The sequence below is a fragment of the Pantherophis guttatus genome, chromosome 3 (genome assembly GCF_059756535.1).
Source record: "Pantherophis guttatus breed Tessera chromosome 3, ASM5975653v1, whole genome shotgun sequence".
NCBI classification, from domain to species: Eukaryota; Metazoa; Chordata; class Lepidosauria; order Squamata; family Colubridae; genus Pantherophis; species Pantherophis guttatus.
In genome coordinates, this window is record NC_142065.1 from 120,296,868 (window position 1) to 120,410,253 (window position 113,386).

Sequence of the window (113,386 nt, forward strand, 5' to 3'; positions counted from 1 at the left end):
AGAGGATCATGTAGACATGGAAGGGGTATACTGAAATTCTGAACAGTAATGTCAAAATGCAAAATATCTTAGAAGAAATCAAAAGGTCTAAGAACTAGAAGAGCTCTTATAGCACTTTGCCCATTATCAGATTGGAAGGTTACTGGAATTGAGAGAATACCCAAATGGCAAACAACAGAAAAAAAAATTGTTAAGGATGTAACCAAATCCTTTTAGAAAATCTGGAGAAAGATACAGTTGGGTTGGAAAAAATCAGTCTATATGAATACTAAAGAAAGGAGACTTAATGATATTGTGTGAAAATTACCACACAACATTGTTATTTTAAAAGCTAGCAAAATAATGGTTAGGATCATCCAACATCCCTACGTGGAAAGAGAAATGTCAAATATTCAAGGTTTATGTGCAGATCTCGGTGCACATGTACCTCCTTTTCTTTCCTATTATTTTTATTTCTTTTATATTGTATTTTTATCTCCTGTAAGCCACCTGGAGTCACCATGTGCAAGTAGGTGGCAATATAAATTTTCTAAATAAAAAATAAATAAATGAGTTGGAATTGGAAAAGGTCAAGGAGCAAGATAATTGTTGATACACTCGGGATAATTGAAAAATCAAGGAATACCAAAAAGAATAATAAATAATATTATAGGGATATAACATTGCATGGATGTTCAGAGTCTTAAAAACACATTCAGCTTCCAAAATAGATGACTTACCAGTAGTCCTAGACAACTGCAGTAAACAGCCTGAAAGAACGACAGGCACTAGTCTTGCTGCTATCCATCCCTATCACCCATAAAATCTCATTTCTGAGGTGATGCCTATGCACATAATCCTAAATTGCTGAAACTCCATAGGCATTATCCCCTTTCCAAGCCAGGATAATGAACAGGTCCTTGAAAATAGTGGACTATTTGATTAAATAGCAATGTCAGGCCTGCCCTCCTACCATCAGCAGCAAGGGCTATTACTAGTTGGGCGGCAGACAGCATCAGATTTCCTGTTGCATTTAACTTGAAAAACAGCATATCTGCTACTGGGACAGAGTCAAACAAGATAGCACAGATATCTAAAAGTAAATAATCTGCCATAGCCATGATTATTTCTCTGATTGAAAACCTGCTGATTTTCTAGCAGCAACAGCAACAGCAACAAAGTAACAATAATAATAAAGTTCAACACAGCTTCCTCCCCACCCACTTTTGCATCCTCTTCCAACTTACCATTGAATATTGTTATGGTTTTAGTAATGGCATAGATGAGAATGTACCAAAAAATTAAATCCAGGGTGTTCAAAAGATCAATCTGAGGGACTGGGATTCTATTTGCTTTAGATGAATTTGAATTCTGCCAATAGAAGACTCCCTCCTTTTCAAATTCAAGTTGTTGAGATAGAGCAGTTTCTTAACAACAGCAATTTTAAAATATTTGAATTTCAATTCCCATAATTGCACAGCTAGGAAGCCCATACAAAGTCACCAAGTTTGATAAACATTGAGTTAGAGTCTTTAAATTATTCATGCTTCTTGGATTTTCAAGCTAAATGATGGCAAAAGTATAATTACTTTTAAGGGAATTAGTGTTATTTTCAGTATGTCTACAAATTATTTTGAAATGACAACCCATCGCACAAGAAGTTTGTGTCACTAGGATCCTCTTGGCACTGAGGACACACAGTTCTCATAGCATAACACCTCTTTTCTAATCTGTCTTTGTAAATGTCTATATTAGATTCATATGTATAAAGTTGACCTGACTTCTGAACAGATAATAAGCCCAATCAGGCTTTTGAGCGCATGCACTAAAATAAGCCTACCCCCAAAAATATTTAAATGCAGAGCTGAAAATCAGGTAAGACAGCAAGAGGAACCCCATCTTGCTCCACGTGCCCCAAAATAATAAGACCCCCCCAAAAATAAGGCCAAGCACTTATTTCGGGGTTCAAAAAAATATAAGACAGGGTCTTATTTTCAGGGAGACACAGTAGTAAGTGGTTTAAAATACCGGTAATTATACAAATATGAAGAAGAGCTCTTCTTTAAGTACTAAGTCAAGAGCATTTCAGTTCCTTCAAAGAAGGTATTTGCTAAGTTTTTTTTTTTTAGCTTAAATCTTAAAAGGCTATTACCACTATGAAGATCTTAGCAGATCTCACAATTTAAAACCACAGATAATTCTGGGATGAGGACATTACAATGAAAATTCTTCTATGTATTGTAGGAAATTAATGCAATTAATTATTCATTTGTTGGCACCCTTCACTTTTAGTCATTGTTAAATTGAAACCCTGCATGGCAGCTCTTAATGGTTCCAGCTTTCAGATACTATCAAAGTAAGATGCTGGCTTTTACTATCTGGATACTAACTGTAGAAAAAATAAGTCAGAAAATCACGTCATCCAATTTTTCAAATACCTTCTATGTTGTAAATGTATGTTTAAGAAGAAAACAAAAACAGTCAAACAACTTTTAACCAGACTTGGTCTTGGTTCTCTGGGCCAAATTCATTTCAATGATTTGTCCCTTCCATGTTCAGCTTATATTTGAAGAAGCCCTAAAAGGTCAAGCTCTGACAAATATTCCTTTCAGAGAACTGAATTTACATAGATCAACCATTCAAAACCCTCCTACATGGCTTTTCTGGCACATAGAAAATAATTGTCACTTGGTGTCTCCAACTTTAATAGTTAACAGGAGTTTTATAGGTCAAAACATGCATCATCAATTACATTCTTTGTATACTGCTGAGTGAAGAAGTTGGCAAATTTTAATCCTGTCAGCTAAAGGCTGTCCTAGTTTTCTTCCCTTGTTTGCAGCAAGGAGGAGAATACTAATAAGCTAGTTGTTGGGATCATACTTCACACTAAATTATAATGTGATTTGATTGGTTTTGGAACATGAACCAAGGAAATGGGAAGTATTCAACAAACTATGGACAAACAAATTATGATTTAGGGCAGTAGCTGGGTTCTGTGAACCTAGTTGCAAAACATTCATTGCAAAGGCATGAAACACTTAGCAACATATGGTGCTAATCATAGCAAAAGAGCTATGGCTGCTGTTCAGGTGATATACCAAATCCTAGACAAAAATGTTTATTGGTTGTTTTCAGTATCAGTCAGTGTCTTAGATACCCTTGTGGTGGTTCTTACTTGAAGCTGTAGCTGCAAACTGAATACTGTCATTTAGAAATATAATAACAGAGTTGGAAGGGACCATGTAGGTCTGTGATGGCAAACCTATGGCACATGTGCCACTGGTGGCATGCAGAGCCCTCTCTGCAGGCACGTGAGCCATAACCCAGCTCACGTCCACTGCGCATGCGCGCGGGTGCCTCCCACCGGCCAACTGATTTTTGGGATGCTCAGGGGGAGGGGCGCATGCAGGAGATGCACATGCATGTGGGGGGGTCGCACACGCATGTGCAGGGGGTCAGTCGTGCATGTGCAGGGGTCATGCGTGCATGTGTGGGGGTACACTTGTATGTCCGGGGGGCAAGGGGGATCACAGGGAGAGTGGGGTGCGCATTCTGGAAGTGCAAAATGGCCCCATTTCTGGCCTCCAGAGGGAGCCTGGAGCCTGGGGGAGGCCGTTTTCGCCCTCCTGGAGGCTTGAGGAAAGCCTCCAGAGCCTGGGGAGGATGAAAATGCCCCCCCCTGCCGTGGTGCAGGTTGTTAAAAAAATTTTTTTAATCAAGTTTTATTGATTTTTTTCTTTCACACACACACATATTTTATGAACAGAGTATCAACGTTTCATTAAGACTGTGTATTGTGAAACCAAGGAACAGGTAGCGGACGTGTTTACCAAACCGCTGCCCCGTGACCAACACCTCTATCTTCTGGGAAAAATGTCGATGGCTATGTGAATGTACTTACCATTGATGTATATATGTACCCAATGTAGAATGTATGTTTGTTAACCAGTCAAATAGCCGCAGAGAAGGGGATTGTCACGAGTGTTTCCAGGATTGCTGTGGCTATCTGCCTACTCACAAACAGTATGGTTTTAATCAAGCCATCTGCTGTTGCCAATTACCTGCAAGCCTTCCCCGCCCTAGTTAATTGCAGGTTGACTCCCAATATAAGCAAGGACCTTTCGCTTGCTACCTGGGCCTAGTCTGATCTAGGCCTAAATGCACAGCTCCTGCAGGAAGCTTGTTGCAATGCCGCAGATGGGAGAAGAATGCAGATAAGGACTCCAGACGCCGCTACAGAGAGACTCCCACGGATGCTTGCCTTTTGCTGTTTTGTAGCACGCAAGCTATCATCGGGACTGCTGTTGCTGGACCTTCTTCCTCCCACAAGCTTCAAGCAATGTTTGCTTTTTGAACTGTTTTTACTTCAGGTGACCGTATCATATCTTATACAACTTATCATATCCAATTTCATTTTACATAGTTACCATTTTTGCCAAAATATACTTTTTCCATACATTTTATCTTATCTTAATATTTCTATACTTATTATATAAACAGCATCACCATCCGCCCTCAAATCCTAGTTTCTTAACATTATTTCAATTAGTTATCGTATCTTATCCATTGTTAATCATATATATTCCCATTTAACTTTCATATTAATTCATTCTTCATCCTAATAAATTTGAACATTCTCGGGGTTGCCTTTCTACCATTTCATCTCTCTTGTTTTACAACAATTCTTCTTCTCCTCTCCTCTCTTTCTTTTCCCTCCCTTCTTCTATCCTTTTCTACTTTCCTCTTTCCTCCTCTCCTACTACTCTTCTACTTCCCCTTCCTTCCCCCCTTCCGTCCCCTCTCCTCCATTCCTTCCTCCCTTTCTAACCTTCTCACCTACTCTTATTATCCCTCTCTTTCTTCCTCCCCTTTTCCCTTTCTTCTATTCCTCTCTCTCCTTCCTCTCTTCTCCTTCTTCTCACTCCTCCTCCTTCCATTCTCTTTCCATTGTTGTATTCATTTTCAATTCAATATTTTCCACAATGGTATCCAGGCAACCCTGATTTTTTTCCCTCTTATTAACTATATTTTGCAAAGTACCCATCACATTTTAAAATTATTAACAATGTATTTCAATTCATTCCATTTTTACATTGAAACCTTTTAACTTAATTAACCTTCCACCTCTTATTTTCCTTAGTTCCTAATTTCTCATTCCAACATCAATTAATTATTTTCCTCTTTTAGTAGCCTTTCAATTTTATATCTTAATTTCAGTTATTTTCACTTTTAAACCAATCTTCATTTCATATTGCATCTGCTAATCCATTTTACAATAAACAATATATTTCTTCTTTTTTACTTCTTACATACATCATTTACTAGCATTTCAATTTTGTATCTTTATTTCCATTATTTTCATATTTAAACCAATCTACATTTCATATTACACCTGCTGATCCATTTTACAATAAACTATATACTTCTTCTTGTTTACGTCTGACATAAAATTTCTACTATCAATACATTTCCCTTAAATCAACTAATAAATGCTTTATTTCCCTTCCTTCTCTCCATTATTCTTCCCCTTTTACCCCTTTTCTTTTGGTCTCTCGAAAATTCCACTTTTTAATATTTTTCTCCCTTTCTCCTATTCTCTTCTTCTTCTTCTTCTTCTTCTTCTTCTTCTTCTTCTTCTTCTTCTTCTTCTTCTTCTTCTTCTTCTTCTTCTTCTTCTTCTTCTTCTTCTTCTTCTTCTTCTTCTTCTTCTTCTTCTTTTTATTGTTTATTTATTTATTTTCCCCTGAACCCTTTCTCTCATTTTTAAAATTGTTACCCTTTTAATTCTCCCCCTCAGTCTTTTCCCATTTCCTTCTCTTCCTTTCTTTTTTGGGTGATATTCCCACCATCCACATTTTGTTTTTCACTGTCAATTCCAGTGTAATCATCTATTTTTTCATCTTCAATTATTTTCCTTTCAACATTATGTTCTTGCTTCACATTTATATTCTCTTTTTCCTTTTTTTTTTGTATTCTAACCAGATTTCCACTTCTTTATCACCCTTAAACACTTTACACACCTTCTTAAACATTTCCATTAATTCCTCATATTCCCAATGTTCCATATTGTCAATTCAATTTTTTTTATTTTAATTTATATATAGTTAAAATTCAAGTCCATATAGTGTTTCTCTTTTTTGTATATTTCCAAATAGTATCCAATTCAAATATTTATCTAGACCATTCCAGTTTAGGGCTTTGTTCTTTTTCACTTCTATTCAAGGTCGGAATCCAGCTGTTTAAACAAGTACTCCTTCAATGTTTAAACCATTCATTGTAATGCTTTCTTCTCTCTCCAGTTCACAAATCCCCAGGCAACAACATATCACTTTTAAATCCACATAGAAAATACTTTCTCTTCAATTTGCTTTCCTTTTATTGTTAAAAAATGCTTTCTCTCAGTTTTCTTTTTCTTGTATTATTTCTAATTTCTCCAAATTCAATTTTAAATGCAGGTAGAAAATTTTCTTTTTGGAGCTTTAGTCTTTTAACTTCCTCTTTGTTCTTTTCCCTCCAATTAACATTCCAAAGTGCCAATTAGCTGCTCATTTCACACTGGGACCTCTTTTAAGCTTTTCCCAAAGAATTTCTTTTTACCTTTTAATCGGCCAAATGGCTCATCCGGTAACAATATCCATTCAAACATCGCTCCTGCACAAATCTTAGTCCAGTTGCCCCAGCTTAGAGCGGTCGTTTTAATGGTCGCCACCCCCGCCGCCGGATTAAAGAGCTGCCTCCGACCCTTCGAGGAACTTGCCTGTTCCTCATGGTCTTCCAAGGTGCCTCTCTTTCTTCACCGTCCCTCCAAGACAGTTCCGGTCCAAAGACACCCCCTCGACAGCAGTTTGTCTGGCTGGATTTTTGCGAAGCTCGTTGGAGCTTTGCTGTTTTCCAGTCAGTCTCACTGCAATGCTTCCGGTTCCTCCTGGTTGCTAAAATTTTTGAATCCCACCCCTTGCATGCATGTGAGAGGGGGCGGGGGTCACAGGGGGTGTCATGTGTACATGCACATGCATGGGGGTGGGGGTCATGCGAACATGCATGGGGCACATTGCATTATGGGTGCCAGCACGTGCGCGTGCTGTGACACGCGCGCACGCTTTTTTTGGCACCCAAAGAGAAAAAGGTTGGCCATCACTGCCCTATACCATTTCTGACAGATGGCTCTCCAGTCTCTTCTTGAAAGCTTCCAGTGATGAAGTACCCTCAACTTCCGAAGGCAATCTGTTCCATTGGTTGACTGTTCTCACTGTCAGAAAATTTCTCCTTATTTCTAGGTTGAATCTCTCCTTGATCAGTTTCCATGATAAATAAAAGATAAATCATTTGTAATTATGTATTAGATACATAATCATAAAGTAATCAAGGCAACTTGGCCTAACCAAAATTTACCTTATGGTGCTGATTCAGATGACTTGTTATTCTTAGACACATTATGGCTTAGTACATCATGTAAATTACTTTATAACAGAAGTTTAGAAGTTTCTATAATACATATTTTATTATATAGTCATATAATACATATATGAATACTGTGTTTCCCTGAAAATAAGATCCAACCAGAAAACAAACCCTAGCAAAATTTTTAGCATGCATCTAATATAAGCCCTACCCCCAAAATAAGCCCCAGTTAGGATCCCACGCACTCTGTCCCATCGTCTGGTTGCTCATGGCTGTAACAGAGCAGACTCCACAAGGTGAGGCGAAGCAAATGGGGTGCTGGAGCTGCCCCACATCGTGCACCCATGCACCTCAGGGCCCCTGCAGCCAGGCCTCCCAGGTCCCTCCACTTGCTTCACCTCGTGGTGGCAGCACCAACAGTAGCAGCCATGTCCAGCAGGAGCCCACTTGCCTGCTCACTCCATCCCACTGTCTGGTTACTCATGGCCCCAGTGGGGCAGGCAGCCACGTGGCATGTTGGTGCCACTGCCACTGCCACAAGATCAGGTGAGGCAGGTGGCAGGGAGGTGGAGCTGTTCCATGCGCCCTAACCCCTGCACCTCATGACCCCCACAGTGAGGCCAACCACCTTTGACCTTTGCCTGGGCAACCAGAAATTATCTTGCCCTTGCCACCTGGAGGAAGGGCCTGGCTGCCTGGCTGGCCAAGGGGCTCCCCTCATGCCCCTCTCTCTCCTAGCAGCCAGAAATAAATATAAGACCCTGTCTTATTTTTGGGGAAACATGGGTAATGTGGTATGGTATATAATAATAAATAATAATAATAATTTTATTTTAATACCGCCCCTCTCCCGAAGGATTCAGGGCAGTGTACAGCCTATTAAAGCAAAAAATATACAAATATCAAAATTTAAAATCATTAAAAATATTACACAATTTCGGCCCAGATTAAAACCCCCAATTTAAAACTCCCAATTTAAAATAATTACATAGTTAGCCCTTTCTGGCAAAACAGTAGGGTCTTAAGGGCACAACGAAACACACGGAGGTCGGAGATCTTGTGTATTTCCGGGGGCAGTTCGTTCCAAAGGGCAGGAGCTCCCACAGAGAAGGCTCTCCCCCTGGGTGTCGCCAGCTAACATTGCTTGGCCGATGGCACCCTGAGGAGTCCCTCTCTGTGTGAGCGGAGTGGCTGGTGGGAGGCTATTGGTGGCAAAGTCAGTCTTGCAAGTGCCCGGGTCCTAAGCCATGGAGCGCTTTAAAGGTAGTAACCAACACCTTGAATCGCACCCGGAAGACCACTGGGAGCCAGTGCAGCTCGCGCAGGAGAGGTGTCACATGGGCACAACGAGTCGCGCCCATACCACCCACGCGGCTGCATTCTGGACCAGTTGGAGCCTTCAAGTGCTCTTCAAGGAGAGGCCCATGTAGAGCGCATTACAGTAGTCCAGTCATGAGGTGACAAGGGCATGAGTGACCGTGCGCAAGTCGTCCCGATCCAGAAAGGGCCGCAACTGGCGTACCAGGTGAACCTGATAAAAAGCCCCCCTGGCCATGGCCGTCATATGCTCTTCTAAAGACAGCCGTGCATCCAGGAGGACCCAAATTGCGAGCCCTCTCTGTGGGGGGCAAAGATTCACCCCCAATAGTCAGCGATGGCACCAGCTGACTATACCGGGACGCCGGGAGCCACAGCCACTCGGTCTTGGAACGGTTGAGCCTGAGCCTATTTCTCCCCATCCAGACCCGCATGGCCTACAGGCAGCAGGACATCATATCAAGGGCATCAATTGGGGTGGTCTGGGGTGGAGATGTACAGCTGGGTGTCATCAGCATACTGATGGACTCTCACCCCAAAACCACAGATGATCTCACCCAGCGGCTTCACATAAAAGTTGAACAGAAGGGGCGAGAGAACCGACCCTTGTGGCACTCCCCAAGCGAGGTGCCTCGAGGTCAACCTTTGCCCCCCTGCCAACACAAACTGCGAATGGTCGGAGAGGAAGGAGGAGAACCACCGCAACACAGTGCCTCCTATTCCTAACCCCCTCAACTGCTGCAGCATGATACCATGGTCGATGGTATCAAAAGCTGCTGAGAGATCTAATAGGACTAGGACAGAGGAGCAACCCCTGTCCCGAGCCCTCCAGAGATCATCCACCAATGCAACCAATGCCTTTTCTGTGTTGTACCCCTGCCTGAAGCCCGACTGGTACGGGTCTAGATAGACAGCTTCATCCAGGTGCTGGGGAAGCTGTCGTGCCACCACACTCTCAACAACCTTCGCAACAAAACGAAGGTTGCAGACCAGATGGGTCGAGGGAGGGCTTCTTGAGGAGGGGCCTCACCACCGCCTCTTTCAAGGTGGCGGGAAAGGCACCCTCACTCAAAGAAGCATTTATAATCCCCTGGAGCCAACCTCATGTAACCTCCCGGGAGGCCAGTACCAACCAGGAGGGACACAGGTCCAATAAACATGTGGCAGCACCAAGCCTAGTCAGAATCCTGTCCATGTCCTCAGGAGCCACAGGGTCAAACTCTTCCCAGGTAATATTCTCAGGACCTACCCCCGTCTCCCCGCCTGGACTCACCCAGTCGGACTCCAAACCTTTCCGAATCTGAGCAACTTTATCATGTAGGAATTGCACAAAATCCTCAGCTCAACCCTGCAAGGGATCTTCCCGCACTCCCCCCCCCGAAGAAGGGAGTGGGTCACCCTAAACAGAGTGGCTGGGCAGTTCTCTGCTGATGCGATAAGAGCGAAAAAATGGTTAGATTTCGCCGCTTTTATCGCCACTAGGTAGGTCTTGATATAAGACCTCACCAGTGTCTGGTCAGAATCGGGTTGACTAGTCCTCCAAATGCTCTCTAGGCGTCTTTTCCGATGCTTCATCTCTCTCAGCTCCTCGGAGAACCAAGGAACCAGTTGAGATCGGCATCGGGTCAGAGGCCGCAAAGGCACGACGCGGTCCAAAGCTCTGGCGGCTGCACTCTCCCAGGCGACCACCAGGTCTTCAGTCGAGTCGTGTGCCAGGGTCTCAGGAAACAGCCCAAGCTCCGTCAGGAACCTTTCGGGGTCCATCAGGCACCTGGGATGGAACCATCTGGTCAGTTCCATCTCCCTGCAGCGGGGGGAAGCGGCTTGGAAGTCTAAGTGAAGGAGAGAATGATCTGTCCATGACAAGGGTTTGATGACTAAATCACCTCTGCCAAGATCATTCAACCACTGACTAGAGATGAAAATCAAGTCCAGAGTGTGTCCCCCAGTGTGAGTGGGGCCTTGAACTAATTGGGTCAGGTCCATGGCCATCATGAAAGCCATGATCTCCCAAGCCACCTCTGACGCCTCACCGATGGATAGCAAGTTGAAATCCCCCATAACAATAAATCTGGGGGTATCCACCGCCACCCCAGCGATAACGTTGAGTAGCTTGGGCAGGGTTGCTGCCACGTGGCAGGGAGCCAGGTAAGTGGTCAGCAAACCCATCTGTACCCCACAACCCCACTTCACAAAAAGGGACTCAAATCCGGCTATCTGAGGAACAGTGGCCTCCCTCGGACAAAGACTGATAATCGCCGCCACTCCCCCGCCCCTCCCCATAGCCCTCGGCTGATGAAATGCTCGGAAACCTGGTGGACACATTTCAACAAGGGGAACCCCCCCTCCTGGCCCAATCAAGTCTCTGTAATTCCTGCCAGGACCGCACCCCCTCCATTATAAGATCACAAATGAGAGGGGCTTTATTAACTACCGACCTGGCATTACATAACATCAGCCGAGGACCCAGGGCCTGAGATCCTGTGCAACCCAGGACATGAGTTGCACGTTGAGGGCCGGAGTGTGCAATCGTTCGCAGACAGCGCATGCGTACCCCCAGAATCTGATGTGGCCCCCTGCACCCGCCTTACCTGCCCCTCCCACTCATAGTTTCAATTAAACTGCCCTTTCTTTTGCCCCCCAGTTTACCAGTCACACTACCAACCTCCTCCCCTCCGCTGTGCCCATCCAACCCATCACCCCTTACAGTGGCTATATGGACCCCCCCAGGTCCACCTCTACAACCCCCCCCCTCTTGGATCCCCTTAAAAGCTTCCCCGCTACCCTATTTAAAAAATCCCTCAACCCCCTTTTTTTTCACATGCCACCTCTCTGGGTCCCAAAACCTGTCATTGACGTAGGCCCTCAATAATGTGGAGGGCCAGGTCTGCGAGAGGGGGGAATCTCGCAGCGCAAGAAGATCAGAGGTAGTATACATCTTAGGTTACAACGATGGAGGCAGAGATCATAATCGAGTCCATTTGGTAATCCCAAAATCAGATGTAACACACAGCCATGAGGCCGTGTTTTCCCGAAAATAAGACCTATCCTGAAATAAGCCTTAGCCTGATTTTTAAGGGTGCACCTAATATAAGCCCTACACCAAAAATAAGCCCTAGTGAAAGGGAGGTTGATGTGGCCAGCACAGGAGGTGGTGAATGTCTGGCAGCAGCCGCAGGCAAGCAGAGAGACGGTAGGACAGAGCGGGCAGGCATGACAGATGTGTAAATTGCCCAAACAGGTTAGACCCAAGGGCAGAAAATAAAACACTGCAAAAAAAAAAGTAACTAAAGGGAGGGTGTTCTACCTTGCTTCTGGGTATACTGATTCAGAAGCCTACTGTCAGCGTCTCAGAACTGACGTAGAAAAGGGAGGAGAAGCCTGAACTTTTGCCTGCTAAATCGCTTTGAAGATTCAGTCTCCTCGGAGATGGGGAGGGGGGAGACATTCCTGTGACCTAACGAAGAAGGAATCAGGAAAGTGACTTGGAAGATAGCCAATGAGAAGTAGAGAATTGGGGATCGGAAAGGGAGGGATTGGGGGGCAATGGTCAGTACTGACCGCGAAAAGAGTCAGGATCAGATGGCTGTGCTCGAATAAAGAGAAAATTTCCTTAAAGATCGGCAGTTTGGAAGTTCATTTATTTTGAGATAGCATCGAAACCTGACAGACGGTCAGTTCTCACAACTTTCCAAGCCAAACTGGCAAACCTCCAGCCCTCCAGCTCCGTGCCAGATGTTTGGACGGAGTGGCGCCAAGGTTCCGAAGCCATGGCAGAAAGCCAACTCTCTACTGAAAGCTTACTTCAAGTGGCTGTGAACCAGCTCCCCCTCCCTACTCCAGCCAGCTTGGATGCAACGGGGCCACCCCCTCCTCCAGCAAAGCTGCAACCCCCCCTTCCTCCACCACTGCCACAGAATTACCAAGGTCAGATGATCGTGCTCCAGCCCAAGAGAAGAAAAAATGATGAACCTTGATGGACTTTGCCAATATCTGCAGAAGCTGAGTTCCCCTTTCCAGACGCTAAAGGTAAGGGGAAGCCTCTGAGTGAATTGGGAAGGGCGGACTGGTTATGGGACTGGCAGCAAGCCAGACAGCAGAAAGCTTCAAAGCTGCCACTTGAGAGCCCCATGGAGAAATTAAAGCAAGATTTTGAACGTGCCATCAGACTGGAAGAGGGTCCATCCTGCAGGCCCAAAGAAAGGGGGAGGCCAGCCGACCCTGTTGAACTAAGTCACCATAGACGGGAGCGCAGCCCTCCCCCCTCCCACACCAGAAGGAAAGAAAATCCCAGTGTACATCCATGGGTTCCTCCTCTACCCAGCAAGCATACCAGCCTAAGCAAGGCATCGCCCCCCCGCCCCCGAATGAGAGATGAGGAAGAAGCCCAACGGCACCCTAGACAGGCTCACAGAGCCCCGCTATGGGAGGAGGGGCCACCGAGGGCGGAGCCACCTCAGTTCAGAGGGAAGTTCAATGGGGATCCAGACCAGGTAGCGCAGTTCCTCGACGCAGCTGAGATCTATATCCAGCGCTATGGGCACCTTTATCCATTCCCCAGAGCCCTAGTCAGTGCCATTTCAGAAGGGCTGGAGGGAGAAGCAAAGAGTTGGTCAGCAGCCCTCTACAAGAATAGAGCCCCCCAACTGCAAGACGCAGATGGTTTCTTGCAACTACTACGGGCTAGGTTCGAGGAAGCAGGGGAGGACCCCTATGTGGAAGACGAACTCAGAAACCTAATGCAGAGAGGGAAGCCCATCAAGGAGCACATTCATGAGTTCAGAAGAGTCGTTGGCACCTTACCTCCCCTACCAGAGTGACTACTAGTGTATTTTTTCAGAACAAGCCTAGATAAGCAGATCGCCCAAGTGACCGCTTATTGGGACATCCCGAACCGACTCTCCGAATGGTTCCGGGTGGCGATGCAAGTTGAAAGGGGGCTGCGCGCCAACGACATGCTAAAGCAACCAGAGGTCAGGGAAAGATACCAATCGGACCCGAGACCACATACCAGACAAGGAACCACGGCACTATGGCCTACCCAAAGGCCTTTCATTCCGCGGAGCCCAATGAGGTGCTACAGATGTGGGGGAATGGGCCATCTAGCAGCAGCGTGTGGAACCCCAGGCCTGAGGCCAAACCCACAGCCAAAGGCACGACGGGAACGGGGGCCCAAGCGAGCCACCAATGAGCCACGAAATCTCCCCCCAGGCACAGAGGTCTTCGCCCACCTGACTGAAACAAGGAGAGTCCCAGATGATGGAGACCAATCCCCCAACTCGTATGACAGCAAGGACGATGGTGAAGACGACCCAATGATGAGTGGACCCATCCACCCTTTCCTTTTCCCCATACACCTAACAGCCCCAAAAACAGGGGCCTAAGAGACTTTCCAAGCCCTGATAGATTCAGGCTGCACTAGGTGCCTGATTAATCTATCCACAGTCCTAAAATTGGGGATCCGAGCTAAGAAGTTCAACCACCCAATTCGATTTGAGCAAGTTGATGGGACCCTAATAGGCGGAGCTTATGCCACACACCTGACTGAGCCAGTGAAGCTAGAACTAGGGGATCACTGGGAGACGATTCGGTTCATAATAGCCCCCAAGATGACTGATCCAATCATACTGAGACTTTCCTGGCTAGACAAGTGGGGTCCAATCATCTGGTGGCAAGAGGGGATCCGCAGATTGAGGATAGCAAAGGGGCCCCAACCTCTGCCGCTCCAACCAGGACAGACACCCCCCACACTTGAGCCCCAACTTCTCCCGCCTGAACAAAAGAAGATGGCGCTGACACAAGGGCCCCTCCCAAAGGGCACTGCGAAGCAGCTGGGGGCCACATCCAACAGCTCCCATGAAGCAGAACATATCCCAAAAGAGTACCAAGACCTAGCAGAGGTATTTAGCAAGACCGAGTGTGACATCCTACCCCCCAATCATGATGCTGACTGCGCCATCGAAATCATCCCTGGGGCGAAACTACCTTAAACTAAATTGTATGCCATGATGCCCCATGAAATGAAAGAAATGCAAAACTACATAGACAAGAACCTACGAAGGGGTTTCATTGAGCCAGCCAAACCGCGGGTCGCAGCACCGGTTCTTTTCAAAGAGAAGAAAGACGGCTCTATGCGCCTGGTAGTTGACTTTTGCAATATCAATGCGGTCTGCGTACACAACTTATATCCCCTCCCCCTCATGAAAGACATGCTAGCCCACCTGGCCAAGGGGAAGATTTTCACCAAACTAGACTTCCGCAAAGCCTACTACCAAATACGCATCAGGGAAGGAGACGAGTGGAAGACAGCATTCAACTGCCCCCTGGGAAGTTTCCAATTCAAGATGATGCCATTTGGGCTACAGGGAGCCCCGGCGGTGTTCATGCAATTGATAAATGAAGTTCTACATGACCACCTCTATAAGGGGGTCCTCGTCTACCTAGATGACATTCTCATTTACACGGAGACCATAGACGAACACATACTCCTCGTCCGCAAAGTGCTGGAAAAACTGCTGAAAGCGAACCTCTATGTCAAACTGTCAAAATGTGAGTTCCACCAATCGTGGCTAGACTACTTAGGTTACCGAGTGTCAAACGAGGGGATAGAGATGGACCCGGCTAAAGTACAGTCAGTCCTAGACTGGCGACCCCCTCGCACCCGCAGACAACTGCAAAGCTTCCTGGGGTTTGCAAATTTCTACAGGCAATTCATCCCCTCCTTTGCAAGAATTGCCAAATCTCTGATGGACCTCCTAAAGACAGGGAGTCCAACAGTGAAACCCCGCCCGGGACAACCTCTACAGTGGGACCCAGCCTGCCAACAGGCATTCGAAACACTAAAACAAATGTTTGCAAAAGAACCGGTCTTGAAGCATTCTGACCCCGAACAACCCTTCATCATCCAAGCAGATGCCAGTGATGTGGCAGTGGGGGCAGTCCTACTCCAAAAGAACAGCCAGGGGGACCTACAACCTTGTGCCTACACATCCCGCAAACTCACCGACACAGAGAGACGATGGGCGGCGTGGGAAAAAGAAGCGTTCGCAGTGAGGTGGGTGCTGTTAACCTGGCGACATCTGCTAGAAGGAGGCCAAACACCATTCGAGGTTTGGACTGACCATAAAAACCTGGAGGCCCTCAAGACCCCACGGAAGTTATCGCTCAGGCAAGTCCGGTGGGCCCAATACTTCAATCGTTTCAACTTCCAGCTGAAGCACATCCCAGGGGGGAAGAACTTTCTGGCCGATGCTCTCTCCCGAATGCCCCAATACAACAGTGAATGGGAGCAGGTGGTGAATGCCATCATCCCCTCTGCCCAAGGAGTGGGTCAGGTAACCACCAGACGGCAGCATCGCGACCAGCAGGGGCAACCAGCAAGTGACCTGACGACAAGGCTCAAGGCAGAAACGTTGGCGGATCCCAGGTTCTGAGACAATCAACATCTCTTGACAAAGAGAGAGATGGCCTAGCATGGAGAGGGACGAAACTTTATGTCCCAGAGACTCTATGCACCCTGGTCCTCAAGAGGAGTCACGATGTTAAACCAGCGGGGCATTTCGGTTTCCTAAAGACTCTGCATTTAGCACGGAGACAGTTTTGGTGGCCCCACATGAGAAAAGACGTAGACAGCTATGTAAAAAGTTGTACCATCTGTGCCATGATGAAAACCCGACCAGGAAGACCCTCGGGGCTGCTGCAGCCAGTAGCTGAACTGTCAAGGCCATGGGAGGAGATTGCTATGGACTTCATAGTCGAACTGCAGAGGAGCGGTGGAAACACAGTGATCTGGACTGTAATAGACTTATTCTCCAAACAGGCACATTTCATACCCTGCAGCAGACTACCCTCAGCCCACCAATTGGCCAAACTGTTCGTGAAACACATCTACCGCCTGCACGGAGTACCCAGAAGAATCATCTCCAATCGAGGTGTCCAGTTTATAGCAAAGTTCTGGGGAGAATTCCTTCGATCCATAGGATCATCCCAAGCCTCAGCTCAGCATTTCACCCGAGCACCAATGGGGGGGTGGAGAGATTGAATGCCATGATAGAGCAGTACCTGAGGTGCTACGTTGACTACCAACAATCGAACTGGGCGGACCTCTTATCGTTTGCGGAGGTCGCATATAACAATGCTGTCCACAATAGTACAGGACTAACCCCATTTAAGATAGTGAGTGGCATGGATTTCATCCCCATGCCAGAGTACCCAAGGGAACCTCCTTCTTCAGTTAGCTTGACCGAATGGATGGTAATGCTGAGAGAAGCCTGGGAGAACGTCAAGAAGGCATTAGGCAAGGTGGCACGGTCTTATAAGAAACAAGCAGATAAGCACCAAGCCCCCCAAAGGCCATTCCGAGTAGGGGAGAAGGTCTACCTCTCCACCAAGTATTTAAGACTCAGACTCCCAACCAGGAAACTGGGCCCGAAATTCATAGGACCATTTCCGATAGTGAAAATAATCAACCCGGTTACAGTACAATTGCAGTTGCCCTGGTTACTAGGGAGGATACACCCCGTTTTTCACAGTAGCCTCCTGAAGCCTGTGGTAGGGTCAACTTTAAGGCCAGTGCCACGTGACCCCCCAGGACCCTTGATTATTGGAGGCCATACCCACTATGAAGTACAGCGAATTCTTGATTCAAGGTGGCACAGAGGGTGCCTCCAATACTTAATTAAGTGGAAGGGTTACCCCTTGTCAGAAGCTTCCTGGGTGAAGAGCACGAACATTCAAGCTGACCGCCTTATAGCTAAATTCCATGCAGATCACCCGGACAAGCCGGGAGGGGGTGGGACACACCCTCGGACGGGGTAAAGGTACTAAACTTGTTGTTTGTCTCGTGCAGGCCTCACTGGGAGAGTGAAGTGAGAGGGGCCGGATGTCAGCGTCTCAGAACTGACATAGAAAAGGGAGGAGAAGCCTGAACTTTTGCCTGCTAAATCCCTTTAACGATTCGGTCTCCTTGGAGATGGGGAGGGGGGAGACATTCCTGTGACCTGACGAAGAAGGAATCAGGAAAGTGACTTGGAAGATAGCCAATGAGAAGCAGAGAATTGGGGATCGGAAAGGGAGGGATTGGGGGCAAAGGTCAGTACTGACTGCGAAAAGAGTCAGGATCAGATGGCTGTGCTCGAATAAAGAGAAAATTTCCTTAAAGATCAGCAGTTTGGAAGTTCATTTATTTTGAGATAGCATCGAAACCTGACACCTACTTAAATTGAAGGCCTGAGCTGAAATTGTACCCTCCCACCATCAGAGGCAGGGGCAATGAAGCTAGAAGAGAAAAGTTATTCCCCCCGCCCATGTCCTTTGGCCAGGAACATCCAACAACCACCTGCCCAACCATGTGTCCCCTCACAAACATGGGCAGCGATCCCTGAGGCAGTGCTTAGCATGGCGGCTTCTTCCCTTCCCCGGTCACCTCATGGAGGCTCATCCCCTTTCTGCCCCACCAGCATGGCTCCAGTGACCAGGTCTGTGTGTGGGGTAGGATGTGTGGTGCAATTTGGCATAGTGGCGGGATTGGCAATGTGGGTAAAGTGACACCACGTGCTTGGCATGAATCCAACTCATCCCCTTAATCACGGTGTCATGGATCGGCTGAGCCAGTAAGGGCTGGGAGCTGCCTCTTGTTCCCTCTCTCTGGGCGTCTGGAGGTGTTTCTGATGCCAGGCAACCTTGCAAGCAAGGGCCCCTCTCTTCTGCAGCTCACCTTGTTGCTCTGGAGCAAGCAGAAACCACAGTTTGGGCTCCGCCAGGCCTGGAGCTCGGGTCTTGCTTAGGCTGCTGCTACTGTACAATGAGCCAGAAGGCCATGCGGAGCATGGGGATCACCTGATCCCCCCCCATGTCTCTGCCTGGCTGCTGAGCCTGCTGTCAACTAACCCTAACCCTGAAGCTGACTTGACCAAAGCCATCCTGGAAGCTTCAGTATTGCCACACTGGAGCTGAGGGATAGGGAGGGGGGCATTTGAGATAGTTGGGCTTTTGTAGCCAAAACAAAATACTTTCTCTTGGGAACCAAGGACATTTTCACACCTGGTCAGAGGAAGGAGAAGTGATGTCACCAGGCAACCAGATGGTGATGTGATTGGACCATATGGTTGATTGCTTTGAGAAAGTGACAAACTTTTACTTTTAATTAGCTGAAAACCACGGGAATCTTCAGAGTCAGTTCTCACCAGATCTGTGCCAATATGATATATCCAATAAAGCTATTATTTGAGGAATCCACCTGTCTTGGAATTTTGCTTGCTATGGGTCTATTACTTGGAACCCTGACATTAAACCAATTCTGCTAAATTCCAAGCTCCAACCGGAGCTGTTATCCAGGGTCCTGAGCCCTGGCTGCTTACCCGGTCTACCCAGGCAGCAGGAAGACTCAGGGAAGATGGAAGAGAAGATTGGAGATGCCATGGGCAACTGCAGAGCTTGCGGAGGAGCCCTAGAAAGCCTGCTGACCCCCTCGGAGGTTCAGCGGGTGGAGGAAGTGGTGGCAGAAGTCGCGTGCCAGGTGGGCGTCTGGCCCAAAGTCCATACCAAATGGCCAGCTGCTTGGGGGCTGTACAAGGCAGAGGAAGATATTGGCTGCCAGGCTACATTCCAGGTGCCAGTGGAAGAACGCCCAATCACCTTGATTGAGGCAAGAACGACGATCTTTGAGTGGAGGTCTATGGGCCCTGTAGACCTCAGTGAATCTGGGGATTATAGGTACCACGCCACAGCCTGCCACCAAACCCTGGGATCACTGCTGGAGCGATTAGGCCAGCTGAGCCTTGGCGGCATCAGGCACTTAACATCAATCTGAACAAGAGAGTGGTCTGAACCCACCAACTTTGTTTTCCCCCCCCTCAGGGGATCGATGGAGGAGCTGTGACTCCTCCATCACTCCCGTCAGCACAGTCTAGCCCATGACTGAATCTCCCCAGTTGGTACTAGTCAACCACCTCTACAATCCGTGCGGCCAGCCCACTGCCGTCACCTTCGGCTCAATCGAGCCCCGGACCGAGTGGAGCCCGCTTAGATATCTGAGACCATCTAGCCCACTAAGACAACCTCAGCTGCAGCCAGCATAGCAGGTGCCACCTGGTTGGGCTTACTACCCAGAGAAAGAATGGGTTCAAGCCCAGTGGATGCCTGCCCTGGCTCCAGTGCCACTGCCTCCTCCTCCTCCAGCCCGGCCTGCCACCCTGCCACATTTCAGAGCTGCTTTTGATGGGAGCCCGGATAAGCTGGCCTTCTACCTGAACTGGGTGTGGGCTCACATTGATCGCTATGGGGACAACTACCCTAACAACCAGGAAATAATCACCATCATCACCGAGAACCTGGAGGGAGAAGCTGCGGAATGGGTGACCCAACTGCACGCTGAAGCCACCCCTGAGCTAGGGAACATTGATAAATTCCTACAGGAACTGAGGAAAAGGTTTGAGGATATGGCCCACGGCCAGGAAGCGGAGGCTGAAATTGAGGCGATCAAGCAAGAGGGGCCACCCAGCCAAAGAGTACATCAGAGAATATTGGAGACTTGCTGGAAAACTGTGGTACTGGCTTGAACGCCTCCTAGTGCACATTTTTAAGGAGGGCCTGGGCAGGGAGCTATGCAATGCCTGCATTTTTCTTTTTCTTTTTTCTTTTTTCTTTTTTGTTTAAAAGTACAAACAAGATAAAACGAGTAACAACAAAACATACAAAACATGTAAACAAAGAGTTCGAGTATACATTTTGTCAGAGGTATCACAACTGTAATACATGTTCTTATTTGTGTTTTGACTCTTTCTTGTTTGGTCTTACTCATCTATCTATCTTTATAATTCACTGTTAACTTATGTTAGTGTTTTATGTTCCTATTTGTGTAACTCCAGTTGCTCCCTATTCTTTTTTCCTTTTTCTATTTTCTAACCAAGTGTACCACTTTTCCCATACTAGATAGTAGTCGTGTTCTTCTTTATCTTGTAGTTCCTTTGTGAGTCTGTCCATTTCTCACATTCCATGATTTTACTAATTACTCTATCTTCTGATGGTGTGTCACTACTCTTCCAATTTTGTGCAAAAATTATTCGTGCTGCTGTTATATGAATGATTAAGTATTTTATTTCCTTTTCATATTGTCCATTTATTATACCTAATAGAAAGGTTTCCGGCCTCATTTCTAATCTTCGTTGTGTGATTTCTTCTACTTGTGTTCTGATCATTTGCCAGTATTGTTTTGTTTTTGGGCAGGACCACCACATGTGATAGTAGGTTCCTTTATAAAGTTTACATTTCCAGCATGTTGGAGAGGTGTTGGGAAACATTCTTGCCAGTCTGGCCGGTGGAAGGTGCCATCTGTAGAACATTTTGTACAGATTCTCCTTATATGGTACCGACATTGTTAATTTATAATTTATTGTCCATAGTTTTTCCCAATTATCTAATTGAATATTGTAGCCGAAATTCTTTGCCCAAGTTATCATGTTTTCTTTGACCACCTCTTCTTCTAATTTGTATCCTCGTAAATAATTATAGACTTTTTAAATCAATTTATGCTGTGATCCTTGTAAAATTTTATCTAATTCGTATTGGCCTTTTTGGAATCCAAATTGAGCCGAATCTTTCTTATATTTTGATTTTATTTGTAGATATGGCCACCAGTTGATATCCATACCCATCTCCTTCAATTCTTCTCTTGTTCTTAATTCCCCTCGGTTATTTAGTAAATCTTTGTAAGTTCTCATTTTGGTGATGTCCATAGCATTGGGATAGACCTGGGCTTCCATGGTTGATAGCCATTCCGGATCTTATTGTAGTGTGTTTTTTTGATGCCCTGCCATGTCTGATATAGTGATTGTCTGACGATGTGCCTCTGAAAATATCCATGCTGTTATCGGTGCCCTCCCACAGAAATGCATGCAGGTCATTTGTAGGTCAAATCCTTCCAAAGTCAGTAATCTTTTATTTTTGAGTTCCATCCATTCCTTGATCCAAATTAGTGCTGATGCTTTATAATATGTCTCCCAGTCCGGTAGTGCCAGTCCTCCTCTTTCTTTTGTATCCTGTAGATGTTTTGCTTTAATTCTTACTTTCTTCCCTTGCCATATGTAATCTGCTATTAATTTATTAAAATCTTTAAAGAAGTTTTTTCCCGGTTTTAGAATAAGTATAAAATTTAGAATAAGTATAAAAGTATAAAATTCTAGGTAGAACATTCATTTTAATTGAGGCGACTTTTCCCAAAAGAGATAATTGTAGTTTTTTCCAAATTTCTAAATCTTTTTAAATTTGTCTTGCCAATTTATCATAATTATCTTCTCTAATTGATGAGTTTTTATTCGTGAGCCATATTCCTAGATATTTTACCTTCTTTGTCGTTTGTATATCTAATTGGTCTTCTAATTCTTTTTCGTGTTGATTAGTAAGATTTTTTGTTAGTATCTTTGCTTTTTGTTTATTGACTTTGAGTCCCGCTACACGCCCGTATTTTTCTATTTTGTCTAATAATTTAGTGCCAGTTGTTATCAGTTGTTCTATGATGAATACCATGTCATCGGCGAAGGCTTGGAGTTTGTATTCTTCCCCTTTGATTTTCAGACTTTTTATTTCTTTATCTCTTCTGATCTCCTTTAAGAGAATTTCTAAGGCTAATATGAATAACAGGGGGGACAGAGGGCACCCCTGTCTCACTCCTTTTGATATTGGAAATTGTTCCGTCAAGTTGCCATTTATTGTTATTTTTGCCGTTTGGGTGGAATAAATTTTCTTTATCATATTTATGAATTTGTTGCCGAATTTCATAGCTTCCAATTGCAGTACAAGAAATTTCCAATTTAGGTTGTTGAACGCCTTCTGTGCATCTAAAAAAATTAGGGCCGCTTGTTTATCTGAATTTATTTCATAATATTCTAATACGTCCATTATTAATCTCATATTGTTTTTTATCTGTCTCTTTGGGATAAAGCCATTTTGATCGGGATGAATATATTTGTTAATTATTTTCTTGAGTCGTTCTGTGATAATCAATGTAAATAATTTGTAGTCCACATTTAAAAGTGATATCGGTCTGTAATTTTTAATATGAGTGTGGTCTGTCTCTACTTTTGGTATCAGTGTAATGATGGCCTCTGTCCAGGAATTAGGAATTATAGCTTCCAGAAGTGCATCATTCAGGACTTCAAGTAAAATTTCATCTATTACATGTTGGCAAGATTTGTAAAACTCTGCAGGTATACCATCCGGTCCCGGGGTTTTATTTGTTTTTTGTTTTTTCCTGGCCTCTGTTAACTCCATCATCGTAATTGGTCTGTCCAGTAGGTCCCTATGTGTTTCTTCTAGTTCTTTGATATCAGCTTCATTTAAATATTGTTTGATGTCCTCTTCTGAGGACTCTTCCTGTTCATACAGTTTTTGGAAAAATGTTTTGGCTATGTTCTTTTTATCCTTGTTCCTATGATATATATCTCCTGTGTTGTCCTGTAATTGATATATTGTCCTTCTCTCTTTTTCTTTCTTCAGTTTGTACGTCAACCATCGTCCTGTCTTGTTCGCGTATTTGAAATGGTTTTGTTTTATTGATTTGATTTTTCTGGCTACTTCTGTTTGTGTGATCAGATTTATTTTATGTTTTGTCAAATTTATTTTTCCTTTGATCCTTTGGTTTTGAAGTTCATTCTGTAGCTCAGATTCATATTTTTAAAGATCTTTCAATAAATTGTCTTTCTTGAGACTTCCGGTTGGCTCCGTGGACGTCGTTGGATGGTCTCCATAGACTGCCAGCCTCGCGATCTCGTAAAACCGCCCTGACAGCGCTAAACAGCTGTCCGGCAGTTTGAAAAAACTCTCCTTCAGGAGAAGAAGGAGAGGAGAGCCAGTGGGGGTGAGTAGAGCTCCCCAAAAGCTCCTGGAATAAAGCCAGGGGCTTGGAGGGTGAGAGCTCCCCAGTTCAGCCCACCTAACGCTCCGGATCCGTGGCGACTCTGCTTAGCCAGAGCCAGACGTCGTGTCCAATTCTGCCAGCGAAACATGAGTTCAATTGATTGTGAAAGAAGCAGACAGAGCGGAAGCAAGAGAGCAAGCATTTAAAAGTAACAAAGCTTAACTCCTTGTGTACATTGTGTCAAACGGAATTTTCCTGAGCTGGAGGCTGGAGGGAACGCCCTTGTTATGAGCAGAGCGGAAAGTGAAAGTTAGTAACGAAAGTGTTTGCTGAGAGCTCTGCATTAAAAGAGGAAAGTGTTGGGAACTGAGAACTCATTGGAAAAAAGACTATTTGTTCTGAACAATTTTGAATTAGACTTTTGAAGATTGTTTACAAACTTTGTGGCAGTAAAAAGAAATAAGACTTTTTAAAATAAAATGGCTGCTAAGCAAGTTAAGCCAGCAACTTCTAAGGTGGGAGGAGGTTCGCCTGTAGTGTCAGTGGTGACACAGAAGCAACAACTTCCAGCTGATACACAGACACAAGAGGCTTCTTTTAAAAATCTTAAAGAATTTATAACAGGAGCCTTGAATAACCAAACTGTAATGATGGATGGGAAATTAAAAGAATTTGCAGAGGAAATAAAGAGAGTCAAAAATGTGGTGGAGGAAAAACATAATGAAATAAGAGAAGACATTGTTTTTGCAGTTTCAGGATTGGCAAATCACCTGCTAAAGATTGAGGAGAGAGTACATGAAATTGATGAAGCCAATATAAATCTGGAAACTAAAGTAGGAGAAATCATGACAAAAACAGAGAAGGTGGATGATGAATTGGTTATGTTACAATACAGATCAATGGAATTTGCCCTGAGATTCAGAGGCTTAAAAGAAAATAGCCGTGAAAATCTAAAAGACATTTGTGCTAATGCTATAGCAGAGATACTTAATGAAAGTTCAGAACATGTGGCTTTTCAAATTGACAAAATTTATAGGGTCAATTCCTGGCTGGCAAGACAAAGGCAGCTACCAAGAGATGTGATGATTTACTTTACAACTAGGAGAATCAGAAATGATATCTTGCAAGCTTCATACAAGAATAAGATCCAAGTGTCTGGACAGGAATTGGTGGTTTTGAAAGAGATTCCCCCTAAAATGTTAAGAGGTAGAAAGGACTTTGGCTTTTTGGTGAATGAATTGAGAAACCGGCAAATGCAGTACAGATGGGATGTCCCATATGGTTTAATAGTGACCCACGGCGGGGAAAGACATCGTTTAAACACAGTTTGGAAGGCAAAGGACTTTTATGTCAAAGTCTTAAAGGCTGGACATCCACCTTCGCCAGGGGGGAGCAGAAAACAAATGGAGATGATACAACAAGAAAAAGATGGAGGGCAGATACAAACTTATGCTGAAGTTGCAGCTGGAGGAATCAATTTGGAAGAAGATCCATTGCAGAGTGGGGGTCCACCACCAACTCTTGAGCCACTTAAGAAGATAGAGTTACCAAGAGAACAACAACTGACAAGAGCAACTTATAAAAAACAATTGATGCAACAGTCTCAAGACTCAACTCAAGAAATCCAGAAAACAGAAGCAGTGGGTGGGGCTAGGCTGAAGAATAAGATGGAGGAAGATGTTCAGCTGATGCTTTTAAAGCTTTGAGGAGCCAAAGATGGCAACTAAATTTTTATCCTGGAACGTCAACGGTTTAAACTCACCACAAAAAAGGAAAAAAGTATTTCAATACTTGAAACAATTTAAGAACGATGTTATTTGTTTGCAAGAAACGCATATTAAATTTTCAGATCAAAAATATTTGATAAATTCGAGACTAGATACACATTTTGTGGCATCAGCACCAGAGAAGAAAAATGGTTTAGTCATATACGTCACAAGAGGATTATCAGCTAATCTAGTTGAGGCAGATGCTCAAGGCAGATATATTGCAATTGAACTATTAACACAGAATGGGAAAATGCTTTTAATTGGAATATATGCACCTAATCAACAGCAAGAAATTTTTTTTAAATTTTTACACACTAAAATTATACAATGAGATTATAAATCTTTAATGCTGATGGGTGATTGGAATGGTGTAATAGACACACAGAAAGATAAAAAAAGCTTATCTAAGTTATCTACACGTGCTAAACTGCCTAAATCTTTTTTTGATATGTTGGAAGATATGGAATTGAGAGATATTTGGCGAGAAAGGAATGCTGTGGAAAGAGACTTTACCTTTTTTTCCGATAGACATCAATCCTTTTCTAGGATTGATTTCATATTAACTACAAATGATTTCTTTTCTAGGGTGAAGAAGACGAAAATATGCCCAAGAACGTTAACTGATCATAGTCCGGTATGGGTGGAGTTGGAACAGGAGAGGGGAGAAAGGAGGTCTTGGAGGTTAAATGAAAATTTATTTAGATATGAAGAAAATGTGAAAGAGCTTAAAAAACAAATGAAAGAATTTTTTGTTAATAATATGCATAAAGGTACCTCCATGGAAATGGTATAGGATGCAAGTAAGGCTTACATGAGGGGAACATTAATTTATTTGAATAATAAATATAGATTAAAACAACAAAAGAAGCGGAAAGAGATAGAGGAGGAAATAAAAAAGAAAGAACAATTACTTATATTTAATCCAGGAGACAAAAAGGTAAAAGAGGCAATAAATATTCTACGAGAGCAATTTAATATGCTAATGGCTGACCAAGTGGCAACTAGTTTACAATATGCTAAACATAATACATTTTGCAATGCCAATAAGCCAGGTAGATGGTTGGCTTACATGATGAGGAAAAAACAAAAATCACGAGCTATTGGTAAGACAGAATTTAGAGGTAAGGAAGTTTATCAATAGAGTATGATTAAAAAGGCATTTTTGGATTTTTACACAAAGTTATATGCTGGTGATCCAATTCAAGGTATAGATGTAGATAAATATTTAAAGGAAGAGGATATTCCTGAATTAACTTTAGAACAGAGGGAAAGATTGAACCAGCCAATAACCTCTGAGGAAATTATTGGAGCAATTAAGCAGTTAAAAGTAGGTAAAGCTCCGGGAACAGATGGACTAACAGCTGTTTACTATAAGAAGTTACAGTCTGAAATGGTAGAACCGCTTAAAGTTTTATTTTATAAAATTCAATTAGGAGGAGGAGTTCCACCCTCTTGGAGAACAGCTTTTGTCTCATTGATGCCGAAGAAAGATCAAAATTGTACAAAGCCGGAAAACTTTAGGCCAATTTCATTGTTGAATACTGATTACAAGGTTTTTGCTAAGATATTAGCTAATAGACTAATGCCAGTTATGCAACAAATAATTCATAATGATCAGTCAGGGTTTATAAAAGGGTGAGAAATGAAATATAATGTTAGACAAATTGTGAACTTGTTGGAATATCTGGAAAAAAACAACCAAGTCTCTGCAGCGTTCATATTTTTGGACGCAGAGAAGGCATTTGATCGATTGAATTGGCAATTTTTGTTTAAAATATTAGAAAATATGCACTTTGGGGAGTATTTTATACAATCAATTAGAGCAATATACCAGGAGCAAACAGCACAAATAATAGTTAACGGAGGTTTAACAGAGGCTTTTAAAATTGAGAAAGGAACAAGGCAGGGTTGTCCCCTATCTCCATTTTTGTTTATTTTGACTTTGGAAGTGTTGTTGAATAAGATACGTGATTCTAATAAATTGAAGGGAATTGTAATTAGGCAGCAAGATTACAGATTAAGAGCGTTTGCAGATGACCTGGTTGTTACTTTATCTCAACCAATAGAGTCGGTTCCACACATATTGGATATAATAGGTCAATATGGAAAGGTATCAGGATTTAAAGTTAACCAACACAAGACAAAGATGATAACTAAAAATATGTCTGTATCTCAAAGAGAAGACTTAGGAAGATTAACAGGGTTTGAAATAGTTAAAAAGGTTAAATATTTAGGAGTATATATTGCAGCCTCAAATACAAAATTATTCAAAAATAACTATGAAGTTCTTTGGCAAAAAGTGCAGAAGGAAATGGAGAATTGGAAAAAGTTACAATTATCTCTACTAGGAAGAATAGCAGCAATTAAAATGAATGTGCTACCCAGGTTTTTATTTCTGTTTCAAATGATACCAGTCCTTAAGAAAGATGGGAATTTGAAAGAATGGCAGAAAGAGGTTAATACTTTTATCTGGGCTGGGAAAAAACCAAGAATAAAATTGAAAATTATAAAAGATGTACGTGAACATCTTTTATATGAAGATGTAGGAGGTCTTAAAATGCCTAATTTAAGATTGTACTATGAAGCAGCAGTTTTGTCACAAATTAGTGATTGGTTTAACTTAACTGAAGGGAGAATCTTAAATTTGGAGGGTTATGATTTGTTATATGGATGGCATGCTTACTTGTTATATGATAAAAAAGTGGATAAAGTGTTTAAAGCTCATATACTTAGAAATGCTTTGTTGAGGGTTTGGAAGAAGTATCAATATAAGATAAACTATAAGGTACCTATATGGGCAAATCCTAGACATGCAATTGAAAATATAAGTATAGAACAAAAACAGGAGGTGATTACTTATAAAGACCTCCTTGTCATGGAAAGGGGTAAATTGCAATTGAAATCTTTAGAGATATTGAAAGGAGAAGGTATAATCTATACTTGGTTTCAGTATGGTCAACTCCAAGCTAGATGGAAGGAAGATCAAAAAACTGGTTTTATGCAGCATGAGGAAAATTTGGTAAAGCAGATTAGAGATCAAAGTCAAATGCATATTAAAAGGTTGTACAATGTATTATTGGAAATAGATTCAGAAACAGAATTGGTTAAGGATTGTATGATAAAATGGGCACAAAACTTCCAGGAACCAGTGATGATGGATACATGGGAAAAGATATGGGTTAGAAATGTCAAATTTACACAAGCACAAAACTTTAAGGGAAAATTTTTATAAAATGTTTTATAGATGGCATTTAGATGCTAAAAAGTTATCATGTATGTATCCTAATGTGAAAGCTAAATGTTGGAGATGTGATTGTGATGATGCAACTTATTATCATATATGGTGGACTTGTAAGAAAATCAAAGCATTTTGGATAAAGATTTGGTGGGTGATGCAGAATATCCTGAAAAGAAGATTGAAATTTACTCTGCAATTGTTTTTATTGGGTATAACAATGGATTGTACAGTATCAGAGACTAAATTGATTTTAAACCTAATAACAGCAGCAAGATTGTTGATAGCGCAACATTGGAAGAAAGACTTCTTGCCTAATATTGAGGAGTGGATATTGAAAGTTGCTAATTTAGCTGAAATGGCAAAAATTTCAGCATATCTGAAGGATTATACTCAAGAAAGATATATGCTGGAATGGAGCAGATGGATTGATTATATTCAAAATAAGTATCAGACTAGAAAATATCAAATAGCTTATGAGTGAATGTTAAATCTTAAAATTATGTTACTTGTGGAGTTAAGGTGTCAAGGGGGGGTTTGTTAGTTTAATTGTTAATTGAAATACCTTGTATTTTGCTCTGGGAAGTCGGGGGGGAGGGGGGACAGGGGTTGGTGGGGGTGGGTGGGTGGGAAAAGGGGTTGGGGAAAATTGTTGTTTTTCTTTAAAAAAACTTTTCAATAATAAATAGATACAAAAAAAATAAATTGTCTTTCTTCTGTTGTTTTTCCTTGTTTTTCTTTGCTAAGTATGCTATTGTCAGGCCTCTTATATAGGCTTTTGCCGTGTCCCATAAGTTCTGGAGGGAAGTTTGCTCTTTAATATTAATCTCAAAAAATATTTTCATTTCTTTTTCTATCATTTGTAGATAGTCCTTGTCTTTCAAAATCTCAGTATCTCTTCTTCTTCCGATAGCCTTTCCAGATTATTTTTACCGGATTGTGGTCTGCCCAAATATTTGTCATTATTTCTATTTCTTCTAAGTCTTTCCTAAGATCCGTAGTCATCCAGGCCATATCTATTCTGGACCAGGATGAGTGTGGATTGGAGTAAAAGGTATACTGTTTTTTTTCTTTGTTTATTTCCCTCCAGGCGTCCTGGAAGCATAGTTCTTGCGCCATTTCCTTAAAAGTATCTGGGAGGGTCTTTTTCCTAGTTTTATTTTTCTTGGTACTCCAATAGTCTTTTTCTGTGTCTGAGATTGCATTGAAGTCACCTATAATATAAATGTTTCCACAGTCCAGATCTTTTACTTTGTTGTGTATATTTTTGAAGAAGGCACGTTGATTCTCATTTGGTGCGTAAATCGAAATCAATAATATTGTTTTTAATTCCGTTTGTAATTCAATCATTAAAACTCTTCCCTCCTCGTCTGCATATATCTGTTTTGATTTTAAATGTTTCTTAATGTAAACTGCAATGCCTCTTTTCTTTTGTTCTGCTAGTGAAGTGTAAAGATTTCCTAATCTTGTATTTTCTAATATCTGTTGGTGTTGTTTTTTGATATGGACTTCCTGTAGGTTTATTATATCCATCTCCAATTTTTGTAATTTGGTAAATGTCCGGGTTTTTTTAGTTGGGGCATTTAACCCATTTATATTAATCGAAATCATTTTTATTTCCTGTTCCATTTTTCTTCCTATTTATTTGTTGTCTTAGTTTCCTTGTGTTTCTTGTTATTCTTTGCATTTTTCCCCTTGCTCCTTCTTTCTCCAGTCTTTCTTTCTCCAGTCTTCTCTTTTCCTCTTGTTCCTCTTCTATTTCTTCTATGGATTGTTCCTCTTGGCTCTTATTCTCTGGTTCTTCTCTGGGTTCTTGATCTCCTTCCAGGACAAAGTGTTGGTCAAAGAATTCCTGGGCTCCTTCCAGACTATCTATCTTAAATTTCTTGTGCTGCCACAAGATTAAGATGCCCTCTGGTAACAGCCAATGGAACATCACTTTGTGTTTGTTTAGTTGTGTTGTGAGGAAGCTGTAGTTTTTCCTCTGGTCCCTTACACGTCTCGGGATTTGTTTCAGTGTTATTATTTCTTTCCCTTTGTAGAAGATTGCGTCCTCTCTCATTTTTCAATATATCTCCTCTTTTATCGTTTTCTTTGTAAATCAGACATGCACTTCCTTTGGGAGTTTGTATGCACCCTGTAAACTTCATCGATCTCCCTTCTTATGTCATCTTTATCTCTCTGTATTGTTTCAGCAAAGATCTCCGTCATAGTCTCTCCCAAGTCTTCCTCTTTGGTTTCTGTTATATTCTGGAACCTTAAATAGAATGATGCCTTTTCCATTTCCAGGTAGGTAAGTAAGTCTTCGAGCTCTCGATTACTTGCTATTTGCTGTTGTTCCAGCATTTCTACTTTCTTGACCATCTGTTTCTTTTTGAATTCTGTCTTTTGAATCCTTTGTTCGTTTTTGGCAATGTTTTGCTGAATCCTTTCTATCTTGTCATCCATTTTCTTTATGTTGCCATTTATCTTTCCCACATCGGATTTCAAATCATCGTGATTTCTTTTTGTCTCCTCATGGTTATTAGCAATCATTTCTTGGGTCTTATTCATCGACTCCTGTATCATTGCCAAGATTGACTGAATATTTTGTATACTAGAGATAGAGCCCATCTTTTCTTTTTTTGTTCCAAGCATGGTTTCTATAGATCTCTGTTGGGCAGGGGATGCTGTAAGGGAGGCTTGATTTGAAATTATTTTCTTATTCGCCTTAGTTATGGTGGTTTTTTGAAACGCTGAGGGCCGTTTGCCAAGGAGCCAATCCTCAGGCAACCTGATCCAGAACAGTCCATTATTGTCCATGCTGATGCCAGCGACGTGGCCATCGCAGCAGTTCCAGAAGAATGCTGATGAGAACTTGCAATCCTGCACATACACCTCCAAAAAATTGACAGAGACCGAGAGGAGATGGGTCGTGTGGGAGAAGGAAACCTACATGGTCCATTGGGCTCTATTGAACTGATGACACTTTCTTTTTCTTTTTTGAATTTTTTTTATTTTTAAACGTAACAAAACATAAAAACAACTATCATTCAATACAATCACAGAAAGTGTGTCGATCGGTTCAGATTCTTTTGTGCTTAATCCCATATCCAAGATTACAAATCATTTAATTTCTCTTATTTGACAATTTTATATATCCCTTTATATTATTATTCTCATTTAGCAATTATTTAACAAAGGCTTATCTCCCATATGAAAACATTTAAATATTTTGTCATTACCTTAATTTCATATTTTATACTTCATCTCCATGCTTTATTATCTAGCTATTGATAAAACAAATCCCATATCAAATAGTATTGTTTGTCTTCCTGTTCTCTAATTTCAAATGTCAATTTACTCATTTCAGCACATTCCATAATTTTCTTAATAACTTCATCATCAGTATGTATTTTCTCTTTTTCCAATTTTTAGCAAATACAATTCTAGCCGCTGTTAAAACATTCAGAATTAAACATCTCAATTCTTTATTATACATTTCTGGTAAAATCCCTAATAAAAATATCTCTGGTTTAAAGTCAGTGTGTTTCTTTGTCATTTTTTCTAACCATGTGTAGATTTTAGTCCAATATCTTTTAGCTTCTGCACATGTCCACCACATATGGTAATATGATCCTGGAATCTGATGACATTTCCAACATTTCTCCGATTTATTCTTGAACATTCTGGTTATTCTCGTCGGGGGTAGATGCCACCTGTAAAACATCTTATACAAATTATCCTTATATGCTGTAGACATTGTCATTTTATAATTTTGCAACCACAATTTTTGCCATTTCTCTAAATCAATTCCATGGCCAAAATTTTTCCTCCATGCTATCATTGTTTCTTTAACTTGTTCTTTTTCCAGTTTTACTTCTGATAAATAACCATATAATTTTTTAATTACATAGTCATCAAAACCCATTTAAGATCTTATCTAAATTAGTCATAACATCATAAAAACCTTATTTAAAATCTTCTTCATATCTAGAACGTATTTGCAGATAAGAAAACCAATCCATCTTAAAACATTGTTCTTCCAGTTCTTGCTTCGATTTAAGTTCTCCCTTTTCATCCATTAATTCACTATATTTAACAATTTGCTCCCTTCTAAATATTACTGAATATGAAAATGCTTCAATCGTTGATACCCAGACTGGAATTTTCAAATAGTGTTGTTTTTTAATCTTCTCCCAATTTAATAACAAAGCCTCATGTATATGATGTCTTTTAAAATTCCCCTGTATTTTTGTCCTTTATACCATAAAAAAGTATGCCACCCCATCAACAAATCATGACCTTCTAAATTCAGTAATCTAGTATTTCTTAACATTATCCATTCTTTGATCCACATCAAACTTGTCGCTTGATAATAAAGTTCCCAATTAGGTAGACCAAACCCCCCTCTCATTCTAGCGTCTTGTAATAACTTTAATTTTATCCTCGCCTTCTGCAAATGCTTGCAATTTGTATTCTTCTTTTCGAATTTTCATTCCTTTTATCTCTTGTTCTTCTCTGATACTTCTATTTAGCACTTCTAGTGTTAATATAAACAACAGAGGGGACAATGGACAACCTTGTTTGGTACCTTTTTTTATCTCAATAGAGTCTGTCAATTCTCCATTTATCATTACTGTTTCCATTTGTTTATGATATATAGCTTCTATTGCCTGAATAAATTTTCTGCCAAAACCCATCTGTTCCATTTGGAGCAACATAAAATGCCAATTTACATTATCAAAAGCTTTCTGTGCATCTAAAAATATCAAAGCCATTTGCTTTTCAGGGTGGGCTTCATAGTATTCCAAAGTGTCCAGAATTATTCTCATATTATCTCTAATTTGTCTTTTTGGCAGAAACCCATTTTGATCTGAATGTATAAAATTATTTAAATATCTCTTGAGTCTTTCTGCCAATATTGAAGCAAAAATTTTATAGTCAGAATTTAGCAGGGACATAGGTCTATAATTTTTGATTTGTTGAGAGTCTGTATCCTCCTTAGGAATCAATGTAATATATGCCTCAGACCATGATTTGGGTATTTCCTTCTTAGTCATCATGTCATTCATAACTTCTAGAAATGGGAAACTCAAAGATTCCTGCAATGTCCTATAATATTCCGCTGGCAAACCATCTGACCCTGGTGCCTTTCCATTCTTTTGTTTCTTAATTGCTTCATTTAATTCGATCATTGTTATGTTTCCCTCTAGCATCTCCTCAATATCTTTAGGAATCTTAGGTAAATTTGCATTTTGAAGATATCGTATCACATTTTCTTCCTCTATCTTTTCTTTCTCATACAATTGTCTATAATAGTCCTGTATATTTTTTTTTCTTTATTTCTGAATTTACTTTGTCCTTGGTCATCGATTAATTGTATTATTTTTCTTGATTCTCTCTCTTTTTTCAACTTATATGCTAACCATCTTCCTGGTTTATTAGCATTCTCGAAGTAGTTCTGTTTAGTGCTTCTAATTTTTTGAGCTAATTCCTCTTTCACCAGTAAATCCATTTTATGTTTTATTGTATCCATTGTCACTTTAGCATCTTTTTTATGTGGACATTTCTGAAGTTCTTTTTCAAATCTCTTGTAGTCATCTTCCAATATTGTATATGTTTGTCTTTTCTTAACATTTTTTTCCTTGTATAATCCATTATCAAACTTCTAGCATAGGCCTTCAATGTATCCCAAAGATTTTGCATTGATGTATCTTCTTTCCTATTCTCCTTGAAGAAAAAAGCCAATTCTCTCTCCATTTTCTGAATAAAGTTATCACTTAACAGGAACAAAAGAAAAAAAATAATAGAAGAAGATTTCACTTTCTTCTGCAGTGCTTCTGCCCAAACATTAACAAATCTCTCATTCTGCCTTTGACTCCTACTTCTGATAGTTCCCCGAAGAGCATCTGAGTAAACAATACAGATAGTTCCAACTTCCTCAGATGTGCTTCCAACTATTTTATCAACAAGAGAGTTCAGAGTCCTTGAGATGTAGCAACAATATAATACAATTGTTTCAACTTGCTACTTAAATAAAAAAACAACAACAAAGTTTCCAGTCCAGTAGATGGCAATATTACACACTCTCCTGTCTTCCCCCTAATATAATCCAAAAGTTCTTTGTCAGTAAAATAGCAAATAGAAATTTAAAATAATCTTCAGAAAAGTAAAAAGAAAAATTAAATCCCAAATGAAAAATATTTTGAATAAAAGGCACAAGGTTTTAAAAATGTAAAGCTCTCAATTCTGTCAATCCTTTTCAGTCCAGTCCCGGTCAAAAACAAAACAAAGATTTATAACTCCACCAGTGTAAATAATTTGAGAATAAAAAATAACTCCAGCTTAATTTCGCCGCTTAATTTCCTTCTATCTCCAATTTAATTTCCACTTCAATCTCAGGGTGTTCTTTATATTGATTTAAATCAAAAATCTCTCACCGCATTGACTCACTGTCCTTCTATTCTTCTTCCGGAGTTGTCCCAACTTCAGCAGCTACTATGGCTGCCACCCCACTCTTAGAAAAAGGGCTTCTCCTGGATCAACCAGGGACTTTGTGGTGTCCCTGGGATCGTCAGGATGTGCCCTCCACTATCACAGTCAAAACAAGACTGTGAGGTCCAATGAGGACCGTCCAACAGCGGTGATTTCGGCAGCGATCCTGGAGCCCAGGAATCCGCCGACCGTTCCGTTGCGACGTCAGCTCCTCCTAATGAAAACACTTTCTTGAAGGCAGTCACATTCTGTTTGAAGTGTGGATTGACCATAAGAACTTAGAGGTGCTCAAGACTCCACAAAGGCTTCCTCCAAACCAAGTTTGCTGGGCACAGTACTTGAAATGGTTCTATTTCGAGCTAAAGTACTTGCAGGACTACCTCCTACCGGCCTCCCACTGCCCAGTATGGTCACATAGGACTGCCCTCCTCCGGGTCCCATTGGCCAGACAGTGTCGACTGGTGGCCCTCAGGATGAGGGCGTTCTCTGTGGTCGCACCGACCCTCTGAAATGGTTTACCCACTGAGCTCCGGACAGCCCCCGACCTCCACACCTTCCGCGCTGACCTAAAGACATGGCTCTTTCAGCAAATTCCCTGATCTGCCGTGCATTTTAATTTGGGGCATTTGGGGTTTTTAAATCGGATTTTAACATTTTAATTCTATTTATTGTTGGGTTGTTTTATTCTGTGAGCTGCCCTGAGTTCCTCAGGAGAAGGGTGGCATATAAATAGGATAATAAAAATAAAATAAAGTACATCCCGGGGGGGGGGAACCTCCTGGCAGATGCCCTATCGCGCAAGCCACAGTACAATAGCAAACACGAGGAAGTGGTTCACACCATGATTCCCCCCTCCTAACCTACCTTGCAAGCCATGACCCATGGGCAAGGTAGGAGACAGGGGGCTACAAGCGAAGGTATGGTGACCCAAACCTAAGAGATGAACTGCCAGCTGACCTGTGGTACAATGACAACAAGGAGGCACAGACCATAAAGGATGGACTAGCCTGGAAAGGCTCAAAGTTGTACGTGCCTATAAGTCTGCGACTCCAAATTCTTCGGCAGAGTCACAACTCTAAGCAGGCATGGCACTTTGGCTACTTAAAAACCCTGCATCTCCCCCTCCCTCCTCTTCCACTGCAGGGCCACCACAAAGCTCCTTCCCACCAAAGCCACACAGGGCAGGGAAGGGGTGGAGCCAGAAGGCGACAGCGGGCGAGGTGGAGTGGCTCCACCAACCACTACTGGCAAAGAGGTTCTGGCAGGCTGGTGGCAGGGGAAGCTGCTCCGGAGGTCATAGATCTGGGCTGACTTTTCCCACTCCAGCCAGGAGCAGCCCAGCAGGGTGACTGAGAACAGCACAGCCAGGAGGGCAAAGAGCCCCCACGAGGCCAGCAGCAGCAGCAGGTGCAGCAAGCCCAGCATCATATATTTGATACAAAATAACTGAAAACATGTTCTCCAAATAAATGGAGATTCATGAAAAAATAGCATCTCCCCTTCCACTTAGTCTATTAATATTAAGTTTAATTGTATTAATAGTCCCTGTGCCTTACTGTTTCTTCTGTCTTTGTGTGCACTGCAGGATATCTGGCTTTTTTGCTCCATAAATTATTTTCAAACTGTGTCTAAGTATTTGATGAAATTAGCAACTCATGGATAAGTGAATGTTATATTTCTATTTTATTAACAACAGATGTTTATTAGGACTAAATGCTTTTTTCTATATTTAAAAATGTACATTAAAATCCTCCTCAATTTTTTCTGGTTTACTCAAAGGGTACAGAACAAAAAGTTCTGCACTGCTGGCCAAGGCAAGATTTCTTGGCTTCTGACTGTCATGGTCCAGGACTCAAACTCTGAATGAGCTGCTCCAGCTGAACCTGTGGAGTATTAGCCTCAGGAGACATCAAGCCATGAATCACTTGATCAAACACAGATATCATTAGAACAGTTGGAGCAGTCAGATGATGAGGAATGGCTGCCAAGCCCTCACACTCGATGAATGGAGCAGAGAGTAGAACAAAGATGCTGAATGCTCAGGGAGAAACTATTTTAATTTAAGATAGCTGGCTTCAGCATGATTTAAGAGGCAGCCTGATCCCTGTTTCTCCATTGGAAACAACTGTCTGATTTCCTGCTTAGTGTGTAGTTTTTGTGAAATCTGATCTTTGGACTGACTGACAAACCTGCCTTGGCTCCTGAATTTCAGGCTTCTCTTCTATGAGTTCTCCTTATTGCTACTCAGCACACAAAATGCTTGTGCAGTAGTTAAAAGTAGCTATCAGACAGTTAGTAGTGATCTAAACTTCCTACCAGAAGTTGCTTCCTCTCCAAAACCAAAAGCCTTTTTCTAATTTGCTCTATAAAGGTTAATTCATTTTTAAAAAATGATTTATTTTGGCAGGATGTATTTTGGAGAATGTAGAAGCTAGCTAGCCTTAAATTTAATGGGATGGAATGGGGCGAAACTTAAAAGAAAGCCTCTTTTTAAAACAGAAAGAGAGGTCTATTATTTAATATCTGTCCATATATATATACAGTCAGGTCCATAAATATTGGGACATCGACACAATTCTAACATCTTTGGCTCTATACACCACCACAATGGAGTTGGAATGAAACAAACACAATGTGCGTTAACTACAGACTGTCAGCTTTAATTTGAGGGTATGTACATCCAACTCAGGTGAACGGTGTACGACTTACAGCAGTTTGCATATGTGCCTCCCACTTGTTAAGGGACCAAAAGTAATGGGACAGAATAATAATCATAAATCAAACTTTCCCTTCTTAATACTTGGTTGCAAATCCTTTGTAGTCAATCACAGCCTGAAGTCTGGAACACATAGACATCACCAGACGCTGGGTTTCATCCCTGGTGATGCTCTGCCAGGCCTCTACTGCAACTGTCTTCAGTTCCTGCTTGTTCTTGGGGCATTTTCCCTTCAGTTTTGTCTTCAGCAAGTGAAATGCATGCTCAATGGGATTCAGGTCAGGTGATTGACTTGGCCATTGCATAACATTCCACTTCTGTCCCTTCAAAAACTCTTTGGTTGCTTTTGCAGTATGCTTTGGGTCATTGTCCATCTGCACTGTGAAGCGCCGTCCAATGAGTTCTGCAGCATTTGGCTGAATGTGAGCAGATAATATTGCCCGAAACACTTCAGAATTCATCCTGCTGCTTTTGTCAGCAGTCACATTATCAATAAATACAAGAAAACCAGTTCCATTGGCAGCCATACATGCCCACACTGTGACACTACCACCACCATGCTTCACTGATGAGATGGTATGCTTAGAATCATGAGCAGTTCCTTTCCTTCTCCATACTCTTCTCTTCCCATCACTCTGGTACAAGTTGATCTTGGTCTCACCTGTCCATAGGATCTTGTTCCAGAACTGTGAAGGCTTTGTTAGATGTTGTTTGGCAAACTCTAATCTGGCCTTCCTGTTTTTGAGGCTCACCAATGGTTTACATCTTGTGGTGAACCCTCTGTATTCACTCTGGTGAAGTCTTCTCTTGACTGTTGACTTTGACACACGTACACCTACCTCCTGGAGTGTTCTTGATCTGGCCAACTGTTGTGAAGGGTGTTTTCTTCACCAGGGAAAGAATTCTTCGGTCATCCACCACACTTGTTTTCCATGGTCTCCCAGGTCTTTTGGTGTTGCTGAGCTCACCGGTGCATTCCTTCTTTTTGAGAATGTTTCAAACAGTTGTTTTGGCCACGCCTAATGTTCTTGCTATCTCTCTGATGGGTTTGTTTTGTTTCTTCAGCCTAATGATGGCTTGCTTCACTGATAGTGACAGCTCTTTGGATCTCATCTTGAGAGTTGACAGCAACAGATTCCAAATGCAAATAGCACACTTGAAATGAACTCTGGGCCTTTTATCTGCACATTGTAATTGGGGTAATGAGGGAATATCACACACCTGGCCATGAAACATCTGAGAAGCCAATTGTCCCATTACTTTTGGTCCCTTAACAAGTGGGAGGCACATATACAAACTGCTGTAAGTCCTACACTGTTACCTGAGTTGGATGTACAAACCCTCAAATTAAAGCTGACAGTCTGCAGTTAACGCACATTGTGTTTGTTTCATTCCAACTTCATTGTGGTGGTGTATAGAGCCAAAGATGTTAGAATTGTGTCGATGTCCCAATATTTATGGACCTGACTGTGTATACATATACACACACACACACACACACACACACACACACACAATATACATACATACATACATACATACATACATACATTCATACATACACACACACACTAGTAGGCAGTAGTGCTTTAATGCCAGTTTTTCCAAAACAAATTGGAAGAATTAGGCCCCCATTTGGGGAAAGTGTTTGTTTGAGCGGAAAGAAATATTCTTTTGAACAATTAAAAGAGGACTGATTTGAAAAGCAAGGGAACAGGAACAGGAAACTAATCCTTTTTCTCAAGCCGTCACACTGAGTCAAATCTGAAAATAAAGGTGCTATAGCAGTTATCTCGAAGGGAGACAAGAAAATCAAGGCTCACTACCACTTCCGCATGGAATCTTATTGTCCTTTACCTTAAATTTGTTGTTTTGTTCTTCTGACAGATCACTGTCAGATCACAGCAATTGCATCCAGAATGGCTTCTTCTATGATACATGTTCCTTGAATGACTGCTACTGTTTTGCTCCAAAATTCCATAATGCTAAGTGACAGTTACATAGAAGTGACCAGTCTTTTTTGTTGTTTGGCTCTGACAATTAAAAAGTAACATTCTGAAAAAGCAACTTCCAATCAAAGCAAGTAAAACAGAACACCCAGAACCCCTTTTACCCAGAACAATAGTATTTGGAATGGTATACAAAACAAAGAAACCCTATTTTGATTTGACTCCTTGAACAAAGCATCCAAATCATGTTTTGGTTAAAGCATGGACAATATAAACCATCTGTTTCAAGTACATTTTTACAAATCCCTGAATTTATTACAATAAATTATTACAAGAGCCTGGTGGCGCAGTGGACTAAATACTGTTAAAGTAGCACTTAGTTGCCAGCTGCCTGCAAGTTCAAATCTCACCAGGCTCAAGGTTGACTCAGCCTTCCATCCTTTCGAGGTAGGTAAAATGAGGACCCAGATTGTGGGGGCAATAAACTGACTTTGTATAAAAAAGAACACCGCTTAGGGGGGTCCGAAAGCCCTACTAAGCAGGTATATACAAAAGTATGAAGGCTATTGCTTAATGCATTGTAAGCCGCCCTGAGTCTCCGGAGAAGGGCGGCATATAAATCGAACCAATAAACAATAAATAAATAAATAAATAAATATTCAGTTTGTTTTTTTAATAAAACAGATAAAAATGATGAGATATAGCTCAAGAACATGACAAAACATATTAGCAAAACTGCATTGGAAAATATGTTAAATATATTTATAGCAGCATTAACAGAAGGCTGAGATAAAGGCTGTTTTCCCTGACATAGTTAGGGAAAATTAGGACAAAAGCATATTTTAAATTTAAGGAAAAATTACTGAAAGGAAAATGATACTCTGCAAATTTATTAAACAAGCTCTGAATAAACATCCAGCTAAATATGACATACACACAATGCACATTACTGTAATCCAAAATGTGATTTATGTGGCTTAGTATGTTGAGTTCAGTTACTGTAATTTATTAAATAAAAAATGATTAAGTATGCTACTGTAAACCATAATGTGATTTGTTGAAGTATTGGCTTAGTAAAGTGTGTGACCAAACCATTGTGACTTAACAATGGTTTATGGCTTGATATCTCTTATTTAATGAATCATGCCTGAATAATTTAACACAATGTATAAACCAGACCCAGCATACCATAACACAAACTAGCATAAATATGAGATGAACCAGCGTGAACTTCCAAGACTGCATTCATTTACTGCCCGTATAACTTGTTAGCTGCAAAACACAAGGAAAGCAGAGGGGTGGAACGGGTGTGATTGCAGGACACGCTTCGCGGTGTTATACCAATGTTGGGGAGCGACTGTCTTAACTGAATATACAATGTTTTTTATATGGGAACCAGTGAAGGAGCTGTTGTTTTGACAGAAAAGAAAAAAGCTTGTGTATTTTTATCGGCATATAAGGTGAATTTGCGGGTAAACAGAAGCGTAGACAAAACCCAAACGTGCCACGCTCTAAACTAGCCGTCATCTATCGATCCCTACTACGCATGTCTCGACTGAACAGGAACAAAGGACCGTTATGCCGTCCGTTAAAGCTGTTGCCTAATACGCATGCGTAGCTGGTTTTTGCACTAGTTAAAATGGCGGCGCCCGTGGATCTTGAGTTGAAAAAGGTAAAGAAAATGAAAAATAGGGCTGGGAGTTTCCTGAAAGTAAGAGGAATTTGGAAGTTAGGGTGGTTGTTGCCCATTATCAGAAGAGTTCGTTTGGGTTTTGGTGGTTGGTGTTGCCTCTAGAGAGGGTCTTCTAGGAATTTTAGGCACTTATGCATTAAGAATATCAGACTTCTTAATATTTAATAGATTATTCTTGGTTGATCCTTCGAGTCGAGTGCGATGCCTTGTGATTTCATAGAATATCACCAAATTCTTCTTGATGGGTTCATGTGATCCCTCTCCTCAAGTTGGCGAATGGTCTCTACGAATTTTTCATACCTGTTTCCCTTCCCCCAGCAATATATATTTGGAAGCATTTTATCTATGAATGGAATTATGGCAACAATTTATTTCTCATATGATTCATTTTCTATTTAAGCTAGTGTCATTGCCTGTTTGAGAATGTTTAAGAAGAACGTTTTGGAAGAAATTTAAATCTTTTGGCTATAAATTTCGTTTTGTATCAAATTTTGAAAATAAAAGGGGGAAAGCATATTTAATTCTATTTCAAAACTTGTCAGGTGATAATCAAATTTAAATTAGGTTACTTTGTTTTGTATCTATATAGCAAACGTATAGCTGTAGACGTTTTGGGGAGGTGTTGAGATATGTTTTAACATTCACATATTTAATCCTACAGAGATTGTATCAAACATAAAAATAAATTTAAAATCTGTAGTATTTCAAATCAAACCAAGCTAACTTGTCCCAAAATGTAATTCTAACAGTTTCAATATCAAACCAGGGCACATTTATAGTACCGGTCACCTAATGAATCTTTCAGCCTGGATCAAACTCTCTCAAATTATTGTAATAAATTATAATACTTATCACCTTTCTGCAGGAAAAATATAAGGTGATTATACTTCTGATTTCATCTGTCCTTTAGGCTGCATGGACAAGCACATTAGTTAACTGTGACTTACAAAACTTTTCATATCTTTTTAAATGTTAATATATTACCCAATTTGAATCTTCAGGATCTGCTTTTTTATGTGGAAGAAATAAATTAAACCATCATAGCAAGTAAAAATCTCCACAGATTGATAAAGCTCATTGAGTCCATACATAACTGGAGGATATAAAGCTGTTTATACATTGCACTAAAAATAATATGGTTTTTGCTTGGTACATTGTATGAATCAGTTATAAAGGAGTTTGTAGAATGTAGAGCAAATGTACAGCAGAATGCGTAGTACTCACCATTAGCTTGCAGAATTGTTTTTACAATTATATAATGCATGGTAAATATTCTTACCGGTAAACTATATCCTCAAAGCTGTGATGCAGGCCCTGGTGGGCAATTCCCATTTTTTCACACCATTATCTGAATTATTTAACCTGATTAAAAAAGTGTTATACCAGTTTACTATTTGATGATTGGAATATATTTGTTTCTCGCTTCTAGATATAATTAAAAATACATGCATATTCGTTTTCACCCCGTGTTGTTACTGGTTTTTTTCTTTAATATTTTTTGATGTTTGGTGCATATTTTGCATGTTTCTTTAATTTATCTGATGTTTAAATATACAGTACATGCTGTAGGGATTGCAGTAGGGAGAAAAGAGGTCTGCTCTATTGCCGTTTTTAACCATGGTGTCAGCTGCTACTCATGCATTAGACTTTCTGAAGTTATCCTGGCTTTTCTCTTTTAATAAATGACTAGTTAGATAGCTGCTAAAAAAATGAAAATATGCATTACAGGTGGTCCTCGATTTACAGCAGTTCATTTAATGACCATTCAAAGTTACAAAGGCACTAAAAAAAGTGACTTGTGACCATTTTTCACACTTACAATTATTGCAGTATTCCCCCTGGTCATGTGATCAAAATTCAGATGCTTGGCAAGTGACTCATATTTATGACAGCTGCAATGTCTCAGGATCATGTGATCACCTTTTGCGATTTTCTGACAAGCAAAGTAAATGGGGAAGCCAGATTCACTTTACTGATTTAACAACTGCAATGATTTACTTAAAAACTGTGGCAAGCAAGGTTGTTAAAAAGGGGGCAAAATTCATTTAACAAAGTGAGTTTTTCATTTAGCAACAGAAATTTTGGGCTCAATTGTGGTTGTAGGTCAAGGACAACCTATATAAAGAGACAGAGGTTTTTGTGAAGAATGAAGACTCACAGATTCTTTTTTTTTTTTTTTAAAAAGCTACATTTGTATTGTTTTCCATGTCAGGCATTTTCTGAACTTCAAGCTAAGGTCATTGAAACCCAACAAAAGGTGAAACTGGCAGATATACAAATAGATCAGCTGAACAGAACAAAAAAGCATGCACATCTTACAGACACAGAGATCATGACTTTGGCTGAAGAAACGAGGATGTATGAAGGTATAGGACGAATGTAAGTAATGGTTCTTGTTTGTCATTTATCTTATTTACATTCAGTTTTCTTGTTTTCTCATTTTTTTCTGCAACATTTATACCAAATTTGTATGACACAGCTATCAATATTGGAGTTGAGTTGAGCATATCATCTATACCAAGACTAGGGTTTAAACAGATCATTAACCATAATTTGTAGAATCATTTATTCTTGATTTATTTAGTATAATCATGGTTTTGCATATCATATGAATTAGCATGTTTGTCTCATGGTTAAACAGTTATTAGTCTGAACCGAAAATGAGGTGGGATATTAGATTATCTTGAGTGCTTCAAAAATGGTAGGTAAGGGATTGTCTACCATGTGTGATTACTTTGATCTTGATTGGTTACCATGCTCTTGTACTTTAAAAAAAATAACAATTGACCATTTGCAAAGATGGTTTGAGTCTTTTAGAGGGGCAACGGCTGCTAAAAATAGGGAGTCTTAGAAGATTCCTGACAGCGATCAGCAGTACCTTCTGTAATGCATTGTATGGATAAGAGTCTTTCCCATGGTTAATGTTACATGTGTCTAATGCATACAGCATCTTTCTGATTTCTATCAGGAGACATATCTATTAACTGCTAAAACAAAGTTTGTTTGCTTTAACTTTGTTTCTAATCTGGAAATTACTGTTTTGCTTTTATACACCTTCACATTACTTTTCCTCCAGTGTGATAGTACTACCGTATCTTTCATCAATGTCCCTTGGATTCTACATAGGGCAAACTTTATACAAAAGAATGGATGCAAATATGACATCCCTTGCAAAACTCAATTTTAGCTTCCAGCCCTCACCCATGTCACCAAGTTGGCCTTCATGAATGCCAAGGAACAGTAGAATTCTTTTGTTCTAGGGACAACCTAGACATTAGTAATACAATAGTACATGTCTTACTAATGTCCTTACTAAAACAAGGATCCAAGCTTTCATAATTTTATTATTTCCTATAATTGTCAAATCAGTGATAAACCCATTAAGCAAAGCAAGTACTTGAAATGTTTTCATATTTATTTCCAATCATCTACTTTCTGAAGTAACCAAATAAGTAATCTCTTCTCAAGAGCACAAGAAACTGCTAGTGAGCATACAAGATTTGCAAACTACAAAAGCAATAATGATTGTAGTCCCTGTAGGCATCAGATAATTCAAACTGAATGTCTTACATTTGCTGCTATCTGGTGTGCAATTCTGTGCACATAAGGACACTTCTACCCTGTAAGTAATTCAATCCAACTTTTTGAATTTTTGACACATTCTCTGATCCCAGGATCAGCTAGAAAGGTACTCTTTGAGATGAGGACAATTAACCAGTGGAATAGCTTGCCTTCAATCATTGTGGGTGCTTCATCAGTGGAGGTTTTTAAGAAGAGATTGGTCAGTCAATTGTCTGAAATGGTTTAAGATTTCCTGCTTGAACAGGATTAGAAGACCTCCAAGGTCCCTTCCAGCTCTATTCTGATTCTGAAATTGGCTCTTTCTTTTGAGTCTTGGCTGAGACTTTGGCAACTTGCTATATACATATATACTGTATGGTTGTTTATTAAAGAAGTATAAATTAAAACTCACTCAAGATAACATGTGAACTTAACCAGAATGTTTAGGTTACTGAAAGCAAATATATAAATTTTCAAAAATATTTTTGGTTCGGTTTTTCTTTAAATAAATATTTTAAGTACCAGTATATATTTTTGCTCTGTAGTTAGTTAGGAATTACAGAATCATAGAAACGAACTGGACTCAAACTTTGTTCTGTGCAGGAATTTATAAATAACTCATACCTACTACAACCCTGTACGGTAAATTGGGCTGAGAGGCCCAAAGTCATCCAGCCAGCTTTTAGGCTTAAGGTGGGACTAGAATTCATAATCTCCTGGTTTCTAGCCTCAGACCTTAACCACTAGACCAAACTAGTTCTATTAAAGCATCTCTCATTTGGCCTCTTCTCCTCAGGCAAGGGAAAACTGCATTTCTCTAAAGAATTGGTTCTGTACAATTTATTGGAATGAAGTGTTGCCTAATATTCAAGTGGAATTTGCTTTCTTGTAATTCAAAACTATTGCTTTGTGTTTTGCTCTCTGGAATAATAGGGCAGGTAATACTTCCTCAATGTGATCTTTCCTCAAGTATTAGAAGAATATTATCAGAGACAGTTTCTGTCATATTTTCTTAAAACTGTACTCTGATTTTTTTCTCATAAGATTTGGTTTTTAATATTCTATCAATTTGTTTATTTGCATCTGTTTCAATTTGTCTGAATCCCTTTTAACAGGTAATGCTAAAACTAGATAATACTTAATATAGAATCTGACTAGAGCAGAACAGAATGGAAATATTTATGTCCCTTAATTTGGGCAGTTTAATTTTATTGATGTGAGCCTTTATTTCACATTTTTGGCAATCATGTAGGGTGGATAAAAATCAATGATTTTTTTTAAAATAAAAAAATCAGATTTTTTTGATTTAAATCGGATTTTTTTGATTTAAATCAGATTTTTTTAAATAAAATGCTTTTTGAGGAAAATATATTACCATCCAAAGGTTATTCCATCATGAAATAAAGATTAGTTTTTTAATTATGTAGAATAAGGCTGTATATGTTTAATTTTTTGGTAAATAAATTCCATTAATCTATTTACAATGTCATGCTCTTCCAGAGGTTTTTGTAAGATTATTGGGCAGTTTCTCTGCCTACACGATATTATCACAGATGCTTGGTTTACTTTTGCAGTTCTCAAAACTGAATTTGACTCCGCAAAGATCACATGCCTCCTCTTCACAGCAAAAATGTTATAACATGAACAGAGTTGAGAAAAAGACCTTAATCCTATTGTTCTACAAATCTATGAATACAGAATTAACCCCTTCAGTGCTAAGTTTCAAGAAGTTCAGTGAATAGAATAGAAACAATATTTTTCTGATTGTTTGGAGTGGAATAGATCTGCACAAGAAGAAAGTGAAACTAAGTGTGAGGAGGAAGGGGCAAGCAGACAAGCAGTACAAAATGAAAGTGAAACTTTCTGAGCACAATACTGCACAGCCACAGACAGACAAGTCTTTGGATCTTTTTGTGTGTATGACTTGAGGTTTATCACGTTCTTTCCTTGGAGGAAAAAACCTATAATGGCAGCAGGCCGTAAAAGAGACCCAGTTTGGCAATATTTTAATGAAGTTCCTTTACCTATCGGTAAGGCAGGCATGCATGCAAACTGCAAACACTGCAACAAAGAAATGCAAGGCCTGGTGGCCCGAATGCGGCAACATCATGAGAAGTGCTGTGATGAAGATGACCAAAGAAACACATTTGAACAGCTAGGATCTTCAGGTTGGTAAACATTTTTATTGAATCATATTTCTAAAGACTGCCTTGAACTGTCATGTTTGAAAATTATATTTCTTATTATTACTGCATGTTACTGTCAATTGGCTCAGTTATGAAGAAAAACAAATATTCCTTTTGGGGCAGTGCTGTGTACAATAAGCAGAAATTGTATAAACAATAAAATAACAGCATTGACTTTTTTGTTTAGGGGAATTCATGGATTCTGGAAACTCTCCACCTTCAAGATCACCATCCTCCTGTTCTACAGTTTCAGAGTTATCCGTCCAGGATAGTGCTTCATTAGCATCATCATCATCAGACACCCACAGCCACATATCACTATCACCTAAAAGAAAGAAAAAACCCTTCCCTCCTGGAACCACCATAGATAAGTTTGTGATAAAAACTAGCAGATTAGAAAAAGAGTTAATTGATGAAAAAATTACCCAGTTTGTTTATGCAACGAACTCTTCTTTCCGTCTGACTGAGAACCCACATTTCATTAATATGGTTCAGTCACAGACCAGGATACAGTCCACCCAGCAGAGCAGATGTTGCAGGAAAACTGCTGGATAAAGTGTATGACAGAGAAATGGAGCAATGTGCAACAGCTCTGGAGGATAGAATTGTTAACCTAAGTATTGATGGGTGGAGTAATGTCCACAATGATCCTATTGTATGTGCTTGTATAACAACAGAAGAAGGGAAAGTCTTCCTTGCACAAACAATTGATATGTCAGGAAATGCACACACAGCAGAATACTTACAAGAAGTGGCAGTAAAAACTATAATAACGTGAACAAAAATTCAAATGTCTAGTACGCAGTTTGGTCACAGACAATGCTGCAAATGTATCCAAGATGAGAAGAAATTTAGAAGAGCAGGAAGGGAATACAAAGCTAATAACATATGGTTGCAGTGCTCATTTGCTGCATCTCTTAGTCAAAGACTTAAGTGTTCCAGAAATAAAGACTAATGTTGTTGAAATTGCTAAATACTTCTGTAACAATCATTTTGCTGCAGCAGCTCTGAAAAGGATGGGTGGAACCAAGCTAACGCTCCCACAAGATGTTAGATGGAACTCTGTGGTGGACTGTTTTGAGCAGTATATCAAGAACTGGCCTATTCTGATGACAGTTTGTGAAGAAAATCGAGATAAAATAGATGGCACTGTCACGGCCAAAATCCTCAACATTGGGCTTAAGAGAAATGTTGAACATATGCTGAGCATCCTGAAACCCATCTCTGAAGCTTTAAATAAAATACAGAAAAATAGCTGTTTTATTGCTGATGCTGTTGAAATTTGGAAGGAACTGAGTGAACACTTAAAAACAGAACTACACATGGACAGAATTAAATTACAAGCATTAAAAAAAAAAGAATGGGACAAGTACCGTCTCCAGCTCATTTTTTGGCAAATATTGTCAATATCCAGTATCGGGGTCAAAACTTAAGTGCTGAGAAAGAGGAGTTAGCTATGACATGGGTATCCAGCAATCATCCATCTGTAATGCCAACTATAATAAACTTCAAAGCTAAGGGGGAACCATTCAAGAAATATATGTTTGCTGAAGATATTTTAAAGAAAGTCACACCTGTGAACTGGTGGAAGTCACTTAAGCACTTGGATTTAGAGACTGTTCAAGTAATGATTTTACTTTTAACAGCAGTAGCTTCTTCTGCAGGCATTGAAAGAATATTCTCTTCCTTTGGACTCATTCATTCTAAATTGAGAAATCGTGTGGGACCCGATAAAGCAGGAAAGTTTGTTTTTCTTTTCCAGATTGTGAACAAAGAAGAAGATGAAGATGACGAGTGAGCTACAGAGGACAGTATTTAAGTTTTTCATGAGTAGGCTGGGCTAATAGTCTAAGTTTCTTAATATATATATATATTGTTTAGCCAAATTAGTTAACAAATATGGATGTTTGTTTAAGCAAATAACATATGCTGTAATGTTATTGTTTCAGTTGAATAAATCTATTTAAATTGTTATTATTAAGGTAATGATTATTTTTCTCCTTCCTAAGTACAACAGAAAAGTTGTCCAAATATGAATGATTAACCTATTAAACTGGGGATAAAAACAACTAATATGAAAAGTTGTTATTCTAAAAATCTTCATCTACTTGCATATTAAAGCTATACCAGCAAGAATTAGTCTTTATGTAGAAAACTATGATTTAAATCAAGCCTTACTGACTAGTGATTTAAATCATGATTTAAATCAGTTTGATTTAAATCAAATCCACCCTGAAATCATGATTTATATTTCTCTTCTTTCGTTGAGGTATGTTTTATTTTTTTTAATCAAACCAAATATCCCCCATTCTGTAATTGCTCTCTTCCCCCCCCCCCCAAAATTGCATATGTATATTAAATTTAATGTTATTTTCAGACAGAATCATCTTGGTCTGCTAGATTAATTATCTCTTAAAATTTATTATATCTATATATAAAATGTATTATATATAGCTTTCAGAACAGCAATCTTTCTAAAGCAGCTTGCAAGTAATATAAACTTTTGTAAATAGACCTGCAATAAATATTATGCCAAGCCAAATAAATATTTATAAAATCTTTTTTGTGAATAGCTGGTTCTAGTAGCCTGTTGGTTTGTTAAAAGTAAGGAAAGAATCCATTTGAGCAGGCTTAATAGATGCTTGTTGCATATCACTCCTTTCTCTTCATGGCTAGTTTCTGCCAGCACTCCTACCTCTTATTACTCTGTTTATAAGAAACTCTTTTTTTAAAATTATGTGTTTGGTTAAGTTTCCTTAAAAATCAAGAATTGCTGTGTGGTAATTTATTTATCTATTTCCCCCCTTTATTTTTTTTTTATCAATAACAGCTAACATATTTAATACTCCTTTATTCTCCTATTTTCCTCACACAACAGCAACCCTGTGAGGTGAATTGGGCTGATAATGACTGGCCCAAAGTTATCAAGCTGATTTTCATGGCTAAAGTAGGATTAGAACTCATAGTCTCTCGGTTTCTAGCCTGGTGCCTTAACTATTATGCCAAACTGACTCTTTAAAGTTCCCACTATATGCCGACTGCAGGAGTTTGATTCTGACTGGCTCAAGGTTAATTCAGCCTTCCATCCTTCCAAGGTTGGTATAATGAGGATCCAGATTGTTGGGCGGAGGGCAATATGCTGACTCTGTAAAATGCATAGAGAGGGCTATAAAGCACTGTGAAGCGGTATATAAGTCAGTGCTATTTCTATTTCCACTATATATAGTTATTGTTCCATTTTTGTTAAATTCCCCTTGCTCCATCATCTAAAGTAGAAAATTGACAGCAAGCCAAGTCTGAAGTTAGACACTAGGCTTGCAATGTTTGTCTCCCAAAAGATGTCAGGATATTTCACACCTCAGTACTTGAACTGGATGTGTCTTTGAAAGATCTGCACTTTGCAGAATAGCTTGCCCCACCCTGAATGAAGTTAGTCCTTGATGGACAATGAGCTTTGGCAGTGGCTTTGTAACTTCACTAGCAGAATACTTCCTATACAAGCTTATCTGAACAGAGAGTTCATATAGAATGCATTAGATATTCACATAAGCATCTGAAAATCACTAGGGGGCAGAACTTTTTGGCAAGTGAAAAAGGAACATGCTGTTCTGTTGAACTGAAAGACAAATAGAAACACAGAAATTGAGGTGGCCTAGATCTGAAATACACAAGACAGTTTGGATAAAATTTTATTTGATTAAAAGATTTGTATAGTGCCCATTTTATGTATCATAACTGGGCACTAATGATAATAAAACAAACATCTAAAAGCAACATAAAATTTGTCTTCTGCTTTCCAAACACAAATCCCTCATATCCAACAAGGACTCATTACTCTAATTCTTGTGGGAAAATCCAGGACTTCAGGACTTTTGGGAAGGCCAAACAAGTAGTAGTCTGTCAAATCTTGTGGAAGAATGTTACAAGAAGCAGGGACTGCTACTGAGAAAGTGTGTTGGCTTGGCCTTGTTAGATGGCAACATTTAAGAGAAAGGGCTTGGAGTATGCCCGCTGTATCGGACTTCGTAAAATAGGTACTGTAGATACTTTTAGGGAAAGTCATTCTAGCCAATAACCTGGTCCTAGCCCATGTAAGATTTTATGGATGATAACTAACACCTCATTTTGCACCTGTAAAAGAACTGAAATCCAATGCACATGGCAAATCATGGGGAGTCCAAAACTGCCATTGCATTCTGGACCAATTATAATTTCTGGATAGTTTTCAAGGGCAGACTTCTTATAGACCATATTGCAGTAATCCAACCAGGAAGTGACCAGGGTCTGGGTGACTATGAACAAAGACCTCCCAGACCAGGAATGACTAATTGGTACACAAGATGAATCTATTCAAAGGCTCCTTGACACATACAAATTCTACTAGAGCGTGGGGCCAGCATTCAGGAATGGGTTAACTCCGTCATCTGTTCTGGACTGAGTCTGCAATTTGAGAAGCTCCTCCTCTTCCTCTTGCTTCCCAGATTTCAGACTCAGTTGATCTGAACGGACAGACTTCGCTGAGCTGCCCATTCTTGACTGCCTTGGCAGTGCTTTAGCTCATAGTACAAGGGAGCTCCCACAGCTTTTAGGGGTAAATTTCCCTGTGGCTGGATTCTTGGGCTTTACTGCCTCGCAGGGCTCCCAGGGACCTGATAGAGCCCTGCTTTACCAGCGCAAAGGGCTCACGCCCGATCCCGCTGAAGACCACATTGGCGGTTTCAGCAAGTATCTCCTGGCTAGCTGGTTGAGATCCTGTGTTTCCAGCGTGAACGGCCTCAGCCGAATACCGCTGAGAGCCGCTTCGTCTAGCGGCAGGTTTGGCCGGCTGGCAAACCCTTGTTCGGTATCCCTGGGCTCGTCCACATGCCTTTACAGCAGCAACGGTTAGTGAAAGCTTTCACTCGCCGCCATTTTGGCTTCTTGCAAGGGCTTCGCTGCGGATCCAGGAGAGATCGTCACCAGCTGCTTTTCCACCACGATCGCAGCTGCAGCCCGGTAAGCCCGTTTTAACTGCCCCGGGACTTTCAGGAAGCGTGCAGGGACAACTTAGGCGGCGGCTCCTTCTGGGGCTCCTGCAGCAGTCGCCATTTTGATTCGGCCGTGATTTTGTTGGGCCGACATTGACTATGCCTCGTGCGATTGCTCAAGGACTATCCCCAGCGATTCCGGCGACCCTGTTTGATTGCCTGATCTCCAAGTAGAGTGCGGGGCATTAGCGTTTCTACTAAGGCAGATAATTCTGCTGAGGCTTCTCCAACAGCTGCCTTTTTATTTTGGCCGCCATTTTGCCTCCACCTCATGGTCCTTCAAGATAATTTTTCCCAGATGGCCTCGACTTCTTCGGCCCGACCTTCCAAGAGAGGCTCCTCACACCTCTCCTCAGCAGAGCTGGCCGGTTCTTCGCAACCGGGCCCTTCCAAACGGGGCAAAGCTTCTGCTAAGACCCCCTAGGCCTCAAATACCTTCTAAATCTTCAGAAAGAGAGAAGAACAAGCGGCACCAGGCCCTGGAACGGGTCATAGAAAAGGCCATAAAAGAGGCCGCTAGGAAGGAGTTTAGTCCTACTACTGTTACCCAAGCCCCTGCCCCAGACCCTGCTCCAACCCAGGAATCTCCTTCTGCCCAAGCCCCTCCAGCAGCCTGGTCCCCGGATGGGGACCTGGCCTCTTCCTGCTCAGAACAGTCTGAGGCCAGTGCTAGATTATTTAGGGCCCTTCTGTCCTCACCTGCACCACCAGGAGACCCCTACAGGGCAGAGGGTGCAGGAGGATCTAGCTTTCCCCCAGACTCCTCAGGGGGTCTTGGTTTCTCAGGTGGAGGCTACACAACCTGAAGCAGGGATTCAACCCTCCCTTGTTCCTGTCTTAGCTTCCCTTATTCAAGAAGCAGTCCAGTGAGGCATTGCCAATGAGACGCAGCGCAGTACCAGCTCCTGGCTTTCAGATCAGGCCGGATCTCAGGGGGCACTTCAGAATTCTCAGGGGTGAGTAGACCTGGACCATTTTCATGACCAGGAGTATATCAGGGCCTCTATCAGTCAGGACTCTACAGCAGGTGATGACCTTGGGGAACCAGGGTTGTCTGATGATGAGGATCTTTCTCCAGATCAGCCTTCCTTTGTAGGCCTCTTCAAGCCTCAAGTTTTCAGGTCTCTCCTCCACAAAGCCAAGCTCACCATCAGGTTGGGCATTTCACCGCCCAAAGCTGGCTCACTTGAGAAGGGTGTAGGCACGTCGGCTTCCTTATTTGAGGAACCCACCTTTGAGGCAGAGGAAATTCCGGGCCCAAAGCTGTTCAAGGACGTCGTCATGAGACAGTGGACAGCCCCGGTCTCGGGCCCTAACCCTAATGCCTTGGACAGACATCCCTATAATATGGCTTCTGACATTTCTTCTATTCTAAAGGTACCCACTGTGGACCCCCCCCCGGTGGTCGCTCTCACTTCTCCCTATGTACTCACAGGGCCACCTGAGAAAGGTCTTCAACCCGAGGACAAAAGGCTTGAGCACTCCCTTACTAAGGCTCACCAGGCGGTTGCCTGGTCCATTAGGGCTTCATCAGCAGCCTCTTTCTTTAATAGGGCCACTCTCATGTGAGTCAAACAGTTACAGGATAGATTGCCGGTTTCTGATACCAGGGCCCATCAGGATATGAACACGATTTTGGCCGCCCTGGAGTATTCGGTTGACGCCACACTTAACGCCTCACGATTCGCGGCTAAGGCTATAGGCTCTAATATCACATCCCGCCGCCTCTTCTGGCTTCGCCAGTGGCAGGCAGATGCCAAAAGCAAATGGCGTCTGGCGTCATCTCCTTACTCAGAGGGCCAACTCTTTGGAGCTCCTCTTGAGCCTCTCCTCATTGAATCCAGGGATAAACATAAGATCCTTCCCAACTTGTCTCGAAGAATGGACTCCCATCCTTCTTCCTTTCATTCCTTTCGGGGCTCCAGCCCCGGTTACTCCACTTCTGAGGCCTTTAGATTCTCTTCTCCCCGTAGGGATAGGTTCCAAGACAGGCAAATGGGTCAAAGACACACGGGCCAGGCCCGTAGACCCTTTCGGGGGGGAGGGGCCGCCCCTTTCGCAAATCTCGACTGTCCGACCTTCCCATCAGAGGCCACCTGGCTCTGTTTGTCAGCCAGTGGGAAGCGTCCACCTCGGACACTTGGGTCAGGGAGACGGTCGGCTCTGGCCTCTCCCTGGAATTCCTCTCTACCCCCCCAAACCCGATTTCTCCTATGCCCCCTCTCGCGGGATCAGTCACAGAGGCACCTGGTGGAATCAGCAATCAATCGTCTTCTGCAAATTCAGGCCATAGAGCTGGTTCCACCAGAGCAATTCAGACAGGGCTATTACGCCTGTTCCTTGTCCAGAAATCTTCGGGGGGATGGAGAGCTATTCTCGATCTCAAGTACTTGAACCATTGAATTCCTTATCGAAGGTTCAAGATGCAGTCCTTACAGACCATTTTGGAGTCCCATCAGGGAAGGGGATGTCCTCACGTCAATAGACCTGACGGAGGCCTATCTCCACGTTCCCATTCATTTGGCCTATTGCAAATTCCTTGGCTTCTGCCATGCGGCTCATCACTACCAGTACCAGGCTCTTCCTTTCGGCCTCTCCTCGGCTCCCTGAGTGTTTACCAAATTGATGGCGGTGCTGGCGGGCCACCTCTGGACTCTGCCGATAAGGATCCAGTTCTACCTGGACGATTTCCTTATCCAGTCAGTTTAGGAGTGGTCAGCGCGACAGGACCTGGAAACCACCATTCAGGTCCTGCAGAGCTACGGGTTTTCCATCAACAAGGCCAAGAGCCATCTGGTTCCGACGACCCGCATTCAGCATCTAGGGGCAGTGATAGATAGGGTCCAGTGCAAGATCTATCTTTCCCAGGAGTGTCTGACCAGCTTGCGGTCACTGGTCAGGACAGTTTCATCGGGACAGCCCGTTCCAGTCAGGCTGCTTTCCCAGCTCCTCGGAAAGATGGTGTCGTGCATTGGCATCGTGCCGTGGGTACGGCTCCACTGCAGGACTCTGCAGTGGTTCCTTTTTCTGTATCAAGGAACTCACAAGAGCTCCTCTACCCGATTGATTCGGCTTTCCTCCAAAGTTTGCCTCACTCTTTGCTGATGGTCGGGGGTTTCAGAGACCCTCATTGTCTAGTTCTCATGACAGACGCCAGTCTTTACAGCTGGGGCTTTGCCCAGGAACGGTGAGCTCCAGCCAACTTGACCAACGGAATAAACTGGCTGGAGCGTCGGGCCATTCACCTGGCTCTGAGGGCCTTCCAGGACACCGTGCAGGACTGCCATATTCTAGTCAGGATAGACAACGTGGCCACAAAGGCCCACGTGAACCGCCTGGGGGGAACCCACTCCAGGTGTCTGATGCAGGAAGCCGAACGCCTGGGCCTCTGGGCGGAGAGACATCTGAAGTCCATTCGGGCCTCCCACATTTCTGGGACAGCAAACACGTGAGCGGATCTGCTCAGCAGGACTACAGTGGACCAAGGAGAGTGGCGTCTCCACCCCTCCATCTTCAGGGACATCAACCTGTGGTTCGGTGCCCTGGCAGTCAATCTCTTCGCCTCCAGCACCAACAGCCAGACAAGCAGATTCTTCTCCCGCTTCCCGTCACCAGGGGTGGAGGGCGTGGATGCTATGAGGAGCCCTTGGCCCCCGGACCTGCTTTATGCCTTTCCATCTCTGGTGATAATCTCCAAGGTCATCCGGAAGATGCTGGACGAGGAGGCTGATCTGATCTTGATCGCCCCCCATTGGCCTTGTCGTCCATGGTTTGCAGACCTGGTGGCCCTGTTGGTGGCCCCATTGTGGTGGCTTCCCTGAGATCGGCTGACCCTAAGTCAAGGTTCCTTGCTCCATCCAGACGTTGAATGGCTCAAACTGACCCCATGGCGGTTGAGCGGCAGATCTTAGTCCCGCAATCTCTCCTCCGGAGTTATAGCCACCTTGCAGGCATCACGACAGGACGCCACCAACCAAATTTACAACTCGACCTGGTCTTCCTCCTGTGGCTTGTGTGTCCGGCAGGACCTGGTCCCCACGGAGGCATCGACAGAACAGATCTTGGAGTTCCTACAGACCAGTCTGATGTCAGGTTTGTCACCCAACACTGCAGAGACAGGTAGCTGCCTTCTTGTCTGTTTTATCATGTGGGACCTTGGAGCCCCTTTCCAGAATCCCTCTGATTAGGCAATTTCTCAGGGGGGCCACTAACGTCTGCCCTCCCACCCTGCATAGATACCCAACTTGGGATCTCCCTAAAGTGCTCTCTGCACTCACTTGGGGCCCCTTTGAGCCCCTGCGGGATGTGAACCTTCACTACCTTTCCTATAAGGTGGCCTTTTTGGTCGCCATCACTTCGGCTCACCGGGTCTTGGAGCTAGCTGCCCTCTCTACTAGACCTGACCTCTGTATTTTTCATACTGACCGGGTGGTCCTGCGCTTGGACCCTTCATTCCTCCCGAAGGTCAATACCCCTTTCTCAGGAATTGGTCTTCCCAAACTTTTGTCCCAATCCAGCCCATCGTTTAGAACGTATCTGGCATACCTTTGACGTCCACAGGGCTCTCCGTATTTACCTTAAATGAACCGCCTCTGTCTGGCGTTCGGAGAGTCTCTTCGTGTCCTTCCAACTGGCGACCTTGGGTCATAAGATATCTTCCTTCACCATTGGTTGCTGGCTTTGGGCAACTATTGCCACGGCTTATGAGCTGCAGTCCTTGCCAATTCCACGCCGTATCACTGCACACTCGACCCGTAGTGCTTCCACTTCAGCCGCTTGGTCCACTCAGGCCTCCTTGGAGGATACTTGCCAAGCGGCCACCTGGTCGTCCCCTTCCCCCTTCATCCGCCATTATAAGTTAGATGCCTACGCATCGGCGGAGGCGGCCTTCAGCTGTAGGGTTTTACAACAGGTCCATACGGTGGTGGCTGCTCCGGCCTGGTTGGCTCCCGCCCTATAGGAAGTCTGCTTTGGCATGTCCCATTCCTGACTGCTGGCCCCACGCTTTAGTAGAATGGGCATTGTCTTATCTGAATGCCCGTTCTGCGTAGCTGTGGGGCCAGCAGTTAGCCCCTCCCTTGTTCTCCCGGTCCTCACCGTGGGACTGGGTGGCTACTAATGTTCTCTTGTCAGCTCAGCTCTCCAGTCTGCAGAGTCTCCATCAGAAATCTGGGAAGCAAGAGGAAGAGGAGGAGCTTCTCAAATTGCAGACTCGGTCCGGAACAGATGATGGAGTTAACCCATTCCTGACTTCTGGCCCCACAGCTATGCAGAACGGGCATTTAGATAAGACAACATCCATTTTGCACCACTTCTGTCAAAGATATACCTCACCAGATTCATAACACAGATTGGATTCTAAACATTCTTGTCATGACCTCTTCCTGAGCAAATAGCCAAAATTAACAAAGAATTAGTTCAATCAGTACAGCTCATGGATAATATCAAGAATACATTTTTTCCAGGCGTTCAATTGAGGCTTTCTCTAAGTGCAGAAGGTTACTTCTACAATGCACATTTTGTGCACTTGGCACTTTGTAAAACTCAGAAAGTTCTCCACTATCTCATCACCAGAATTCTAGAATTAGCTTCCCTTAACTGAACAATTAAATGAACTTTTGTTTTTTAAAAAAATAAGTTTGATTGTGATCTTTAATTTATTACAATGTATATTTTAGAAAACTCATACTGTATTGCTGCATTCCAAAATCAGTCTTCATTTACAATAATAGCATACAAATTAAAAATATTAAAAATCAAGAAATATAAACAGAAACTCCCACCTAATTGCAAACACCACTCCCACTGTCTCAGACCACTCTTTTTTGCAGCCTTTACACATTCTATGGGCCATAGATATTTTCATTATTTGGATGAATTCAAATGAATTCTGTTTATTATCCACATATTCCAAGAGTGTATCAGAAACACCTCCAATATTGAGATAGAATATTACACATTTTACACATTCATCATAGTACTCAAATTAAAATACTGATGTCAGTTCACAAATAGTCCAAGTAGCAAAACTCGACATTAGTGTATATGCTTATATCGGGCTACATAAGTCTTTCAAAAGAAATGAACTAACTGAATTAAAATGTACTGGCAAAAAGCCAAAATGCTGAACTGTCCTCTGAGTAACAGATATTGCTTGCATGCAACATAGACTAATTTATCATCTTCTACTTTGTATTTCTGGTTTTCCTTTTATGAAGCTGCAAATAGGTTTTGTTGAAAATATCCCTATCAAATCTAAATATCGGAAGATAGCACACAAAATTATATTACTGCTAGATAGTGATTGGTAATGAAATATTAGACAGAATTTTAATATACATAATTTTTCTGAATCTATTTCTGCAACTTTTATCAGATTCAGTTATGAACCTCATGTTACATAGAAAATGCTTTGTTCCTATGTAAGTATGTATCTAATTGATCTGTATATTCTTGCCTTGTACATCTTTTTATGATGTTCAGAGTCTAATCATACTAAACCTTTTCTGAAGATTGCTAATGCTATGTGCTTTATTATGTTAACATAAGAAACATTTGTGTGGTTTAATTTCTCTTATCTTTAAATTGATAGACCAAAGCAAATATTTATGCCTTAATATAATATATACTCCATTTCAAATTTGTGCTATAGGAATTTGGTACTTAAGCAATAGCTGTGCTGTTTGTAAAGCTAAAGTTGTACTAAATGTTTCCTAAAATTTGACTTGATATAAAAAACCCAACCTCTCTGTCTCTCCCTCACCACCGCCCCTTAACATAAATTTGGAATGGAACTAAACATCCAATTAGAAAAACAGAGCAACAACATAGCTAGTAAATGGTTTATTAACTGTGAGATACAAAGGAGTAATATCAAGACTCCATATTTAAATTCAAGAAGTTAATAAGATAGTAATTGTTTAGTGATCAGAATTGGGACTGCAAAGAGGTTGCTAAGTGAAACTGCAGTTTTACTGCAGTTTTTCTTTGCTTTACAGACCTACAAAGATCATAGATGCAAGGAATGGTCTTAAAGTTACTTTTTCATTACTGTTGTAACTGAGAATGGTCATGAAATGAGGACTACCTGTAAATGGAAGCTGGCATATTTTTCCTTAACAGTAATTATGAATTTTCAGCTACAGCTGAATATTTTGAAGTTAAGTGATAACAACATGAAAGAGATACTCAAAATCACAGCACTGAAAAGATCAATTACATCACTAATACAAACCCCTTCTTGCATTAATCCAAATTAAACTACCGATAACAATTGTCTAGTCTCTGAATACAGTGGTACTTTGGTACTTAACTGCTTTGAAACTCAACATATTTGACACAAAAATGTTGTCCTGGTACTCATCGTTCGTTTGGTACTCAATGCACAAGCTAGAACTTGTTGGTGTCAGCTGCATTGTGACTTACTATATTATTTTTTATAGGAACAAGTTTTTGATACTCATCGTTTCTGGTACTCATCCCAACCTCCTAGTATCAGTTAATGATGAATACCAACATACCACTGTATGTTGAGTATCAGGAAGTATACTGGGTAATTTCTAGGAATTCAGACAATTCAGGTTGTTCTAAGCTTACATTAATGTCAATAATTTATTAAGTTCAATGTACAGGTAGTCTACTTAACAGTTCATTTAGTGACCATTCGAAGTTATAATGGCACTGGAAAAGGTGACTTATCAATGTTTTTCATACAGATCAATGCATCATCCATATAGTCATGATCAAAATTCAGATGCTTGGCAACTAGCACATATTTATGATGTTTGCAATGTCCTGAGTCATGTGATTGATTACCTGTTACGACCTTCTGACAAGCAAAGATAATGGAGAAGCCAGATTCACTTCACAACCTATGTTATTAACTCAACAAATGCATTGATTTGCTTAACTGTTGTGAAAGGTCATATGATGGCTAACCTTTTTGCCGTTGTGTGCCAAAAGCGGGGGGAGCATGGGGGGGGAGTCACGTGTGTGCATGCCCACACCCATAATTCAATGCCCCCCTGTGCCCCATCCCCCCGCATGCACGCACAACCCCCCTCCATGCGCACATGACCTCCCCCGTGCCCCATTTTGGGCCTAACAGGCCTCCATGAAGCCTCTGGAGGGCGGAAACTGCCCGTTTCCAGACTTCCAGTAGGCCCGTTTTTCGCCCTCCCAAGGCTCCAGAAGCTTTCCTGGAGCCTGGGGAGGCCAAAAATGCCCTCCTAGAGCCTCCGTGCGAGCCCTGTACTTACCTGGCATCCAAACGGCCGTGTGGAAACTCCTGGGAGGGGAGGGGTGGTGTGGGTGGGGCCAGCTGAAAATCAGCTCGTGTGCCCGCAGATATGGCTCCGCGTGCCACCTGTGGCACATGTGCCATAGGTTCGCATCACAGTCATAGGTCATAAAATGGGAAAAACTCACTTAACAAATGTCTCACTTAGGAACAGAATTTTTTGGCTCAATTGTCATAAGTTGAGGACTACCTGTAAATGTTTATAAAAATTTAATACATTATTATTATTAAATTGAAATCTGAGTACTCAGGGCTTCTAGCCATTATTCCATTACTTGATAGGTAGGATGATAAAGAAATGCATTCTTTTGTGTGATGTCCGTATAGGAATTTGAAGATGGCTTCATCTCCTTTCTTCCTGTTTCATTTTTAAAATAGAGATTTATGAACTTTTCTATCATTCATTAATAGTACATGTTAATAGTAAAATGTCTTTTAAAACCTGTCTGAGTCTTCATTTAATACTGCCATTTTGTCTCAATCATTATTTTAAAGTTATTCCACCATTTTTATAAAAGATTGCAATAGGAGCAGTGGTACAAATCTACCATCCAATTAACCGTCTAGGTATACAAAAATACTAATTTGGAAGTCATATGGTTATTTCTCTTTTCTTAAGTCATGTAAATATATTAGAGTTGTAAACAGCTCTCATTTCTCAAGCAGGCTGATTCAAATCATCTTCTTCATCTTCTTCTTTTTCTTTTCTTCTTCTTCTTCTATCTATCTATCTATCTATCTATCTATCTATCTATCTATCTACCTACCTACCTACCTACCTACCTACCTACCTACCTACCTACCTACCTATCTATCTATCTATCTATCTATCGCTGTATGTACGCATGTTCCAGCATAACTCTGGAATGCCTCGAGCAATTTCAAACAAACTTGGTACACAGATGACTTACTCTCTGGAAAAAAATACTGTTGGGGTAAGACACCCCTAGCACTCCTAGGGGTGTGTGTTCTGTTAAGATACAGCCTGTTGTGCCTTAAAATGGATTCTACTGTAGGAGAAACCGGAAGTGTCGCGGTGAGACTAGCTGGAAATTAGTGGCCTCCAATGAGCCCGGCGAAAATCCAGCCAGACAAACCACTTTTGGGGGGTTCTTTGGACTGGAACCGTCTTATAGGGATGGTGAAGGAGGGGAGCATCTGGCGACCAAGAGAAACAGGTAAGTTCCTCGGAAGGTCAGAGGCAGCTCTTCGATCTGGCAGCGGGGGCGGCAGCCGTTTAAAATGACCACTTTGAAGCTGGGGCAACCAGAATAAGATTTTGTGCAGGAGCAGTGTTTGGACGGAGTACTGATACCGGGTGAGTGATTGGTCAACTCACAGGTAAAAAAAATTTTTTTCAAAAAAAATTTTTTTTTTCAAAAAAAAAAAATTTAAAAGGTCCAGGCGAGGAAACAAGTAGCTAATTGGCACTTGGGAATTTTAGTGGAGGGAGAAGAACAGAGAGGAAGTTAAAGTACTAAAGCCCAGAAAATAAAACTTTATATTTGGATCTAAAATTGGATTTGGAGAAATTAAAACTAATAAGAGAAAAGGAAACCCAAGGGAAAGTTATTTTTTCATGAAGATTTGAAATAATTTTGACAGGTTTGAAGAAAGAACAAAGAGGAGGTAAAAATATTAAAGCCCAAGAAAGGAAATTTTACAACTGGATTTAAAACTGAATTTGGAGAAATTAAAAACAATAAAAGGAAAAGCAATTTGAGAGAAAGTATTTTTTATGTGGATTTAAAGTACTTGTGTAAACTGGATACTTTTTTTGTTTTGAGAATTGTGGATTGGGAGAGAGACATCTGGTGGAAAGAAAGCACTACAATGATTGGCCTTAAAATTCAAGGAAATAATTACAGTGACCTTGATCATGATAACAGCTGTGAGAAACTTTAAGGAGTATTTGTTTTGTCTTAAGCTGCTTGGTCTCGACTTCTAAAGGAGGTGGACAATAATAAAGCGTTAAATTGGAGTGGATTGGACAAACATTTGTACTGGATATTAGCTGGAAAGAAAAAAGAGACCTAAATCTTAATTAACATAAGTTGAAATACCAGTAATTTTTTAAACTGACAATATGGAGTCTTGGATGTGTGAGGAATTAATTGAGATGTTTAAAAATGTGTATGAATCAATAAAGGACAATAAAAAGTCAGAAATTTTGTTAAGAGTATATAAAACAGGAAAAAAGAACAAATGAGAAACAAGAAAACAAAGTTGAAGAAAGAATTGAAAGCAAAACGTTAGATGATTACACTGGGATTTACAGTGGCAAGAAAAGAATGGATAGGGGGGAATATTTCTCCCCCCCCCAAAGCAATCTAAGGGAAGAGAAGGAAATGGGAAAAGAGTAGGTAACAGTGGGGGACGAATTAAGCGAGTGATGGACTCAAAAGCCAGAGAAAGGATTCAGGAGAAAAGACACAATAGATATAAAAATAAAAAGAAGAGCAAGAAGGTAAGAAAATGGGATGAAGGGAGAAAATTATTTAAAAATGGAATTCTGGAGACACCAAGAGAAAATGGTTAAAAGGGGAAGAATAGTGGAAAGGAAGAATGGAAATAACGTATACATTAGTAGATCTGAGGGAACTGTATTGATATTAGTAATTGTGAATGCAAAAAGTAAATATGTATACTGTGTATTATAAAATGGAACAGCAGATGAAATATGAAGTGGTAATTAGGTTTAATTATGAAAATAATTGAAATTATTGAATAATTGAAATTAAGATACAAAATGGAAATGTAAAAAAAAGTGTGATGGGGATTTTGAAATAATATGTTGTAAATGATGAAGCAATAATTAATTGATGCCATAATAGAAATTAGGAATTAACGGCGGATAGTGATATTGCGGCAGATAGTGATAGTGATATTATTATGTATTAAGAAGAGATAAGATACGATGTGGAAGATCAATTAAGTTAAAGTGTTTCAATGTAAAAATTAAATAAAATGAAGTTTATTGTTTATAACCAAAAAATGTGATGGGCATTATAAGAAATATACTTTATAAATTGGAGAAATAAGATTAAATAATTGAAGTAACGCTAAGAAATCAGGATTTAAAGGGCGAATGGTGATACTGTTCATATATTATGTATAAGAAGAGATTAAGATAAGATAAAGTAGAGAAAAATAATATGGCAAAAATGAAATATGTAAGTTGTATCTTGGAAAAACAAAAAAGATTGGAATAGGTTGTAAAAATCAATATATAATTATGTTATAAGTTGTAAAAGATGTGACCCGGTCAATACTCTGTTCATAAAATATGTATGTAAAAGAAAAATTTAATAAAACTTTTCTTTAAAAAATGGATTCTGCTATACAGCACAGTAGTTGCCATGGTAACGGCGCACCCTCCTGGCCCCACCACAGTGGGCCAGGGGTCACGAGAGAAGGAGGAGGAGGATCGCCGGAGCCTTAGTGCAGGACTGAAGCGGCTCTGTACTTGCCTTCATGCCACATTTGTGCTCAAGGCAACCTTTGCCTCCTGCCACTTCGAGCTAGAGCTCACGCCCACTGCACTCGGCTGAAGAGCTGCGGGGTGGGGGAGACTGGGGACATGGCAAGGCAATGGTCAGAGCCTTAATGCAGGAGCAAAATGATCCTGTAGTTACCTTTGCATCACATTTGCACTCAAGGCAGCCCTCCCGCCGCTTCGGGTTCAGAGCTGTAAGCCACATCCTGTTGCTAGGGGCGAGAGGGGCAGGATCGCATTGTTGCTCCATGTTGTAATGGGCTCCAGGAGAAGGAGGGAACCCCATTGTGAAGCGCGCTAAAGTTCACTGTGTTGCGCAAGGTGCGAGAGTGCCTTGTGGCCTGCCCAACACATCATATCAGAATCAGAGAGGGGGGAGAGAGATACAGACACACACACACACACACACACACACACACACAGATACAGAGAGGAGGGGAGATAGAGGGGAAAGAGACACAGAGAGAAATACAGAAGGGGAGAGCGAGGGGAGAGAGACAGAGATACAAAGGGGGTAGAGAGAAATAGAAATACAGAGAGGGGGAGAGAGAGAGTGGGGGAGAGACAGACACACAGAAATACAGAGGGGGGAGAGAAGGGAGAGAGATACATGGGGGGGGGGAGCCGGCAATAAATACCCAGGCAGTGCCGGGTTATCAGCTAGTATTAGATATAATAAGACAGGCAGTGTAATTAGGGTAAGTAGTGCTGGTCTCTTTTTTGCTTTGTAAAAACTATATCTCATCATTGCAACTTTTTGCTAAGAATAAATTACAGATTTCACTTGAAGAAGGCAAAGGATTGGATAAGTAAATAGCTAAAGCAGATCATAGAAAAATTAAGTCTCCAGGAAATAGAGAATCAAAGAACCATGCACTTATTTCAGGGTTCAAAAAATATATAAGCCAAGGTATTACTGTTTGGGGAAACACTTATATATATATATATATGTATGTATGTACGTACGTACGTATATATGTACGTGTATATGTATGTGTATATGTATGTGTATATGTATATGTATGTGTATATATGTACATATGTATAGATATATGAAAGAACAAAAAGATTTAGAACTGAAGTGCGATAGTAAAAGATGTGTAAACAATATGAAATAATGAAAATGAAATGTAATAACTAGGAGTAATAATATGTTTATCTGTATTGAGATATATGATACCCATGATACCAAATGAAAAATAACCATTTTTCATTTTATTTGATTTATATACCGCCCTACTCCCGAAGGACTCAGGGCGGTGAACAGCCACAGATAAAACACATAAATACAAAATTTAAAAGCAAAGTAAAACCGAATTAAACAATTTGGCCCAAGACAGATTTAAAACACCCCAATAATTTAAAACAGATTAAAATTTACATTTTAAAAAGGGAAAAAAGGAAAAGATTAGGCCAGGCCAGCCTGATGGAATAAAAAGGTCTTAAGAGCGCAGTGGAAGGTGTGCAGATCCGGGATCCTCCGTATCTCCGGCGGGAGCTCATTCCAGATAGTAGGTGCCCCCACAGAGAAGGCTCTCCCCCTGGGGGCCGCCAGTCGACATTGTTTGGCCGACGGCACCCAGAGGAGCCCCTCTCTATGAGAGCGTACCGGCCGGTGGGAGGCTATTTGTAGCAGCAGGTGGTCCTGTAGGTTACCAGCTCCTAAACCATGGAGCGCTCTAAAGGTGGTAACAAAAACCTTGAAGCGCACCCGGAAGACCACCAGGAGCCAGTGCAGCTCGCGCAGGAGAGGTGTTACATGGAAACGCCATGTCGCTCCCATAACCACCCGCGCAGCCGGACTCTGCGCCAGTTGGAGCCTCAGGGTGCTCCTCAAGGGGAGCCCCATGTAGAGAGCATTGCAATAGTCCAGGCAGGAAGTGACGAGGGCATGAGTGACCGTGAGTAAGGAGTCCCGATCCAGAAAGGGACGCAACTGGCGAATCAGGCGAACCTGATGAAAAATCCTCCCGGTCACAGCGGTCAAATGCTCTTCTAAAGACAGCCATGAATCCAGGAGGACGCCCAAGTTGCGAGCCCTCTCTGTGGGGGCCAACGATTCACCCCCTATAGTCAGTGATGGTGCCAACTGACTATATCGGGACGTCAGAAACCACAGCCACTCGGTCTTGGATGGGTTGAGCTGAGCCTGTTTTTCCCCATCCAGATCCGCACGGCCTCCAGGCACTGGGACATCACTTCAAGGGCATCGTTGGGGTGATCCGGGGTGGAGATGTACAGCTGAGTGTTGTCAGCGTACTGATGGTACTTCACCCCAAAACCACGGATGATCTCGCCCAGCGGCTTTACATAAATGTTGAACAAAAGGTGTTGCATTTGTTTCCCGGAGACTGAAGATGAGTGAGATGACTGAAAGGAAAACATCCATGGATAGCAGAATCAACAGCAACTTTATTGAGCATCAGACATAGTTTATATAGTTTCTAGTTTCTCAGTTCTCACCTACTATGCGTGTTACTTTATTATTGGTTAACAAATCTCCAAGGCACAATAATTGGTTAGTAATTACATCATTGGTTTTTGTGAGAATATGCACGTATGCATGAATAATACAAGCAGCAAATGTTACAGATTATACTTTGTTTCATCCTGTGTTCTTGTACATGCTAGTTTCACTGCTCAAAGATGAGAACTGCTGAAGTTTGCAATTATGTTTAACTGCATTTTCAAAAACCATACAGATGAACAAAGTAATAACCCTACAAGGGTCGGGCGAGAGGACCGACCCTTATGGCACCCCACATATGAGGGGCCTCGGGGTCGACCTCTGCCCCCCTGCCAACACAGACTGCAACCAGTCAGAGAGAAAGGAGGAGAACCACTGCAACACAGTGCCCCCCACCCCTAACTCTTCCAACCGGTTCAGCATGATACCATGGACGATGGTATCAAAAGCCGCTGAGAGATCTAATAGGACCAGGACAGAGGAGCACCCCTGTCCCGAGCCCTCCAGAAATCATCAACCAACTCAACCAGCTGTTTTCATGCTGTACCCAGGCCTGAAGCCCGACTGGAACGGATCCAGATACGTCGTTTCATCCAGGTACTGGGGGAGCTGTCGCGCAACCACACACTCAACAACCTTCGCCATAAAGCGAAGGTTGGAGACTGGACGATAATTTGCCAACACTGCCGGGTCCCGGGAAGGCTTCTTGAGGAGAGGCCTCACCACTGCCTCTTTCAAGGCGGCGGGGAAGTCACCCTCACCCAACGAAGCATTTATAATCCCCTGGAGCCAGCCTCGCGTCACCTCCCGGGAAGCCAGCACTAACCAGGAAGGGACACGGGTCCAACAAACGTGGTCACGTTCAGTCTGCCCAGAATCCTGTCCACGTCCTCAGGGGTCACAGGATCAAACTCATCCCAGATAACATTCTCAAGAGCTGCCTCAGTCAACCCCCCTGGAACTACCCAGTCGGAGTCCAGGTCTTCCCGAATCTGAGTGATTTTGTCATACAGATACTGTACAAAGTCCTCAGCTCTACCCTCCAAGGGGTCCTCCTGCGCCCCCTGGTGGAGCAGGGAGCGGGTCACCCTAAACAGGGCGGCTGGGCGGTTATCTGATGACGCAATAAGAGCAGCAATATAATTACATTTTGCTGCTTTTATCGCCACTAGGTAATTCTTAAAATGAGATCTTACCAGTGTCCGGTCGGATTCAGAAAGGCTGGCCCTCCAACTGCTCTCTAGGTGTCTTTTCTGGAGCTTCATCTCCCTTAGCTCCTCAGTAATCCAAGGAGCCAGATGAGATCGGCGCCGGGTCACAGGCTGCAAAGGCACGACCCGATCCAGAGCTCCAGCGGCTGCCCTATTCTAGGCAGCTATTAGGTCTCCAGTCGAGGCATGTGCCAGAGCCTCAGGGAATGGCCCAAGCTCCATCTGGAACCTGTCAGACTCCATCAGGCGCCTGGGGCGGAACCATCTTACCGGCTCCGCCTCCCTGCAGCGGGGTGCAGTGGTTCGAAGGTCAAGGTGAAGGAGGGAGTGATCCGACCATGACAAGGACTCTGTGACTATATCCCCTATATCAAGATCACTCAACCACTGTCCAGAGACAAAAAATAGGTCCAGCGTGTTTCCCCCCCTGTGGGTAGGGCCATGAATTAACTGGGTCAGGTTATAGCTGTCATGGAAGCCATGAACTCCGAGCCACCTCAGACGTCTCACCCATGGACGGCAGGTTGAAATCCCCCATGACCATAAGTCTAGGGGTGTCAACTGCCACCGCAGCGATGACGTTGAGTAGCTCAGGCAGGGCTGCTGCCACGGGGCAGGGAGCCAGGTACGTGATCAGCAAACCCATCTGTACCCCATGACCCCATTTCACAAGGAGGGACTCACAGCCAGCCGTCTGAGGAACAGTGGCCTCCCTCGGTCTAAGACCTTTAATAATAACCGCTACCCCCCTCCCCTCCCCTGAGCCCTCGGCTGATGAAATGCATGGAAACCTGGTGGGCACATTTCAACGAGGGGAACCCCCCCTCCTGGCCCAACCAGGTCTCCGTAATACCTGCCAGGTCCGCTCCCCCCCTCCTGAACAAGATCACAAATGAGGGGGGCTTTATTTACTACAGACCTGCTATTGCACAACATCAGCTGAAGGCCCGGACCCTGAGGGTCTGTGCAACCTGGGGAACGAGTGGAGCCTTGGGGGCCGGAGCGTGCCACCGCTCGTAGACAGTGAGCCCGTGCTCCCCTAACATGATATGGCCCCCTGCTTCTGCCGTATCTGCCCCTCCCAGCCACAGTATTGATGTTCGAAATACTATCCGGATAAGCTCTAACCCCCCCCTCGACCCCAGGTCCCCCACCCCCCACGCCACGCTTCACAGCCAGACCCTCCCCTCAGTGAATTATCCCCCATACCCACAGCCCGAATACTAATCCGGCCCTCCCCCCCGGAACCCCTTAAAAGTTTAACTAAAAATTTGTATAAAAAACCCCTCGACCCCCTAGTTTTCACATGCCACCTCTCTGGGTCCCAAAACCCGTCCTTGAGGTAGGCCCTTGATAGTGAGGAGGGCCACATCTGCAAGAGGGGGGAATCTCGCAGCGCAAGAAGATCCAGTGTCGTATACATCTCCGGGTACAGCAATGGAGGCAAGGAGCATAATCAGGGGTCCATATGATAGTTTCAGAAAGATATAGCATGCAACCATTTTTCAGTGAGGCACCACTGGGACCTCCACTGTCCTCTCATGACAGTAGGAGGGGTTCTAACGATTAAATCCAATGGGGACGACATCCAACCCGCCCTCTCACGGCGGGGGGCTCTCAAGCAACCATAGATCGGAAAGTACTCCTCCCGGTGGCGAAATCGTGATGTAACAAAGACCCCCACAGCAGTTGCTTCATTGGCTGACCCATTGTCGAGAGAGAAGTCTTATCAGTCCGTCAGTCAATCCGGGGACAGAGATGGAATAGTCCATTGGCGTAGTCTTATACTCGAAGATCATATCCGAGTAATAGTCCCGATAAAAAGGGGAGTGGAGGAAAGAGGAAGAGGGGGGGAGGGGAGAACCCTTTTAGTCAAGGGCAGATAGTAAGCCCATTTCATAGCATACATAATACCCGGGAGGAGGGGAGGGGGTTGGTATCAGCGCACCAGGGGAAAACCCCTCTGTCGCCCATCAACCCTATCCTCCTCAGTTCTTCCTGGGTAACATACAGTTTCCAGACCCAGCCTCCTTTAAATGCCATAGGAGGCCTCCAGGTCTTCTGCAGCCGCCAGAGGTCTTCCGTGAAGAGGTCTCGCGTCTCCAGTCCCGAGACAAGCCGCTTGTACCCCTCTCAGCTTCGCCCCAGCAAGCCCTTTTTTGCCGGTGATGGTGTTTGGCAACAGCGTCCAGTACTTCAATGGGGTGTGCCACGGCCCCATTAAATATTACGGCTGACTTTGCCACCCCCACTGATACCAGCGCTGCCATCCCCGGCTCCAAAGCACTGCTGAGAAGATTACCGAGTGGGGCGGGTGGATTTCAAACTGGCTGCCTTCCATTCACCGCTACACTGCCGCCTTCACCGCTGCCGACAAGCCACCATTCCGCCATTCTCCTGCCTCAGTCGCATCGGAGCGGCGCGGCTACAGCTCTCCATTGCCGACTCCGGGTACACCCAGGGGCGAGGAAGGTCTCAAAACCCTCGCCCCGAGCTCATCCGACCAAGCCAGGGGTCGCTGGTGACCAAGCGCCCCTGTGGTATCCCCTAGAGCCCCAAAACCATCCCCATCAGATTGCAGCACTTTGCGGCACAGCCGCCATCTTGCACATGCTCAAACCTCATGTTCACATGAAATGATAGGAAAGCGAAAATAGAAAACCGCCGGGATGCCCAGGAATTTTATGAACATAATTTTAAATCTATGCAACTGGAGCTGGAATTAGAAAGGGAGGAGGAAAGTAGAAGTTCAGAGGAGTTACGGGAAGAAAATAGTGTGGGAAATCAAGAGGAAAGGAAGAAGGAGGGGAAAATGGAGGAAAAAGGAGGGGGAGGCAGAGAGATAGTCCTACCAAGAGAAACCCAGCAAACCAAGAAAAAGGTATTAGGAAAATAGGACTAATAGGAGGAGGGGAAGAAAGGTGGGATGGGGAAAGAGGTGCAACTCATTTCATTGAATGTTAATGGTTTAAATATTCCCTCGAAAAGAAGGAAAATACTAAATAACATAGCGAAACTTAATTATGATATTACTTGTCTTCAAGAAACTCATATAAAAAAAACGCATGAGAAACTTTTGCTGTGTTCAAGACTTGGGAAGATGTACCTCTCATTGGCAGATAAGAGGAAATGGGGGGTGGTGATATATGTGAAGGACCATTTAAAGTCTAAGGAAATTTTTAAAGATGAAGAGGGAAGACTATTGTTAATAGAATTAGAAATAAGGCAATTGAAATGTTTATTGGTTACTATTTATGCTCCGAATGGGAACCAGAAGTCTTTCTACGAAGGTATACATAAAAAACTGATTTAATTAAACTATGACCATGCCTGCCTGATCAGGGACTTTAATGTCATATTAGATAACAACCTGTATTATTTACCGGGTATTAAAATGTCGGGGGGAGAGAAGAAAACATATAGGAGGGGGTTGCCAAATGAAGGAATTATGATGAGAGAAGAAGTAGGTCTTCAGAATATATGGAGAGAGCGACAGCCAGAGACAAGACAATATACATTCTACTCCCCCAGGCATAAGTCATGGTCGCGGATCGATATGGCCTGGATGACACTGCAGTTAGGGGAGTATGTTTCCGAGATAGAGATTGGGGTTAATGATTGGGCTGATCATAGTCCTCTGCTTGTAACATGAAGGGGCCAACAGAAAAGGAAAAGGAAAAGATGGAAGATGGATGTGAGAGTGCTGAAGGATGAGGAAGTTTTGACCGGGATTAAGAGAGAAACAGAATATTTCTTTATAGAGAATAAGAAAGAAGATACGAGCTTGCAAAATAACTGGGATTCTTATAAGGCGTTAATTAGGGGATTGGTAATAAAATACACAATAAAGAAGTGGAGGCTGGAAAGAAAGGAACGATCAAATTTAATAGATGGTTTAGGACAGGTGGAAAAGGGATTGCGGAATAAACCAATGGATCAGGCATTAATAGAGGAAAAAATTTAATCCGCCATAAAATAAATTTAATAGACCAAGAGGAAATAGCTGAAAAAATTAGATGGGTTAAACAAGGCTATTTCGAAAATACTAATAAGCGGGGAAGATGGCTAACCTATAGAATTAAAAAGTTAAGGGAAAGAAGTAAAGTAGATGGTTTGAAGGATGTGAATGGAAGATGGGTAACAGATGGGGAAGGTATGAAGGGAATTGTACAGAAGTTCTTCATGGATTTATACAAGGGAGAGGAAGGATCAGATGAAGAGATGGATAAATATATAGAGAGGTTGGACCTTCCAAACGTGCCAGAAGAAGTAAGACAAATATTTAATAGGGAAATTGCAGAGAAGGAGGTGGAAGAGGCAATTGGGAAACACAAATTAGGGAAAACTCTGGGGACAGATGGGATACTTATGGAATTTTATAAGGAAATTTCTGAGACAGTGGGACAATATATGACTGAAGTTTTTAATGGAATTATTTTGGAGGGTAAGATCCCAAATTCCTGGACTGAAGCCTATATTTCCCTGATTCCCAAGGCAGAAACAGATTTATCGCTGATTCACAATTACAGGCCTATATCCCTCCTGAATACTGATTATAAGATCTTCACTTCAATCTTAGCGGGGAGAATGAAAAATTTCTTAAACCAATATATACATAGAGACCAGAATGGGTTATTGCCGCAAAGGCAAATAAGAGACAATGTGAGGATGATAATAGATGCAATGTAGTATTATGAGATTTTTCGGCATAAGGAAGTAGCATTTATTTTTATTGATGCTCAGAAGGCCTTCGATAGGGTCAGCTGGAGATTTATGTTTGCCTTGTTAGACAGGATGGAATTTGGAGACAACTACATACGGGTGATAAGATCAATTTATTCAACTCAATTAACTAGAGCTTTAATTAATGGGGAAGAAACGGGCAAGATTGAAATTGGAAAAGGTACAAGACAAGGATGCCCACTGTCCCCACTTCTATTTATATTTACACTAGAACCTCTTTTATGGGAAATTAGGAGAAATCAGGGAATAAAGGGGCTGAAAGTGAGATCTGAAGAATATAAAAGTCAGGCTTTTGCGGATGATTTGGTTTTTATCGTAGAGGACCCCTTAGATTCTAGTTTTACTCCCAAGAGATTGAGAATTACGGTAGAGTTGCAAGTTTCCGAATTAATAAAGAGAAGACGAAGATTATAACAAAGAATATGACATGGAATCGTTGGAATGAATTGGAGAGAGAATTGGGTCTTCAAGTGACGAAAAAAATAAAATATTTGGGTGTTTGGATGTCCTCCAGAAATACATCTATTATGGTAGATAATTATACAAAGTAGTTAGCCCAAACAAAGATAGATCTAGAGAAGTGGGAACACCTGCAACTCTCCTTACTTGGTAGGATAGCCACAATTAAAACCCATGTGCTCCTGAAATGGAATTATTTATTTCAAACTGCCCCCGCGAGATTAGATAGTGGCTTCTTTAAATTGTTAGATAGTTATGTGAGGAAATTTGTTTGGCAGAAGAAGAAGCCCCAGATAAAACTTAAAATGTTTCAAGAGGCACCAGGTGGGGGGGGGATTTGGTTTACCAAAATGGGAGTTTTACTACTAAGCGGCTAATTTAACTTGGATTAGAGATTGGATGCTTTTAAATAGGAAGAGGATTCTTACACTGGAGGGTTATGATTTGTGTCAAGGTTGGCACCATTTTCTATGGAGAGAGAAGGACAAGAAATGTGGACATTTTAAGAGACACTATCTTCGGAGAATTTTATTAGAATCTTGGGAAGGTTAGGAACAGGTATTATTCAATGATCCCAATTTGGTTTGCCCCACTAGAGGCAATAACATACTCGGCATTATATAATAAGGAAACATTATTGACCTATCAAGACTTGCTTGATCCCCAAGGGGAGCTGAAGACCGTGAGGAGCTCACGAACCAGGGCAAGAAGGTAGATTGGTGAGCTTATGCCCAAATACAGTCGAGGGTCAGAAGGGACAAAGGAAAGGAGGGAATCTATAGATCACTACAGGAGCTAGATAAAATCTTACTGGGAACCGAAAAGAAATTACTTTCAAGGTGCTACCAATTCTTGGTATGATGGATAGGTGAGGAGGTGATTAAGGATACCATGATTACCTGGGGAAGGAATCTCAGATTTTCTCCAAATCTGGACAAATGGGATGTGATATGGAACAGGAATATGAAACTTACTGTGGCAACCCCCTACAACGAAAATATCTATAAAATGGTTACCATTTTATATATGGTCTATATTCCCCCGGCAATATATATGGTCTATATTTCCCCCGGCAAGAATCGCAAGAATGTTTCCGGGAGCCTCCCCAGCATGTTGGAAGTGTGGGAATAGTAATGGGACATATTACCACCAATGGTGGACCTGCCCCAAAGCAGGCAAATATTGGAACCGGATAGTGGAAATTACAGGCTATAATATAGAGCTGAAACCAGAAGTTTTTTTATTGGGAATGAAACCAGACAAAATAACTAAGAAAAAATGGTACTTGATCCTCCACATTACTACTGCAGTTAGGATATTATACTTGCAAGAGTGGAAAAGTGAATTAATACCTACAGAGAATAAATTGATTTGGAAAATTTCAGAATGTGCAAAGGCAGATCGGTTAACGAAATTACTTAGGAACCAGAAAGACTCTTGATTATTATGAGTGTTGGAATTTATGGTATATTTGGGTGAAAGAAAAGAGAGGGAAATGAAATGGATTTCAGTAGTGTTTGTATAGATGTATATTTGTGTACATTCGTTGCAATAACTTTGTATGTATATATGTAAAATATTGGTTTTTAAAAATGGAAATAAACTTTATTTTAAAAAAGAGATCCCACCCATTCTTGGGTGCAGGGGGTGGGGTGAGGGGATCAGGGGGTGGAGCTGCCCTACTTACCAGGCCTCACACATCCCAATAACTGCTTTGCCTTGCCAGCCGTCTTCTGCAGCCACTTGCTGCCACTCGCGCATGTCGCCCACAACCTTTGTTTTGCTGTCAGAGGCCCTTCCAGAAAGCCCTCTGCAGCCGATAACAGAGCTCTGGATCGATCTGGCTGCAGAGGGCTTTCCAGAATGGTTGCCTTAAAGGGTGTAGAAAAATACATCCTGGATCAGAAACCACCCACATTAAAAGCCTTAGTTATAAATGCACACATGAAAAAAAATCATTTAAAAAATTGTGATAAATGTGCTACAGATTTGAAGCAGATCTGAATATCTCCAAATTGAAGATATTCAATATGAAATTATCCAGGGTCTACTTCATAGAAATATAGTATCATTTTGAAACATTCTTGTTAAAACTGAGCAGACCATAAAAGAGATTAGTATTCTAGATTTTGCTTAGATTTTGATATGGACAATGAATGTAAAGGTAATGATCTTTTCCAGATCTGTCTCCACATATACACTATGTGCACAATTATTAGGCAAGTTGTATTTTTGTGAATTAATTTTATTATTGAATAACTACAGTGTTCTCAATCAATCCAAAATGTTAATACATCTCAAACCTGAATATTTAAAAAAGTAAAAGTGAGGTTTTGGCTTTTAGGAGAATACGTGCGCACAATTATTGGGCAACTATTAGTGTGCAGAATTATTATGCAACTAAATGAAAAATGAAAATTTTCCCATCTCCTTTATTTGCATCTGTTAAAGTGAGAATAATAAAACAACTCAAAATGTAGAAATAAACATTTCTGACATTTCAGAAAACAAATCATTGACCAATATAGTCATCTTTCTTTTCAATTAATGGTTAAAAGTCTTCCATTCATGGAGTCTGACAGTTTCTTGATCTGTTGAAGATCAACTTTTTGTGCAGCAGCAACACAGCTTTCCGGACACTGTTCAGAGAAGTGTACTGTTTTCCTTCACCGTAAATCTCCCATTTAAGAAGGGCCCACATGTTCTCAATAGGGTTTAGGTCAGGTGAGAAGAGAATCAGAATAAAGCTGGAAGGTCTCTAGTCCAGCCCCCTGCTGAAGCAAGAGATCCTATACCATTTCACACAAGTAACTGTCCAGTCTCTTCTTAAAAACTTCCAGTGATGAAGCACCCACAACTTCTGAAGGCAAGAACCATGTCATTATTCTTTCATCTTTAAGGCCTTTACTGGCTATCCATGCACTGGAGTACTTCAGTGCATGTGATGGAGCATTGTCCTGCATAAAAATCATAGTCTTCTGAAAGATGCAGACTTTTTCCTGTATCACTGCTTGAAGAAAGTGTCTTCTAAAAACTGGCAATAGGTTTGGGGGTTGTTTTTGAGTCCATCTTCAACCCAAAAAAGGTCCAACTAGCTCATCTTTAATAATAGCCCATACCAGTACCTCACCTCTACCTTGCTGGCATCTGAGTCAAAGTGGAGCTCTGCGCCCGTTACTGATCCAGCCATGGGGCCATCCATCTGGTCTGTCAAGAGTCACTCTCATCTCATCAATCCATAAAACCTTTGACAAATCTGTCTTCAGATATTTCTTGGCCCAGTCTTGCCGTTTCAACTTATGTGTCTTGTTCAGTGGTGGTTAGGTTTCATCCTCTTTTTTTTTTTTAATTTGATTTATATGCCGCCCTTCTCTGAAGACTCAGGGCGGCTTACAATGTGCTCAGCAATAGCCTTCATCCTTTTGTATATTTATACAAAGTCAGCTTATTGCCCCCACAAACTGGGTCCTCATTTCACCTACCTTAGAAAGGATGGAAGGCTGAGTCAACCTTGAGCCTTGGCGAGATTCGAACCCTGCAGTAATTGCAGGCAGCTGGTCTTAATAAGCTTAATAACAGGGTGCCTTAAACCCCTGTACTACCAAGGCTCTTTGCCTTGGCCTTGTCTCTCCTTACCTTGGCCTTGTCTCTGGGCACTGAACATCTTGTACTTCTGGGCACTCCAGGAAGGTTGCAGTTCTGGAATATGACAGCACTGGAGGATAATAGGTTCCCGGTAGCTTCACGTTTGATTCTTCTCAAATCTTTGGCAGTTAATGTGTGTCTTTTTTTCTCAACATGTTTCTTGCAACCCTATTTGCAACAAAACATGATGGTTCTGTAATTATGCCCCAATATCTTAGCAATTTCAAGAGTGCTGAATCCCTCTGAAAGACTTAACAATTTTTGACTTTTCAGAGTGAGTTAAATCTCTTTTTGGCCCATTTTGCCTGAGGTAAAGAAGCTGCCTAATAATTATGCACACCTTGATATAGGATGTTGATGAACTTATGCCACACCTTCCCTCATTACACAAATACACATCACCTGATACGTTTATACTCAATAAGCATTCAAGGTTATACAGTTTGGAGGTGGAAAATTGCATAAAAATGATGATATGGTCAAAATAGTCACTTGCCTAATAATTGTGCATACAGTGTAGTTAAAAACATAACATATTTAATGGGGCTCATTTGCTGTAAGATAAAAAGGCATCTTTTAGTATTTTTTTTTCATTTGTTTCTGGACTCTGGACTAAATGCTTGTTTTTTTGTCAGGAAGCAACAGAAAAGTTCATTGATCTGGAATTTGCTGCAGATGTATTTTTAAATTTCTGAAATTTTTCATACTTTAATAAGAAAAATGGGTCACATTGGTTTCAGGTGGAGTTCCGAAACTTCCCTTTTCTGTTTCAAAAAACTTCCCTTTTCTGTTTCCTTTATAAAGCTTTGGTCATTATTTTTTCTATATCCAATATTGTTTTTTTTTTTACTAAATTTGTTGTTTTTTATTTTTCATTGTTTATAGTTTTTCATGTTTTCCGTTTTTTTTAAGTTTGCCCTGAATGAAATTTCTTTTCTTTTCCTTTGACTTGCAATTTTTTAAAATAAACAGTTCTTATATCCATGTCATCTTTAATTATTTCCTGCTACATAGACAGTATTACATATTCTTTCAAAGGAAGACAAAATATACAAAAACAACCCTGAACTTTTTTTTGGTCATTTATCTGTATCTGTAAATGTTGAATAAAATGGATTGTTTTGTTTTCTTCTCCCTTCATACTTTTGTAGGTTTATCCTTCATCCCAAAGAAGTAATTCACAATCAGCTCTTAGAAAAACAAAAAATAGCAGAAGAAAAAATTAAGGAACTGGAGGTACGTTTGGAATATCTAAAGTGATTGTATGCATGAATATGTATAAATATATGTATTTTGCATTCTTTATTCTATATGGTTAATCTGTATGAAGTGCCTTTGCAGGATGGAAGTTTCAGTTACCAGTATTTTTTATAGTCATCTATAGTATATTATCTACTTACAGATTGCCTATTGCTGGAAGGTGATAATAGTTATTTGAATGAATTTTGGAATAAAATGAATACTCTATAGAAATAAAATATAAGCGATTAATAATCTCAAAGAGCGTTAAGTATCGTTCATATGATAAGATTAATCAAAAGAAAATACTATGTGTGTGGGATCCTCAGAGAAAGTTTAGAAAAAGCTCTTGTTATGCTGGTAATGTAAAACAATTTACATGTGTGAGTTATGTGAAAAACAAGTGCACCCCATGCATTTTTTAAAATACATCTGTGGACTTACTAATACTTTATCTTCATTCAAACAGTATGTAAAGATAAAGGTGATGTAGTTGAACAAAAGAATTATGAAAATTAGCTCTTCAGTAATTTATTCATCAAAAAATTAACACATGTGTTAGTAACTTTGTTACATGAGTATAATAATATAAACTGCTCCAATTAGCCTGTTTAATCTAAAACCAATGTTATATGGTTTTGGAAAACATAAGATTCAATGTTCTTAACATGTTCTATCATATTGCCTTTATTAAAGAATTTTGAATTATAGAGCTCCAAAATATATAGCAAAGATAATTTTGTTAACATTGTTACTTGTTAATTTTCAGATAGTTGATGTAAAGTAAATATCCATCTTTTTCATAACTAAAAGTTAATAATTTGATTGGATTAGTATAGGAACTTTCCCTCTGTGGTATTTTAGTGCAAATGTTAACATTGCTAATTCTGGAAACATAAGAAGAAACCTCTCATCAAAGACAAAGTGCTCAATGCTCTTGAGAGTTTTCTAGCTCCTCCCCCCCCCCAAGATCTTATTTATTGTATGCTGCCTCATATACTTTAGAAAGTATATGTAATTTTACTTACCTGCTCCCACAACAGTTTTTTCTTTTTCTTTTCCCTTAGCCCATTGAGGAGTGAGGATCAGAAAATGGACATCTCATAACCATAGGAGCTCTATTTTTATAGTGTAGCGTAACAGAATCTTGAAAGCTTAGTTTGCTGTTCCTCTCTCTTATTGAAGAGAGTTAAGGCAGAGCAATTTTGAGGTTCCTCCTCATCTTCTCCTGCCTCTTTTTGCTAAGTTCATGTTTTCTTAATGGCTGCTATCCCTACCCCAACCCGTAACCCGTACATACCAAATGCCAGTCAGTTAAGAGCCAGTTGTAGAATAGCTCTTCTAAATTCTTTGAGATACCTTATCTTCTTAATTCATCTCTCATTTCATCAACAAGTCTTTGGTCTCTCAAATCCAAATAATGCTATTCATCTTTGGTAAATAATTAAAACTTAATATGGATTAAGAACACTTTGATTACCTTGTTTCAGCTTGCAAAACTCTTAATTTGCTGTTGCTTTTCTGCCAAATATTCAAAAGCAGCTCTGAGATTTTGCTTGAAATTTGGATCATTTCCTTCTGTGAGGTGCACAGTAAATTTGTCTGCCCTTTCTTTTAGCAGACTCAAAACACAAGTAATTTTGATGAAGTCTATAGGAAATTTTGCAAGTCAATCTGACATGTATAGTTCACAGTGAATTGTGAAAGTCAGAAATTGTTCCTGGGCCTCTTTGGTAAGTCCCTGTGAGAATACAGAAATACCGACTTGGCTTCTGTTTGCTAAATTGTTCCTTACTGAAACAAGCCCTGTCCCAAATGCTATTAGTTGTACCATTGCATTATGCAAATTTATCATTTGTATATCCACTTCTTAGTCTTGATCACTAGAAAAACAGCCAATGAACTTTGATTTTTTTAACATACACATAAGCATCATGACTATAATTCTAAAGGGAAAGAGGTTTGTTTTGAGCAGCCTGAAAAATAGTAGTTGTTAGAAAAATATATTTTAAAATCTTTTATTTTAATAAACATAATTGACAAGTAAGCAAAATATAGTTTGAAGAAAGTTATCTAATTTTATTTTGTATTTAAATGTCATATTTCAGGGAAAACAATGTGGGATGCTCTAAGGACAAGGAAAATATCAATTCATCCTTATGAAAGGAAGTGATTAGGGCTGTGTGTTTTTATTGTTAGTGGGAGATAATTTCTCTGTTCTGTACTATTCTGAGCTTGTTTAGTTGCTGGGTGTTCTCAGACTAGGTAGCTAAAAATAACAAACAGAAGGAGGTTGCTATGAGATGGCTGTAACTTGCTGGATTGATTTTGCAATGTGAAGGAGGTTCAACCTTTGGCATTTTTGATAAATGGTTTTCCTGTTTTTTTGAATCTTTTCATGTTTGAGAGTCTCATTATTATTTATGCTTCTTATGTACAGAAGTGATAAAGCTAAGAGCACTTTACTCTTTAACCAGAATTCTTGTACTATGAAACAATAGGAAAGATCTCATTCTTTCTATGTTGCTTTGAAACTGTTTTTGCCATGATAGTTCCAGCCTATGGATATAATTAATAGTATTTAATTACCGTATTTTCCGGCGTATAAGACGACTGGGCGTATAAGATGACCCCCAACTTTTCCTGTTAAAATATAGGGTTTGGGCTATACTCGCCATATAAGACTGCCCCTCTTCCAATGCACACCAAATAAAAATTAAAAAACATCAACTGGCTCACCTACAATGTAAAAGCAGCTGTGCTAGACCCAAAATGGCCCCTGTAACAAGCAGGAACCTCATACAGCCACAAAAAGTCCAAAAAACCAACTTTCACACTTTACACACACAAAATTCCACATACAGCTTTGTGAGATTTTGTGTGTTTGTGTAGTTGGAGTGAAACACTACAGAAACACACTAAATCTCAGAAAGCTGCACAAATATTGTTTTATTTTATTTTATTTTTATATGAAAGCTAAATTTAAAACTTCCTAAACTTTAAATGGCTAGGTCTAAAAAAGAACAACTAAAAAAACCCCAATTGACTATTTTTTTTAAAGCTCCCAAAGGGGAAAAAAACTTACCCAATAGAACAGGGGTCTCCAACCTTGGCAACTTTAAGACTTGTAGACTTCAACTCCCAGAATTCCTCAGCCAGGTTTGGTTTGCTGGCTGAGGAATTCTGGGAGTTGAAGTCCACAACTAACTCCTTGCTTGATTGCAGGCAGGGAGTTGCTTGTTGCCTGAATAGATTCAGGCAAGCAAAGCAAGGCAAGCGTTGCGACTAGCAGCTGAGGTAAGCAAGCTGGAGGGGGGAAACTTTTTCCCTTTTACGTGGTTTCTGGCGATCCCAGCTGAGTTGCAGGGAACTCAGCTGGGATCGTCAGAGCTGGGATCCTCAGAGTAAAAGGGAAAAAACTTTTTTCCTTTTACGTGGTTTCTGGCGATCCCAGCTGAGTTGCAGGGAACTCAGCTGGGATTGTCAGAGCTGGGATCGCCAGAGCTGGGATCGCCAGAGCCATTTAAGGCTCGTCAGAGCCTTTCGGGCTGGTCTGCCTGGTTACAGGAGAACTACACCCGGCGTATAAGACGACCCCCGACTTTTGAGAAGATTTTCATGTGTTAAAAAGTCATCTTATACGCCGGAAAATACGGTATACTATTCTAGATTTAAATTTGCTGCTTATGCTTTACCGTAAGATAGGTACCATATTTTATTAAATGATTTGAAGTAATAAAAAGTGTCACATATCCACATAATATCTTTGTTATTAACTTTTCTCTGTTATGGCTATAATTTCAAGTAAAATAAGAGCATGTATTATTGAGAACTAGTGGGTGAAGATAATTATTATACGCAGCAATGTGAAATCACAGCTGCCAGATCTTTTATCTGCTGTTAGCCTTCATATACACTGAGTTCTTTCCAAGAATCTAGGATGTCAGAATGTAAGTATATTTGCAGTGCCAAGCCGTATAGCCTTTTGTAATTGACAGACTGAAATTTTGTCAGCGTGCAGATATTCTGAGTGCTGTCTGAAATTTTTGGAATGGCACACAGTGAGACCACCGTAGCTGGTTTCTTTCAGTTTTGATTTTTACTGTGTTTCCCCCCAAAAAAGGACATGTCCTGAAAATAAGGCCACGCCTGATTTTTGGGGTGGGCCTAAATATACGCCCTCCCTTGAAAATAAGCCTCCCCTCTCTCACACACACACACACAGGTCCCTCACCCCCCCAACCCTCCCAAGGGAGCCACATCCCTGCGAACTCCTGCGCCCCTTTCGCCAGTTGCAGCACTGACCGTAAAGGAGCAGCTTGCTCCTGCACGATGGTGATGGCCCGCCCACTCTTGCCCCCATGCCCAAGCGCCGCGTCTGCATAGCCCGCGCTATGGAGTGCCTGCCACAGCAGGCCCCAGCGCAAGCATCGCTGCCCCAGGGCTTCCTTGGCAGGGCGGCCACCAGCAGCAAAGAGGCCTCCATGTCTGGTGGGCAGTCGCAGAGGACTACAATGGCAGGCCTGGCGTGTCCCGCAGCTGGGCACAAGTCTCAGCGGCGATGGCTGGAACGCTGCAGGTGTTGCTGTTGCCACCACCTGTGGACACCCGGCGGTCCCCTACGGCCAAGCTCAGCCACAGATGAGGAGCATTAGCCATGGCTGGGTCGGCCGAGCTGTGTCTGTTGTGGCTGCCCTTGGCGCAGCTACCCGGTGTCTCGCGCCGATTGGAGAGGAGAGGAGCAGGTGGGAAGGGGAGGCCTCCAGCGACCGTCACCATAGAGTGGGAAGCACACTCCTAGAGCAGCCGCTGCCCTGGCTGGGATTTGGAATCCACAGAGGCAGAGTTTGGGGGAGAGAAAGAAAGACTGCTTCTGCTTCTGCTGCATGACCGTATAATGCTTTTTCTTGCCAGCATTCTTTTTTTGTTTTTAATAGATTATTTCAATATTTCATGTCTTGTTTCCTGTACATTCAGTAAGTTCTAATTTTTAACTTACATCAGGCATGAAATCTTCTACTTACCGGATCAGCCACTTCCAGCAGTGAGCACCTCTACTGCGGTTCTGAGCCAACCAGCAAAACCATTTCTGGTTGTAGCGTGTTATGCAGGGTCAGGGTTCTTCTCCTTGACCCACCTGGCCAGAATTACTTGGGGCTTGGGGCTCGTAGCAGACTAGTCTCATTGAGCTGAGACAGCTCCTCAGATACCTTGACCCATGCCATATAGGGTTTTAAAGGTAATAACAAACACTTTGAATTGGACCTGGAAGTAAACTGGTGTAACTAGTGCAGCTCATGCAAAAGCAGTGTTATATATACCACCCTATGCACCCAGAACTGCATATCCCACTGCATTCTGCATCATCTGTAGTTTTTAAATACTCTTCAAGGGTAACTCCATGTAGAGTCCTTTGCCGTAATCCAACTGAGAGATGACCAGGGTCTGTGCACAGGATCTTGCAATCCAAATAAGGGCTTAGTCCTGTCGTGGACTACAGATGATAAACATCCAAATCCAGGGGCCCATTGAATCCACAGCCATTCTGTCTTACCAGGATTCAGCTGAAGCCTGTTGTCCTCCATCCAGACCCCCCAGCCTTCAGGCACTGTGAAAGGGCAGCCACAGCATCACTTGGATCACCAGGGATGAAGATCTGAAGCTCAATATCATCTGCATACTGAAAAAATCTCATGCTATGGTGTTAGATGATCTTATCCAGCAGTTCCATGTAGATGCTAAAGGAGCGGGGAGAATACCAAGCCCTGCAGCACCCCACAGAGGAGTAACTGTGAGCTGAACCTCTCGCTCCCTATTAATACCAGCAAGGTCTGGCCTTGTAGAAAGGAAGCTGAATCAGCACAATATTACACCATTCACCTCTAGACTCTGCTGTTAACCCAAAAGGATATTGTGGTCAATGGTGTCAAAAGCCACCAAGGGGTCAAGGATGGATATACCATCCCTATCCCACTCTTGCCAGAGATCATCCACAAAGGCCACCAATGCTGTTTTCTCCCCTTTTCCAATTACTGGTACTAAGGGAATTTCATTCTAAAACTTTTAATTTTGTGGCTGCTATTATCTAGTTTTCTAACTGTTCACAATAAAGGGATGCCTGTGAAGCCAGTAGTGCTGCTTAGATCCTTGTTCCCTATTTACTAATTTACAATTATAAATGAAATTAAAATCTATGCATTATTACACTTTTATTTTTTTTTATTTTTTTTATTTTATTTTGAATTTATATACTGCACCTTCTCTCGAGGGACTCAGGGCGGTGTACAGCCAGATAAAAACATACAATACAAACATTAAAAAATAATTAAAAGGATATATATTAATTTGGCCCCAATTTAAGATAACAAACCAATTAAAAAATTTAAAATGTGTTAAAAAATATGTTAAGCCAGCCCGGCTTGCTGAAAAAAGAAAGTTTTAAGGGCACGGCGGAAGGCACCGAGGTCTTGGATTCTTCTTATATCAGGGGGCAGCTGATTCCAGAGGGTAGGTGCCCCCACAGAGAAGGCCCTCCCCCTGAGGGTCACCAGCCTGCATTGTTTGGCTGATGGCACCCCGAGGAGGCCCTCTGTGGGAGCGCACAGGTTGGTGGGAGGTCATCGGTAGCAGCAGGCGGTCTCGAAGATAACTAGGTCCTATGCCATGGAGCGCTTTAAAGGTGGTAACCAACACCTTGAAGCGTGCCTGGAAGACCACTGGGAGTCAGTGCAGCTCACGCAGGAGCGGTGTTATGTGGGAGCGCCAGGCGGCTCCCGTGATTACCCGTGCGGCCGCATTCTGGACCAGTTGGAGCCTCCGGGTGCTCCTCAAGGGGAGCCCCATGTAGAGAGCGTTGCAGTAGTCCAGGCATGAGGTGATGAGGGCATGAGTGACTGTGCACAGGGAATCCCAATCAAGAAAGGGCCGCAACTGGCGAATCAGGTGAACCTGACAGAAGGTCCCCTGGCTACAGCCGTCAGATGTTCCTCCAAGGACAGCTGCGTATCCAGGACTCCCCCCAGATTGCATGCCCTCTCCGCGGGGACCAAAGACTCGCCCCCGATAGTCAGTGATGGAGTCAACTGACTATATCGGGATGCCGGGAACCACAGCCACTCAGTCTTGGAAGGGTTGAGCTTAAGCCTGTTCCTCCCCATCCAGATCCGCACAGCCTCCAGGCTCTGGGACATCACTTCAAGGGCATCGTTGGGGTGGCCTAGCGTGGAGATGTACAGCTGGGTGTCATCAGCGTACTGATGGTACTTCACCCCAAAGCCACAGATGATCTCACCCAGCGGCTTCACATAAATGTTGAACAGAAGGGGCGAGAGGACCGACCCCTGAAGCACTCCACATATAAGAGGCCTCAAGGTCGATCTCTTCCCCCCTGCCAACACGAACTGCGACCGGTCTGAGAGAAAGGAGGAGAACCACCGTAACATGGTGCCCCCCATCCCCAACTCTTCCAACCGGTGCAGCATGATACCATGGTTGATGGTATCAAAAGCCCCTGAGAGGTCTAACAGGGCCAGAACAGAGGAATAATCCCTGTCCCGAGCCCTCCAGAGATCATCGACCAACGCGACCAGTGCCTTTTCCGTGCTGTGCCTGGGCCTGAAACCCGACTGGAATGGATCTAGATAAGACGTTTCCTCCAGGTACTGCGGAAACTGTCGCACGATCACACTCTCGACAACCTTCGCCACGAAGCAAAGGTTGGAGACAGGATGATAGTTGGCTAACACTGCCGGGTCCAGGGAAGGCTTCTTGAGAGGCCTCACCACCAAGAGGCTTTCAAGGCCGTGGGGAAGTAACCCTCACTCAACGAAGCGTTAATAATTCCCTGGAGCCAGCCTCGTGTAACCTCCCGGGAAGCCAGTACTAACCAGGAGGGACACGGATCCAGTAAACATGTGGCCACACTAAGTCTCCCCAGAATCCTGTCCACGTCATCAGGGGTCACAGAGTCAAACTCTTCCCAGATAACATTCTCAAGGCTATTCCTTGCCACCCTGCCCGGATCTACCCAGTCAGAGTCCAAATCCCCCCGGATCTGAGCGATTTTGTCATACAGATATTGTCCGAAATCCTTGGCCCTGCCTTCCGGGGGTCCTCCCGCGCTCCCGGGTGGAGCAGGGAGCGGGTCACCCTGAACAGGGCGGCCGGACGATTCTCTGATGACGCAATAAGAGCGGAAAAGTAATTAAACTTTGCCGCCTTTATCGCCAGTAGGTAGGTCTTAATATGTGACCTTACCAGTGTTCGGTCAGATTCAGCGAGACTGGCCCTCCAACCACTCTCCAGGCGTCTTTTCCGGTGCTTCATCTCCCTCAACTCCTCGGTAAACCAGGGAGCCGCAAGGGATCGGCACCGGGTCAGAGACCGCAAAGGCACGACTCGATCCAAGGCCCCACCAGCCGCCCGATCCCAGGCAGCCACCAGGTCTTCGGCCGAGTCGTGTGCCAGATCCTCAGGAAATGGCCCAAGCTCCATCTGGAACCTATCAGGATCCATCAGGCGCCTGGGGCGGACCCATCTAATTGGCTCCGCCTCCCTGTGGCGGGGTGTCGCGGTTCGAAGGTCCAGACGAAGGAGTGAGTGATCTGACCATGACAAGGGTTTCATGTCTATATCCCCTATAACAAGAGCACTCAACCACTGGCCAGAGACAAAAGTCAAATCCAGTGTGTGTCCCCCCCTATGAGTGGGGCCCTGAACTAACTGGGTCAGGTCCATGGCCGTCATGGAAGCCATGAACTCCCGAGCCATCTCCGACGTTTCACCAACGGATGGCAAGTTGAAATCACCCATGACCATAAGCCTGGGTGTATCAACTGCCACCGTGGCTATCACATCGAGTAGCTCAGGCAGGGCCGTTGCCACGAGACAGGCAGCCAGGTACGTAAGCAACAAGCCCATCTGAACCCCATGACCCATCTCACAAAGAGGGACTCACATCCGGCAATCTGTGGCACAGTGGTCTCCCTCGGACCGAGACCTTCTTTAATAATAACCGCTACCCCCCACTTCAAAGAAGAACACAGAGAGACTCTGAACCGGCCCATAACAATGTTTGAACTGATCGAAGCCCGCAAAAAACAAAAGAATAATAAAACCCCAGGATCAGATGGAATTCCTACCGAATTTTACAAACACTCCCAACAAGTAATAGATGAAACATTGCTACAAGTTTTCAATGCAGCATTATCGACAGCTGAAATTCCAAAATCATGGACAGAAACCATTATTACGTTAATACACAAAGAAGACTCAGACCCGACCCAAGTTAGAAACTATAGACCCATTTCATTACTCAATGTGGATTATAAACTATTTATGTCAATACTGGCATAGAGACTCAAAGTAATAATTCATAAATACATACATTCATACCAAAACGGTTTTATACCTAGGAGACAGATCAAAAACAATTTGAGAACGATTATAAACATTTTGGAATATTACGATCAGAAGATAGACAAGGAAGTAGCCCTAATATCTCTCGATGCCCAGAAGGCCTTTGATAACTTAAATTGGTCCTTTCTTACAATACAACTTGAGTCAATGAACTGTGGAGAGAAATTTCTCAAACTGATAAAAAAAATCTACTACCAAACAGCCAAAATCTCAATAAATGGTGACACAAACTTTTGACATTCAGAAAGGAGTACGACAAGGATGCCCCATGTCACCCCTATTATTTATAATAGCATTGGAAGTCTTACTAACTGAAATCAGGAAGGAGGAAGACATTAAAGGTCTCAAGATCTGGGGAGAGGAGTATAAACTGCTTGCCTTCGCAGATGACGTGATTTTCATATTGGAAAACCCAACACTATCTGGACCCAGGCTGATGACAATGATAGAGGAATACAGGGAAGTTGCGGGCCTCAAAATAAATAAACAGAAAACGAAAGTACTGACGAAAAATATGACGCAGATACAGAGGTTGAAATTAGAAGAAGAACTAGGAATCCAAATAGTAAAGAAAAGAAAATATTTAGGTATTTGGTTGACAGCAAAAGCAACTACAATTAAAGAAGACAATTATACTAAATTATTAAAACAAATCAAAAAAGACTTGAAAATTTGGAACAGATTACAACTGTCACTGATGGGCAGAATTTGCCTCAATAAAAATGAACATATTACCAAGAGTATTATACCTATACCAAGTAATACCAATACACCCCGGAAGAGATTTTTTTCAAGAACCTCAACAAAACAATAATGAATTATATATGGCAGGGAAAGAAGGCCAGAATTAAGATCAAAGCTTTACAGGATTCACGAGACAAAGAAGGCCTAGCAATACCAGATTGGGAACTCTACTATAAGGCATCAGGGCTGACCTGGATTAAAGAATGGATGAAACTGGACAACAAAAGAACCCTATACTTAGAAGGCTTTGATTTAATACGAGGATGCCATGCTTTCTTATGGGACGGACTGGACAAACAACACATGTATTTCCAACGTCATATAATTCAAGCTTCACTATTTAAGATTTGGCAGGAAATTAAGAAATATCATTATACCAGGGTACCAAAATGGTGGTCCCCAATGGAGGCATTGATATATCCAAACACTCTCGAAATAGGAAAGATGATGCGGTACCAAGACCTATTAAACCAGGAAGGCGAACTCATCTCAAGACAGCAACTTCAAAATTCTGGCATAAATATCGATTGGTGGCCCTATACCCAAATACACTCAAGACACATAGCAGACAAAAAACAATATGGAATCTCGAATAATCTGAATGAATTGGACAAGATTTTACAAGGGGCAGAACAAAAGCTGATAACCAAAATATATAACTATCTTCTTAGATACAAATTATTAGAAGAAACAGTAAAAGAAAATACGATAAGATGGGCTAGGGACATAGGGCACAACATTCAATTGGCAAATTGGGAGAAATTGTGGAAACAAAACATTAAAATGACAAGAGCCACATCCTATAAAGAGAACCTTATCAAAATGTTTTACAGATGGCACCTAGCACCAGCCAGATTAGCCAAAATATACCCGAACGCCTCCTCACTCTGTTGGAAGTGTAAAACAAAAAAGGGGACATATTACCATGCTTGGTGGAAATGTACGAAGGCCCAACAATACTGGCAAGACATAAAGGAAACTATTGAGGAAATAACAAACCTACAAGTAGAAAACACTCCAGAATTCTTTTTATTTGGCATGATAACAGCACAATACACCAAAGAGACAAAATATTTTATTATACATATTCTGACAGCAGCACGATTACTGTTTGCTGAAAATTGGAAATTAGATCAACTCCCAACCAAAGATAAAATAATCTCAAAGATAACAGAATGTGCCGAAATGGATAGATTGACGCTGGAACTCCAGGATAAGGAAGAAAGTGAATACTATCTTGTGTGGCACCGATGGTACCAATGGCTGGAAAGGAAAATCAGTACAAATGTAGATGATAGAAAATAGGGTGAAAAATTAAAAATAGGAGACGAATACAGGGAAGATGCAAGATTATCTTTAATTTAAAACACTTGAACCAAGAATTTACTACTTCTTTACTAATTTATAAAGTAATATAATATATATTCTGTTGATGACTAAAACATATATGTAGAATGTGGTGTGGGTATGTAGGTGGTGGGATTTCGTTTGTCTTTGTATTGTCTTCATATTTTTGTTTATAATTCAATAAAAAATATTAAAATAAATAAATAAAATAACCGCTACCCCCCCTGCCCCTCCCCTGGGCCCTCGGCTGATGGAATGCTCTGAAGCCTGGTGGGCACATCTCAACTAGAGGGAGCCCTCCCTCTGGGCCCAACAAGGTCTCCGTAATACCCGCCAGGTCTGCTCCCCCCTCTTGAATAAGATCGTAAATGAGGGGGGCCTTATTTACCATGGACCTGGCATTGCACAGCATCAGCCGGATGCCCAGGTCCTGAGTAACTGTGCCACCTAGTATCCGAGAGGAGCCTTGGGGACCGAGGCGCGCAATTGCTCTCAAGTAGCGAGTGCGCACCCCCGACACATGATATGGTCCCCTGCTCCCACCATATTTGCCCCTCCCATCCACCGTGCTGATGGTACATCCCTCATTAAGGTAGCCCGCCATCCCCTCCCCAATCCCTCGTCCAGCACCCTGCAAACTGTTACCCCGTGCTGGGCTCGGCCCCGACCTTGGTGGATTCCCCCCCCCCCATCCTCCTTGGTCACCCTCCCAGTTCCTCTCAAAAAATTATTAAAAGCCCTAATTAAAAAACCCCTCAATCCCCGCTTTGAAACATGCTACCTCTCTGGGTCCCAAAACCCGTCCTTGAGGTAGGCCCTCGATAATGTGGAGGGCCACGTCTGCGAGAGGGGGGCATCTCGCAGTGCAATTAGCTCAGCCGCCAAATACATCCAATAAGAAGACTAAATGGAACTGGAATCCGGGTGGGGTCCAATAAAGTTCTATAAAAGATGGTAAAGGAGATGGTAGAACCATGTGGAAAGAACAGTTGGCCTCCACTGTTCTCTCACCACAGTGGGAGGAGTCCCAGGCCTTTGAGCACCTCTGCAGGATCAATGTCCCAATCACCCTCTCACTGCGATAGTCAGATGGTCATAATTTTCTCCTTTTTTAACTGGGGATTGTAGCAGTTGAACTCTAACATATCTGGTTACTCGATGGTAGGAATTTGCTTTCCAACTGTAATGGTCTCAGAACCCATAGTATATAATTGCTCATTCTAACTAATCTTTCCTTTTTCTCATCAACTACTACACAAAACAAAAAAAAATCTTAGCAGATTATTATCTTAGCCCCACCCACTGTTCTTGAACTGACTGAATAAGGCAGTTAAACAGCTAAAGCTGACAAAGCTCTGAATCATAATTGATAATCATGCCTCAAGTTTCAGGTATATGAATCATAAATTCCTGCTTGATTCACACCTTGCTTTTTAATCTGGTTTACTCTGCTTGTAGTGATAAGAGGAAGAACATATTCTAAGTCCACAACAAGCAGAAAATATATGGAAGAAGCTCAGATACTCACCTCTCTAATTTACATGAATATAAAAAAAGGCAGAGGTACAGCATAATCAGATTTGCAACTTTCTGTTGCTATAATCCAGGCCTGTTAGACTGGTGGCCCACGCAGGCTATGACCACCCCAGCTCTGCAAAGGCAAAAAACATTGCAATATGTCATGATATGGCCGATGTTCACGATACGTTCACGATGTGAACAGGTTTGATACCCTTGCTATAATCCAATCTGAAATAAAAGTAGATTTTCCTTCCTGTGCAGTTGACTCCTGATCTGTCTACTGGTGGGCTAACAAAATATAAAATGAATGTATCAAAAAGATTAGCATGATTAGTGTAGATATGTTAAGTAACCTGTCTTCAGTGTGATTTGTTGAGGCAATTCAAGTACATCATTATTTTAACAATCTTATAGAAGAAAAGGTTTCACTCAGGAAATATATATTACATATATCCAGCCATACATACTAGTGTTATCTATTTTGTAAAGATTGGGAGAAATTGGGAGAAAGATCATGCCAAACCAATCTTATTTCATTCTTCAACATAGTGTCTAAAGTAGTAGACCAGCAAAATTCTGTGGACATAATATACTTAGACTTCAGCAAGGCATTCGACAAAATAGACCACAACTTACTTCTTGGTAAGATAGAAAAAAGTGGGATAGATACATCACCACCAGATGGATTTATAGCTGGCTGACAAACCGTACTCAATGAGTAGTTCTTAATGGGTCTACGTCTACATGGAGGGAAGTAAGCAGGGGGGTACCACAAGGTTCCATCTTAGGGCCAGTACTCTTCACTGCCAGTACTCTTCAATATCTTCATAAATGACATAGATGAGGAAATAGAAGGGGAGCTTAAAAATTTGCAGATGATACTAAGCTGGCAGGAATAGCTAACACCCTAGAACAGGGTAGGCAAACTTGGCTCTTTTACACCTTGTGGACTTCAGCTCCCAGAATTCCTGAGTCAGCCAAGCTGTCTTAGGAATTCTGGGAGTTGAAGTCCACAGGGTGTAAAAGAGCCAAGTTTGCCTACCCCTGCCCTAGAAGATAGGCTCAAGATCCAGATGGATCTTGACAGACTTGAACACTGGGCCCTATCTAACAAAATGAAGTTCAACGTAGAGAAACATAAAGTGTTACACTTAGGCAAGAAAAACCCAAAGTACACATACAGACTTATTGAAACCAGGCTTAATAGCAGTAACTGTGAGAGGGATCTCGGAGTCTTAGTGGACAACCAGTTAAATATGAGCCAACACTGTACAGTGGAAGCTAAAAAAGCCAACACAGTCCTAAATTGCATTAACAGAGGGATACAATCAAGATCAAGTGAGGTACTAATAACACTCTATAAAGCCTTAGTAAGACCACACCTAGAATACTACATCCAGTTTTGGTCACCACACTATAAAAAAAGATTTTGAGACTCTAGAAAGAGTGCAGAGAAAAGCAACCAGGATGATTAGGGGACTGGAGACTAAAACATATGAAGAACGGTTACAGGAACTGGGCATGGCTAGTCTACTGAAGAGAAGGACCAGAGAAGACATGACAGCAATATTTGAGGGTCTGCCACAGAGAGGAAGGGGTCAAGCTATTTTCCAAGGCACCTGAAGGTCAGACACAGAATAATGGATGAAAACTGATCAAGGAGAGATTCAACCTAGAAATAAGGAGAAATTTTCTGACAGTGAGAACAATCAACCAATAGAACAGCTTGCCTTCGGAAGTTGTGGGAGCTTCATCACTGGAGGCTTTCAAGAAGAGATTGGACTGCCATTTGTCAGAAATGGTGTAGGGTCTCCTGCTTGGGCGGGGTTGGACTAGATGACCTACAAAGTCCCTTCCAACTCTGTTAATCTAATCTAAATTAGGAGTATGATAATGTAATAATGTTAAATTGATTGAAATAATAATGCAGTTAAATAAAGGAAACCAGTGGCAAAAAATACATCTGAATATCAGTGTTACTCTTTTAGGAACAAATGAATAGTAGACCCGGTGTACAAATTATCTCAGGACAAGTCTGCACAGTTCAGTAAAATGGGGACCTAGGCTAATTGCCATCCAGTTGGCAGATTTACAGTGTTTTTAGTGAAAACTTTGATTCCAACTGCCCTGTCTTTAAATTTTCCCAGAAGACAGAAAATTCACTTAAGATCCATCACTGGAGATAACTGCCTTGACAGATTAGTGAAGCCACTAGATAAATAAATAATTTGGTCATATCAGTCTATCTAAAATTGCTTATTTATATGCCTTGTAACACAGACAACTTGGACAGAGTTTGGAGTATGAAGAAATGTGATTGGGTTCTTCCCTGGTTTATTTTCATCTGATGTTTGTTAAACGTTCAGTTCTTGGCCTGTCATAAAGCCAGCCTTTCTCTGAAGAAGAATATGAAGCAATTGGAGCATTTATAAGTATCAGTAGCTTTAAAGGGAGAGAAATACATATAAAGAAAACTTAATATTACTGAGCATATTTGCTTATTTATTCCTAATTTTTTCACATGTATAAATTTGAGTTTGCAATAGCATACTTTGTGTGCTCACTATTAACCTTTTAAGATAGTGCCATTTGAATTCAATTAAAAACAGCTTATGTAAGAGATATTTATAGTTTTAATTTACGATGTGTAAATGTCGGATTTATTATAAATCTTTTGATTAAGTTTTGAAAGTAAACTATGTATTTTCTAAATATGTTAATTACATTTCACAGTCTTTGTTTTTAAAAAGTCTAAAAAATGATTCTTTAGTTACTTTGAGACGAACGAGGCATTTAAAAATCCTAATGCTTACAGCAACTATAGCAGCTCAGTTCAGGCCACAGTAATCTCATGGCTCCTGTCTGATATCTCATTTTGGGATACAAGCCGTTTTCTCCTTCTTGAGGCCAAGGAAAGAATTCAAATAAACTAGTATGCTATCATAAGTCACAAGATCATTTTCCTGAAGCATGTCAGAGGAATGTAAAAAATGAGAAAGGTTAACTTTAGAAATTTAGACATTCTAAGCCAGGTCTTTTTATTTATTTATTTATTTTGAGGTAAAAGTCACAAGACATTACATCAGAGGGTTTTATTCAAGGCAAGTGCATCATATCCAAGCATCTGGTTCCAGTGCTTCATGTATAAATGAATCTGTTTGTGTTTAGGTAATAGGCCAATCCAGTATGAGTACCCTTAGAGATGCTGTCATATAGCTATATAGGAAGCTTCTTGTCAGATCTGGCCCAGCTTGGTCCCTTAGGAAAAAAAATCTGGACTCTTCGCAGCGAAAAGGTTACTTTTACTAAAAGCCAAGTGGTTATAGTGAGCAAAGCCAGAATTAACAGTTTGCGCACAAAGATTCCCTAGTTAACTTTCTCTTCTCTGGTCCACCCTACCTGTTATCTTGCATTCTCCAGTCATATTTGAAGAAGATGTTTTGGTAACTGTCCCTGCGAAGGTTGGCCAGATGCAGAGGTGTTAATATTCCATTCCCAGGTCCGCAGTCTTGGGATGCAGTTGGATGGCACGAAGATTGTTTTCGGTTTCCCTCTATCTTCCTTTCAATCTCCCCCCTTGTTGCCCCTGCTCTCTCCCCTCATGGCTTATGACAGACTGGCATCTAGCGAAGCATAGGTGTGAGCGAAGCATGGCAGCTCTGACATTTCTTTAGACAATTCCATTCTGGTGGACCTAATGAAAAAGCAGTTAAAAATGGCAGTTGGGAAGTTTGTACTTCCAGATTTACAAGATTGTGTCGGCCCTCCTACAGGTTCCCCTGCCAAACAGACCTGTTGCTCAATCTGGGGTTCCTTCTAGATTCAGAATTCTTGTTCAAGTTGGCAGTTGTGGCTTGGAGACCTTTGCACCACTTCATCTAGTGCTCCAGTTGTGCCCATTTCTGGATCAGGAGATTCTGCTCAGTCACTCATGTCCTAATCACCTGCAGATTGGACTCCCTGTAATGAGCTCTACATGCAGCTGCCATTGAAGAGTATCTGGAATCTTCAACTGGTACTGAATATACCATACTGAATGTAGCAGAATGGGCAATCTCCAGAAGAGCACATATCATACTTCTGATGCATGAGCTGCATTGGCTGCCAGCCTGCTTCCAGATCCAATTTAAGGTGCTGTTTTTAACATTTAAAGACTTTAATGGCATGGGACTGGGTTCTTCTGAGGGACCCCCTCTCCCCAATTACATCAGCCATGTTGCAGATACCAAGTCAGGTTAACTCCATATCTGTTAATGTTCCAGCAGTTCCTCAAGACCTGATTATGTCACATGGCCTGGGGATCCCAAGGAATCAGAGACATTCTTAGATGACTCTTCTGTAGTTAATATATTTACTCCATGTAGTTTGTATATTTAATTTTTTTAATATTTGAATTTTTAATAATGTTTTTATATGTATAATGATTTTATATATTGTTTTATTCTATTGTTGTGTGCTGCTTTTTGTGAGATGGGTGGCCATATAAATTTGAATAACATAAATCAATACAAAGGCAATATAATGGCAAAATTCCCAGTGACAAGGCTTATTTTATACTTAAACAGGAATCCAAGGTCCACCAGTCTAGTTTAATATTTGGCAGAATAAACACATATATAGGTAGTCCTTACATTAAAACTGCTACTGGGACTGGGATTGGTGTTGCTAAGCGATGTGGTGAAATGTGATGTCATGTGACCACATCAGGTAGTAGTGGCAGTCCTGATTGTCTAATCCCAGATGTGTGGGTCTTTAAGAAAGAAGCAGAGGGGCTCCAAGGTCAGAAGTGTAGGGGTGATGCAAAGGGTTGTGGGGAGGACCAACATAGGCCATGTATGAGAGGGAGGGGGTGCTCAGTGGTGCAAGCTTAGAAAGGCTGGGGAATTTGGGCACAGGGTGCATGTGATTGTAGGGGGACTATGGTGTGCAAATGCAGGGAGGCCAAGGAAAAGAGGTTTAGGGAGGATTGTCTCCCTGTGGGTGAGGGATCATGGGAAGAGCATGGGGCGGGGGGGCTTGTGAGTGTGCAAGTGCAGGGAGGCTGTGGAAAGAGTGCAGGATCTGTGCATGTATGCATGTCTGTCTTTGTGTGTGTGTGTGTGTGTGTGAGAGAGAGAGAGAGAGAGATCACAGGAAGACATGGAAAGAGGGTATGGGGTATGTGTGTATGAGCACAGGGAGGCTGTGGAAAGAGAATGCTGGGTGCATTGTATTGCAATCACAGGCAAGCTGAGGGAAGAAAGCATGTAAGTGCAAGCTAGTTGCCAAGCATCTGAATGTGACATTGCAGACATTGCAACACTCGTAACATCCCTTCATTCAGTGGTATGAATCATTGAACAGTTGCTGAATGAATGATTGTAATTCAAGGCCTACCTGTAAGACTCCTGTTAAAAAAGAAATCAGTTTTCAGAAATCCGACATTCTGAAGTCTGACTCATCAATACTTCCTGGGTGTGTGGAATTCCTGCAGAGTGACTTACCTAAATTCTTTCCTGTCTAAATGCAATTATTTATAGATTTTACTGGGTATTGAAATTTGATGGTCTTGTAGAAATGTACTGAAAATAGCATGATATCTGATTGAAGTTGTGAACCACAAAACTAGTCATGTATGCCATATCTGCCCTGGACTCTTCTTTTAGCCAATTTTGTTGTAGAGTTTACATTAGCACTAAATTATGAGGATTTTTAAAATAAATAAATAAACAAATAAGTAAACCAAAATCAGGAAAACAGCATTTTTGGCTATGTGCTATATACAGTCTGTTGAATATCCCACTGGAAGTTGGGAAAATTGAAATGGGGAAAAAGAGGAGTGGTCCCCGGACCACCCCAACGATGCCCTTGAAGTAATGTCCCAGTGCCTGGAGGTCATGCGGATCTGGATGGGGAAAAACAGGCTCAGGCTCAACCCATCCAAGACCGAGTGGCTATGGTTTCCGACGTCCCGATATAGTCAGTTGGCGCCATCACTGACTATTGGGGGTGAATCGCTGGCCCCCACGGAGAGGGCTCGCAACTTGGGCGTCCTCCTGGATTCATGGCTGTCTTTAGAAGAGCATTTGACAGCCGTGACCGGGAGGATTTTTCATCAGGTCTGCCTGATTCGCCAGTTGCGTCCCTTTCTAGATCGGGACTCCTTACGCACAGTCACTCATGCCCTCGTCACCTCCTGCCTGGACTATTGCAACACTCTCTACATGGGGCTCCCATTGAGGAGCACTCGGAGGCTCCAACTGGCGCAGAGTGTGGCCGCGCGGGTGGTTATGGGAGCGACGTGGCGTTCCCGTGTAACACCTTTCCTGCACGAGCTGCACTGGCTCCCGGTGGTCTTCCGGGTGCGCTTCAAGGTTTTGGTTATCACCTTTAGAGCGCTCCATGGCTTAGGAGCTGGTTATTTACGGGACCGCCTGCTACCACCAATAGCCTCCCACCAGCCGGTACGTTCTCATAGAGAGGGGCTCCTCTGGGTGCCGTCGGCCAAACAATGTCGACTGGCGGCCCCCAGGGGGAGAGCCTTCCCTGTGGGGGCACCTACTATCTGGAATGAGCTCCCCCCGGAGATATGGAGGATCCCGATCTGCGCACCTTCCGTCGCGCTCTCAAGAGTTTTTTATTCCATCAAGCCGGCCTGGCCTAAATCTTTCCCCTTTAAAATGTAAATTTTAATTTGTTTTTAAAATTATTGGGTGTTTTAAATTTGTCTCGGCTAAATTGTTTAATTCGGTTTTATTCTGTTTTTAAATTTTGTATTTATGTGTTTTATTCTGTGGCTGTTCACCATCCTGAGTCCTTCGGGAGTAGGGCGGTATATAAATCCAAGAAATGAAAAGAAATGAAATGAAGTGGTGGTGGTAACACAAAATATATTGTCAATCTTTTAATTTCCTAAACAACATTTAGTGCAATCTTGCTGAAGAATGAGTGTCTGTGCTTCTTGAATGTGTTCATTGATGTATATTCATCAAGCTTGTCTTATTTTTGGCCTATTATCTTGCATAAAGTCATCATACACTGTGGCCATCTGTATTCAGTTTCTAGCTGAGATTATGTTCTCTCAATAAGCTTATTTCATGAAGAATAATATCTGTGATCCTCTGACAAGAATGATGTACAGTATCAGCATAATATTGTTTAGTATCTTTGAATAATGAATTCTGTTTCTTCATTCTCGTGAATTATAATAGTTATATTGAGTAATTCAAAATCACCATAAGATTTATTTTTGATTGAAGGTTTCTAATGTCTTTTCATGCTTAGTTATGTGTACTCAGATAGAATTATTGAAACTAAAATTAGAAAATGTTACCTGTCTGATGATGATACGTCTAATATAGTCTAATACAGGTAGTCCTTGACTTACAACCACAATTGAGCCCAAAATTTATGTTGTCAAGTGAGACATTTGTTAAGTGAGTTTTGCCCAATTTTACGATTTTTCTTGTCACAGCTGTTAAGTGAATCACTGCAGTTGATAAGTTAGTAACCTGGTTGTCAAGTGAATCTGGCTTCTCCATTGACTTTGCTTGTCAGAAGGTCACAAGAAGTGATCACATGATCCTGGAACACAGCAAAGTCCATAAATATGAACCAGTTGTTAAGCATCTGAATTTTGATCACATGATCACAGGGATGCTGCAAAGGTCATAATTATGAAAAATGGTCGTAACTCACATTTTTCAGTGCCGTTGTAACTTTTTCTAATGAAAAAGGAGGAGAATGTTAATGCTCTGTATTAGGAATTAACTGAGCTTCAAAACAATTTGCAAGAGTCACCTACTCCTCAGGATATGCAGGAGTCTCTATATCTTTCATTTCTTAAGATGAAAGTGAGAGATTTTTCTTTTTCTCTCTTTTTTAAAAATTATTTCTGTTTTTATATTCCTTTATAAATTTAATAAAGTTATAAAATATAACATTATTTGTTGAATATTTTAGGTCATTGTAAAATACTGTATACATTTTTCTTTATATATTGATGATAAATATATTTTAGATACTTCTGTGTCTGAAGAATTATTTAGTCATTAATGTGACTTTACTTCTCAAATGCATGGAACAACATTTTATTAAATATGATTTTGACAATTCTCATTTACCAGTGTGGAAAGTTCAGAGCAGAGTTTGACTTGCAGTGCTTAGAAAGATTTTGCTAAATGGACCTTAAAATGTTTTCTCTGTTTTATGCTGATATTTTATGCTTATGTTTTCTTGCTAATTCCAATGCCTGTTGGCATATCTTTTCTTATTTTATAGTCTCTTGTTGTTACTATTATCGCTACTGCATTATTATTTTTGTTGTTGTTATTATTCTTGTAATTCTTATTATTATTATTTTGTCTTTCAGCAAAGGAAATCATATTTGGAACGAAGTGTAAAAGAAGCTGAAGATAATATCCGGGAGATGCTCACGGCTAGAAGAGCACAATAAGTTCCTTGTGTTTGGACTGAATAGTTGAAAGCAGAGATTTTGAACCCCTATTGTTAAAACATTCAAAGATGTGTAAGATATGAAGAACTTGGTTTATGTAACTAGCTGCATCATGTCAACCCAACCTTGTAGTTTGATGCACTAATAAATTACTTAATTTATATACCATGACTGCTAAATCTGCCCTAAATTTGTTTCTTGAAACAGACTAGAATGACAAAGGACCCAATCTTCTACACTTTATTCTGTTGAAAACATTTATTCAGTTAGAGTGGAGCTCTAGATTGGTGTTTTGCTTTTCTGTAGAAAGACATGCAAAAGCCAGTGGATTTGGATTGTTCTATTGGGAAAAGATTATGAGACTTCAGCACACACTAGGGACAGGTAAAGCAGTAAGGTTCTTGCTTTCATTTTGCTGCTTTCAGGGACTGGAAAGCTTGTAAAAATTGGTGAAAGAAAATAGGACGATGGAAAGAAGTAGAAAAATACTCTGAACAGATACTGTTTTCTAAGACGGCTAGGTTTTGAGATGGCAATGGTTAGAGCATGAATGATTTTTACAATACAAGCAGTTTGGAATGATTGGAAAGGTTCAACACAGAACAGCACAGAACTCTTACCTGGCACAGAACAGGTGAGAGTAGCTTTTCAGTAAGGAAATATTTGTGTTTAAATCTCCCTATAGCTTTCTGCCAGATAGCTATAGCTATTATATTGATAGCAGTCTTAAAAATAAATGTAATAGTACAATATTATAAGGTTGCTGCCATCTTGTGGATGAGAGTTGTATTGCTCATGTCTGTGTCTAGATTCATAAAAGGTAATGGTTCCCCTCGCACATATATGCTAGTCGTTCCCAACTCTAGGGGACGGTGCTCATCTATGTTTCAAAGCCGAAGAGCCAGCGCTGTCCGAAGATGTCTCCGTGATCATATGGCCGGCATGACTAAATGCCAAAGGCTCACGGAATGCTGTTACCTTCCCACCAAAGGTGGTCCCTATTTTTCTACTTGCATTTTTTACGTGCTTTCGAACTGCTAGGTTGGCAGAAGCTGGGACAAGTAACGGGAGTTCACCCTGTTACGCAGCACTAGGGATTCGAACTGCTGAACTGCCGACCTTTCGATCGACAAGCTCAGCATCTTAGCCACTGAGCCACCGCATCCCTTCTCTAGATTCATAGATTATGCTAAATCAGAGATTCCCAAAACACCATCTTGGGGGGATCTTGGAGAAAATATGAGATGACCAGACTCACACATCATGATAAGATGTGGGACTCTAGCTATTGCCAAAGCATGCAACTCCCAGGACAATGAGATTATATTGTGATCAAGGATGCCAGGAACTATATAATTCAGGAACAGCTGGAACATTATAGATTGCCTATCTCTGACTTAGCATGATCTATGAATCTAGACTTAGCATGATCTATGTTTTCTCATTTTTCGTTTTTAATGCAGGAATTGTAAAATAAGTTAGGATGAGAATAAAATCTCTCAGCAGTAGATTTGTGCTTCATATACCTTATACCTCCTAGCAAAAATACATAGTAACATAAGTACAAAACTAATTTCAAAGTAATGTGAGAAAAAAAGTGACAGACAATGGAGGCACTATTCTAAATTGAGCACTCTTAAAATTGTCAGTTTTCCTGTTTAATTTGGTGTTCTTGACTGGCTATCTTTCGGTTATTTTTCTGCAGAATTTGGAATATCTTCTGCTATAAAGCATAAATTTTTGCTATAAAGAATGCTGTACAACCAGTCAATAGATAGTGCTGCCACCTGCTGTGAGATCATTTTATTTTTTATATTGTCGTGAGATGTTTAGTTATTCTGGCTATACTGCCTAAATCTGTACTGTATATATGCACAAACATTGAGCAAATTTAGGCAAACTAAACAAAGGTTTAGAGGACTAGAAGGAAACAAAAGCAGTTAAACCTTTCCTTTCCACTAGAGGTATATGAAGAAAAGGAAGTATAAAGCTTTTTAATTTGGAACAAGCCAATTTGCTACATCTGCAAATGGAAAAACGTGATTGTACATTTTCCCTTTATTAAGCTAAACATATCAATAAAAGAAAACTGCGGAGTATATATGTTATGTGGGTGAACAGAGCAAGGCAAACCATGCTGCTGTGTCCACTGTAGCTTCTAGTGGTTTTCAACGTCAGCCTTATGTAAAATCTGTTGAACTGCTCTCAATGGGAGGTCACTAAAGATGAGAGATTGTGAGCAGAGTCTTGCTGTCTAAGAATGGTTGCTAAGATGAAGCTGTGCAGCAGCTCTCTTAGCTACATCTGCTACTTTATTTATTTATTTTATTTTATTAAATTTATATTTAATAATAACTTGCAGAGGAGTTTAGGCTCCTAAGAGAACCCCCAGTTTGAACACCATCTGCAGTATGTCTGGGGATACCTTCCTATTCAGAGTCAAACATGGCAAGTCCCCAGCTTCGAGAGCTCCCAGAATCCATGGCCACTCCCCTTCCAGGCTCTTGGCAGCCTCCAGACACTGAAAAAATATATTGACTGCACCATATGGCCAGCCAGAGTTAGAGATGTTAATTAAGTTCATTCTCTTATTTATTTATTTATTTATTTATTTATTTTATTTTATTTATTTATTTGTTTGTTTCAATTTGTATACCGCCCTTCTCCAATAGGACTCAGGGCGGTGAACAGCCAAAATAAAAACAAAATATACAAAATTTAAAAACAGTTTAAAATAATTAAATATATTTGGCCGCAATTTAAAACAAACCCAATTTAAAATCAATTAAAATTTAACCCAAAACTGTGGGATCAAGGCAGCCCGGCTAGTTGAAATAAATAAGTTTTCAGGGCCCGGCGAAAAATCCGGAGGTCTGATATTGTACGTATCTCTGGGTGGAGGTTGTTCCAGAGGGTGGGCGCCGCCACAGAGAAGGCTCTCCCCCTGGGGGTTGCCAGCCGACACTGTCTGGCGGACGGCACCCTGAGGAGGCCCACTGGCCGGTGGGAGGCTATTGGTGGCAGAAAGCAGTCTCGTAGATACCCCGGCCCTAAGCCATGGAGCGCTTTAAAGGTGGTTACCAACACCTTGAAGCGCACCCGGAAGACCACCGGGAGCCAGTGCAGCTCGCGCAGGAGAGGTGTTACATGGGAGCGCCCCGTCACTCCCATAATCCCCTGCGCGGCCGCATTCTGGACCAGCTGGAGCCTCCGGGTGCACCCCAGGGGGAGCCCCATATAGAGACCGTTGCAATAGTCCAGGCGGGAGGTGACGAGTGCCTGAGTGACCGTGCGTAGGGAGTCCCGATCTAGAAAGGGGCGCAACTGGCATATCAGGCGAACCTGATAAAAAGCCCCCCTGGCCACGGCCGTCAAATGGTCTTCTAAGGACAGCCGTGCATCCAGGAGGACGCCCGAGTTGCGAGCCCTCTCCGTGGGGGTGAGTGATTCGCCCCCAATAGCCAGCGATGGCACCAGCTGGCTATATCGGGATGCCGGAAGCCACAGCCACTCGGTCTTGGAAGGGTTGAGTCGGAGCCTGTTTCTCCCCATCCAGGCCCGCACGGCCTCCAGGCACTGGGACATCACTTCAAGGGCATCGTTGAGGTGGCCTGGGGTGGAGATGTACAGCTGGGTGTCGTCAGCATACTGATGGAACTCCACCCTGAAGCCACGGATGATCTCACACAGTGGCTTTACATAAATGTTGAACAGAAGGGGCAAGAGGACCGACCCTTGCGGCACCCCACAAGCAAGGTGCCTCGGGGTCGACCGCTGCCCCCCTGTCAACACAGATTGCGACCGGTCAGAGAGGTAGGAGGAGAACCACCGCAGAACAGTGCCCCCCACCCCCAGCCCCTCCAACCGGTGCAACATGATACCATGGTCGATGGTATCAAAAGCCGCTGAGAGATCTAACAGGATCAGGATAGAGGAACAACCCCTATCCCGAGCCCTCCAGAGATCATCCACCAACGCGACCAATGCCGTTTCCGTGCTGTGCCCAGGCCGGAAGCCGGACTGGAGTGGGTCTAGCTTCATCCAGGTACCAGGGAAGCTGCTGCGCCACCACACTCTCAACAATTTTCGCAACGAAGCAAAGGTTGGAGACTGGACGATAGTTAGCTAAAACAGTCGGATCCAGAGAGGGCTTTTTGAGGAGGGGCCTCACCACCACTTCTTTCAAAGCGGCCGGCAGGACCCCCTCACTCAGAAACGTTAACAATCCTCTGGAGCCAGCTTCATGTAACCTCCCGGGAAGCTAGTACCAACCAGGAGGGACACGAGTCCAATAAACATGTGGTTGCGTTCAGCCTTCCCAGGATCCTGTCCATGTCCTCGGGAGCCACAGGATCGAACTCCTCCCAGATACCACTCTCAAGACCTGCCTCAGTCATCCCGTCCGGACATACCCAGTCAGAGGCCAGCCCTTCCTGAATCTGAGCGATTTTGTCATAGAGATACTGCACAAAATCCTCAGCTCGACCCTGCAAGGGGTCATCCCGCGCTTCCAGATGGAGGAGGGAGCGGGTCACCCTAAACAGGGTGGCTGGGCAATTATCTGATGACGCAATAAGAGCGGCAAAATAACTAGATTTCGCCGCTTTTATCCCCACTAGGTAGGTCTTAATGTGAGACCTCACCCGTGTTCGGTTGGATTCGGAGCGGCTGGTCCTCCTACTACTCTCCAGACGTCTTTTCCGGCGCTTCATCTCCCTCAGCTCCTCGGAGAACCAAGGAGCTAGGTGAGTTCGGTGCCGGGTCAGAGGCCGCAAAGGCACGACACAGTCCAAGGCCCGGCAGCCGCACTATCCTAGGTGGCCATCAGGTCCTCAGCCGAGTCATGAGCCAGAGTTTCAGGGAATGGCCCAAGCTCCATCTGGAACCTATCAGGATCCATCAGGTGCCGCCTCCCTGTGGCGAGGTGCAGCGGTTAGAAAGTCCAGTCGAAGGAGCGAGTGGTCAGACCATGACAAGGGTTCAATGGCTATATCCCCTATATCAAGGCCACTCAACCACTGACCAGAGACAAAAACTAAGTCCAGAGTGTGTCCACCTGTGTGAGTGGGGTCATGAATTAACTGAGTAAGGTCCATGGCCGTCATGGAAGCCATGAACTCTCGAGCCACCTCAGACCGATAGATGGCAGGTTGAAATCCCCCATGACAACAAGTCTGGGGGTATCAACCGCCACCTCGGCTATGACGTTGAGCAGCTCGGGCAGGGCTGTTGCCACATGGCAGGGAGCCAGGTACGTGATCAACAAGCCCATCTGTATTCCACGACCCCACTTCACAAAAAGGGACTCACATCCGGCTATCTGTGGAACAGTGGTCTCCCTTGGATCCAGACCTTCCTTTATAATAACCACCACCCCCCCCGCCCCTGCCTGAGCTCTCAGCTGATGAAATGCACGGAAGCCTGGTGGGCATATATCCACAAGGGGAACTCCCCCCTCCTGGCCCAACCAGGTCTCCGTAATGCTCGCTAGGTCCGCCTCCCCCTCCTGAATAAGATCGTGGATGAGGGGGCTTTATTAACAATGGACCTGGCATTGCATAACATCAGCCGAAGGCTCTGGCCCTGAGAATCTGGACAGCCTGGGGAACGAGAAAAGCATTGGGGACCAGAGTGCGCAATCGCTTTAAGATAGCGAGTGTGCATTCCCCGAACATGATGTGGTCCCCAGCTTCCGCCATATCTGCCCCTCCCACTCACTATACTGATGGAACAGCCCTCTCTAGGTTGAACTCCAACCCCCTCCCCAATCTCTGGTTCTGCATCCCTAGTGTCGCAGCCCTCCGCTGAGGCTGGTCTTGAACCCGGTGGATTTCCCCCCAAACCCGCCCTAATCCCCCCCGAACCCCTTAAAATTTTTGTTAAAAACCCACTAAAAAACCCACTTAAAAAACCCCTCAAACTCTTCTTTGCCGCATGCCATCTCTCGGGGCTCCAAAGCCCGTCATCAAGATAGGCCCTCAATAACGAAGAGGGCCAAACCTGCGAGAGGGGGGAACCTCGCAGAGCACGGAGTTTGTTCATCGAGTACATCTGGACATCAAGGGGAGGTAATGACCCATGGCCAATAACCAGGGGACAATTTGATGTTATCACAGTCAGAAGGAGTGAAATGCCAGACTTCAATAGAGCTCCAATGGAACACATGGGACCTCATTGCCCTCTCACGGCAATGGCGGGAGTAAAATGCTGTTTCGATCCAGTAGGGGGTGACCCAGCCCCCCTCTCACGGCGGCTGGTCAACCACGATCGTCCAAAAAGCCGGAATTGAGACAGCAGCTGTAGACCCACTCCACCAAGACTTGTATCCCCAGATGTGACCCTCCATTCAATAGAGGGAAAGAATGGGATCAGGTCAGTCCTCATAGTCCAAAACAGGCTCAAACTGCGGAGATCATAACAGCCATAACTCCCGGGATTATTTATCTGAAACACACACACACATACACACACACACCACATATAAATATAACCCTCAACAAACAGAATCATCTTCACCTTCGAGACCGACTTCTGCCACCAATAGCCTCCCACCGGCCAGTTCGCTCCCACAGAGAGGGTCTCCTCAGGGTGCCATCAGCCAAGTTATGTCAGCTGGTGACACCCAGGGGAAGGGCCTTCTCTGTGGGAGCCCCAGCCCTGTGGAATGAACTGCCCCCGGAAGTGCGTAAGATCTCCGACCTCCGGGTATTTTGCTGTGCACTCAAGACCCTATTGTTTCGCCAGGCTGGACTATCAACATAATTTTAAATTGGGTGTTTTAAATTTCTGGGGTTTTAAATTGAGCCTAATTATTTAATAATTTTAAATAATTTTAATTGATGTTTGTCTTGTGCCTTTAATAGGCTGTACACCGCCCTGAGTCCTTTGGGAGAAGGGCGGTATAGAAATAAAATTATTCTAATTTATTCTAATTCTATCATCTAACAGTGAAATATTATCTAAATACTAGTAAAACTCTGTATTTTCAATTGGGTAACAATCATAGGGCAGCATTTTTTTTAATAAAGTAGCTGAAATGGCCTTACAAAGTCACAGTGTTCCAAAATCCAGGACCTATTATTTCTGTGAGATTGCAATTTGGAAAAGTTGTGGTTGCTTCAGTGCTGTGGTGGTCAGCGGCAGTCAGTGGCTAGCCATTTTCAACACTCTTTGCCAACTTTCCACAAGGAAAGCCAATGAAGAACCACAGCCCCATGGCTGCTGCCAGATGGGAGAGGGAATAAGGGAGGGCACAGGGGGCAGGGAAGGTACAGTGTGAGTCAGGGAGGCCGTGAGAGGCCAAATGCAGGTTAAGGATGCACATGAAACACAGCAAGGGTCGGGGAGGGCATGTGACAGTGTGCCAGAGTGAGAGGCCCTGCATGGGTTGGGAAGGGTGAGATAAATGACAGGGATTGGAAGGATGTGAGAGTTGTGCCAGTCAGGGAGGTTGCATGAGGGGGACCACAAGGGTCAGGGAGGATGCATGGGGATGCATGAAAGATGGTATGTGGGTCAGGAAGGCTGCACAGGAGTGAAGTGCGGGTTGGGCAGAATGTGCACGGATGAGGGAGGCATGGCAAGTTTCAGGGTTAGGGTGAGTGAAAGTGCACTAGAACTGCAGTATGAGTTCTGTCTGTGCAAAAGGTGGCAGTGCAGTGACAGTTGGGGAGAGTGTGCAAGAGTCCACTAGCGGTAGGTAAGTAAGTATCTTTGAAAGGATGATCCAACAAGTCATGGGTTATCTAGTCATCTATATTATCTCTCTCATCTGTCTATATCTAATCTATATCATCTGTGTTTTCCCCTCAAAACCAGTGACATCATTTCAAGTCTACGATCAGAAATAGTGACTGAACCATTTTTTTTGTCAACTAAGTTAACCTTAAATCAAGATACTAGGAGGTTTTGTATTTCTGAACATGCACTATGTAGGTAAATAGAAAAGTATGTCTTGCTTGTTTAAAATTAATGTAATGAACAGACTGAAGCTTTTTTACATAAAACAAATCTTCCAGTAATCTTGGTTGCCCAATCAGAAGACCTAGCTACAACTACAGGAAATATTTGATATTAACTAAAGAGACAGATTATTCACAGGATGATATACAGAATAAAAAATAATAGTGTTGGAGGGGACCTTAGAGGTCTTCTAGTCCAATCCCCTGCTTTACCAAGAAACCTTTTACCATCCCAAACAAATGACTATCTAATCTCATCTTAAAAACCTCCAGTGTTGGAGCACCCACAACTTCTGGGGGTAAGCCATTCCAGTGATTGATTATTCTCACTGACAGGAAATTTCTTCTTAATTCTAGTTTGGACCTCCCTTTGTTAAACTTCCATCCATTACTTATTATCTTGACTGCTTTGGAGAATAGACTGAATCCCTCCTCTCTATAGTACAATAAAGGAGTCCCTGCAGATTTTAGGGCTAGTTGTTGCCAACTACAGAGAGCGGTGTTCATCCCCATTTTAAGGCCATTGAATCAGCAATATCCAAAGACATCCATAGTCATAGCCAGCATAATGTCATGGAGTGCTATTAACTTTCCACTGTAGAACCTATTTATATAGTTGCATTTGTGTGATTTCAAACTGCTAGGTTGGCAGGAGCTGGGGTGAGGATGGGAACTCACCCTGTCACATGGCACTCAGGTCTCAAACCTGAACTGCTGGCTTTCCAGCTGTCAAGCCCAGTGTCTTAAATTACTGAGCCTTTCTCTTTTTTATGACAGCTCCTCAAATAATACTACTATTATGTCATCCCTAGTCTCTTGGTTAGACTAAATATTCCAGTTCCTACAACCATTCATTATATGGCAGGGGTGTCAAACTCACATGACGCATCCAGCCTGTGGGCCAGGAGTATGACAGCCCTGTTGTATGGTTTAGCCTCCAATCCCCTAAATAACTTTGTTGCTTTTCTTTGCACTCCTTCTGGAGTCTCAACATCTTTTTTTGTATTGTGGTGACCAAAACTGGATGCACTATTCCAAGAATGGTCTTACCACTGCAGTATAAGGTGGTACTAACACTTCATGTGATCTTGATACTATCCCTCTCTTGATGTAGCCTAGGACTGAATTGGCTTTTTACACAGCTGCAGCACAGTGCTGGTTCATACTTAAGTAGTTGTCCGCTAGGAAATCTGAATCTGTCTCACAGTTACTACTGCTGAGCCAGTTACCACCTAATCTACATCCATGCATTTGGTTTTTCTTGCCTAAGTGTAAAACTTTTCTTTCCACTGAATCACATTTTGTTAGATAGGGCTCAGTATTCAAGTCTGTCGTGATCCTTCTAATCATGAATCTTATTTTGGTGTCACCTGCAAATTTAATGAGTTCCCCTTCTATCTCCTCATCTAAATCATTTGGAAAAATGTTCAACAATACTGGGCTAAAGATAGAAGCCTGGGGCACCCCACCAAGAACTACACATTAAGAGCAGCCAGTCAGTCAATTACAAATCTATCCAATGGTCTAATTCACATTTTTCTATTTTAAAAGAAGGTTGTGGTCTACTTTGTCAAATGCCTTACTGAATGAAGCCCAAGTATACTATGTCCACAGCATTTCACTTTGTCTCGCTTTACTCATTTTGTTGACGAATGCAATAAAGTTTATCTGGCATAATCTGTTTTTTTTAAGTATTTTATTATTTTATTTTATTTTATATTTTATTTTATTTTACAAACATCACATCAATGCGTGAACAGTGTGGCATCTGAGTGTCAGACATTCTAATACAAATAAAACTAGTAGAATAAGATAGAAATAAGAGAAGGGGAAAGCAAAGAAGAAAGAGAGAGAAAAGCAAAAGCAAATCAGAACAACAAAAGAAGAAAAAAAGAAAGAAATCATCTATCCATCCTCTCTTGCCCACTTCGATTCTTTAGTTGCTAGGCTTTTTAAAATTTGCCTTCCAGATTCCTCTCTAGGATCTTTGTCTCTATCTGTAACTCTTCTTGATTATTCAATCTAGGTATTTCTCCCACCTCTACCCTCTTCCACTGCCTAATTTCCAAAATTTCTGCCCGGGCCCCTATCTCCCTTTCAAGCGTTATCTTCCAATTCTTTTAATACATTTCCCCCCTGGTATAATTCATCAATCACTGTTATTTCCATTGTTGTCTCTTCCTTATCTTCTTCTTCCTTCATTTCTTCTGTTCATTCTTCTCTTTCCTGGGAGTCTTGATCTTTGCTCATCATCTCTCATATAGTTTTTCCCATTTTTTTCCATGATCTCCTTAAATCCTTTCTCCATGATGTCTTTTGTAGGTTGAAAAAGTAAAGCCATCTCCTTTTAAATTCTACTCTTTTCTTCCTTAAAAAGCATCTTTTTTTATTTTAAAAGTATTCCACTTTTGTCCAACAGTCCAAAGGCTATTTATTCAGTCCTTAGGTTGCCCTTCAAGAAGTACGCTAGTCCCAGTTCTTTATGTCCCATAGTTTAATAGTCAATTCCATTTAAATAATCCCAGAGGTTATCAAAAGCCTCTTTGCATCTCCTTTACAAATTCAATCATCTTGTATAACATTCAGGGGTCCCTTTAGTTAAAAAAGGTCCTTATTTTCATGTTTGGGTCTCCAGTAAACATAGGGTAGTTAAAAATAATCCAATAGATATTTTCAATCTTTCATGTAAGTATTTCCAGACTTGTAATTTTCCCTTTCAGGTGCAGGTGGCACTCTCAGTTTAAATTTCAATATTGCCACATTTCCAGCATTCTTTTAATCATAGAAGAATTATAAAAGCAGAATAAGTTTTGTAAGTAAATGATTCCAGCATTTTAAAATGCCTTCCCAGCACCACGTCTTCCCAGTTTAAGAGTCCAATTTTCTGTGTATTTCAAAATTATTTTTCTCTCCTGCACCCTTCACTTCCGGTTTGGTAATTACTCAAGAGTGCTCAGATGCCGCTTAAACAGATAATTCTGAGCAAATTGTTCTAAATTGTCTAAATCCTCTCCCCCAGTTCCAGTCACTGTTCACCTACTTCACTCCACCACCAGTCTTAGATGTTCATCAGTTGTCCCATCTTTAGCTGCCTCTTCTTGCTGTGGCTGAGAGGGTTAGATTCTCCTCGACACCTCAGGGTGCCTCTCTTCACTGCCCCTACAGGGCAGCTTTGGCTCCTCTTGGAGCCCACGAACAGGAAGAATTCAGCATAGGGAACACGGAGACCCATTTCCTGTGTCTGAACAGTGCCGTGACGTCAACTGGAAGTCCAGCATAATCTGTTTTTGAGCAACCCATGTTGGCTTCTTGTAATAGTTTTGTTTGTTTCTAGGTATTAGCAAATCTGTTACTTGATTATCTTATCCAGGTTCTTCCAAGGCTGATTGGTCTGTAGTTTCCTGGTTCCCTTTTTTTCCCTTTTTTGAAGATTGGAACCATTTTAGCTGTTTTCCAGTCCTCTGGTAATTCTCTGGGGCTCCAAGATTTTTTCAAAGATACGGTTTAAAGTAGTTCTGAAATCACCTCTGCCAGCTCCTTCAGAATCCTGGGATGTAAGCCATCTGACCCTGGTGATTTAAACTTGTGTGCAGTGGATACTGAAAGTGTTGTTGTACTATTTTCTTGCCTTTTTGACTTGCATTCCTAATCTGTCTTTTATGGTGCTATTTTTATTAGGTTGGAGTCCCCCCCCTCTTTTGTGTAAAGACAAATAAATGCAAACAATGAATTAAGCATTTCCACTTTCTCCCTGCTGCCCCTTACCTCCTTGCTTTCTACTCACATTAGTGGACCAATCATTTCCTTGATGTTTTTCTTGTTTTTTACATGTTGAAAGAAACTTTATAAAATTATTTTTTGACATGTGTTGTGAACCTTAATTCATTCTGAGCCTTAGCTTTCCTAACTTCACCTTTGCAGATATGGGCTATTTGCTAGTATTCCGCTTTAGTTATGTGTCCATATTTTCATTTTCTGTACTTACTGTATCCTTTTTGTCTTTTAGTTTATTAGAGATCTTTATGCAACTATAATCTCTAACTTTTCTTATTCAGTGGTATTTTGTTAGAGTGGGCATTTATAACCTCATTTTTCATAGTTTCCCAAGCTTCTTGAGTTTTTTCCCCTTTAAGATTTTCATTCCAAGCTCTTTCTAAATTTGTTGAAACCAGCTCTTGAAGTCTAAGACAGTAGTTTAATTTTGTTCTGTTGCTTGTGTCTGCATTATGTTGAATTCCATTATGTTGCTCTCTCCCAAAGTTCCAAAAACCTCAATCCTAACATTTCATCCCTAGTAGTAAGAATTGTCCAGCATAGCTGACCCTCTAATTCCCTTCTCTATCTTTTGGATGATATAGTTGTCTGCTAGGTTCATCAGGAACCTGTTTGATCTCCCACTTGATGCAGAGTTTGTCTCACAGTTGATGTCAGGGTAGTTATGCCCCATTACTACTGTAGTGTTTCCTGCACACCTGAGCTAGTTGATTAGCAAAATGTTTGTCTGTTTCCTCTGGTTGGTTGGTTGGTTTGTAGTACAGGTAGTCCTAGACTTACAACCATAATTGAAGCCAAAATTTCTTTTGTTAAGTGACTTTTACCCCATTTTATGACCTTTCTTATCACAGTTGTTAAGTGAATCATTGCAGTTGTTAAGTTAGTAACAAGGCTGTTAAGTGAATCACTTTTTGAAAGGTCACTAAATGAACTATTGTAAGTTGAGGACAACCTGTAAACATTCCCTTTTCCTTTTATATTAACCCAAATGTATTCAGGGAGTTTCTCATCCTTGTTTTTTTTTTTTTTCTATAGCTGTAGTTATAGGTGGTTATTTCTTATATGTAAATATAAATCCAGGACTTTTATTAGATCTGTATCTTTTGAACAATTTAAATTTCTCTAGCTGTACCTTCCAAGCATGGGTTTCATCTCCACCAAGTTTCAATTATGACAATGTCATACTTGCCTTCATGTATTAGGACTTAAAGTTTGCCCTGTTTGTTCCTCATACTTTGAGCATTAGTGTATAGGCATCTGAGTCCTTTCTGACTGACGTTGTGTTTGCTTCCTACATTTTATATCAGAGTTCCCCTTTTTGTTACCGCTTTGTTGATTGCCTCAGACAAAATATAAAACATTTGAACTAAATTTGGCTCCCATTGTGTTGCAGATATACCAGGAATCTTTTATAAAGAACTTAATATTCTAAGGTTTATACAGTATGACAACTATTTTAAAAGTTGCTGAGAAGCCTTGAATCATGTGAGATGTTGTTCAATTTCTTGGTTAAATACTGATGCCAAGATTTTACAATTATTTGTTTCAGAAAGTATTATCTGCAATAAGTCACTCCACATAATTTATTTTATGAAAGGATGTCAAATCTTTAATAATATGGGAATTGAAATTTATTATCATTGCCTCCAGAGAAAAATGAAACCATTGTTTCAACATCACTAGATGCAAAAAAAACCTTTGACATAGCTAAAATCAAGCTTCTGGTAATGGGAAAATTGAATTTCCATTAACTCTTATTTCTTGGCTACATTATTGGATAAAAATTAATCTTGAAATCTCTCTGCTTAAGTGATTATATATCACTTTCTCCATAGTGGTGGAGATAGCATCCAGGAATGGGTTGACCTCATCTGCTTAGCTGATTGGACTGAGTCTGTCAGACCTGTTAGCATACCCCTCTGTTGCTAGGTTTCCCCAGCTTTTGACTCAGTCCCTCAGCTAGGACAGACATGTCAAGGCTTTTCTCCAAATCTTTGACAGGAAAATTCCTGGATCCTTTCTTCAGCACTATCTTCAATCTTCATGAGTGTAAGGATTGCCTCTCCCTCTAACTTAAGAAAGTGAAGACTCTTGAAATGGAGTATTTCAAAAGGAACCTTTTATTAAGCAGAAGTGACAGCAATGGATTCAAAGCAACAACTGAATACCCTTAGGCAAGATAAGTAAGATTAAAGCAGTAGAGACCCCTCCCTTAAGTCAGAATGCAGATTTTAGCCAATACACAAGTGTGAAGATGTTTTCTTTACCAGCTGCCCTGAGAACCAGATAAGCATGCATTCCCATTCGCATCTGTTATCCTTTAAAGTGAAACAACCCACATGGCCGTCATAAACATTCCCCAAAGGTAAGGAGATCTCAGGGCACTTTGGCGCCAGGATATAGGTTGTAAAATATCTGTTGACACAGGCAATGCTAATAAATCAAATCCAGGGCCCCCACTTCTC

At 41.9% G+C, this 113,386-nt stretch overlaps 1 protein-coding gene and 1 long non-coding RNA gene across 6 annotated transcripts; both read left to right on the forward strand.

The window, feature by feature from the left end:
• The first annotated feature begins 40,858 nt into the window (after nt 1-40,858).
• Nucleotides 40,859-99,357, forward strand: PFDN1 (prefoldin subunit 1). Of its 5 annotated transcripts, none has more exons than XM_034411670.3 (4): nt 40,859-41,369; nt 43,603-43,769; nt 77,636-77,720; nt 99,103-99,357. In XM_034411670.3, exons 1-4 carry the CDS (start codon nt 41,337-41,339, stop codon nt 99,184-99,186), a joined length of 369 nt encoding a protein of 122 aa, XP_034267561.1. In that variant the 5' UTR covers nt 40,859-41,336; the 3' UTR covers nt 99,187-99,357. The 5 variants fall into 5 exon arrangements, with proteins under 5 accessions (XP_034267561.1, XP_087747359.1, XP_087747358.1 ...); XM_087891233.1 differs by lacking the exon at nt 99,103-99,357 and adding an exon at nt 78,791-80,114; XM_087891232.1 differs by lacking the exon at nt 99,103-99,357 and adding an exon at nt 78,791-80,114 and having other exon boundaries at nt 41,254-41,408; nt 43,576-43,769.
• On the forward strand, nt 43,780-48,495 carry LOC132711650 (uncharacterized). The gene is made up of 2 exons (XR_009622451.2): nt 43,780-47,119; nt 47,325-48,495. It is a non-coding gene; the product is annotated as an uncharacterized LOC132711650 (long non-coding RNA).
• Nucleotides 99,358-113,386: the final 14,029 nt, after the last annotated feature.

What these genes read in the sequence shown, in the direction of transcription:
- PFDN1 (XM_060691072.2), top strand. Translation starts at nt 41,337, where the DNA reads ATGGCGGCGCCCGTGGATCTTGAGTTGAAAAAGGTAAAGAAAATGAAA. An exon ending in GGGCTGGGAGTTTCCTGAAA is followed by an intron (nt 41,409 to 43,575) that starts GTAAGAGGAATT and finishes TTTTTTAAAAAG; the next exon opens with CTACATTTGTATTGTTTTCC. An exon ending in AAAAAATTAAGGAACTGGAG is followed by an intron (nt 77,721 to 99,102) that starts GTACGTTTGGAA and finishes TTTGTCTTTCAG; the next exon opens with CAAAGGAAATCATATTTGGA.